We start from the raw sequence: 102,398 nt of genomic DNA on the forward strand, positions 1-102,398 counted from the left end.
TTATATTCTAAGATATAGTAATCCATCTTTAAAGATATTAAACATAATTAATTAAATTGTATTCTAAAGAAACCAAGGAATATAAAAGGTGATGAAGAAAGTTTATGTTCGCCACCTAATATTATAATTAAAATATATTTTAATCATTAATTCTTACTGTATCTGTGTCTTACATGAACACAATAATATAAATTAACTGTCATAATTACAACATACAAATATATTATAATCATTATTCTTACTGTATTACATGAGCACAACAATATAAATTAACTGTCATAATTACAACATACAAATTATTATAGTATTATTAATCTAAATGATAAAATATTAAGTTAAAGTTATATATTTTAATCATTAGTTCTTTAATTCTTACTGTATATGTGTCTTACATAAGCACAACAATATAGATTAACTGGCATAATTACGATATATAAATTATTATAGTATTACTAATCTAAATAATAAAATATAAAGTTTAAGTTATATCATTATGACTTAAAATTAGACATGTGGATAGATTAAAGAGAAACCTCATTATTTTTAATTATTCCTTCTATTCTTCATGTCAATAATAGCCCAGTAAAAAGTTCTTGTACCAAATATAGGCCAATTATGAAATGAGCCCATTCGGTATAAAATTTGGCCATATTTATTTTAATTTTATCCCATTTATGGTCCAATTTTTCGTACCAAACGGGCTCATGTATAAATTCAATACAAACCTAATATGAATTCAGTACAGGACTTTTTACTGGGATAGAAATAATGTGTCAGATTGACAAGTAAATTTGCATTGATGTATCAATCTGAATCAAGAACTTTTCTTTTATTTAAAAGCCCTCTAAAATTTTTCTGAAACTCACAAAATAAATAATTTCTGAAACAAATCATTTCTGAAACTCTCAAATTAAAATACTCACTTTTTTAAATATATTGAAATTAATCAACATGAATTCATATCCTGGCCAAGATAGTATGTTTAATAATAAACAATATTTCATTTTATAGTAATTTTTTTTCTTATTTAGCATTTTTACTAACTAAATCTTTGACTTTTTAGCTCTCATCTCTTATTTAAAAAAGCAAAGCAATAAATCATATCGTGGGTTCTTAATTCTACACAAGAATGTTGTTGTTGCTTCAGTAACTTCGGATCTCAAGTGGTATGATCTTGAAAATACCTGGGCTAGTAATTACATAAGAGAAGTAGAAAAAATTTTTACAGATCAACAAGAAGTTATTGAAACATTAAAACAAAAGGTGTGTATTTTTTCTATTTTGCAAAGATGGGGTAACTCTTAAGACGAGCCACATGCATGATGGCCAGGATTGTGTTTTGAACATATGCTATTGAGCTATATGTAAAGATGGCAAGGTCACTGAGATTATTGTGATCATGTGCTTCGGCTTCTGAGAATTACTGTTTGGAGACGCTTGGTAACCACTCCATAGCTCGATATTCAGGCATCCTGTCTTTGTCGTTGGTAAAAGTCTGTTAATTTTGGAGGAGAAATTGACTATGTACCTTCTTTTACTACTAAATAAAAAGTTTACACACTGCTAATAATTTATTTTCATAAATAGATAATATTGAACTAAACAAATGTTATTAGGTGAAGATATTTTCCATTATAATTTACTTGAGGATAATAGATCTGCTTGGAATTGTTTAATTGAATGGAAATTGAATATACTGCTCTTAGTTTGAGAAGTATGAACAGTAGTGATTAGCAATTAAATAAAATGCATAAGATTAATTAATATTATATTTTTAGTAGATTAACAACTGAAGTACTACTAGTTATTTATTTTATTTTATTTTTTCTTACTTTTGCTTTAATTTATATCTTAGTAGTACATTCAAAATATAAAGTTTATCTCATATATGGCCAGCTAGTTTATGAATTGAACAGTTAATTGAACTTGGGTTTGAATTTAATTAATTAACTAAGATGGTTAAAGTTTCAAGACTTAGGAAAATCTACTTCACTCCAGCATACTTACTTATCAAAACTCTTAGCTATTTTAAGTTAATGAAATAAAAATCAATCATGGATAAATGTTGTAGTGATAATATAAATATTTTACTAATTTAAGGTTTATCCAATAAAATTACAATGTTTAAAAAATAATAATCATTTTAAAGTTAGTTGTGTCAATATTGTATAATACTTATAATCAGACGCACAGGTCGAAATGCTAAAAATCGGCAAAAAAAATGGCGCGAAAAGCAGTGGCTATTCTTGGCTATTCTTGGCTATTCTTGGCTATTCTTGGCTATTCTTGGCTGTTTTTGGCTATTTACGAATTAACCTATACTATTTGTAAATAGTTTATACAAATTTGCGAATAGTTTATGCGATTTGCGCCATTTTTTTTGCCTATTTTTGGTCATTTGACGTGTGACGTGATAGTTGATGCATTTAAAATTTGAGTTTAAAATGAAATTATAAGCAATTTTTATTACAATTACACATGTTACTGCAATAACATAAATTTTATTATTATTCCTTCAATATCTATAATGCAAAACAGTTTGATTAAGTGTTAGCTGCTATGGATCAACTTGTCTAACTTACATATAAATTATGATCAGGTAAATGTAAAATAAAATCTATATCAATTATATAATAAAATTAATGAAGTCTTTTATTTATTACTAACATTCACCATCATTAAACATTTCCCCTATCTTTTATGATCTATAATGTCATGTGATGATTATGTGCCAGTTCGGAATTGATCAATATTTAACATATTAAACATATTAAACATTTGTAGTAAAAAAAAAAAAAAAAAAAACTCTTTCCCTTTTTTTTCCATTTTGTTAGTTTTCCGCAGTAATTTTGTGCAAATTTAATTTTTTTAGTTTCTATTTGAAACACCTAAAGGGAAGAGGCCCTAACGGGCGCCTCGGGCATAAGACGAGGTTTTATTGTTCTCATTACACCTATACTCAAAGGGTTGGTTATGTCTTATTTTCCAAGAGCCGACGATTTTGCTCCTGCACCCGGATATGACCATACACCTGCTGGTCTTGACGACTTCATTTTCAACCATGATACTTCACGAACAGTACCTCTTACTGAAGACAGTTTATTGGATACACCTTCATTTCATAACGATTTTGATGATATTAGGCCCTTTTCTTCGCCTAATAAAAATTATATTTTTTCTACAAAATATGAAAAGTTTCACGTGACTCCACATCACAGAGCAGGTTATAACAAGATGTACAATTTTAGGCGCTCAAAAAGTTTCTTTTTTGAGCTGGTTGATCAATTACCAAACACCAATCAACTTCAATTGAATATTTACACAAATGATTATCATATGTCCTCTATCCCGATTAATCACAACTCCATGAGCCAACTCCCAAATTTCAAATTTCAAATATCGAAACAGCTCACGCACTTTTTTTCAACACAAAAAGTTATCCCTCGAAGATTGCAAGAAAAATTTTTTACATATATTCGTAAAAAACTATTGGAGCGTTTGGATTTTATAACATCACGTGCCCAAAAAAGGACAAAAATAATCACATGACTAAAACTTTTTTTAATTTTTCGTATAAAAAATATAGATTTTATTTCGGAATTTACCTTCCATGTAATCATACTCATATAGTGGGTCCGTTGACTAATACTGTTGCGACCTGTTCCATTCCGGTTCCTTTCACAATGTCAAATAATCGTCACGCCTGTATTATTCACCACAAGAATCTAGTCCTATATTTCCTCTCGAAGGATAACAAAATTCCTGACGTTAGTAATTGCAAAACATTCAAAGACTTTCATGCAACTCGCCTCTACAACAGATGGGCTAAGAAGAAGAAATATCAGAATTTTTCGAACCGATTAGGAATTTCTTTCACCACATCATACCATGCGTATAACACTAACGTCGTCGCTACAAAAGGACTTGATTTTATTTACTGTAAAAAATATGGGAATCTTCAATTTATTCCCAGTTCATCTCCAAAAGTCAAGAAAAGACAAGAAGCACGCTTTAATGCTTTGGTTAGGCATACCTTTCACAACGCCAAGCTGGATGATAATGCGCAGACAAATGATAAACTCCGAGCTGCACGACATCACAAATTATTATTTCAAGAAAATCAACGATTCACCGCTCCTATCAGACATCTTCGATACAAGAAAAAATTTATCGAACCATCACAGGGTTATTACACCTTTCCGATTCCATTTCCTGAATCTAAGACCGTATCTGTACCTGTTATAGCGGAGACAATTTGTAATATTAGCTCTGTCGCATCTACATCGAATGATAATCCTATACCCCCAGCTAATACTGACAATTGGGAGAACGTACCTGAACATTATATTCCGTTAATTCCTTGATCTGCAATTTACGAAGGTGGTCTATTGAATCAACCTTCTCATATGAAAGTCTGGAAAAAGAAATTACAACCACTTGCAGTTGGCAGTGATGGCTGGCTAGCTCACATGAAAGAAATCTATGATCATCATGAAATGATGACCGAATATGAACAAGGAAGAATTATTGCTGGAATACAATGGGATACCACTCCTGATCAAGGTGAATACCGGAGGGATCTTTGCAATCTTGTAATGGAAGTTACCAACGCTCAGTACAACTATGAAATGAAATTACTTGAAATCTCATCTGAAGTAATACCCGAAATACCAATCGTATCTGGAGCACTTAAACAAAGTGAACGCAAAAAACGCGAAAAGCGTCGATTACAAAAATTACAAGAAATTGAACGGAAAAAACACGAAGATACTGAAATCTTAGAAGAGTTACGCTCTTGGGTCTACCGTTATGAAACTATTTTTGACGTCAACTATTATAGACGTGAAATTGGTTTGGCATTTCAGCCTTGTGCCATTATGGACGACAGACCGCTTAAACGACGTGCCAGTGATAATGGCAATTTAGATACTCATTATGGTTATCACAAAGATAAAAAGGTTTGTATATTATCCGCCTTGAAGGATTTAGGAAATAGTTCGTCTGCTCGTACTATCTAAGTACTCATTAGTCAAATTTTTATAGATCGATTTATGAATACATTAGTTTCTATTTGTACATGCTTATTAGCATTTTAGTTCATTTTTTACGTTAGATTTTTAACAACTTAAAATAGTGTAAACCACTCCACCTCTTACAGTATTTACAGGTGGCAGCCCTATGGGCTGAAAGAAAAATACGGATAGGTGCTTGTCATTTAATTGTTTTTTTCTCTTATACCTGCTCCTTCATCGGTCGTGTTGTTGGAGTAGTCTATGGTATATAAAAATTAGTTAGGGTCTGCCACTTGGGTAGATGATAAACTAAGTGTTGGGCGCAATTCTTGTAATTAATGCTCTCTTAGAATAGTCCTTCTGACTTCACATAAAATAAATAAATAATTAAACATTTGTAGTTTTATTATAAATACAGGTCAATTTTTTGTAGTAATATTTTTTTCAGATAACAACAGAAATAAAGTTTTATTAAAAGTTAATAAAAGGTTATCTCAATTATTGTTTAAGTGTGCAGTTTTTTGTGTGAAATCCTTTATTCGTGGTTGAACATATATGCCGACGTAAAGTGCTATACTACACGTCTGATTGGATATTTTTCGATATGCGATTAATTATATAAACCTTCTGCTTACATAATTAAATAATTGCTTAATATTTTTAAGTGTAGAAGAACTGACCTAACAATACTACAATTTATGTTAGAGGATGGAGATAACCAAAGAAAAAAATTACAATATAAATGATCAATAAAATAAATAATAGCAAAAAAAGTCCTTTTTTATTAGCATTAATTATCATTAATAATTAATGAACAAAATTCAACCAAATGCATAATAATAATAAATAAGAAAAAAGTCACTAAAAAAACAACAAATGATGATGAAAAAAAAAACCTGAAAATGTAAAAAAAAAGATTGAAAATAAAAAAAGTATTGAAAAATTTATTTTTCAGTTTGAACTAAAAAAAAATAAAAAAAATAAATAATTAAAATAAATTATTTTTAAAAAATTGAAAATGAAAAAACAAAAAAATTTCCAGTTTGAAAAGCCTAAAAAAATAAAAAAAATATCAAAATTTCAGTCTATAAGATCTGGTAAAAAAGGTATTTAAAAAAATTGTCACTAAAAAAAGACAGAATATAAAAAAAATTTAGTCCAAAAAAATAATAATATAAAAATAATTTGGTCTAAAAAAACCATTTGTTCAGATAGCTGCGGCTATACTTGCCACAGGAATATATCCTATCCCATTTGTCATAATCCCATTCCAATTCAATTCCAATTCCATATCCCATCTCCCATTGGTCGAATTTATCACATGAATTACGTGATGCTAATGCAAAATTCCAAAAGGTTTCACACACATTTTAAAAAAGGAAATTTATGCGCTGATCACACAATTCCGGCCAGAATTACGTATTACAGAAGTTTAATATTATTCTACAGACCTACATACCTAATTTTAAGAATTTACTGATTACTTTTCAATAAAATTTATGTTACCCTTATTTTACTAAAACTTAAAGGTTATATTAAATGATGAACTGAGTTAAAGTTGCCTTACAGGTTTTCCATAGGTTTGTATAAATTTTACATATTAATTTTAACTAGAATTGTATATTACAGGAGTGGGTTTAAAAAATACTTTATTTAAAACCAATATTTTATATCATTAAATTAATTTTAGTAAGAGGAATCTATTGGTAGTAAAATTAATATTAATTAAATTATATTATAAAATATACAGTATTTCTTACATTATTTTTTACTTAGTAATTTTAAGAAATAATAATTTGTTTGTCCATTTTATAAAAATAAATTTTTTTTTCATTATAATATATTATTTTCCATTATGTATATAAAATTATTTTTTCATTATAAAAATTTCTCTTCATTATAAAAATTTTTAAAATATTTTCCATTATAAGTTGATGTAACAATAAAAAATTAGTTCTTATAAGTCTTGTAAAAGTTTATAAAAAAAACTTACTGTATACTTCCGATATTAAGCACCCCCGAAAATCAGCACCCTGGCCAGAATTATGAAAATTTTGGCCTATGTTATGCTGTTGCTGGCCAGCATTACGGTCAAAAAAGGGTGCTTAATTTCGGAAGTATACGGTATATGCTAATACTGATAATTCATTATAAAAATATATTTTTGTATAAACATTTTAACAATAAAATAATTTAAAATTTTACAATTAATGACAGATATTTATATTAATTAGAATTCTCATTTTTAGATGATAATTTATAGATGATTTTATATTCTGATTAATGAAAGAACTAAACATTTAACAGAAAATGGCTTGATATTTAATAAAAAAGGGCTTGGGTTTGGTAGAAAGTGGCTTGGTATTAACTTTTAATAAAGTGGCTTAATGTTTAAGAATTAAGAGCAGTGAGATATATTAACTAGTAATAATAGTATCATAAGGAGCTTTATTACCCACCCCAAGAAAGATCTTACTTTTAACCAATAATATTCAATTACACATATAATACTAATTTTAACCAATAAAAATGTTTAATTTTGTGTCATGTAAGATTTTGCTTAACCCTAAAATATTAGCTAATACATGAAACAAAAGGCTTTGTATTCAAAAAACATGCTTAGTATAATGGCTTGACATTCACCAAAAAGGACTTTGTTTTCTAATTTTGAATTTCAATTTTAAATTTATATTAATATATACTACAATATAAGATGAATATATTTAACCCAATCAATGATCAATAAATTAACAGATTATGTGATATTAAATGATATAAATGCTCAATAGTATAATACTTATAAATAATTAAATATATAAAAAATTATGAAACATATTAAAAACAAATCTTTTTAAAGAAAATATTAAAATATTATAAATATTATATTTGGAAAATTTTATATTAAAAAAAAATCATGGGGATTTATTTAGGTGGCAAGTATAGCTGTGGCTGCCAATCATCATTAATAATATAGACTAAGCTTATTTTCGTTAATTAACAAAAAAAGTTTCCTATTAAATTTCATTACCCATAAATATGGAATAAATCAGGTGAGGTGCAGACAATCAACAATTCAAATTATTATTTTGATCCCCTGTCGCACTAAGTGTCACTCATGATCATCTCATACTAATTTTTAAAAATTGCGAGTGATTAGCTGAGTTTATAAATGACTGGGAATCTTCGTTTAGTTATTTCCCGGTCTTCATATAGATAGCCGGGAAATTACTAATTTTAGTTTAAAATAGTTAAAATAGTTATTATTTAATAAGTGACATGCTCCAGGGGATTACCCATTTATTTCCAACTCCCCATGAAATAAATAATACAAATGTGACAATTTGTTTAGTATATTATAGATGATCAACCAGTCACTTAGTTAATTATTTGTTATAAAAAAAATTATTTTTAAGACTTTAGAATACATTGTATTGATTAATAAAATAATAGTCAACTGTTCAACATTTAATATATATAAATATACATTGGTTAGTTCATTTAATGTTTGGTATTTCTAGTATTTTTTTTTTCATTTTTTTAGAAGGTCTAAGCTAATAGTGTTTTTATCATTAATTTTATTTTGATAATAATAAGTTAACTTAAATTATCATATTACAAGTCTACCTTAAAAAATGTGTGCAACCCTGTGGTGTTGGACAATTATTTTCATGTTTATATTTTTTATAAATTACCCATTTTGTTAAATTAGATGTACAATTTTACTGTTTTGTATCATTAGGAAATAATTACATGAAATAATTATACAATCTTATAAACTAGTATGTTACAAAAAAGCTATTTGATACAACTTATGCAAATATGTATTTATTAATTTTTGATCAAAAGATTTTTACTACTGTAAGAGATAACTTGATATAGGATTTTATGCTTTACTACAATAATAATCCAGAATTAAACTATAAATAAGTCTTTTTATAACTAAGAATATTTTAATTATACCATTTTTAAACTAAATTTGTAATTTTGAATTTCTTAATATACTTAATTTAATATTTTATCATTTTCATGTTATCTTCATATTGATTATTAATAGCAATATTAGTAATAATCATTAAAGAAATTTTTTTTTTTTGCAATTTTGATTTTACATAAATAAAATAGATAAAGTAAAATTAATTTGAAAATATTATGTTAATGCCACACATCTTTTTCACTTAAATGTTCATTTCTACATCAAACTTTGATACTTGCAAAATAATGACAACTTTTAAAATTATTTTAATGTTTTCAATTTAAATCCAGTAGAAATATTCTTTAATTTTGAATAAAACTAAATTATCATTATGATTTCATGTAAATTGAATAATAATTCAATATCATGTACTACAATTCTTTATAAAGGTTTAATTTGATTATTATAATCTTATATCATTAATATATTATTTTATTAAAATGAATATACGCTTTAAAGTTTATTTATTTTGTATACAAAAAAGAATAATTATTTTTTTGTGTTAATGTACAAATAATTACTGGTAATTACTAACGATTACCAAGTGACTAAAAAAGAAGATTAAAATGTATCTTTGTGTTACTATAAATGTGTCACGTGCTGATCACGTATTTATCTAATAAACTATTAATGTCCTGCGTGAAAAGTATGACGAATTACGCACGCAACTTCATCCGCAATTAGATCACGCAGTTTTATGAGAAATAATCAGTCACTCCGCAAAATGACATTTTTACCAATGATTTAAAGTTACGTAATAAAAAAATATATGCTAGAACTTTCAAGAAAAACATGATTACGCAAGCAACCCAAATTAACAATATTGACTTTTAATAGTAGTTGTACTAATTAATACAGTAATACATCTTTAAAAGGTATGAAACATAACTAATAATAAAATTAATTAAATTAATTAAATTATATTCTAAAGATATAATAATCCCATCTTTAAAGATATTAATTACTATCTTTAAAGATATTAAACAATTAATTAAATTGTATTTAAAGTAACCAAGGAAATATAAAAGATGATGAAGAAAGTTTACGCCGCCTAATATTATAATTAAAATATATTTTAATCATTAATTCTTACTGTATCTGTGACTTACATGAGCACTACAATATAAATTAACTGTCATAATTACAACATACAAATTATTATAGTATTGTTAATCTAAATAATAAAATATAAAGTTAAAGTTATATATTTTAATCATTATTAACTTTTACTGTATCTGTGTCTTACATGAGCACAACAATATAAATTAACTGTCATAATTACAACATACAAATTATTATAGTATTATTAGGCTAAATAATAAAATATAAAGTTAAAGTTATATATTTTAATCATTATTAACTCTTACTGTATCTGTTTTACATGAGCACAACAATATAAATTAACTGTCATAATTACAACATACAAATTATTATAGTATTGTTAATCTAAATAATAAATATTAAGTTAAAGTTATATCATTATGACTTAAAATTAGATATGTAGATAGATTAAAATGAAACCTCATTATTTTTAATTATTCTTTCTATTCAATAATAGAAATAATGTGTCAGATTGACAAGTAAATTTGCATTGATGTATCAATCTGAATCAAGAACTTTTCTTTTATTTAAAAGCCCTCTAAAATTCTCTGAAACTCTCAAAATAAATAATTTTCTGAAACTCTGAAACTCAAATTAAAAATTCAAATATATTGAATTATTAATAATCAACATGAATTCATATCCTGGACAAGATAGTAAGTTTTATATAAACAATATTTCATTTTTATAGTAATTTTTTTTTTTATTTAGCATTTTTACTAACTAAATCTTTGGCTTTTAGCTCTAATCTCTTTTTTAAAAAAGAAAAGCAATAAATCATATCGTAGGTTCTTAATTCTACATAAAAATGTTGTTGTTGCCTCAGTAACTTCGGATCTCAAGTGGAATGATCTTGACAATGCTTGGGCTGGTAATTATATAAGAGAAGCAGAAAAGATTTTTGTGGATCAACAAGTTATTGAATCATTAAAGGAAAAGGTGTGTATTTTTTTTATTTTGCAAGGATAGGGTAACTCTTAAGACGAGCCGTACAGGAGATTGACCAGTTGATATCAAGTTTGAACATATACCATTATGTGTCCACATGTGATGATGATTCAGTTTACTGGATTTGAACATACGTTGGGGAATGAGTTATATGTAAAGATGACAAGATTGCTGAGTTTATCAAACAATAAGCCTTGGCTTCTGAGAATTACTGTTTGGAGACGCTTGGTAGTAACCACTCCATAGCTCGATATTCAGGCATCCTTTCTTTGTCGTTGGTAAAAGTCTGTTAATTTTGGAGGAGAAATTGACTATGTACCTTCTTTTACTACTAAATAAAAAGTTTACACACTGCTAATAATGCTTTCTTACTAATGATAGCTAAATATAGAACGCTTGGAGTATAAGAAGGAATTCAAATCATTTTGGAAAATCATAATCCAAGAACATCATGAAAAAGAGAATTTAACACCTAAGACTAAATTACTCACTGAAGATCTTCCTCAATCTTCTCAAGTTGATCACAAAATAATTAATAAGAGTATTAAAATAAATGATGATGATAATACATCTAATTTACTTATTGGTAAGTCATATTATCATTAAATCGTCTCAATAATTTTTATATTTATATTATTTACCAATTTATTATATTCAAATATTAATTTATTAAAACTTCTAAACCAAAATGAGGATCATTATTTGTCAAAGCAAAATGAAAATCCTGAAACTTCTAAAGTAAATCACAAAAAAATTAATAAGAACATTAAAAGGAATAATGAAGAAGTTACAGCTGATGATCCATTTATTAGTAAGTCTGATTATCATTAAATTGCATTACTTTTAGCATTAAATGGCATTACTTTTTTTTATATGATTCATTAACTTATTATACATTTAAATATTAATTTATTAGACCTTAAAAAGAGACAAAGACAAAATGAAGATTATATTGGTTTGGCATATAAAGATCTTGTTTCAGGTAATATCATCAGCTTCATTAAATTTCTAAAGGAAACATTATTAACAAGGTCACGAAGGTCATTATATTCAGCAAATGAATCAGTTCTTCAAGTAACTATAGAACTTCTTTTGCCATCAAAATATCGTGTTCCTGAACTTTGCTTAATAATGAATACTGCAGTGAATAAGGGAAACGGTAAATTTGGTTTTCTTGATGTTTTTGTCCTAGGAGAATGCTATACTAATATTGAATTAAAATATATTCCACTAACTGGGTTAGTGAGTAATACTGATGCAAGAGATTTAAATGCAAATGAATTGGGAGAATTAGATAAAGTAATTGAAAGAGAAGATGAAGATATATTGCTAAGAAGACAATGTAAATATTATGATAAAAAAACTAATAAATATATTCGCACAACTATAAATGATGTATTAAACAATGGAGCAAAGCAATTAGAAAGGTACATGAGAATAATTTCAAAAGGACAGGCAAATAAATATTCCACAGGAGTATGTGATGAACGAATTAAGATAGTTAATTCAAATCCTAATAAGTTGATAGGATTTGTTATTGTAGTAATAGGATTTCGTCGAATAATATGGAGATCCGTTGATGAAAAATCAACTAATTATAGATATATTAAGATTAATTAATTTTTATAAAAAAAAATATAATATACTATTTAATATCATATTTTTTAATAATTTTTAACTTTCTAATTTACCTTACTAATTATACGTATACAAAAAAATTCTCCCCGCTTAATTTATATTTAGATTAAATTTATTATATTTGATTATATACTGCTTTAAATATTTTTTAATACTTATATAAAGAATCTTCCCACTCATTATTTTCAGGGATTCATTTTTAGATTATTACGTTTAATTATTATATTTTACCTTAAAATTATTATTATTATTTTAATACTTATACAAAACTTTTCCTCACTCATTATTTTCAGCATCTTACTTTAAAATTATTATTTTTCTTAAACATTTTTAAATTATTTTTTTTAAAAAAAAAAATTATTACAAATATTTAGCTATATATATCAAAAGCAATAGTAGTAATAATTTACTAATAAATAAATTTACTTTGAAAAATAAAATAAGTAATTTGATCAGATAGTCTCCATTTCAATTTTCTCGTTCGTCTCGAACGTTTCGAGGGTCACATAACGTCTAAGGTTTTTCATCATACCCCGTAACCCGTATGTCATAATCTTGAAAATTTGAACTTAATCAGGAAAAAAACCTTTAGGAACTTTGTTATTAGATTTTTCGTTGTGATATTGTATTACCAGAATTAACTGTCAAAATTTATTAATTAATCTGCATATTTTCGCCGGGTTCATCTGTTTCCTCAACACAGTTTTGGTGATTAAGTCAACAACAATAGATAGATTGTAAGAATGGTAATTATATATAAGATGATATTAAAATATTAAAAACCATTTTTCATACATACAGTCATAGTCTTTTTTCATGAGGGATGTAAAACCCATCATAATATATTAAATGGCTTGACTTTACACGTCGATACACAGACTGGATTGATTTCCATCAAAAATAATAAAAGTCCTTTTGATAGGAATCTCTAGACAATCTCAAGTATCAATAATGTTCATAGATTGGATAAATTAATCTATTGAAAGAAAAATTACAAATGTCAATAAATTACACCGTTTATTTATATTAGATTTTCCGAATAAATTGTTAAATTTTTTCTGGAAGTATCAAATAACTGACTCATATTCTTAATATTTCTTTATCACGTTGCGTTACGTAAATTCAAATTTGTATATGATTTTTTACGTCATATAAGAGTTAACTTTCACTCAATAAAATACTTTGTTCCACAAAATTTATTAACAATAATCACGTATTAATATATAAGATTTAATTAAATAATAATATGCGTTATTAAATCTTAAATTAAATTTTCGTTCAATAAATTAAAAATCACTACTATTGTTTTGTTTAATAATGATGAAATTACAATTAATTCCTCCTGGTTTCCAAGCAAATAATACAAGCTTCCATAAAATTTATTTAAAATTATAGTATGTATCAAAAAGTAGTTTTTTAACATTTACTAAATAAAATATTTACCAAACTAATTATAGCAACGAGATATCGTATCTAGTAATACACTTTAGAAAAATTATTAAATTCGTTAAAGCAAAATTTTAATCAACTTTTTTATAGCATAACGTATATAACAATTTGACACGACGCTGATACAAAAAAGAATATTGAATATTTACAATATTTACGATAAATAATTTGAAATTATTAAAGCGTAAAAAATTAAACTGATACTATTATATTTTTCTCTAATAAGTGATATTATTACTTAACATATTCAATTAATTTAATGTTACACGGTGATATGGTAATAATTCCGCAGTTTTGGTGAAAAAATTTTTTTTATTCAGATGATCTGCACGGGGATAACTACTATTCTGAAAAAAATACGATAAAATAATTTACTAAAAAATTTAGCGTAATTTAACTCGTAATCATTTAGTTGATTAATCATAGTTCAAATATCTCTCCTTTTTTTAGAAACGAACGAATTCAAAATAAACATGTTTTACGTTTTAGTCGCTTTACGTAAATATATTTTTTTTTTGTGGCGCTAGCTGATTTATTCAATATCGTTACACGGATTCGTCATCATTACATCATTGTGCATTTAAAGTTAAATACGATTCTTGGACACAAAAATTTATATAAAATTGAAATGGCTTTAATGTTCCATTCCGGTCTTTCAAAAGACCTTTCCTTAATATTAAATGATTCTGATGATTTTAACGTTATTATTCAAGTTGGTGAAAACAGAAATGCAAAAGAATTTAAAGCACATTCAGTTATATTACGTGCTCGTTCTCCTTATTTTAGAAGTGCATTTTCGAGTGAATGGATTACGATAAAAAATAACATGATCATATTTAATAAACCAAATATTTCTCCTACTGTTTTTGAAATGATTTTGAAGTAAGTACATTATCATATGACTGTTGAAGTTGATAATCATTTATCATTTATTTATTTATTTAAATTTACGTAACTTCACTTTTTAAGATATATTTATACGGGTGAACTTAATTTGATAAATAAACCAGGTGAAGATATTCTTGGGCTTTTAGTCGCTTCTGATGAGTTACTTCTTGAAGAATTATTTAATTACTCTCAAAATTGTTTATCTTATTTAATTAAAGAAAAACAATCATGGTTTCAACAAAATTTCGTTCACGTTCTTAATACGATCTCTAAACTTGCAAATTGTGAAAAATTGCAAGAATATTGTATTGAATCAATTTGTATGGACTTACAATCATTTATTACTTTAAAAGGTTTTTCCAAATTAGATAGAGATATTCTTTATTATTTACTTGAACGAGATGACTTGCAAGTTGAAGAAACTGTAATTTGGGATTATTTGATTAAATGGGGTATCGAACAAGCTGATTTGGATAACAATAGAGCCAATTGGGATAATGAGGATTATGAAGCGTTAAAGAAAACTTTGATTCGATTAATTCCTCTTATTCGATTTATAGAATTTAATCCTTCCGAATTTTTTGATAAAGTTTATCCTTATAAGCCAATTTTTCCCAAACATATTTATGATGATGTTGTAAGTTCTTTTAATAAAGGTGGGACGTTATCGACAAATATTCCATATTTATCACTTAGAAAAATAAAAATTAAATCAAAAATCATCAAACCAGGTCTTGCAAATATAATTAATAATTGGATCAATAAAAAAAGTGCAAAATTTGTTCGTATTATTAAAGATGATCCATTATATAATTTACAAAAATTTGATCTTATTTATCGTGGTAGTCGTGATGGGATTAGTAATGATTCATTTAAAGAAAAATGTAAGGGTCAAGTAGCAAGTTTAGTTTTAATTAAAATTAAAAATTCGGAAAAGATTTTTGGTGGTTATAGTTCTATTGGTTTTAATACCATTAGTAATGATCTTTTAAATTTTAGTTATAATGATAAATTTTTATTTTATTATTCAACTGATAATTTTATTTTTTCTTTTGAAAATAGTGAAGATACTAGTAATATGAAAATGAGTCGTGTAATAAATTATTCTAAAGCTGTATTGGATTATGATCATTCTGGTTTTAATTTCGGTCGAGGTTCTTTATTTATGAAAGATCAAAAATTATATGTTAATAATTGTTATGAAAATTATGAAAATAATTTACAAATATATGATTGGTTTAATATTGAAGAAATTGAAACATTTATTGTAACATAATAATAACGTAACGACGTAACGTTTTTGATTATTGAATAAAAAAATTTGTGAATTTTCGTATAATGTTATTTATTATCTTATATTATGTTGTTTTTGTTAATATATTTTTATTTTACGTCGATTAATTTTCCAGTTAAAATTAATTATATAATAAATTTTTATTAACATAATTTAACATAATAACAAAATATGGTTAATATAAAATTCTTATTAATAAATTTTTTAAAATCGTTAGATTCATGATGAGGCGCAGCAATCATTGATCATCATTTTGATATAATCCAAATTTGTATAAATTTATAGTTTTGTACTTCTTTGCTTTTTTAGCCTTCCTCATTGTCTTCTTTTTATTACTTTATCTATTATTATTATTATTTTTTTTTAAAAAAAAAAATGACTTCAATTTTTCATTCCAGTCTTTCAAAAAGCTTTTCTTTAATATTAAATGATTCCGATGATTTTAATGTTATTATTCAAGTTGGTGAAAATAAAAATACGAAAGAATTTAAAGCACATTCAGTTATATTACGTGCTCGTTCTCCCTACTTTAAAAGTGCATTCTCTAATGGATGGATTACGATAAAAAATAATATGATCATATTTAATAAACCAAATATTACTCCAATAGTATTTGAAATGATATTAAAGTAATTATTATATTTTTAATTTATTGCTTTATTTACTATATATTATTAAAATTATTTATTTATTTTATTAATAAATTTTTTTCTTAATTTTTTTTTTTAAAAGATATATTTACATGGGTGAAATTGATTTTACAAAACAGACAGGTGATAATATTCTTGAACTTTTAATTGCGTCTGATGAATTATTACTCGAAGAATTATTTAAATGTGCTCAAGATTATTTGATTCATTTAATTGAAAAACAACAAAATTGGTTTCGAAGAAATTTTATCTTTATTGTTAACACTGTATTTAAGCTTACAGGTTGTAAAAAATTACAAGATTATTGTCTTGAATCCATTTGTGCGGATCCATTACCATTTATTACCTCAAAAAATTTTCCTTCATTGGATGAAGACGTTCTTTATTGTTTACTTAAACGGGATGATTTACATGTTGAAGAAATTGTTGCTTGGGATTGTTTAATTAAATGGGGTATTGAACAAACTGGTTTAAGTAATAATCGAGCTAAATGGGATAATGAAGATTATGAAGCGTTAAAGAAAACTTTGAATCAATTAATTCCTCTTATTAGATTTATTGAACTTTATCCCGATTTTTTTGATAAAATCCGTCCTTATAAGGCTATTATTCCTATTAATATTTATAAGGAAGTTGAAGAAAGTTATCATAAAGGTACATTACCAAAAAATACTTTTTTATCACCTAGAGCAGGAAAGATTAAATCAGAAATTATTAAACCAAAAGTTGCAAAAATAATTATTAATTGGATTGATAAAAAAAATTCCAATTATAATAGAAATGTAATAGATTCACAATATAGGTTTAACCTTATTTATCGTGGTAGTCGTGATGGAATAAATAATTTATCATTTAAAGAAAATTGTAAAGGTCTAGTAGCAAGTTTAGTTTTAATTAAAGTACAACAATCAAATAAAATTTTTGGAGGTTATAGTTCTATTGGTTTTAATTCAAATGATATTATTATTAATAATAATAATGATAATGATAATAATAATAATTATTATTGTTTTTCTAAAAATAATTTTATTTTTTCTTTTGAAAATAGTGAAGATATTAAAAATATGAAATTAAGTCGTGTAAAAAATTTTTCTAAAGCTATTTATTGTGGTGCTTCAGGTTTTAATTTTGGTCATGGTTCTTTATATATGAATAATCAAAAATTATATGCTAATAATTCTCATGGTAATTATGAACGTTATTTAAATATAGATTATAGTCATAATTATTTTAATATTAAAGAAATTGAAACATTTTTGGTAATAAAAAGATGATTAAAAAATAAAATAAATAAATTTAAAATTGTTAAAATCATAACTAGGGAAGAATCAGGAGTCAAGTTGGCACACTCTTCAATTAATTAAAAATTTTCAATAGTTTTTTGTTTTTAAATTATATTTATAATATATACTTACTATAATATAGCTTATATTAATAATGATTTGACGTTTTGCGATTTAATAATTTTTCACCTAGGGTAATTGATGAACCTATAAATCTTATTATGAGCTGATCATTTTATATTTTGAATTCATTCTTTTTATTTTTAGGTCTTTCGGTTCTTCTTTGTAACTACTAAAGTATGTTTTTTATTTTTTTGTTTTTGTTTATTTATTACATGTAATTTCCGTTCCCTACTAACTTTATTTCTTCTTTTAGTTTTATGGGTTTTGTTTTTACTTGGTCCCCTGTTTATCTCATTTCGTCCCTTCTCTATTTTTTTGTTTTCTTTTTGTCTTTCATCTTTTTTGCTCTTTTTATTCTTCCCTTCCTTCATTTTTTCCATGGTTTTTTATTCCCTCTTAGTTCCTTCGTCTTTTTCATTCCTTTACAATACTCTTCGTTTCTTTCATTTTTATTCCATTCCCACTTCATCTTTTTCGTTCCTTTACACTATCCTTTGTTATTTTCATTTTTTTTCCATTCCCACTTCTCTTTACACTACCCTTTGTTCCTTTCATTTTTTTATTCTCTTTGCTCCATTTCGTCCCCTCCATTCTTTTCATTTTTTTCATTCTCACTTGATCTTTTTCGTTCCTTTTGTTTCTTCACTCCCCTTTGCTCCATTTCGTTTCTTTTATTTCCTTTTACTCTCCTTATTTTTTTCATTCACCCTCACTTTTTTGATTAATTTTTTTTATTTTATATTACGTCAATCTTAAACTTACTATAACCAACTTAAAAAGAATATTTGAATGATTAAATGTATTTATAGAATCTATTCATTTCATTTATTATTATTCTTTTGGTACTTAATTTAACTAAATCAGAATTAAAATCTTTATTCAAAAATCTGGTAGTTATTTAGAGAATTTCGGATATGGATTTGGTTATAATAATCTATTATTAAATCAACAATTTCTTCAAAAAAAATTGATATTTTTACATAAATTAATTTTAAAATTGATTTTTATGAATTTGAAAAATCAAACGATTTATTCAGCGTTCAATTTAATTGAAAAAACCTTACTCATCTTTCTATTAACGTTGGTCAATTTTCCTATATCTGATACGTTGTGGTGATTTTTTTAAAAAAATAATAATTTTGTAAATATATTTAAAGGTTTTTATTTTCTACGCACCTGCATAAATTGTAGGGTGCATATATTATATATAAAATTTTCGATTTTTGAATATTTTACGCACTGGTAAAAAAATTTAAATAAATTTTCTAAAAATAAAACAATGCATATGTATTTCTGTACGCATCCCTTCTATTACATAAAAAAATTATTTTTTCTATTAATTAAATTATATGCCGAAAAAGTATCAAAGATAAGCTCATACTATTAAAATACTATTAAAATGCAAACAGGCGACCGAAGGGAGCGAATCAAATCACTACTGTAATTCAAGCCGCTGCAGCGGCTTGAATTACAGTAGTGATTTGAGCCATTAAATTACAATGATGTTTTCCTTTTCTTTCCTTTTTGATTGATTATTATAAACTCCTTCACAAAAACATACAATTGTTTGTTTTCTTAATTTAGATTCTATTTTTTTCTGATCTTCCTTTGCGTATGCCAAAGCCCTGTTGATGAGCTTATTGCTTGATGTGGTTAAATGCAATCTTCCAGGTGAGAAAAGCCATCCCAACTTCCAATTTCAGAGTTTCATTGGAGGAACCACCATTATCTTCACCATCAGAGTCACTGTCATTAGGAATATTTTCAATAAAATCATTATCAAAAGCCTCATCGAAAATTTCATCATCGCTTGACATAAATTCGGAGTCACTCATTTTAGTTGTAATAAAATTTATAAGTGGGAGAAAGAGGTTGAGAGGAGAGACTAGAGAAGAAGAGGGGAGATAGGAAGAGAGGAAGAGAGGGGAAGAGGAAAGATGATAATCGTTGGGAAAAAAAAGTATAATATAATTTAAACACGTGATCATGTGAAATAAAAAAGTCTAAATTTAGACGCGTATCAAAAAAAGCTGCGCATGAGACAATTATGATGTATTTATTAAATAATTTAAATACCCATGTATATCAGAATTACTATGCATGGGATGCAATTTATGCATCCCGCATAAAAGTCAAATTCCTTATATTTAATATATAATATTTTATTTTTTATTTAATAATAATAAAAAATTGAAAGAAAAAGAAAAAAAAATTTAAAAAAAATTTGGGGGTAAAGAAAGAAATCAGTTAAAAAAAGGGGAAACTTCCAAAAAAAGGAATCTGAAAAAAATAAGTACGAAAAAAATTCTGAAAAAAAGGACAATAATCCGATCCAAAAGAGTGAAAAAAAAAAAAATTTTAAAAAAAAATAACAATACGGTCTAAAAAAAAAGATCGAAAAAAAAATAAAAAAAAATTGGTCTTAAAAGACCAAAACAATGAGGATTATTTAATAATTTAATAAAAAAAAAATATAATTTTTTCAGTTTGGGAAAAAAAATAAACTTAAACGGGAAAAGAATAGAAAAAAAAATTTTTTTGGGTTGAAAAAAAAGAGAGAAAAATTTTTTTTAAAAAAAGAAGTTAAAAATATTTGAAAAAAAAATCCGACAAAAAAAATTAATAATCAAAAAAAAGATTGGATTTAGTTGATTGGAATAGTTTCAGGCGGGATTTCAACTTTCAAGTTACACAATTCAAATTATTTATACGGAGACTAATCCAAACGTCAAACAAATTTTTTTAGTAAGTAGATGTGTTATATATATGGAAATTTGATGCAAATCTTATTATTGCACGAAGGAGATGTTGCAGTATTGTAGAATTTATTATTTATTTATGTGTTTACAAATACATTATTAATTTAAATATAAAAGCAAAAATACCATCATAATGTTCTATTGTTAAAAAAATCTATATTAATCTATATAATTGAAAAATACATCTCAAAAAAAACATCCGTTATAGGGATCTATCATTATTGCTAAAGATAGTTAATTACTTATTGCTTATCAGTATTAGAAAAATGTCAGTTACCGATCCATTATTATAAAAAAATTTATTTATTATATAGATATAGATTATACTGATCTATTGTTATTCCTATAAAGTTAATTACCTATCATTATAAGTATTAGTTAAAGGGTGATTACCGAGAATCAAAATTAATGCTCCCGTACGTTAATAATTAGAATGAATTTGCCGATCAAGTGGTCTTAACTATTAAGCGTAGATCAGGTGGCAGGCGCGAACACATTAATAGATTATATCAAATGTTACATAACATTAGTAATTAACAATGTACAGTATATGTATATCGAACAAAACGTAATAGTTCAGGTGCAGAGGCACAGATAAATAACACATTGGACAATTCAAAGATTATTTATATAGGCTAATCTAAACGCTAGTCACACAAACACAATTTTTTTAATTATATAGAATATATTAAAAAAAAATGAAAGTTTATTTATGGTATATTTTTTTAATTGATTTTTTAAATCAAGAGAGAGGTTTCTTATTTTATTGGTTTTTTATAAAAAAAAATATTTATATAAGCGTTATTAATTAAAAATGAAATCACTATTTTATAATAAATAATTTTTTATAAGGAAATATTTTGACATAATTATTTATTATTGTTGTTTTTTTAAGAAATATTTTATATTTTTTTTTCCTCTTTTTTTTTTATTTTAGCAAATAAAAAACGAAAGTGAATGGTAATTATTACAGAATATATCAAAATTTTTCCTGTCTTAATGTTTATTATACTAGGAAACAGGAACCGTTGGAGCGTCCGAAGTATTCAGTATAATTACATGATCATCAATAATTGTACATTTAATACTAAAAAAAAATTGTAAGTCAGTGTGCATGTCCATTTTACATTGCCGACCATATTAAAAATTATTCATCTAAGATATCTCATTAAAAACTTTCATTTTAACTTCTAAGTTACAATATATAGTACTTCCTCTATCAAAATAAGTGAAAGTTTAACCCTTTCTGCTTAAAGTTTTACTTATTTATTTATTAAAGTTTTATTGATATCACGGAGTTACGCGTTTGTATATTATTTTTTAGCTATGCAAAATCAATATTAATATATTTTAACATAATAAACACTTAACACGTGACTAAATTTGTATATATGTAACACAAAATTTCATTCATCGATCAGGCTATAGTACAGAACGACATTGCATTCGAAATGCCTAGAAGTATATGTCCTCATACTTCGGACAATAATTATCATCATAGTAATTACGTACTTATTTATGTCTATCATCATTTTATTACGTATTATGTTGATCATTTTTTTTTTCATCAAATTGATTTTTTCATTGTCACTCTTTTTTTCATATATATTAGCCCACCATCCGTAAAGAAGCTGACTGCGGATTCAACACTTGAAGCTTGAAGCTTGAAGCTGGAACTTAAGCTTAAGCTTCAAGCTTAAGTATATGAATAAAAAATCTTGGAAAGGTCTAAACCATATTTGGCCTCAAACTAACCATATTTTGAATTTCATGGTTAGTACGATCATCAAATTAATTAAGAAAATAACCACAATTAAAGTTAGACATATTACACAAGATTTTCGGCATTCTTTTCTTCAGGCTAATAAATGTTGTTAAACATTTTTGCTGATGATCATCGACATAAAAATATTTTCGTCGTTTATTATTAATTATTATATTAAGCACTATTGCATAATTTACATAATTACAAATAAATCAAATTATTACGTTTGTGGTACTTTTACGTCCTCTGAAAAAACTGGTATATACAGAATTTTTCCATAAATGCACGATAGAAAATTTATGACAGACCAATTTTTTGCTGATCATGTGGCAATCTCAGAGTATATAACGAGAATATTCCGTCGATCCTATAATAACAGTTTTAGGTGGCGTTATATGCACTTCTCTAACGTTATATGCACTCCTCTAATAACTGTTTTATAGTACAAAATGGTGAACCAAATAAATGTGTAGATTTTTCCTTTTTGGATAATGCCAGCAGCATTACGTAATTGTGAGATGCGTAGAATTATTAGTAAATGGGCGCCGCCTATTTATATATCTCGGTTATAGGTGAAACAGTTGCATGGCCGTATGCAAAATTTCATTGAAGAATAAATTTCACATTCTTTTCAAAGTTGTGTCTTTCTGCGTGGAATTCTGATAAGAATTCTTAATCCAATTGATCAACATTTCCATTTTATCATAACGTATATCATGTCAAAAAAACTATAAATATGTTGTGAACTTCCTAATTTTTTTACCGATATTTGATATAAAAATAAAATGGAACTTGTAAAAATAAGCGGTATGAATTCTTTTGATCCAACTCCAAAATTAAAATCTAGTCCTATACCGATTTTGTTTATTTCATTTAATCGGCGTGATACTAATTGTATTCATTGTGGAGAAGAATACACTAAAACACTTTTTTGTAATAATCAAAGATACTGTAAAAAATGTTTATCATGTTATCTTACTGCTATAGCAGATCATAATATATACTTGGATGAATATAATGTAATGATGGACTTAGAATGTACTAAACATGAAATTAGGACAAAAGAACCACAAGTTATTCAAGAATGTTGCAGAAATTGCTTGAAAGTATTATGTTTTAAACAAATATTTGAAAGTTGTCTTTTTAGAGATTTACACAAAAATTTATACAATAGTGTGATCGAAATTGTAAAATATTGCAAACTGTGTGGAAAATCATTATATAAAGAATATGATAGTTCTCTCATAATGATATTCAAATTATGTTCGGACTGTTATTTAATTTCTTTTGAATATATAGAATCAACTTTGACCAAAAAAATTATTCCAATTATTTATTTACCATGGTGGCACAATATAGCTAGGTGTAGTGCTTGTAGATTAAATTTAACAATTACATCAGACTGCCAGAAATGTTGTAAGAGATGTCATATACTTTATACTGGATGTAGATATTGTTTAACAACAAATATTATTTTCGGATTAACAACTCAATCGCAATGTAAAAAATGCAAAAGAATAACTATCATTTCTTATTTCGCAAATATTTTGAATGAAAATAGTGAATTATATGAATTTTCCCACATATCTCGTTGTGAAGTTTGTGACAAATCCTTAACACTTATATCAGAATGCCAAAAATACTGCGAAAATTGTCTTATGTTATATATTAATAAATGCAGATATTGTTTAACAACAAATCTTATTTTTGGGCTTACAACTCAATTTCAATGTAGAAAATGCAATAAAGCATCTATTGTGAATATTTTTAGTGGAAACAGTGAATTAGATAAATTTCTCTTCAACCTATTTCCTGACACCCATTTTTACGACGTTAATATGAATGTAGATAAGTTTATAGACAAAATAAAACGTATTGACAAATATTATTCTACATCAAAAATAAATTCAACTATTCATTCTATGTTTCAAAATTACAAAGATTCTCAATCAAAAAAGTTGACGGATCAATCAGAAAAGTTGATAGAGTGGATACCATATTCTCAATTTATAAATATAATGGAAATAGCAAGAGGAGGATTTGGTATTATATATTGTGCAACTAGGGATCAAAAAAGTATCATTCTAAAAAAGTTCAAAAATTCTCAAGATACCAGCAGATATTTTTTAAATGAGGTATTACAAATCTTTGAAATCTTTGTATTATTTATTTATAAAATAACTTAATTTTAATCTTTGATATTGAAATTTTTTTAGTTAAAATCAAATCAAAATTGTTATGAAATTAAGCATCATATTATTAGAATCCATGGTATTACAAAAGATCCTAAATTAGGCGATTATATGTTAGTTATGCAATATGCATCAGGAGGAGATTTACATAAATGGTTGCAAAAAAGTTTTGCAGATATTACGTGGAATAAAGAAAAATTAATTATTTTATGGCAAATTTCAGAAGGGTATTTATATTAACATGTTTTATAATACTTATCTGTTATTATATAATCTCTAATTCATTTATTTTATTTTAGACTTGAAACTATTCATAAAGCTGATTACATACATCGAGATTTTCATAGTGGAAACATATTATATGATTTACGTCACAATGAAGAAAGACATCAATGGTTAATTGGAGACCTAGGATTATCACAACCTGCAAATAATACATCATCGAATAATGAAATATATGGAGTGATACCTTATATTGCACCAGAAATATTTAAAGGATCTTCATTTTCTAAAGAATCAGATGTTTATAGTATGGGTATGATTATGTGGGAACTCACAACAGGTTGCAAACCTTTTGCTAATGTTGAACATGATATCAATCTGATTTTTGAAATCCTTGATGGAAAACGACCTGAAATTACAGAAGACACACCAGAATGTTATGCAAAATTAATGAAAAGTTGTTGGGATCCTGATCCCAAAAAAAGACCCTTAGCAAAAAATATTCGGAATACTTTTGGTAGTTGGTCTTTCAGAAATAAGCATAACTATATATTTAATAAAGCTGAATTAAAAAGAACAGAGTTAATAAAATCACAAAAGCGTCCTGAGTTTGCTAAAAAACCTCATCCAAGAGCTATTTATACAAGTAGACCACTAAGCTTTTTCATATCCGAATGTTCATCGAATAATAATTCATCGCAGGGTATTGTCTTAGAAAAAAATCTAAAAACTAATCGTAGTAACTTAAAATGTTAACCAAATGCATTAAAATTTTTTAGGTTATAGTTACATTTCAGAAGAACAAGGATTTGATATAGACATTGAAAGGTATTTAAAGTTTAAAAATTTTTTTTGGAAAAATTCAATATTATTAATTATTTATAATAATTTAATTGACATACAAATGCAAGTTATAATAGTGGGTCCTTAAGTGTACCTGTAACTTCTTTAGGGAAGCGAAATATTGAAGAATTAAATATAGAAGAAACTAATAATGATAGCGGTAAATGATTATTTAGTTATAATTAAATTTTATTCAAATATACTTATGTTTTTTTTAATTTTAAATAGGAAAACATGTTAAACTCGTGTATAAAAATATAGAATAATTTAATGAGCATACATAATAGTTTGAAGTTATTTAATTGTTGTCACATGTAAATTACTTAGTTTTATAAAATGGATGAAAGGGATAATAATAAATATGCGTATAAAATATATTATTTAATCACGCAACATTTTTTGCTTTAAAATAAAAAGTGTTTATAAACGAGTTTAAATTAGAAATTGCATGCTTGCTTATTAGGACATAATTTGAGTTTAATACTAAAAAATCCAGAACAAACTTGAAGCACGTTTCGCTCGGAACACATTTTTAAAAGTTGAAGTTTGTGCTCAAACCCAGTTTAATATGCTTTTTTGAACTAATTTAACAAACCTACCCTATAAAAAATATTGTCCAAACATTGTTCGGTTTTTTGTTCAGAAAATCGACCCCTTTCCGAACATTTACTTGACATTTATTGGACATTCATCATGATATTGTACGTTTTTTATTAAAAATGCTGAATCTCCGCATCTTGCATTAAATTATACAAATATTGTATAATAGCGTGCGAGTGTCCGGAAAATCGACCCCATTCCGAATATTTATCGGCTAAACATTTTTTATAGGGCTAGTCAAATAAAAATTGACCATAGCGTAAAATCACATGCGTTGCTTACGTTATATGATTTTCATTATCTCGTTACTCGCTACCGTCATGCTTATAAATATGAAAAAATATCAATAATAATTATACAATTAGAGTTTATTTATAGCTTAATAAAAAAAATCGGCACGATGAAAAAAGCGTGATCCTATTTGGCTATAGGACAAAGCTAATATCATTTTATTATAAGTGTCTAGGTACTTTGGTAACATGAAACATTTCTTTATAATCTGCGTGACCTAAGATTTTAATTACTTTGTTATAATTTATTTTGAATTTTTAATCGATAAACAAATTAAATTGTTAATTAAACAAAAATTTTTTTGATGGCTTTTAAAGCCAGAGTTGAATCAAAAAATGTCGCGTCGCTTAATGTTAACTCCTGGGCAAATTTTAATAAAAAAGAGCAGTTTGAAACATTACAGTTATTGTTACTACAAATAATGGATGATGAAATCATATAACTCAATTGGAATTCGGAAATACTAATAATTGGTTTTCTAAAAATAATTTTATTTTTTTTTTTCATTTGAAAATAGTGAAGATATTAAAATATGAGTAAAAAATTTTTCTAAAGCTATTTATTGTGCATCAGGAGTTGTATTTTTTGTAGAGTTTATGTAGTATCTAACTATCTAGTATAATCTTATATATATATCTAATGGGCAATTAGGAAACATGTAGTGTATAGAGACCCTTGTGTGTAGTGTATGGTGATCTTTAGCTATTAGTATTATTTATTTGCCATGTATGTACGCACAGTACACCAAACGCACATAAATACAAATGATAAGGCGCAGCCGCAGTAACTGTCTACACAAGCGCACCGGCAAAAATTTAGCCATCACGTGACATACCTCTAAATCATTACAATCATCACATCCCATCAGGTTTGCGCTGTTTATATTTATCTGAGGGACTTTGTTTTTTTGAGTAGGTAAAATTCTTATTTGTCACCACTGTTTACTTTCACGCGTTCTTGCATAATGCCGTAACGCTGGCCCTGTGCTACAATTTTTGCCGGTTCAACTGGTGGTTCTTCGTAAACATATGCTGCGCCACTGGATACATTTATATATACACCGTATGGATACATACAAGGAATATGTTTATCATGTCAAAATCAATGTATAGTGAACATCACTATACACACATAACATATAATCATATATAATGTAAATTTATTATATAAATTTTTATAAATTTATAATACATACCTACTGTACAACAATGTTTCTCAATAGTAATGTGCATAAAAGAAAAAAAATGAACGTACAAGAAATGCATGATAAACTTATGTACTGAACAAACCAAGGTGAATTAGTAAAGATGATGTTCTACTATACATAATTTGATCGTCAAAACAGCAAGCTTCATTCAAAATACATACTTCAGGGAAGAGGCTAAAGCCACTAAATTATGTAATAAAGAAATAATTAGAGATTAACTGATTAAAATTATTTTGACCGTAATTCTGGTCAGTAGAGGTTGGAACCGACCAAAAAAACCTTAATCGATTAATAATCGATTAACCAAGAGCCCTAATCGATTAATAATCGATTAATATTAAAATATTAAAAATTTTTTTTTTTTGACCGCAGATTGCACCAAATTGTTTTTGATCGTTATAGGAAAGTCTTATTTATTATTATTATCATTAAAAAATTAATACAAATTCTTCCAAGTTCGGAGAACACGTGACCAAAAATTCACAGCTCTGGGCCGCATTAGATAATTTGACCAGAATTATGGGTTGATAATTTTAATCGATTAACCGATTGTTGAGATACCTTAATCGATTAACCGTCTTAGTCGATTAATTAATCGATTAACCTTAATCGATTCCAAACTCTACTGGTCAGAGCTATATAATGCAGGTAATGCGAGCCAGAAGTATGCATCGAAGCTTTCCAATTTTTTTCTTTTTTGATCAACAAATTAATATGGGGTTACTACCTATAAACTAAACATGTATGTGAATAGAATCAAATAGATACGATTACAACCAAAAAAAAAAAAATTAAATATTTTAGTATTAATCCCTTGGTTAACCGGTTACTAACTTACTAACCGGTTAAGATTTTTTTGAACGATTACAACTTCTAGAAATAATAAGTATATATGTATGTATGATATAATGAAGCTATATGACATAATAAAAGTCTATAGATTGTTGTTAAAAAAAAAGGTTTTTTTCTATTGTTTCTATACGTGATTATTGTGGCTTGTTCGAAAATTCTTTAAATAATCGGCACCAAAATTTCATATCAATTTTAGGGCGATCTACATATCGAGCAATAGCGTTGTCGTACAATAATACATAAAAGTCAGTAAATGAAAAATTATTAAATAAACTACTTTTTTTTCGGCATGGAATCGAAAAGTTCTATGCATTATCCTGTATGTCTTACTTTCTGTGTGGGAATTCTAATGAGAATTCTTAACCCAATTGATCAATAGATTGTATGACGTATGACCATGTCAAAAAATTATAAATATGTTGTGAACTTACTAATTTTTTTTATCGATATTTGATATAACACAAAATGGTACTTTTAAAAGAAATTTCTTTCGATCCAACTCCAAAATTGAAATCTAGTCCTATACCAATTACATTTATTTCTTTTGATAGACGTAAAAATGAATGTATCTATTGTGGAGAAAAATATGTTCATACGCTTTTTACTTATCAAAAATATTGCAGAAAATGTTTATCACGTTATCTTACTGGTATAAAAGACAATAATTTATATTTGGATGCACATTATTCAATGAACTTAAAATGTATTGATCATGAAATTAGGACATTTAAACCACAAGTTATTCAACATTGTTGCGGAAATTGCTTGGTAGTATTACTTTTTAAACAAACATTTGAATATATTTTCCGTTATACCGATTTATACGTAAATTGTTATAATAATGTGATCGAAAGTGAAAAGGATTGTAAACTATGTGGAAAATCACTATATCAAGGAAACGATGACTATATTATGAAGAAAATCAAATTGTGTACAGATTGCTATCTAATTTCTTCTGAATATATAGAATCCCCCTTAATTAAAAAGCCTATTCCAATTATTTATTTACCATGGTGGCATAATATATCTTCTTGTAATGCTTGTGATTTAGATTTAACATTTACAACAGATTGCCAGAAATATTGTAGAAATTGTCTTATATTTTATACCGGATGTAGATATTGCTTAACAACAAATATTATTTTTGGATTAACAACTCAATCTCGATGTAAAAAATGCAAAAGAGTAAAAGGATTATTACCATCTATCATTCCTGATTTCACAAATATTTTGAGTGGAAATCATGAATTAGATAATTTTCTCCTTGATTTAAGAATTCAAGTACGTTATGATAATTTAAAAATAGACAAGTTTTTAGACGAAATAAAAAATATTAACAAATATTTTATTTTATCGGAAATAAATTTAACCATTTATTCTATGTGTAAATACTACAAAAATTCTCAATCAGAAAAAATTATGGAATGGATACCATATTCTCAGTTTACAAATATAAGAGAAATTGCAAGAGGAGGATATGGCATAATATATCATGCAACTCGGACTGCACATTTTCAGAATAGTGAAAGTGTTATCTTAAAAAAATTTAAAAATTCTAAAGATACTAGCAGATACTTTTTAAATGAGGTAGTAAATATTTTAATATTTGTTAATATTCGTATTGTATATTTTATAATAATAATTTAATTCTTGTTATTGAAACTTTTTTAGTTAAAGTCATATCAATATTGTTATGAAATTAAACATCATATTATCAGGGTGCATGGCGTTACAAAGGACTTTAAGTTAGGTGAATATATGTTAGTTATGCAATATGCATCAGGAGGAGATTTACATAACTGGTTACAAAAAAATTTTGCAAATATTACATGGAATAAAGAAAAATTGATGATTTTATGGCAAATTTCAGAAGGGTATTTATATTAATGTATTTATTACTATTACTTATAATAATTTCTAATTCACTTATTTTATTATAGACTTGAAACTATTCATAAAGCTGATTACATACATCGAGATTTTCATAGTGGAAACATATTATATCACAATAATTCATTGCAAGAAAGGTATAAAGAAAGACACCAATGGCTAATTGGAGACCTAGGATTATCACAACCTGTAAATATTACATCATCAAATAATGAAATATATGGAGTAATACCTTACATCGCACCAGAAATATTTAAAGGGTCTTCATTTTCTAAAGAATCAGATGTTTATAGTATGGGTATGATTATGTGGGAACTCACAACAGGTTGCAAACCTTTTGCTAATGTTGAACATGATCATAATCTTGTTTATAGAATTCTTGATGGAGAACGACCTAAAATCACAGAAGACACACCAGAATGTTATGCAAATTTAATGAAAAGTTGTTGGGATCCTGACCCCAAAAAAAGACCTTCAGTAAAAAAAATTCGTAATTCTTTTGGTAGTTGGTTTTTCAGAACTTTACTTGATGATGTATTTACTAAGGCTGAATTAAAAAGAAGAGAGTTAATAGAATCACAGAAACTTGGTCCTGAGTTTGCTAAAAAACCTCATCCAAAAGCCATTTATACAAGTAGATCATTAATCTCTTTTGTTTCTAAAAGCTCATCTATCAAGTCATCTTTATTTTACAGTAACGAAGGTATTTGTTTGATGTAATTTGTCTTAAAGTATTATATAATTTATAACGACTATTTTAAATTTTTAGATTACATTTCTGAAGAAATAAAATTTGATATAAAGTTTAAAAGGTATCTAATTATAATTAAATGCATTTTGTTTTAGTATCATTAATCATTATCTTTAACGTTTTAAAATCTTTCATCCAAGCGAAATTTATACTAGTTCATTAAATGTGACAGCAACTTCGAGAAAGAGAAAGGTTGATGAATCAAACATTGAAAATGATGGTAAGTGATTTCACTTGTTTATATTATTATTTATTCCTTATATTAAATTTATAACCCAAATAAATAGGAAAAAAGAGACTTTGTGATTGAATATGGTCTTAAATATGCTATGTAGTTACTTGTTCTAATTACGGTTTAGGTATAAAAATAACCAAATTAAAGTATTATTATTTTAACTAGAACGCTTTTGAATTTAAATATGAATGTACAAATTTATTAATTTATACATATTATTTGTAAGTCTTTTTATTCATAGTTTTCACTATATTCTTTACTGTTCGTACTTATGTCAATTATTTTATGCATAAATAAATCTAGCTGTATATTTGGTTTATTTTTTGAATATTAAAACTTAAGTTTATTTCACGTGATTTTTCTTCATAGTGTAGTGCCGTAATATCTAGTAAATTTATTAATTATGAGGCGCAGTATTATATTTAGAATTAGTGTATAAAATTTTATTTTAAAATTTTATGACGTAACGACGTTAAACTAAGGTTATTAAGTCAGGTGATTAAGATATCAGGTGGTTAATTTGTAGATCATGACGAAAAATTTCATTTTTGATGAATGATTCAAATAAACTATTAAATTAGGATACGCAGTGATTTTTGATGTTACGATAATTTCTTTTAAATAGCCGGGGCTTTAGAGCTCCTCAAAAGGGGCGGGAGGTTACATATTTTGAAAATGATCAATAATTATAATTTACCTTTTGAAATAGATGATTTCGATTCTTTTTGCCTTTTTCTTATGATGAAAAAGAGCCTCATGCATCATGATTAATGGTTTAACTGGGTTATGATAGGAGAAATTATCACAGTTGATTTTAGAATTAGAATTAACTTGGGATTAATATATTGGTTTATTTTAGTATGTAACTCGGAACATATTAATATTTTATTGCATTTAATAAAGGAATATATTTGTAGCTTGTGGTGGCAAACGTCTTTACGATGTGCACAAGTACTACAGTATGTACGTAAGATTCGCATAATTACTTTACTCCGATCCATTAATAAGTTAACTCTCTCGCAGATTTTTTAATGAAAAACGGGCGTTTTTAAAACATTGCAATTATCGCAATTATCGTTACTACATATAATAGATATTAAATATAAAAGAATTATATTATATGTTGATACAAATATGTGTTATCATAATTGTGCGAGAAATTGACAAGAAAAAATTACAGATACTAAGTAATACTATAGTCTGTCTTTACCGTATATAGCGAATTAAAGAAAAGTGTTTATATCAAATAATATCAAATAAAGTTTCTTAATGTATGGTATTCGTCCAAAATTAATTGTTAGAATATGATCCATTGAACTTCATTTCTAAAATTTCTTATCGATACATTAATGATCTTTCTCGTTGAATATGTCGTATAACTTTTGATCAACATTACTATTTTTGAAATTACAATCGAATAAATGAACTAAAAAATTTTGTTAATTTATTTATTTTGTATTTTTATTTTTAAAATATAGACGAAACTGAAGGGTAATAATATTTATTTATTTATTGACATAGAAATAAGTTAAGCCGTTCCAAATTAATTTTTAGTTTAACGCCTATTTTTAAAAATTTTAAAATAATTTAAACACATGTTCACATATGTTTAAGCACCCTAAAATTGAGTGGCACCGAATATTTCCAATTTTACCGAAAACTTCCAAAATTTATAGTATGTTTTTATTCCCCCTCGAATATTTCAGCCAGTCAGAAAAGACGTTAACCTAATTCTTAGTTTGGAATGGCCTTATTGTGCTTTTTAACATATGACAAAGTCAAGTATTGTATAACGACATCATTACACAATATGTCATGTTTACGTGATTAAATATATAATCATTATTTATTCTTATCCTCATTCCAACGAAAAAATTACTAGAGTATCGAATCACAGTCTACCGAAAATGATCGTCATAGTACGGGTTGATATTAATAAGCTAATCACGTGACCCGGCGTTAATTCGGTAGTTTTTTTTTTCTTGAACAACGTTTTACCATTTTAAAACTGATCAGAATTGTTACATAATAAGAATGAAATTTATAATTTATTATATTTGAATATTTCATACAAATAATAATGAATATGAATAATATAACATTGCCTTTTCGAATAGATAAATATAATTCAACAGATTATTGTTTAACGACAATATAAGTTTCAATTTCTTCAATAATAAAATTATCATTGATGTTTAAATTCTTTTCATAATTATCACATTCACTGTTAATAAATAAATATTGGTTTTTCATATATAATGAACCTCGACCAAAATTAAATCCAAAAGTATAATGATTCAATATAGCTTTAGAATAATCTATAACACGACTAATTTTCATATTTTGAATATCTTCATTATTTTCAAATGAAAAAATAAAATTATCTAATGAATAATAAAATGATAAACTATTATAACCATTAAAATCAAATTGTAATAAATCATTTCCAATTGAATTAAATCCAATAGAACTAAATCCACCAAAAATTTTATTTGATTGATTTACTTTAATTAAAATCAAACTTCCTACTTGACCTTCACATTTATTTCTAAATGATTCATTATTGATTCCATCCCGACTATCCCGGTAAACAAGTTTAAATTTGTATAATATATCTTCTTTAGTACGAATAAAATTGCCATGTTTTTTATCAATCCAATTAATAATGATATTTGTAAGCTTTGATTTGATAATATTTGATTCAATTTGTGGTGAAATAGTATGAAGGTATGATTTGGGTTGTTCAATTAAATAATACGCCATTACTTTTTCATAAATATCATTTGGAATAATGGCCTTATATGGTCGAACTTTATGATAGAAATCTTCAGAAGTAATATCTAAAAATTTAATAAGAGGAATAAAATTACTTAATATATCCTTTAAATCCTCATAATTCTCGTCAATCCACTCTTCCTGATTATTTTTCTTCTCCAATTCAGGTATTTGTTTAATGCTCCACTTAATCAAAGATTCCCAAACAACTATCGCTTCAACTCGAAAATCATCTCGCTTAAGTAGTTCATAAAGAATATCTTTATTTAGTAATAGAAATTCTTTTGAAGTAATAAATGGTAATATATCGGTACAAATGGATTTAAGACAATAATCTTGTAATTTCTTACATCTTACAATTTTAAATACAGTATGAAGAACGAAAACAAAGTTTTGCTTGACCCAAGTTTGTCGTTTTTCAATTAAATAATCTTGAAGATGTTCAAATAATTCTTCAATAACCAGTTCGTCAGATGCAACCAAAAGTTCTAGAATATTTTCACCTGGCTGATTTGTCAAGTCAAGTTCTCCTGCATAAATATATCTTTTTTTTTTAAAAAAAAAAACGAGAAATTACGAAATTTATGAATTATGCGCGTGTAAGTAACATACAATAATTTTATTAAAAATTTAAATAATAATTACTTTAAAATCATTTCAAAAATCTTTGGAGCAATATTCGGTTTATTAAATGTGATCATATTATTATTCATTGTAACCCATTCATTTGAAAATGCACACTTAAAATAGTCAGAACGAGCACATAAAATAATTGAATGGGCCTTAAATTCTTCTGCATTTTCGTTTTCACCAACATGAATAGTAACGTTTAAATAATTGGAATCATTTAATAACAAGGAGATATCTTTTACGAGGCCAGAATGGAAATTTGAATTCATCCTTGGGTAAAATAGTTTAAAGTGTAAATGTATTGCTTTTAGTTAAAACATAAGATACAGAATGTACGTCGGTCGTCTTAAATCACAAAATTACGAAAATGAAGCTAATTAAGGAAACTTTGGGGATCCTTTTTAATCTTCTATATTTGGATTAATAATCGGATTGACACATTCAAAGTTGGTTACTTATAAAGTAAAATAAATGATGAATTTAATTATTAAGCCAAATACTTTTTTTATTGTGCTTGAAGAAAATTGGTAATACAGTATATCCGTATATTGCCGAACTATTAATTATTATGAATTATGGAGTAATTAATCAATTTATGGAAATTTTAATGCGTGATATGTAGTTTCATAATTTATCCTTTAATATAAATATTTAGTTTCACAAAGAGGTAAAGAAACGTTGAATTTACAGGTTCATTGTTGATTGGCTCAGATGCTTTCGGTTATTTTATTCAACTATACTTAATTTAATTGTGTTTCAAACATTATATCTGTTAATAGTAATGATAATACTTTTACTTTTTTCCTTGAAAGTTACCTGTATTACGAAAATATTTTATAGGATACATTATACCAGTGATGTGCATTGGAAGATTGGAAGCTATTGGAATCTTCCAATTCTTCCAATTTCAAGCCTTCCAATGCCAATAAATTTTTATTGGAAGCTTCCAATGCACATAGAAATATATATATATTCATATATATAACTAAATGTATTGAAAATTATTGGAATATTGGAATTTTCCAATTCTTCCGATTCCAAGCCTTTCAATTCCAATAAAAAGTCATTGGAAGCTTTCATTGCAATGCACATCACTTCATTACACAATTTACGCCCAGTCTGACCAATTCATCAATTGTTAAAAGTGAATGTTGATAATTAGGTTACACAAAGCTTGAGAAAGCCATTAAGATAATAAAAATTTTACATAGTATCCAACAAATGTTTAGAAACAGATTATTATTCAAATTGAAAAATTAATAAATAAAGAATTATTCAACTCCAGAACTTATTATGTAATCTACGTTTGTATTCGGTCTCGGATGCAGTGAACTGAGAGAATATATACGTTTTAGGATATTTACGTGTAAATATTGATTTTTGAAAAAAAATATATATATTAGATAAAAGAGTTTAAACCAATAATAATCAATGATAATATACTACTTCGTATTTGGATGACCATTTTGATAATTTTTGTCAACATAATTTTTTTATATACACAACACGTACAGTATATAGTATATATATACATCACTTTCGTTACAAAAAGAAACCGTTCTCCTTAATAAAAAAATATATATACTGTAATCATAATTATCGCATATTAAATATTTAAATCATGATAACAATATTTAACGTTGAAGAATTATAAAAAAACTCGGCTCTGACGAATCTCATTAAGGTTTTCCACTCATCCACAAAAACTTTTAAAAAATCTTTTATTAATCAACCCTCTCTTCAGACCATTTTCTCACTCTTATTGTGAAGGCGAAGAAGATGACTTTTGCGAGGAATATAAACGAGATCCTAAAGTGATAAGACCTTTTGACAAATCAAAGTTCCATAAAGGCGTCCAGGAGAGATAGAATTTTGAATAATGTACTATATAAGTGCAGACCAACAGACTAATCTTGCTAACAATATATATAATGGTGCGGGAAACATATATTGTAAAATGCTCATTTATCAGGTTTCTTACAATATCAACATATAACTTTTATTCCATTCTGGTGCTCAAATAAATCAATAAACCTAAGTCTACACGTAATTTTTATCAACCATATCAAATACGTGTTACACTATATAATCACTATATTACTACAGTATACCCAATTATTTAATATTTAAATAACATCTAGCTTTTATCAATGCAGTTGAAGCATTTTTTTTTTGTAGTTTGAGTATATTAATGAACCATATCGGCAGATTTGTCCTCTTTTGCGTTTTGCGTTGAAGAAAGGTACGTTATAATTATTTTGTAATACAAAAAAATTATTACTTTTAAAAGTTGAACAAACCTACAATTTACAAAAACTTAAATTAAGCATAATAAAACCATTCCTCATTCACGTAGTAATTTCAATATGTATCATTTAGAAAGTGAGTATGTCTTAATAAAATACAAATTAAAATAATAATTAATAAACGTTTAATGATTATAAATATTTATAGAAAGCACTAAAGAGCCAATAAATATTATCAAGTTTTTATTTGATTAGTTTAATGGATCTATATACTGTATTTTTAAAAAACATTTAGTTTATATTTATTTAATTGTACGATATAAGAACTTTCAATGCTTAAACTGATAATGAGCACGTAATATACTTTCAATTTCTGTAAAAAAAAATCTGAAGCTATTGCAGAGGGAGAGATCTTGACAAATAATAAATCAATAGTCAATACTACCGAAAATCACATTTATTGAAATCTATATTTAAAGAAGTATTCACTTGTCGAATTATGCTTGATAAAAATCAAGTATAATTCGTTTTAACGACTGTCCTCAATTTTACGGCGCCTTATATGTACTACTTTGTGTAACAAAAGTGACAAGAAAAAAATCTTTAGATCATGATTTAATGTCTAAATATTTTAATTGTATAATAAAAATTGCGATCGATTTCCGTGAATGAAAAATGTATATTAAATTCTGAAATTTAAATTCTACGAATTATATTTCAATAGGATAATCTCATATTAATAAAAAATTATTGCACTCGGGTAATTTGAGAAAATCATTCCGAATTATATAATTAACATTAACCAATTTATTATTTGTTACAGCCATTCTAATTTCATAATAAGAATTTTGTACTGCATGACAGCTAAAAACTTTTTACAATAATGGGATATCTAATTGGCATTATAAAATGAATACTCAATTTTCGTACAACCTATACAATATTAAAATTTCTAAGCCTGTTCGTGACACGGTAAATTGGGCTGATTTGTGCAATCTCATGACATAAATAAAAAATAAATAAACAGATAAACAATTTCCTGTTTTTTTAAAAAAAAAAATGCAAAATTAACTACAGAATTTCGGTTGTAAATTCTATAACTCTACAAGTCGTTCTTAGAATTCCATGAATATTCTAGAATTCTGCCGAAAAGTTTTATTTTCAAATTATTGCTTTACTAAAATAACGGATTATGTTATGATCTATCAATAAGATTTTCCAATAGTTATAATAGTGTATCAAAAACTGACGAATTTCCAATAAAAAATTACATATTTGAAGATATATGTTTAAACGAATATATACATAATTTTAATTCTCTTGGTCTCTATTATCCAATACTATCGGTTATGTGATTCAAACATTCCAAACATTCCTATCTTTTATAGTAACGCATTCTAACTCATTCCAACTTGAATTCTTTCTTTCAATAAGAGTTGTGGGTTTTCTTTTTGATTTTTAACAATAAAGATGACGAATAAATTTCTATTTTCGCTAAGTAATTTAATTTAAACTCACTATATTTAAGTCTTTAACCGGCGTTAAAAAATTTTTTTTTGTTACTTGAGAATCATTAATTTTATTCGATTTCTCCGATACTCGGATTAAAATAGTAGAGACTGCAAGGAAGTTCCAAGGACTGTCTTTGAATTCATTTATAAATTTACATTTTCAAGTTTTTATTTAATTAACCTTATATTTGTGCTTATTCCCGCATAGTCATATTTAAATTCAATTTTTAATAAAATTCGACAATTCATTTTTTAAATAAAATCAAATAAATGATCGGTTTATTCCTGTTAAAAATTTTTATTTTGATTATAAATAACTGTAAATAGTTTAGTCATTGACGTACTTCTTATACTAACTGAATTGTTGGATTTACTTCCTCTAACTCCTCAATGACACATACTTCCATGCTAACATGATATAAATTCACGTGAATTGTTTCTATTAAAGTTAGATGAATTTTATATTTGTGTAATTGTGTTATCAAATTAATAATAAGAACCTGCTGCGCATATTAGAAGTAAGATAATTATTATAACTTCAAAAAATATGACCATACATCTTCGATTCTTTAAATAATTTGTGACGTAAACAAAATTATATTTCGAACGTAAAGTTCTGTATATTTTCAAATCATTATATTTTTTAAACAAATAATTATAAAAAATTTTTCCTAATGTTAAACATGACTCATACTAATTCCTATTATTATATAATAATATTGAAATATTTCTATTATAAATAAATAGGAATAGTAAAAAAACTTTTATAGGTAAATGGTATGTGTCTAAAATTTAAATAAAATTTAATCATGAATATTGAAATTAACATTAGAAAGAAGCGTAAGGTCACATGCTTTTCTTACGTTATACGATTTTCATTAAAGGAAAATTTTTCTGATGGCTTTTAAAACCAGGGAAGGAAACTTGTTTGAATCAAAAATGTCGCGTCATTTAATGTTAACTCCTGGGCAGATTTTAATGAAAAACGAGCGGTTCGAAACATTACAATTATCGTTACTACTACATATAATAGATAATGAAATCGTATAGCTCAATTGGAAATAATTATTGTTTTACTAAAATAATTTTATTTTTTCATTTGAAAATAGTGAAGATATTAAAATATGCATGAAATTAAGTCAAGTAAAATTTTTTTTTGGCTATTTATTGTGGTGCTTCAGGATTTAACTAATAATTCTCATGGTAATTATTATGGAAACTATTTAAATATAGAATATAGTCATAATTACCTTAATATTAAAGAAATTGAAACATTTTAGCAATTAAAAGATGATTAAAATAAATAATTAATTGTTAATAATGTTAAACTTTTTCGCTGATGTATGATAATCATCGACATAAAAAAAATTTTAGTCGCTTATCATTATGAAGCGACATGATATTAACTAATGCATAATTTGCCATAATTACAATTAGATTAAAATTTTTGCGTTTACCCTCTGAAAAAAATTTGTTATATACAGTATTCCATATTTTTCCATAAATATAGAAATTTTATAATGGACAAGTTTTTTGCTAACATTTGGCGATCCTCTAATAACCGGTTTATAGTGGGCGTCATAAGTGAAACAAACATTCATTGAAGAATATTCTTTTTCAAAGTTACAGAATGTTTCACCATAGGATTCGAATACCAGTTTTACTTTCTGCGTGGAATTCTAAAATTCTAATAACGATAAGAATTTTTAATCCAATTGATGTTCCATTTCCATTTTGGTATTATCATATTAAAAAATTATAAATATGTTATGAACTTTCTAATTTTTTTTATCGTTTGATATAACATAAAATGGATCTTGTAAAGATATCAAATGATTTTGACCCAACTCCAAAATTAAAATCTAGTCCAATACCAATTTGGTTTATTTCATTTAATCGGTATGATACTAATTGTATTCATTGTGGAGAAGAATACACTAAAGCACTTTTGTATGATGATCGAAGATATTGCAAAAATTGTTTATCATGTTATCTTATTAATATAACAGATAATAATATGTACTTGGATGCATATTATATAATGGACTTAGAATGTAGTGAACATGAAATTAGGTCAGATGAACCGCAAGTTATTCAAGAATGTTGCAGAAATTGTTTGAAAGTATTATGTTTCAAACAAATACCTAATCCCTTTATTTTAAATGATTTTTCATATGAAAATTTATGCAATAGTGTGATCGAAATTGAAGAATATTGCAAACTGTGTAAAAAATCATTATATCAAGGAAGTGATAGTTATAATTCTGTGTCTAAATTCAAGTTATGTTCAGATTGTTATCTAATTTCTTCTGAATATATAGAATCAACTTTGACCAAAAAACTTATTCCAATTATTTATTTACCATGGTGGCATAATATATCCTGTTGCGATGCTTGCAACAAACCCTTAACACTTACATCAGACTGTCAGAAATGTTGTAAGAAATGTCTTATATTTTATACTGGATGTAGATATTGTTTAACAACAAATATTATGTTTGGATCAACAACTCAATCTCAATGTAGAAAATGCAAAAGAGTATTAACTATCATTTCTGATTTCACAAATATTTTGAATGAAAATAATGAAAATAAAAAATTATATAAATTTACCCACATATCTCATTGTAATTCTTGTGACAAATCCTTAACACTTATATCAGAATCCCAAAAATATTGCGAGAATTGTTTTATATATTATATTAAATGTAGATATTGTTTAACAATAAATTTTATTTTTGGGCTTACAATTCAATCTCTATGTAGAAAATGCAATAGAACATCTATTGTGGATATTTTTAGTGGAAACTGTGAATTAGATGAATTCCTCTTCAACTTATTTTCTGACACGCATTTTTGCGTTAATATGAAAGTAGATGAGTTTATTGATGCAGATGAGTTTATAGGCGTAGATAAGTTTATAGACGTAGATGAGTTTATGGACAAAATAAAAAATATTGACAAATATTATTTTCCATTAGAAATAGATTCAACTATTCGTTCTATGTTTCAAAACTACGAAGATTTTCGATCAAAAAAGTTGAAGGATCAGTTGATGGATCAATCAAAAAAGTTGATGGATCAACCTGAAAAGTTGATAGAGTGGATATCATATTCTCAATTTACAAATGTTAAAGAAATAGCAAAAGGAGGATTTGGTATCATATATTGTGCAATCAAGGATCAAAAAAGTGTCATTTTAAAAAAATTCAAAAATTCTCAATATACCAGCAGATATTTTTTAAATGAGGTATTACAAATCTTTGTATTATTTATTTTATAAAATAAATTAATTTTAATCCTTGATATTGAAATTTCTTTTAGTTAAAATCAAATCAATATTGTTATGAAATTAAACATCATATTATTAGAGTTCATGGCGTTACAAAAGATCCAAAATTAAGCGATTATATGTTAGTTATGCAATATGCATCAGGAGGAGATTTACATAACTGGTTACAGAAGGAATTTGCAGATATTACATGGAATAAAGAAAAACTAGCTATTTTATGGCAAATTTCAGAAGGGTAGAGTATTTATTAGACAAAAATAAATAATTCTTGTTATTAATAATTTAATTTATTAATTATTTTTATTTTAGACTTGAAACTATTCATAAAGCAAATTATATACATCGAGATTTTCATAGTGGAAACATATTATATGATTTTTCAAGTACAAAAAGATATCAATGGCTAATTGGAGACCTAGGACTATCACAACCTGCAGATAATACATCGTCAAATAATGAAATATATGGAGTGATACCTTATATTGCACCTGAAATATTTAGGGGATCTACATTTTCTAAAGAGACTGATGTTTATTGTATGGGTATGATTATGTGGGAACTTACAACAGGTTGTAAGCCTTTTGCTAATGTTGAACATGATATCATTCTGATTTTTAAAATCCTTGATGGAGAACAACCTGAAATTACAGAAGATACACCAGAATGTTATGCAAATTTAATGAAAAGTTGTTGGGATCCTGATCCCAAAAAGAGACCCTCAGCAAAAAAGATTCGTAGTACATTTGGTAGTTGGTCTTTCAGAAATAAACATAACGATATATTTAATAAAGCTGAATTAAAAAGAAGAGAGTTGACAGAATCACAAAAGCTTGGTCCTAAGTTTGCTAAAAAGCCTCATCCAAGAGCTATTTATACAAGTAAACCACTAAGCTTTTTCATTTCCAAATGTTCATCGAATAATTCATCTTCAAGTATTTCATCTTATAATAAACAAGGTATTGTCTTAGAAAAAATCTAAAAATTAATCGTAATAATTTTAATCAAATGCATTAAAACTTTTTAGGTTATAGTAGTTACATTTCAGAAGAACAAGAATTTGATATAGACGTTGAAAGGTAGTTTAAAATTTTTATGATTTGGTTAGTTATTTATGAATTTGAATTCTAAAATTTAATTGCTTTGCATCCAAATGCAACTTATAGTAGTTCACTAGCAGCAACTTCGAGAAAGCGAAATATAGAGGAATCAAACATTGAAATTCATGACGATTTGGGTAAATATTTGTCTGACTAAATGGATCTTATATTGTCTTTGTTGACGTTGGCTATTTATAATTTGCTTACATTATTTTTTTTTTAATTTAATTTAAAATAGGAAAATATGTTAAAACCAGTTCCAGTTATCCAAGGACGCTATGAATGGAATTTGATTATATCATTTATATAATTCTGTTTTGATTTCATCCTGTTAAAATTTCTCAACAAAAATCTTAGCCAGTTGTTCTATCATTAACGAATATATTAAACTATCATTTTTTCTTAGCTGTAAATTTTATACTTTTTTTTATCTTTTCGTAAGTTGTAATAATATCTTACAGTATTGTTTTATATTATTTTAATATAGTTATATTTTTATTGTACGTGTTATCTGTTATATATGCAAATATTATTATTTATTTATTTCTATTACTATTGTATAATTATGTATTTGAGTTATAAATAATTAAATTTTCGTTATAATTTTTATAAATTGCATAATAATTTCGGGTGTTACTAAAATTCACCAGTGGTGATGGTCACCATACCAGCATTATGATATACTTTTGAGCCAAATCTAGTAAATACTGGCCGGCATTACATCATAAATTCACCACTGGTGACCGTCACAACTGGTGATATTTAGTAATACCCATAATTTTGTTTTATCTGTTTTTTTTTCATAATAGTATGTAAAATATTAATAGTCCAAAGCGTAGCGTAGTTGTGCATATGTCTTATCATTAAAATATTGAATCGAGCTTTAGATACCACTCTCATAAAAAATTTGGTCTTTTACTGACGCGGAAATTGTTTATAAGATTTGGTTGCGGTGTAAAAAGCTAAAAGCATGAAACTAAATATTCGTAAAAAATATTCTAAACATTTTTCATTTTGGTTTTCCAACTGTGAAAAATCAAACATTTTCCAGATATAACCTGCTTTTACCTCACTTGTCGAGAACTATGAACATAAATTTACTAAACGAAAATTTTCATTTATTCAAAATACAACTTGTTCAAAAAAGTAATTGATAGGTTGTAATTTTGGTGATTTCGTTATGTACATTAGGAAAGGTTTAATCAAAAAGGTGGTCGTACAAGATGACGTACAACGTACAACAAACCTTAACTGGTACAAAAAATTAATTTATTAAAGTACGGAAAGATTTATCAAAATCAAATACGTAGACGAAGGTTTTAACTTTTACATCATCTCAACAAAGGATTATTAAACAACTTTCACTTTGTCTACGAAAAAAGGAAATTCGTTCTGTTTGATCTCAAATATTCTATATCAGTCACAGAACCGAATGATTAAATACGTAGTAACACATTTTCGCTAATCAACGAAAGGCCCTGTGACCGATATAGCCTCACATCCAAATAAAAGCGTTATCGCTTTGACGCATTTGATAATGCATTAACTATAAATATCATAAATAAGCTTTGTTTGACTTTCTATAAATTTCATTTTTATACCCAATTTTTAATCTTCAAACTTTTCCCGAGGATCGTTTATAAATAAATGACTTGGAAAAACGTTACAGTAATAAACTCTGGACCCTTTTTGGACCATCTATACTAGTTTAACCGAATGATTCAACTCATAAAAACCGAAAATCTTGTGTTAGAATTAAGGTGAAGTATCAAAATAATACTTTATTGATTCGTTAATTTCAATTATTAATATGTTTTTGTTGTCCTAACATGTCCTAACAAAGAATCAGTGTTGGCAAGTGCTAGTGTTAATTAGGATCTACACATCTATTTAGGGCCGGAATTACGTAATTTTTCCTGGCATTATCCAAAAATGGAAAGTTCCACACATTATTTTGGCGCAAAATCGAGGCTAGCGGCGCGTGTAATACGTGCCTCAATTTTCGGTTGATCTGATAATTATTTTTTTCAAGCACTTCAAAAATTCTGGTATTTTCTATAAAATAATAATAATAATAAAATCTCATAAATTGACGACTGTGACACACAGTATACGTCAACAATTTTGATCAAGTGATCAACAAGTGATCAACCTCGGATCGACGGATTCGCAATATAATTTGAATCAAAAATCTTTGCGTCACTTAATGTTAACTCCTGCGTAGATTTTTAATGAAAAAACGGGGCGTTTTTTAAACATTACAATTTAATATCGTTTATACTAACATATAATAGAATAATGCAATCATATTATTATAAAAAGTAATTCAAGAATTCTATTGTAGTTTTAATAAACTATTTATTTTATTCAGTGTAACATAACAATCGTAAAATTTCAAACCACAATTTAACCATATTTGGTTCATGAATGATCACAAAAAACGTATTTTTTGAAAATATGGGGGAATTTTATAATAAAATTTTTTTCTAAACAATACCTGAGAGAAATTAAAAAAAAATAAATAAAATAATGAAAAAAAAAATATGAAAAAAAAAGTTTCTCATAAAAGAAATTCGGCATAAATTATTATTATTATTATTAAACAAAAACAAATAAATAGAAAGATCTCGTACCGTAAAATACCGTAAACATATGTCATATGTGTTACACATTATCAATTTACATTACGTAGTATTTTTTTTTTTATGCATAAATTTTTCATTAACAAAATTTTTTTTTTATTTAATACCTAAACTTTTATTAACAGTTAATAATATGAAATGAAAAAAAAAGTGGGTAATGAATTTTTTTGGAACGGGCGCAGATATTCAGGGTTGGCGTAAGTATGTACGGGTAAGTGTTTTGGCGTAAATGCATTCAATATTTCCAAACGAAATTAAACCATATACATAATAAATATAACCATAAATATAATACAATATCCTAATAAAAAATGAAGAAAAAAAAAAAAAGTAAAAAAGATCGACATCCCGAATTTTAATTTATCCATCTTATGGTTTAGAGTTATATGTACACTTGACTTTAGACTCTGATATAATAATGAAATAATGATAGTCAAAAAGTACTAATTTATAACGCTACTCTCCTTTTAAATATTCTCCACATTTTTTTAAAAAAAAACGCTAAACTTTAATATATATATTTTATTTTTTTTTAAAAAAAAAATTCTATATATAAATTTATATAATATGCAATTAGAATTGTTACCGTGTCTTTCTTCGGAATTTTCTAAATTACTTAAAAATCCTTATAATTATGATATTATTATAAGGATTAATGAAAAAGAATTTAAAGTACATTCAATAATATTATATGCACGTTCAAATTATTTTAAGATTTTATTATCACAAGGAAGGATTATTAATGAATTTAATATTATGTGTCTTGAGTTATCGGAAATTGATCCGGAAATTTTCGAAATGATTATTACGTAAGTACATTTTATTTTTTATTTTTTTTATCCGCGACAATCTTTTGACAATACATAACTAAAAATATATATATATATTTTTTTTACTTAGGTATATATATACAGGAATGATAGATTTTTCAAATGCTACAAGTGAAAAAATATTTTCTTTCTTGATCACATCATCAAAATTAAATTTATCAGAAGCAACATCATTTACACAATCATATTTAGTAGATAATGAAAAGAATTGGATACATGAAAATTTTTCTAAAGTATTAAATAATGTATTTAAATTAGAAAATTGTAAAAAAATTCAAAATTATTGTATAAAAAGGGTTTGTTTCGAAGCGAAATCATTTTTTTCTTCAAAAGATTCTTTAAATCTTAAAAAAAATATTTTAAATTTAATATTAGATTTAGATAATTTATATATTGAAGAAATTGATTTATGGGATTTTTTAATTGAATGGGGTATGAATCAATTACATAAAATTCATAATTATAATATTAATATTAATTATTATAATAATAATAATATTATTAGTATTTTTATTAATAATAATAATAATTATGATGATAATGATGATGATGAAAATCAAAAAAATCATAAATTTATTAATAATATTAATAAAGAAATTATGAATCAACAACATAAATCACCAAAATGGAAAATTCGTGAAGCATTAAAGAAAATTTTGGATCCTTTAATTTATAGAATAAGATTTAGAGAAATAAGTTCTGACGATTTTTATGAAAAGATTAAACCTTATAAAATGATGATTCCAATGGAAATATATGAAGATATTATGTCATATTATCTTATAGGAACTTCTACAAAGGTAAATATGCCTTCAATACCAAGAAGAGGTTATATTAATTCTTTAATAATTAATTCAAAACATATGAATATTTTATCAAGTTGGATTGATAAGAAAGATTTAGAAAATAATGATTTAATAACAAAAATTAATCAATATGATTATAAATTATTATTTAGAACAACTTCTTTAAATGATTTTAATTCAATAAGATTTCATGAATATTGTGATAATAATGGTCCTTGTATAGTAATAATTAAGATTAAAGATTCAAATAAAATTATTGGAGGTTATAATCCTATTGGTTGGTGTATAAGTAATTCTTGGATACATTCTAATGATAGTTTTATTTTTTCTTTTGATGATTATTTAAATTTATCAAAGAGTAGAATTAGTAGAATATTAGAAAATAGTAAATATTCTATTTATGATTGTAAGGATTTTAATTTATTATTAAATTTTGGTAATGGTGATTTAATTTTAGATGGTACAATTGGAATCTGTGATAAATCTAATTATGAATTTTGTATATTAAATAACGATGAAAGATGTTTTGAAGCTGAACAATTAGAAGTATTTAGTGTACAATTAATCGATTAAAAAAAAAAAAATTTTTCAATTATTAAAAATATTATAAATAAATTATTGTATTTATTTAGAAAAACATATTATGTACTGTACAGTGTACATACAACAAAATTTTCTTAATAATTATTTATTGTATCGCTTTTTTATTTTTTAAAAAAAAAATATGTATATATAAGTATAACAGATATCTTAAAAAGATTATTGTTTAACAACCCTAAAAGCTTCCACTTCTTTAACAGCATAAGATGCATTCACTTGAAAATTTTGATAATACCCTTGATCGTTAAGATGTAAATTTTTGTCATTATCCATAGTCATGGATCCACCACCAAAATTGAACGCGCAATCATAAAATTCATATAGAGCATAATTAGGACATGTTACTCTACTTATCTTCATATTTTCAATATCTCCATCATTCTCAAAGGAGAAGATAAAACTATCGCATGTGTAATGCCATTGACTACCATTACAAAAATAAACTCCGATAGGACTGTAACCTCCGAATATTTTTGGTGAAGAATGAACACTGACTAAAACTAAACATGGAAGTTGACGATAACAATTATTTTTAAAATTATCTGAACTAATATAATCGCGACTACTACGATATAAAAGATCAAATTTATATTTGTGGTTATTCTGATTATTCTCACTACGTTGATACATGTAATTGTAATTATTGTAATTACGAGATTTAGATTTCTCTTCGATATATTTAATAATCGCTGAAGCAAGTTTTGGTTTTACAATTGTTGATTCAATATGGTTCGTTCCAATTCGTGGTGTTAAAATCATTGATTTTGGCAAGGTATTTTTTAAATAAAATTCCATCATATCTTCATAAATATTATCAGGTATAATATCTTTATATGGACGGATTTTATCAAAAAAATCTTTAGAATTAATGTATGTAAATCGAATTAGAGGAACGATTCCATTCATTGTATTCTTTAAATCCTCACGATTTTTGTCAGTCCACTCATTCTGAGGTTTATCCTTCAATCCTGCTTTCTTGATACCCCATTTAATCAAAGAATCCCAGACGGTAATTTCTTCAACCTGTAAGTCATCCCGTTTAAGAAGTTCATGGAGAATTTCAGTATCTAATGATACGAAATTATTAGAAAAGAAAAATGGTAGTGGATGTACACAGATTAATCCAAGACAATAACCAAGTAATTTTTTACAATTAATAAGTTTATACACAGATTTTAAAATAAGAACAAAATTTTGTTGAACCCAAGTTATTTGTTTTTCAATTAAATAATCTTGTACATAATTAAATAATTCTTCAAGGAGCAATTCGTCAGATGAAATTAACAATTCAAGATTAACTTCCCCAGAATTCACAGTTAAATCTACTTCTCCCGTATAAATATATCTTTTTTTTTGAGGTAAAAAAAAAAATTAAAAAAAAAAATAAATTATTATTAATTAAAAATATATGTACATTACGTATGTAAAAAAAATAAATAAATAAATAAATTTGACTTACTTGAGAATTATTTCGAAAATATTGGGATTAATATTTGGCTTTTCGAACTTAATTGTACCATTCTCATTCTTTTTACCAATCCATTTAGACGATAACGCACTTTTGAAATAAGCTGAACGAAATCTCAAAATATTTGAATGTGCCCGAAATTCTTTTACATTATGATTTTTTCCTACACGAATGATAACATTACGATCATCCGCATTATATAACATTAATAAAAGGTCCCGTGAGAGGCCTGAATGAAATTTTGCAGCCATTTATTAAAAAAAAAAAATTTTTGTGGAAAAAGGGGAGCGGTGGCGCAAACTTAACCAAGTTAAATAATGACGAACGTCACACAATGTCAATCTCATATTGTACAACAGTATATCGACAAATAATTTTATACCAAGTTTTTTTACTAAGAAATTGACATAAAAATTGCTTGATAATAAAGAATCCGTATACGGATGTATCAATTTTATAATCAATATTAACAAATTTCTACCCCACGTGACTTAAAATATTCATCACGTTTTCACTGTTTATATTTATCTGAGGGACTTAGTTTTTTTTTTGACTCCCAAATTATTTTTCAATAATGAGTTTTTTTTTAATTAGTAACGCATTTTATTAATTTATTCATAATCAAATAGATTACATAATAATTTTTTAAAATACCTAGAGGTAACGATAAATACATATCGATAACCACCAGTCTAGTCTAAGATGACTATAACTAATCTAAAAGTATTTTAAACTAATTATGTAATTCTATAACTATATCGGTGCCTATTACTAATTAATAATGTTTTTTTAAATATTTTTTTTTTAATTTTCTTAGTATTTTCTCTTGTTTTTGGGTTAAGCATAAAATCTTCAATTACAAAAAATTACATAAAAATTGTAAAAATCAGAAAAGTAATACATTAGAAAAAGTAAAGCCTAATTAATTTCCGATTGCGGAAACGTACGCGAAACTAGGCAAAAATTCTCCACTTAACTAAAATCTAGTACCTTTTTCCTCGAAAAAAAAACCTAACCCTTAATAATTAAATTATCGACTTCTCCGTGTGAATATTGACAAATGTAATATGTAATATATTATTAGCAGTATTGCGCCAGATAATCACAGTGACGGATGTGACAACGATAAACGATAATTTTAACCTAATCCTAACGCTAATACAGATATCGTCTAAATTAGAGTATTTACAAGTATTTACACAATTTCTTTAGAAATAAAATTTGTCATACTTGAACTATATTATTATCATTATAGGTGGATTTGTTAATAATCATTCATATGAAGAGTACTACATAGATTAAATTTATTATCATACCCTGTAAAAAAAAGTTGATCCATTTTTTATATTCCGTCTTTTTTCGTTAAAAGGCTCATATTTATTTACATTTTCCGTGAATGGATCCGGAAAAGGCTCATTTTTACGGAGTTTTTACAGAAATAACGGATAAAATTTTTATAGGGATACTTACCATTATAATTCCGATATTTTTAATAGCAAAAAAAGAAAATATGAAATTGTTTGCAGTTTGCACAATAATGTGAATTATATTTTCCATAAATTTCAGTTGAATATTGCGTATCAAAATTATTGGATATTGAATATTATTAACAATTGGACCCTGCTTCCTTGGTTTCTGCACCTATTACGAAATGCACTATAAGCGCTAAAATTAAAACTATCTCGACTATTGCGGTAAAGAAGGATGAATTCATATTGCAAATTCTTTTTATTGCGAAAATATTTTAGTTATTATATAAGCACGTTCCGATCTAATTCAATATGTATCGCTCCAAGTCATGGTAGCAAAAGTATTTGTTGGTAAAGTACCTTTCGTATGAAATTTCATAAATTCTTCATAAATAATATTAGGAATGATCCTTAAATGGGCGAACTTTATCAAAAAAAATTTATGGAACTCATTTATGAGTATCGAATGAGAGGAATAAATCGCCTCAGGTCGTTCTCGAGCATCTTCTTCAATTTGATCAGATAGTTGATGTCATTGTGCGAAACAATGTTTCCAATAGAATTATAAGTTTGAGCTTACTTTTTTTATAGTTTGATATAAATTCATAAATTTAAAGCAATGGATTTTTTTATGAATTATGATGAATAAAAGTTAAAAAGCAATCCATATTTGTATCAAATTCTCTATTATTTATTTTAAAATTTCTTGCATTAAAAGTAAAGTAATGATTTTTCTATATTGAAAAATCTTGCTGAGAACTCATTTTGTTATACTAAAAATAAAATAAATTAAATAAATTGAAATGATGATTGAGAGTTTTGAAGATTTTTAGCTCGCTTGTTGTTTTAGAAAACTCGAAACTCCGAAACTTATTTTTTTTGCCGATCATTTGAGGTGCTTGAAGAACGTCCTTAATGTCTTCTTAACTCTTGCTACTGTCGTTGTCAAACTGGGAGTCTCTCAAGTTTTTTATATAAAATCAAGACCTATTACTGTACATTATAACTATATAATTCTATAAAACTACAAATAAAATTTCACAAATCACAATATGGATGGTTAAATAAAAATAAATGACGCTTAACAAATCTGATTTCTAATCCTAGAACTATGGAGAGTTCATAGTTTTTGGTAATGATTTCTCCCATTGCAAGTTCTTTGCTCCCTTTCTTTGTGAACTTATGGTTGTTTTGATATTATTTACGTATACCTTTGTCTGATTAACAGAATACTGTACTTGATTTAACTTTAATTACTGTATACTGCATCAATTAATTAAAATTTTTTTGTACATACCATCAACCCTTCAAAAGTTCGATCAATAAAATCATCTTTAATATTTACAGGGATTGTAATCTCGTCAACTTTTCTTACTCGATAGAGACCAAACCCAGGTTTGTCAAAACAAAAAATTTTCATCTTAAACCCTCAAGAAAGTGTATTAATTTTTATTAGAGATGAAATATACCAATTATTTTTTAAAAAAAATATTAAGCTTGAAAATCACCCGTTATTTGGATACCATATATCTCCAAATTCTTAAAAGAATTAATATTAAGATATAAATATTTACTGAAAAATGTCTTAGCTATGTGATCGTAGATATCTTTAAGCATTCGAATTAATTTCTTACGATCTATTAAATGATGCAGTTTCTTTAAATCATTCTATAGTAGCCAGAAATTTAACAATTTAAATTTAAGTCACACCTTTATTGGTTTTATCGCTTTTCTCTTTCCAAGGAGAATTTGATACCTCTCCCACAAAAAATTCTAGCTTTTTTTGGAATAACCTGGTTTTAGACATAATCATGAGGTCTGGTTTTCTCCCTATTTTCTTTCTTTTCTATAATATACAGTATATGATAAACGACGAAAAAAATTTTAGTCAAATTATGTACGTTTCTTTCTATAGTTGCTAAAAATTATATTATTAAGGTGTCAAAACATTTAAGGTAATTATTACCCTTGGAATAAACTCATCGTTCCTCTTCCGTTTTTTCTTTATCGGCTTCTCATTTTCCTTATAAAAGTTTTCGGAGCTAGAATTGGAAATCACGGAGTTTTTACGTTCACTAGATGCTTTACTTGATTTTTCGGGCCTATGACAAATCATTTAATCATATAAAAGTTATTAAATAGTTTATTTTATTTAAGATTAATAATGGATTTATAACTTAAATATTTGGTTTAATTTACATTAATAATAAAACATCTGTGAGTGATCTTGCCCTATAAAAACGAAATGTGTTAAATTTATTTTAAATTCGTGCTCATGTGTAATAAATGTCTAAAAAAGCACCATTTTGTTTAATTTTTGTTTTTTTGTAATAAGACATAAATCGGATAAAATGGTGCTTTTTTAGATATTTATTACACATGAGCACAAATATAAAACAAATTCAACACATTTCGTTTTTATAGGGTTGATGAATACTTAAGTGGAATTGAAATGGCATCAATCTGCCAGGTTCCTTCATTAATTTCATTATTATAGTACTTGTAATCTTTCATCTTTCTTATCCATTTACTAAAATGTTATCAAATTTAATTGGTTAAAATTTTTTTTACCAGTTATAGTTTTGCCCCTTTCAATACTTACAAGTGATTTTTTATCGCAGATCCCTCTGAATTGGAAAAAAATCTTTCACTTCTTCTAATGAATTTTTTATAATGACAGTTGTCATTACTAGATATGACCTTCCACTCATCATCAGAAAATTCATTTTTAATCCAAGTGGGTGGATTGTCAGTATCAATAATTGATGAACGAATCGGTTCATCATAGTTGATGTTTGTTATATCTATATCTCTTAAACATTTTTTAACGCGTTCGTGCATATCACTATTATTGATTTTCCATGGATAAGAACTAATCTCATCATCCTAAATCAAAAGTAATAAATGATTAATTTCTTCATTAGATTAAATAATCAATAAAAACTTAATCGCACCGTAATATCAAATAAATTGAAATTGTCTGAATTTTTTGCATTTGTACAATCAGAATTTTGATTATTATGCTAAAAAAAAAACTATCATAATATTAGTATCATAACATTTATAAATAGTATTTATTATATATCAATGTGCGTCCTTCAGTAGAAAGATGAAGTGTATTTACTCTATGAATTAACTGTTATGAGGAAGATACATAACCAATTTCTCATTCAAAATTGGTAGACCTCAACCAGAAAATTCGGATGTACTAAAGCAACTACATGGTGCAACAGTATACCATCGCAAGGTGCTATAAAGCGACCACAAAGTATATATATATATATATATATACAGAGATGCCAACAATATACCGCTAAAGCAACCATGTGTGAAAGCTGTATACTACCGCAAGGTGCTACAAAGCAACCACATGTGCCAACAGTATACTGTTAAGCAAACCGCAAATGCGCAAATGAAAACAGTATACCATTGTAATATGCTATAAAACAACCACAAGCCACAATGCAAGGTGCCAACATAGGTGCCACAGTATACTGCTAAGCAAACCACAAGTGCAAACAGTATACTACCGCAAGGTGTTATAAACCAACCACATGCCACAAGGTGCCAACATAGGCGCCAACAGTATACTGCTGAAGCAAACCACAAGTGCAAACAATATACCATTGTAATATGCTATAAACAACCACAAGCCACAAGGTGCCAACATAGATATACTGCTAAAGCAAACTATAAGTGCAAACAGCATATCATCGAAAGTTGTTATAAAGCAAACACAAGATGCCAACAGTATACATCACAGGTGCTAAAGCAATCACAAGACGAGCAAACCACCACTCATTGCCACACAAACTCTCTATATCATCATATATGATAGTGAAAACTTCTCAAATAATAATAAAATACTTAACTAACTCAACATGCTTAATGTTGAATGTTGTCTGGTCAATTAAGGACTTCAAAAGACATTCAGACAAACTAAATTGATAAAATTCTAAAAGTACTTTTTTAGAGCAATGGTATTGCTTCGCAATTCCCCTTACATATGTCGTGTAATTCTTGAGAGACCAGTTACTCGCATCAGTAGTAGTGAAATACTTGAACGCAGATATATAGAGGTTTCTTTGTTGCGTCGTAAACTTGTCAAGAAAATTCATATTAAAAGGAATTCTAAAAGAAGTGATGATGGTGAGGCTAACTAGTTTAAATAATTTATTATTAAATTTCTTAATTAAGCAATAAAAAATGGCTTATTTCTTATTAAAAAAAAGTCTCTTTAAATGTAATGGCGATAGTAATAGTAAACAAAATTCTGTCATAAATTAGAAAGTCCTTCCAAGATTAAGAAATTAATTGGCGCAAAACATCTTAATCGATTTCATTTTGTTCGTTTAATTATGTAATTTTCTCTCGATCATACGGTATATTATTGCTGTTTTCAATTTAGTGCGATCACAGCTAGCACTCCTAAAATATGATTATCGAAATTTTGTGAATACCCATGATTTTTCTAAAAAATCATTTAGAAAATAGTTGATAACCTGTGAATACCAGTGGAAATTATAGAAAAATCTCAATTTTTCGAGTAGTTTACTTATACGCAAGTTTTTTAACTTTGTGTAACAATAACAGTTTTTTATAAGTAAACTACTCAAATAATTGGGAATTTTCCATGATTTCCCCCGGTAATCATAGGTAATCAACCCTTTTCTAGATGATTATTTAAAAAAATCACGGGTATTATTCACAAATTTTTAAAAATTGATTATTTTTAGTGGTGTTACGCTATGATCGCACCAAATTGAAAACAGCGATAAGAAGAAAACTTTCCCATGTTATTTTAAGTATCCGGACTTTTCGCCGAAGTCCATTTCACATTTTCACTGAACCCATTTCGCCGAAGCAATTTCGCCGAAGGGATGTTTCACCGAAGTGCCATTTTGCTGAATGCCATTTCCCCGAATGGACATTTTACTGAAGTACATTTCACCGAAATAATCTCGCCGGGACACTTCGTCGAATATATGGAATTTTCATTTTTAAAGAAAAACAAATTATTTGTACATTATAAGTCGCGTTTGTATATATATATTTTTTTTATTAAAGGAAATTAATTTTACTTAACAAATTCATCATACTCATCAATTTTTCGAGACATTTTTTATTTTCTCTGTATCAAATTGTTAATGATTAAGGAATTATACCATTTTCGGTAAAATGTCCTTCGATGAAGGGGAAAAGGATTCGGCGAAATGTCTATTCGATGAAACGCCCATTCGATGAAATATCCCTTCAGTGAAATTTCCATACGGCAAAATGGTCTCGGAGAAATGGGTTTCGGCGAAACGTACCGTAACCGATATTTTATATTATCAGTTTGACATAAATTAATAATATATGTATTTTCGAAAAAAAAATTAAAAATATGGTTTTAAATTTTACGTAAGATCTTTCATTAATGTTAAATAATGTAACTAACTAATCAAGTAATTGAAAATCATAATATGAAAGAATTTCACAATTTCACATACATTCAAATATTTTAAGAGCTCGTTCTCCCTATTTCAAGATTGCGTTTTCGGATAGATCGTAAATAAAAGAAAGTATATTTTTAAGTGAAGTGAAATTGGATTTAAAAGATATGATTTTAACGTTAATTCCTTCGATAAAGTACTAAAGTACGTAATTTTTTAAATTAGAAACTCTCATTTACTTCGTGTGAACTTATTATTCTCAGAAAATTATTTAACTATGTTTAAGATCAATCCTGATATAAATATAAATTATTTATTATACAGCTAATAGGAGTACAAATAAATTACTTTAGTGATATTTTTGACGCGTTACGTTATTTGGATTAAATATCAACATATATTAAATTTTACAGTAAAATACTACATATTATGCTTTTTTCACTGCGCTGATATTTTTTTATTAAGCTATAAATAAACTACAATTACATAATTATTATTGATATTTTTTCATATACTAGTTTAATCAACATAAGCGTGATCATCAGTGGCTGCAGTTCGGTGATATTTACTTATGTTACCTAAAGCTTACTGAGTTTGCTTATATGGAGAAATCTCCGAACTCCAGAACTCATTTGCAATTTGTAACACCCCTATATAATAATAAATATATTATTAGTTTATAGTAAAAATAATTTATATGATAATTATAATAAAAATACGTTAAATTAAATAAATTATAGTATATACAGTCAATCTTATAGTTCTCGACTTTAAATACTGATCGGTAAAATCAAGCTTTTACAAAGTTCAGTCTCGCGCCGCGAACTTACCTAGCGTCACCTAGAAAAAATGGTAGCCGGATAGGTTTGCTAGCTACACGTGATTCGGAAACTGATTTCCGGTTACATTAATTACAAATCGATTATAAATCAATTTTTTACCTTTTTATCTTTTCATAATATACGTCACTTTAAACCCTTTCTTATCTTTCTTATTTCACTAATGTCAAAGCAGGAAAATAGAACTTATAAAGGATGTCATTTCGTCAAAGCTATGAAAATCTTCTAAATGATAAAGGTGTTGCTTTAAAAAAATGTTTGCACTGCCGAGATAAACTTAAAAATTGCTCGTTTAAAAAAATACTGAACAATCTGATTTAATAATTAATTATTCAGATATTATGAAACTATATACAACCTTTAATTTCTCTAAATGATACTAATGAATATTATGGTGATAATGTGGAGTAAATCTTGATCTTGATATTTAATTATAACACTTATTTCGGAAGGTGATGGCTATTCATGGGTTTATTGGAATAAAAAGACTCTCATCATATATTATATTATTGCAATTGTCGAATTGAACTTGGAAAATGGCAAGTAAAGCATCCTATATTAGATAAACAAAGAGACACATCTACTATAAATATAGAAATATTATCAAAACTGGACTTAATCAAAGTTAAATATTCTCATAAAATGTTACATCAACGACCAAGGCATGTTAATACTACATATAAATTTCATATACAGATGCATTTTTAATCTTTACTAATGTCAAAATAATTTTTTTAGGCTAAAGAATTGTTAAAAGAATCATATAACAAACTAAAACGACATCTATGGTTAAAAAATGTTTTGCAAAAATTTCAGATTGTTGGAAAAGATATTAAAACATTAGAAAAAACATGGAAAAACTTTAACAAAAATACAATGTTTTGGGAATAAATAAAATAATAATAGCAAATAAATAAAATTTCAGCAATTTTCTTAAAAAACTTTAAATATTTACTGTATTAATTTATTCAATTATTTATCGAAGTTTTTTTTTTTACTACGTTATAATAAAAATTAATAAGCTAACCGGAAATCAGTTTCCGAATCACGTGTAGCTAGCAAACCTATCCGGCTACCATTTTTTCTAGGTGACGCTAGGTAAGTTCGCGCCGCGCTACAATCCACATGATGGTTACTATTGTAATTCATACTCAGAAACTTTTGATTCTATTTAATCGCAACTTTTTTTTTTTAGAATCTAGTTTCTTTTTTTCTATTTCTCTCAAGAGGTTTTTGAATAACTTGAATTATGCAAAGTGTAAAGGCCAGGCGCGCGCGAGAAATACGATAGAAGACCCTTCGAAAAGTCTCCCTCTTGACATATACTATGAAAGACTTTTTTTATTTATTATTTAATAAGCGGTGGCAACTAGCAACCAGTTGTGAGGATACGATAGAGGACCCCTCAGAAAGTCCTCTTCTTTACATAAACTAAAGCGTTGTCGCTGGCTTTTATGGAAAACTGGCCTTCCTGGATAGGCCTATGTACACTCCCCGACACGGGTCATGGGAAAATTTTACGAACATTGTAATAATCAGTTTTTTATGAGTTTTTGATTTGAAATTTCTCAACAACTTACTTATGTTTAAATTTTTTTTATTGAAAACCCGTAATAAACTTTCATTTACATTTATTAATATCTGGTAGGACGCCCTTTGGCCTTAACTACAGCTTGGACACGTCTGCTCGTACCTTCGACAAACCACTCTTCCTCCAACAAATTGAATAATTCAACCTCGTTTTTTGGCCTACGAATGTGACGCTCTAATTCATCCCAAATATTTTTAATTGGGTTTAAATCGGGGCCAGGGAAGTTGATCAATATTATTATCTGAAATCCAACGCAAAGTTGATCTTGCACGATGAATTTGAGCGTTATCATCTTGAAATATATAATTATTTTGATTGTAAATAAGGTAATAAGTGGTTATTTAAGACATTAATATAATCATTTGCGTTCTCTCTACCATGAACTTGAACTAGAGGTCCCATACCAAATCATACCAAATGAACTGAAATATCCTCAAACCATGTCACCCTTACGGTCTGATTTAAAGGTTGGAACTAAACAATCAACATTATATTTTTCTTCGGGTTTCCTCCAAACATAATCACGGCCATCTCCTTCAAACACTTCAAACCGCGACTTGTCACTCCATATAATAAAATTCCACCAACTCGGCCACAAAATCCTTCTTTGTGTAGATAATGCTATATAGTACGAGAACATACATTGGTAGACGTTGATTCAACAAATTAATTAGTTAAAATATTTATGGAAGATTTTACTAAACGAACAAGGTGACGTCAAATAATAGTAAGGTATGCTTAAAATTGTAAATAGTTTGAAATCTTTAGTGCATAGCTCTAGTGTAGTATAATGTAAAAAAGAGACTAATTAGTGGTAGCAATAAGCAAAAGCGCGGAAGCCAGGCGTGAGGATACGATAGAGGACCCCTCGGGGAGTACCCCCTCATGACATATACCAAAGCGTTGATCGCTTAAGCGCTGGAGCTGCTTTTATGGAGAGACTGGCCTTCCCGGATGAGGGTTGGCCTATGTATCTTCGACACATGAAAGACCTTTTTTGTTTTTTATTTTTTTTTTCCTTTTCGAGTAGTTCATTCGTGTTGACTAGACTACCCTCTCCCCTTCCATAATAGGTATCTCCTCCTCCTTCAAGAGACCCACGAGGATGGCGCGCATGACCAGTTAAATATTTACCACCTCTCATCAAGCTCTAGCTCTATTGAAGCATAGTCCAAAGATTTAACCAAGTATTTTACGTTTAAAATTCATATCTTTTGAGAAATTAATAGATGAACATTAAAAACATGAAAAATAAAAGAGCTCTTTGGTCTAATTGTAAAAATAGCTCTTTGTACACGAGAGCGTTGAAACCTAAATTGAATTAAATTATTTAAATAATATAAATATATCGCAAGTGCGATTTTATGGTTACATGATGATAAGGAAAATCTTGTAAATACATTCCCATCGTTCAATAATTTATATTGCAGAATTAGTAACAGACGAACCAGCCTTCAAAAAATATGCGAAACAAGATATAATTTTGACGATTATCTCACTCTTTATTAAAATATGTAATATACTTCAGATTCAATGTTATAATTTTATATCATCAAATTATTAATTTGATTCATTTAATTCATGTTGCAGAAATTGTGCGATTGCGGAACTATCGCTAAACTTTACATCAGGAATATCTTTTGTATAAGAATTAAGTAGTCGAGATGTATAAATAGCTTGTGGATGAGTAGTTGATGGGTTATTTTTAACAGATGAAAGATTTGCTTTTCTATATTCTTCCATTTTTTCGAATTCCTTTTTCATTTCATAATCTGATTCTTCTATTCCACTTATAAATCTAATAATTCAGATATTTCTAGGATTGGATCTATTGATTGGATCTGCATCCCAACACTTTTTCATCAAGTTAATATAACATTTTGGTGCTTCTAACTCATCTATTTCAGGTCTTTTTCCACAGCATATTATACTTAGTGCTAGATCTCTATCATGCGCACAGTTGTCAAAAGGTTGTCTCCTAGTTGCTAGAAAATACATAATCATACCAAAGCTATATATATCCGCTGCTTTAGTATAAGGCTTTCCTACTAATACTTCAGGAGCTACATAAGGTGGCATAACTCCATAAATTTTTGTATGATCTGTATTATTAGCTTCTCCACATAATCCCATGTCTGAAATATGTGGCGTTATATCATTAATTAATATATTTCCCGTATGAAGATCACGATGAACCAACCGTTTCTCATGTATTTCTTTAAGAGCATCATTAATATCAATTAATGTTCGTACTATATTTTTCCAATTAAAAATTCACGATTTTTAATCATGTAATTGTTAACATTTCCACCTGATGCATATTGAAGAACCATAATATAATCTTTTGTATCAGAATTTTGGGATATTCCATATTTTTTAATAATATTACTACTATACTTATTTGAATATACTATAATCTACCAAATAAAAATATATATATAAATAAAAAAAATAAAAATAAAAATAAAAATAAATTCACAGAGAAATTTCATACCTCATTCTGAAATTCGTTAGTCACAAATTTGTTAGATAAATCTTTCGAGTTATGTAAAAATTTTAAAGCAATTATATCATCAACTGATCTTTTCCATTTCTTGTTTTTATAATCATAACGTAATGGACCATCCTTCCACATTGCTGAACATACTGTAGCGAAACCACCTTTTTCTATTTCTTTAATATCATAAAATTGATCGTATGGTATCCATTCAAATATTATAAAACCTGGTTCATTAATTTGTACTTTTTGAATGAAATCATCAATTTTTTTATCCCCACTGGTCCAGTTTTTAAAATTTCTTTTAAATAATTTATTTGACAAGGTTGACATAATTCTCTATCTTTTTCATAATAAGAACATTGTATACATCGACCTTTAGGTTTAAGTTGCATTCTTTGAATAAAATCATCCCTTTCTTCAGTGGTCCAATTTGTAGAACTTTCTCTAAAATATTTAGCTTGACATGATTGACTCAGTTCTTTGTAACTTTCATTATAAGTACATTCTATACATTGACCTATATATCCCTCACTTATTCTGTTCTCTTGAGATGACTTTGTATTATCATTTGGGATTTCTTGACTTTCTTAAATTTCTTGGGTATAAAATTTTTGAATTTAAGTTTCTTAAATTTGAAATTCATGATTACAAAAGAAAACATATTCGGCGTTTAATTAGGAGCTACTTAAAAGCAATGATCGCTGCATTTTTGTTTACTTGATCGTATGACCAATGATGAAACAATTGTATAACGTCAAAAGTCCCGAGTTTTACGGAGATCCCAATCATGGCCTGCCGCGCTATTATATTCGATGTTTAGTTTAGGGTAAGATACATTTTTTTCGCATTCTTTAACATAATAATAGAACGTGTATATCCGAAGGGGGATATATATTTAGGATTTAAGGATCCTTTTTTTTTAAAAAAAAATAAAAAAATCTCTTCTATTTATTTAAAAAAATATATATATATATATTTTGATATTTATTTTTGATTCGAGTTTTAGGAAAATATGTCAAGACAGAGACCTCGACGACTTTAATTTTGGAGTCAGATTGAAAGAATTTTCATTATTTTTCTTTCATTTAGCAAGTACAATATTGATATAATTTAGAAACTTTTAGTTGATGCGTTACATCAAATTCTAAATTCCATAATTGAAAAAAGAAACTTCTGTTGATCTATTGGAAAAATACGGAAAATTAAATCCATGAAATTTTAAGGAATTCTTAGAATGTTAAGAAATTCTATAACAAATTGTATTAAAATCAAAAAATACATTTTAAAACTTATATTTTTTTTTTTTTGAAATTCTGTGCCTATATCGATATTATTTTTCATTCCAAAGAAGTTTTTTTCCTGAGAAAAATTTAACCGCCCTTAAACGCCATAATTTCAACGATTATCCGGAAAAAATCAAAATCATATTTAAAGTAACTATTGTGTAAATAATTTATATTGTAAAAATTCCCATTAACGTTAAACACAATAACACGCTTTACTGCTTTACGATAAAAAAAAAAAGTTTTTGAACCTACATTTTTTTTTATGCAGTTTCCTTTTTTGATTATTTCATTCATTACATCTCTCATTGTTTAAATGTGAAACTATTTTGGGAACTAACTAAAAGAAAATAGTAAATAATTTTTTAAAATAAAGAACTAGTTAATATTATACTGTATATACTGTAGGTTTATAATAATGAATTATTCATGGATTTATTAAAGTACCTTTATTGAAATTCTTTTAAAGCGTGATTATTTGAATTTAAATGAGATTGAATTTTGGAATGGTTTAAATTAAATGGTGATTAGAACAAGATCAAGAATTTAATAAATGGAATAAAGTGTGAATATAATCATTCATAAAAGTATTTCCATAATTAGATTTTATGAAATTAAACTTTTTTGATCATATTAATAAAGTTAAATCCTAATGAAAAGATTTTGTCAAGAACTGCTAATGTGAATCCCGAATATAAACAAATACTAAACTTTATAATTAGATCAGGTGTGGCATTATCAGCACAAATTAGAAATCCTTCTCATCTATTTAAGGAATAAATTAAGTGAAAAAAAAAATATCGTACTTAATCGATTTCTTTCTTTTTTCTCTCGATCATATGCTGCTGTGTTTATTTTTAAAGAAGAAAATTTCCCATGTCTATTTTTAAATTATTAATCAAATGAACTCATTTTGACATTAAAAAAACGAATGGCGTGTGATAATTTCTTGAAACGTTTTAACTTTGATTATGTTATGTATATAATCAATAATCTATTTAAGCGACTTGTTCTTAAAAACTTGCACAATAATTTTTTTTCAAAAAAAATAAAAAATTTAAAAAAAAAAATGGATACAAAATTTCACGACGATCTTGCACAAGATCTTTCGTTAATGTTAAATAATTCAGATGATTATAATGTAATTATTCAAGTTGGAGAAAATCATAATATGAAAGAATTTCGTATCCATTCAAATATCTTGAGAGCTCGTTCACCTTATTTCAAGAATGCACTTTCTACACTTTCGGGTAGGTCTTCTAAAAGGAAGACTGATAATTCTAAAAGAAATGACATTATTGAATTTAAAAAACCAAATATTAACCCTAATTCTTTCGAATTAATTCTCAAGTACGTAGTTGAAGTTTTCTTATTTTTAATAAAGTCATTTTGGTATAATTAATACTTTTTATTACAATTATAAAAAGGTACATTTATACGGGTGAAGTAGATTTATCTAAACAACCAGGCGAAGATATTCTTGGAGTTTTGGTTGCATCAGATGAACTTCAACTCGGAAAATTATTTGATCACGTTCAAGATCATTTAATTGAAAAACAATCAGTCTGGGTTAAACAAAATTATGTTCTTGTTCTTCATACAATTTTCAAATTATCTAATTGTAAAAAATTGCAGGATCATTGTATTAAATCTATCTGTGCAGACCCAAAACCATTTATTACTTCAGAAAATTTTCCATCTCTTGATAGGGATATTGTGTATGAATTACTTAAACGTGACGATTTACAAATTGAAGAAGCTGTTGCTTGGGATCATTTGATTAAATGGGGTATCGAACAAACTCCTGGCTTAGGAAGTAAGAATAACGATAGAGCTAAATGGAGCGACAGTAATTATAAAGCGTTAAAAAGAACGTTAAGTCATTTTATTCCTCTAATTCGATTTGTGGAAATTTCTCCTGCTGATTTTTATGATAAAGTTCGTCCCTATAAAGCTGTTATCCCTGAATATATTTATGAAGATATTACTGAATTCTATTATAAAAATACTTTACCAGAAGCCACTATTTTACCGCCACGAAATGCTAAGGTCCGAATTGAATCAAAGCTTATTAAACTAAATCTTGCCGGTATAATTGCTGGCTGGATCGAAAGAAGAAATGAAAAAGAATTATCACACAAGTACAATTTTGATCCTCTTTATCGTAGTAGCCAGGATGGGGTTAATACTAACACATTTCGAACTAAATGTAATAATCAAGGTCCATGTTTAGTATTAGTCAAACATCAACAATCAGCAAAGATTTATGGAGGTTACAATCCACTTGGATTTATGGGTTACGGTGGACAATGGTGTAATACAACTGAAAGTTTTATATTTTCTTTTGAAAATGGCAGAGATATTCAAAACATGAAAATAAGTCGTGTAAATAATGGCTATAATAATTATGCAATATACGAGGATTACAATCAGGGATTTAACTTTGGTAACGTATTTTATATGAATAGTGATCAAATATATTTTAATAATAATGGCTATTATGATGGTAACATTAATAATGTTGGAAGTCCATACCTAAATATTAATTTTGTTCCGGAGGAAATTGAAGTCTTTAAAATAACTACTTCGTGATTCAATTAATTAAATATAGTCAAAAAATAACTATATTATAATTTGTCCATAACAAAAGAGTATTTTCCCACATGTACTGTAATTACATACAGTAAATGACATATTTCACATACTTCACATACAAAGCATTCTCTTATTCATGATAATCATAAATAATACAGTGTGTTTAACTATAAACGATCATTTTGTGGGAAGATTACTATCGTAACGTCTAATTATGTAATTATTTCATCATATGATATATGTTGCTAAATTTTCTCATGATTATGAACAATTAAAATTTACCTCAATATGACGTCAATAAAATGAGGAGCGTGTGATAATTTATTAGAACATTCTTTTTGATCTTCTTAATTCAGAAATTTTAATCAATTTAATCAATATTTTTGTATATTTATATCAAAAAAAAGAGATAGAACTAAATAAAAAAAATAAAAAAAATAAAAAAAAGATGGATTCAGAATTACACAAAGATCTTTTAAAAGATTACTCGTCAATGTTGTATGATTCAGAAGATCATGATGTAATTATTCAAGTGGGAGAAGATCATAATACTAAAGATTTTCGAATACATTCAAATATTTTACGAGCTCGTTCTCCTTATTTCAGGAATGAGCTTTCGACTAAATGGGGAAGCAATAATAGTAATAATTTTAAAAGAGGTTATACTACGATGCTTAAAAAACCTCATATCAGTCCAAACGTTTTTGAAATAATTCTCAAGTAAGTAATTATTTAATATCAATGTAATTATTTATATGAATATTTTTTTTTTTTTAAAAAAAAAAATCAATTTAATATAATTAGGTATATTTATACGGGTGAAGCTGATTTATGTAAGAAATCTGGAGAAGATATTTTTGGAGTTTTGATCACATCAGCTGAATTTCTTCTCGAAAAATTATTTAATTATGTTCAAGATCATATAATTAAAAAACAGACGATTTGGATAAAACAAAATTTCGCTTATGTTTTTTATACAACTTTTAAACTTGAAAATTGCGAAAAATTGCAGGATTATTGTATGGAATGTATGAGTGAAGATCCACAATTATTTACTTCAAAAAATTTTCCATCACTTGAAGAAGATATTCTTTATAACTTACTTAAACGAGACGACTTGCAGATCGAAGAAATTGTTGCTTGGGATTTTTTAATTAATTGGGGTATTGAACAAATTTCTGGTTTGGGAAGCGATAGAACAGATTGGAGTGAAGATGATTACGAAGCATTAAAGGGAACTATAAGTCAATTTATTCCTCTTATTCGGTTTATGGATATTTCTCCCGCAGATTTTTACGATAAAGTTCGTCCTTATAAACCTGCTATTCCTCTTCATATTTATGAAGAATTAGAAGAATTCTATTATAAAAAAACTTTGTCAAAAACCGAAATCTTACCGCCACGAATTGGAAAACTAAAAATCGAATCAAATCTTATAAATTCAAAACTAGCTAATATAATTGCTAGTTGGATCGATAAAAAAGATTTAAACAATATATCATCCAGTGACAAGTACAATTTTGATCTTCTTTATCGTGGTAGCGAGGATGGAATTAATTCAAAGTCATTTCGTGTTAAATGTAATTACCGAGGTTCTTGCTTAGTATTAGTTAAAAAAAAAAAATCAACAGAAATTTACGGAGGGTATAATCCAATTGGATTTACAAATTCTAATAGAAAATACCCTGCAAGTGATAGTTTTATATTTTCTTTCGAAAATGGTGAAGATATTCAAAATATGAAAATAAGTCGTGTGAATAGTAAATGTATTAATTATGCGATATGCGAGCAACATAACAACGGATTTAATTTTGGCAATACATTTTATTTTACGGGAGGTCATGTATTCTTTGGTAATTCCGATATTTACGATAATATAGGAAATGTCTCAGAATTAAATATGAATCCTATACCAGAGGAAATTGAAGTTTTTAAAGTAACGTGTGTAAAAAAAAAATAATTTTTTTTTATTATAGAAATGTTGTAAATAAAAGATCAAATTAAAAAATAAACAAAATACAAATTATATCAATTTTCATGATTATTAAAGCCAAAATTTGTTGTTCCTGCCGTAAGTATAAGTTATAGAATTAGTACGGATTCCATCTTACAGATCCTTTTACAGTCTTCATTGCAATTGGCAAAAAAGGTCTTCTAACTCGCGGAGTCGAAATAATTGAAATTGGTGGTATATCTTTCATGTAAAATTTCATCATTTCCTCGTAAACATTATGAGGAATAACAGCCTTATATGGACGAACGTTATCATAAAAATCGGCGCGGCTAATTTTTGAGAATCTGATGAGAGGTATAAATTGACTTATGGCTTTTTTTAAATCTTCGTAATCGGTTTCATTCCATTTATCTCTATCACTTTTCAACAATGGAATTTGATTAATACCCCACTTGATTAAATGATTCCAAGCAATAACTTCATCAATATGCAAATCATCTCTTTTAAGTAATGAATAGAAAATATTCTTATCAAGTGATGGAAAATTTTTTGAAGAGAAGAATTGGTGTGGATCTTCACAGATGGATGCAAGACAATGTTCTTGTAATTTCTTACAATTAACATATTTAAAAACTATATTAAAGACAAAATCAAAATTTTGTTTAATCCAGGTCACTCGATTTTCAATTAAATAATCTTGAATATATTTAATTAATTTCTCGAGTAGTAGTTCATCGGAAGCAATTAAAAGCTTGAAAATATCTATTCCTGATTTCTCGGATAAATCCGCTTCGTCTGTATAAATATACCTTTTTATTTATAATGAAAAGGATTAATTTTACTAAAATTATTTTTTTTTTTAACCTAATTAATACACAAAAAATCGCAAATACCTAAGAATTATTTCAAAAACGCCAGGATCAATATTTGGTTTTTTGTACTTAACCACGTCTTCGTTATTCCTTTTAGTAACCCATTTTTTCGAAAGTGCGATTTGAAAATAATTCGAACGAGCTCTCAATATATTAGAATGAGCAGGAAAGTCTCTTGTATTTTGATTTTCCCCAACTTGAATTATAACATTATGATCATCAGCAGTAGTTAACATCAATGATAGGTCTTTTGAGATGCTATGTTCCATTTTTTTTTTAATGTATTTGCGTGTTTAGGATTATTTTGATAAAAAATTATAGTATCAGAGTTGATTAAAAATTACGAAGCTTACGAAAGCCATTTTGTCTGTATCGCATAATACGTAATATTATTTAAATATTCACTAATTGAGGCGTATTTCCTGTTGATCTTTGTTTTGTTGTTGTTGTTGATAAGGATAACTTGAAAAAACTTGTAAGCATGTGAAAGTTTCCAAAAGTTTTATTAGTTGTGGTCATTTTTTCCGATTTTAGAAATGATATATTTAGAAAAAAAAAGCAGATGGCCTCAATATTCATAAATAGCCCTGAATATATGTACCGATCATCACCTGACTCTTGCAGGTCAAAAATTTTTACATAAAATGGTTGAAACACGAAATTTAATACTTTTTTCATCTTATTTTAGAAGTGTAGTATGGATTAATCGAAACAGTGAATGACTATAGTCGTTTTTCGGTGAATTACTATATTCACCGAATGACCATAGTCGTTTTTCGGTCATTTACCGAAAAACGATAAGCAACAATATAATGGTATTGTTTTTCTTTTTTTTAAAAAAAAAATGTATATTTATAAAATTGAAAATTTTTTAAATATCGAGTTTAAAAAAAAACTATATTTATACGTAATGATTTTAAGGTAAGAAGGGATAATAAACTTTTTGTTTTTAGAAATTATTATTATACGTATTTTCTAATAAATGAAAGTTTACATTTACGCAAACAGAAAAATTATTATAATCCTATTTACTTTATGAAACTCTCCTCTTCGATCATTAATTCTGTAAGTAACAGAATATAAAATAAATTTATTTAGTTTTCAATTTATGTATGCCTTTACTTTGGTCATAGACATTTATAATTCTAATATTTTGGTATATTTTTTTTTAAAATATTTAGAATTTAATTATTTTTTAATCCAATCATGGGGAAAATATTAGGGTCAAATAATTATTGTATGTAAAAATTATTTTTTTTCCTTTAATAACGAATAATTGTAAGTAATTTGTTAATAGTTTTAAATCCTGTTTGAATTTTTTATCGTTCCTAATTATATTGAATTCTTATGATCACTTAGGCTGTTCCCGTTTAAGAAATATTGTTCGATTCTTTCTTGCTCCTAAGTGAATAAAACAATGGCGCTGGCCTTGTTAGACGCAAAAAAAATCAACTACTGGAAAGTACGAATACCGAACGCCGGCGGGTACCACGAAGTGGTAAGACGTAACGGTGACTTTTTTGAACGAAAAAAATCAATTGATATTGTTAGAATACTTATCCGAATGTTAGATAAAGTGCTAACTAAAATGAAAGATTAGATTTGAACATGGATGTTTACATCAAATATAGATGAAAAAATTCTTCTTAATAAACATATCCATCATGTGAGAAGCGACTCTTATTCAAGGACGAGACGTTCATCTTGAGTAAAATCACGCGAAAGAGCATTCAAACCGATATGTTGGAGTCTGATCTCATGAATACAGATTTTACAATATATCTTCTTCATCCTAAGAAAAGTGATACGAAGTTCTTCAAGAGTAAAGTCTTTTGAAAGCCAAACTTGATAAAAAAAAAGTGAATTTGAAATTTATTTTAATTCTTTTTGAAGAGTATGTCTCTAATCAACTGGAAATGTGCACTATCTCTGTCAAAAGTGGGATGGAACTTGAAATTGTTAAGTTAGGAGGTTTGGGCTTGTATAAATTTAACCGGTATATCCGGTAGACGATTAATAATCAACTTAGAACTGGTACGAATCGGACTGTCTGACTGTCTAATTAAAACACAGCATTGTGATGTCTGTAAAACGGTGTTGACACAATATGATTTCTTATCAGAAATCTAATCAAGCGTGGGTAAACGTTTAAAGTAGTCATCTATTACCTTCATCTATTACCTAGCGAAACCACAACCGAGGGATGTGGCTTGGTAAAATCAGCGGGGAAAGAAGATTTTGTTGAACTTAACTCTAGTTTGACATTGTGAAAAGACAAAGAATTTGGTATAATATACCGAAAGCTTTATATCCTTTACTTTTGAAAAAATATAAGGATTAAGTTGTGTAATATAATAATTGTGGGATATTTTACATTGTAGTATGTTAAAATACTTAATGATTTATTAAGATTTACGAAAAAAAATTTTTTATTAGTGTGTTATTTACATTTATAATACTTTCTGCAGTATATATATTAACTCGATTATGATTTTTCGAAAATCTAATTCATTTTGATTGATGGAAATAGTAGTAATAAATAACAATTTCTTAAAAGGGAGACTATTTTGCGATAAGTGTGCATCTTGAAAATGAAACAATGGAATCGCCACCTTCAAATAAATTATTGTAGATTTAAAAAAAAATTTTTTTTTTTTTACAGTTTCATAGTAAAGTGTACGTTTTTTTTGTTTAACGGAGTTGAAAAAAATTTTATTATTATTTTAATTTTTACTTTTTGCCGCGTTAAATTAATTGTCGTGTTTCAATAAAATAGATAAATCAATAAATCAATAAACATAAATAAAATAAATCTTTTGATTTCTAAATCTGATAAATCTGATTATAAAATATAAGAATCATCGAATAAAACGATGAAATTATAAATATGCAAATTTTCCCTTTTTCATTGATACGTGATTTAAAATGGAACTTATAAATAAAAATTATAAAAATCCTTTCGATCCGATTCTCAAAATTAAAATCTAGCCCCATACTGATTATTATAATGATAAGTATTTTTCTTATTGTAAGCAGGAGTTACCTAACAAAAAATAAACGTGAAATAAGTAAGACAAAGAAATCACAAAATATTCGAGAACGTCACAAAAATTGCTTGAAAATATTAATTATGTTTTAAGTAAATACCTACCTGTACATGAGTTTGGTTGCTTTAATTACCGTGAAGATCATTGCTTCGGATATGATGATTATAATGTGATTGTAAAATATTGTAAACTTGCGGAAATTCATATCAAGGAATAGATGTTCGATTTCGAGTAAAATCAACGCCACCTAATTCTTTAAAATTGTTGTATCAGTAATTTTTATCAATAACTATTTGTCCTCACTTGTAAATTTTTTAAATCATTTATAATCTACACGCATCAATTGCACCATTTAGTCCATTTACTATATGTATGATGTATCATTCATTCTCTTACAAGAACGACGGAGTTATTGATCAGCCGTCAGCCAATCAACCAATCAACCAATAAGATTTTATCTCACGTGATGAGTCTGCTTCAAAAAGTAATAAATTTTTGTCGTCAATCTTTAATTAAAAATCAAATAACGTAATTTACGAAGAAAATAAATATTTTGCGTCCATGAAATAGATCGTCATCTATCGGTATGGTGCCGGGAATATTATCATCGATCATTAATATACTGGTAACAATACTCGTTATTAGATACTCGTTATGACATGAACTTTTTACATACATTTATATTAAGTAATCCACCTACCTGACACTTTTAGTTAAGTTATAACAAAGTAATTTTTGTTATGATACTATTTAAAAAAACATTTAAATTTTTAATAAGTTCTCGTTCTCGATCGATCGATATTGGAGACATACCAAACTTTATAGACTAGTTTCGCCCAAAACGCTCGTCGGTCATATAATCACATGTGCACAATAAAATATGTAAATACGTAAAAAAAAAAAAATTTATTTTTGATTGAAATGAAAAATCATTAAAGAATATATTATACAATCTCTCTTCTAACATCCCCCTTTCCCTCCTTCAATGTAAATAATATTATTGAAATGTAAACCTATATGTGCAAACATTACAAATCCTAACTTTCAGTTCATTTTTTCTTGTTAATTTTACTAAATACTTCTTATAGACATTCCACAATAATAATTTCAACAACTATTATATTTGTCAAGGTTTTTTACGATCTATTTTTGTGATAGTATTCACGATGTAACCACCAGTTACTTCGATTTCGGTCATTCACAATGTACCTACTAGTTGCTTCGAATTCGGTCATTCACGATGTAACCACTAGTTGCTCCATTTACAATTTCAGCCATAATTAATAATATCTGCATCGTATGCGCGTTCGTATTCGTGCATTCTCTAAATAATCTTCAAACCCATCTGCATATAATCTTTCATCGAAATGTCTCCGTAACTTCGGTTGAACAGTACAGTTTATCATCTGGCAGTCAACTAAGCGATGGGCTGGATGGGATTAGACGCTATTTTAATGTTTGTAAAAAAAATAATAAATAAATAAATGGAATGGAATGGAATGAATGGAACAAAACAAAATAAAAAGATACATACGTAAAATTACCGTCTAATCACCACCACTACATTCACTAGGAATATCATGTATCGACTGCCAGTGAGTGCTTATTGCGTTCATGCCCAGTATATCTCCTGGGTGAAAGCAAGGCGATGTTACGGAGACATTTTTACGAAAGATTAATATGCTGTTGTCCTTTTTATCGTGAAAATGACGAATAACACGATTAAGAGCGAATGACCAAATTCGTATGTCGACGTCTTGACTCGCGTGAATATAATTCAAATGCTTTTTGCTTATCAACACTAGTTCCAATTCCATTTTGTCCTTAATAAGACAATAGATTTTCTTTCTTTCTGAGTTGGTTGTTGAGACAGAAATCTTCATTAAGATTATAATCGTGAAGGTAATTAAATGGATTAGATACTAAGTCCATTTAATTACTTCTTCGTAAAATTGTAGTCTCACGTTTCTTATAATTAACCAATAAGACTCAAATATTTTTGTTGTTTAGCTCATAAAAAAACGTAAAAATATTACTTTTAACATAAAATTATATGATAAAGGAGAGAGATTTACCAAAGAAATTTATTGGTATCAGTTTTGTATTATTTTTTCTTACGTGCTGCTTTATTTAAAAAAGAGGGGGGGGGGGAGGGGGCAAAAAAAAACTAAAAAAAATCAGGAAGTTGTTTATGCGTATGTCGGATGTATAAATATTTGATTGCCATGTGGTAAACCGGTTATTGTTACCGATTTTAGAAATATATACTGAAGGAACAAAGACTCTACAACAATATCATTGTCGATCACTTGCTTGGCAATTGTCAAAGTAATTAGTTAAACCATTTTCTTTTTTTTTTTAAGCAGATGGTTTAAAAGTGAATAAGGATGATGTTTAGCCCATTTTCAAAGATCTTTAGAACTATAACCATTGTTTGATTTTCTTTTATTCCTTTTATTCCTTTTTGTTCAAAAAAAAAAATGGTTATTTAGTTTCTATGCTGCGTAAAACGTTACACGTTATCTGTACTTATGACCCGAGGACACTGCGGTATTGTGAAACGAACTTTGGGAATTATTTTGTTTAGTGTGGCGCAACTGAAATCTCACGGCGCAGTTATTAGTCCAATATACTTTTTGGTCTTAGTATCATTTTCATGATCTACTGCTTTTGTTGATTAAATTAAATCTATAAAATATTCAACTTTTCATTAACGTAATACATGTAAAATTTTTTTTTTAAAGACAAAATGAGTGGAAAAATTGCCGTGAAAAAATTTTATGGAGGACTTCTACGAGACATTTTATTAATGTTAAATAATGCAGATGATTATGATGTTATTATTCAAGTTGGAAAAAATCAAAATATAAAAGAATTTCGTGCACATTCAAATATCCTTAGAGCTCGTTCAAAATATTTCAAAACTGCGTTATCAGAAAATTGGATTGCAAAAAAGAACAATTTGATTGAGTTTAAAAAACCAAATATTAGCCCTGATATTTTCGATATAATTCTCAAGTAAGTAATATAAGATTTTCGTATCTTCCTTTATTATAATTATATTATTATAACTTAACTTTTTTCTTTTTTAACTAATGAATAAAGGTACATTTATACGGGTAAAATCCGCCTAACAGATGAATCTGGTGAAGATATTCTTGGATTGATTGTTGCATTTAAAGAGTTTCTTTTCAATGATATTCTCATTTATCTTGAAGATTGTATGATTAAATATCAATTACGTTGGATTCAACAAAATCTTGTCTTCGTTCTTCATACGGTCTCCAAAATTCCTGAATGTAAGAAACTGCGAGATCATTGCATTAAATTTATCGTAGAAGATCCGCAAATGTTCATTACTTCAAAAGATTTTCTTTCACTTGATGGGGATATTCTCTTTGAATTGCTAAAACGAGATGACTTGCAGATAGAAGAAATTGTTATCTGGGATTATTTAATTAAATGGGTTATTGAACAAACTACCGGTTTGGGAAGTGAAAATGGGGATAGAACCAAATGGAATAATGAAAATTGTGAAGCGTTAAAAGAAAAGTTAGAAAAATTTATCCCTCTTATTCGATTCTCAGAAATTAGTTCTGATGATTTTTTTGATAAAATTCGCCCATTTGAAGCCATTATTCCTCGTAATATTTACGAAGAAGTTTTAAAATATTATATGAAAGGCACTTTATCAGAAGGTATAACTACTTTGCCGCCACGAGTTGGAATGATAGATATCGAATCAAAAATTATTAAACCAAAACATGCTTTTATAATAGCCAATTGGATCGACAGAAAAGATGAAAAAGCTATTCGTAACAAAAGTGATTTGAAATACAATTTCAAACGTATCTACTACAGTGGGTGGCACGGTACTAACATTATGGCAATTAATAGAGTTCGTGATCGGTGTAAAGATAATCAAGATCCACATTTAATATTGGTCAACCAAAGACAAAATACTGATAATACTTTTCAACAAAAAAGTCGAAATGTGGTTTCTCAAGAAAAAATCTCGCAAAATTTTAAAAAAATTTATGGGGAATACATTTCGTTTATATCTCATAATGAAGGTTTTATATTTTCTTTTGAAAATGATAATGTTAAAAACACGAAAATAAGTCGGAATATAAACGATTCTATTTCCTTTAATTCCTTTAATGAATCAAGTGGTCAAAATGTCCATGTTAAAATGTCGGAATATTGTAATGGTAACGTTGTACGGAAGAATGAAAATTTTGTTCCGAAGGAAGTTGAAATCTTTATTGTATACAAAATTAAGTAATTCGTTTATTTTTAAATAAATAAATTATCAGTTATTATTATATTTATTATGTTAAAACACAAATGATAATTGTACGTTATAATTTATTTAATGTGATTTTATAATAAAATTATCCGATTCTACTGCGCCACAAAATTTAGCGTTAAATTGAATCACGTGAATGTGAAACTTAAACTGCGTATCCTTTTGACGATCTTAATTAGCAAAATTTTATTGTCATTTACACTATAAGGGAAAATTGTAACTCCTTTAGGAAATCGCAGTAAAAAAAACAAAAAACGTATGTACAAATAAATATACTTGCATTTGTTTTCTTTTTTTAGAAATATAATATTTAGTGCACATAAAAATCCTTGGACACCGGAAAGACTCTAATTTAATTTTTTTCCACACAATTTTTCTCTATATTTCATCCACTAACGTTGTATACTGTATATACGTGTGCACATATACATTGTTTATTTGAAAACAAAATGGAATTTATAGAATTATATTCAAATTTCTATAGAGACCTTTCAAACATGTTAACTGATGCAAGGGATCATGATGTCATTATTCAAGTTGGAGAAAATCAAAATAGAAAAGAACTTCGTGCGCATTCAAATATCCTTAGAGCTCGTTCAGAGTATTTCAAAATCGCATTTTCAGACGGATGGATTATTAAAAAAAATGATATCATTGAGTTTAAAAAACCAAATATTAACCCTACTGTTTTCGAAGCAATTCTCGAGTAAGTAATAATAATATGTCTTATAATATAAATATTGTATATATTTATTAAGATTAAATAATAGTTTTTTTTTCTCATTTTATAATAATAAATAAAAGGTATATTTATACAGGTGAATTTAATTTAAGAGAAAAATCAGTCGATTATATTCTTCAATTGATAGTTGCATGTGATGAATTACTCCTTGAGGAATTACTTGATTGTGCCCAAGATTGTTTAATTAAAATTCGACCAACTTTAGTTCGAGAAGAGCTTTTTCTCGTTCTTCATACGGTTTTTCCACTTATCAATTGCAAGAAACTGCAGGATCATTGTGTTAAATTTGCCTCAGCTGAATTACAATCATTAAACATTTCAAAAGAAATTTTATCATTTGATGAGGATATACTTTATGAGTTACTTAAAAGGGATGACTTTCTAATTGAGGAAGCTATTGTTTGGGATTATTTAATTAAATGGGGCATTGAACAAACTCCCGGTTTGGAAAGTAGGAATAGAGATAGATCAGAGTGGAATAATGAAAATTTTGAAGCACTAAAGAGAACCTTAAGTCGGTTTATTCCTCTTATTCGATTCACAGAAATTAGTTCTGATGATTTTCTTGATAAAATTCGTCCATTTAAAGCCATTATTCCTCGTAATATTTACGAAGAAATTATGAAATTTCATATGAAGCGCATTTTACCAACGAATACAATTATTTTACCACCACGAGTCGGAATGATAGACATTAAATCAAAAATTATTAAACCAAAACTTGCATATATAATAGCTAATTGGATTGAAAAAAAAGATGCAACAGCTATTCGTAGTAGGAATTCACAATATAAATTCAACCTTCTTTATCGCAGTAGTAATGATAGTCTTCATATTAATTCATTCCGTTATAAATGTAAAAATCATGGCCCGTGTTTTATCTTGATCAAACCGAAAACGAATGAATTTGATGGGCATTTAAGTCGGAATATTACTTCTCAATCTTCTCAACAAAGAATGTCTCTTACCTCTAGAAATGCTCAGTCAACAAATTGGGATAATCCTGGTTCTCAAAAAACACTTTCGCAAATTTCAACAAAAATATATGGAGAATATTATTCCGGTAAAATAGATAGCGTTTGGAAAGCTACAACTGAAAACTTTATATTTTCTTTTGCAAATGACAATGATACTAAAGACATGAAAATATGTCGCATGAATTATCATGATGTAACTTATAATACCGGTAATTATAAGAAGTTATGTTTCGGTTTTGCTTTTAAAATAAGTCGGCAGCACTTATATATTAACAATTCGTACTATAATGATGATAATGTATTGAAACGTATGCTTATGCCTGTTCCTGAGGAGATTGAAGTTTTTGAAATAATTTCTAGTTGACTCCGAATAATATATATATAGCATATAATGAATTATTTATTATTAAGGTTATTAATATTATTAATAACAAGATTTTTATTGTATAATTAAAGTTAATATTTATTGTTTTTTTGTTACATGATTACTGTACATAATAAAATATAGTTTTCTATTCAATAAAATTAAATCTTTGTATTAGAAACATTAGAAAAAATTCATGATGCATTAATTAATTAAACAGAAATAATTCTGATATTTAATTTTTCGATGGATGACGTGAAAGCTGTTATTGTTTGGAAACAAACATAATAAAATTTTGAAATTTTTGGAAAAATTTGAAAATTTGGGAAATTTCAGAAAATTTCAGAAAATCGTAATTTAAAATTTGGGGGAATTTTAAACATATATGTTTATCAAATTTTACATTTTTTAAAAAATGGGATATGTTAAAATGTTAAATAGACAATTAAGTGGAACGCTAAGCTTCTACAATTCTCTTTATTGAAAGTTAGAACCTGTATTAATTGGCCTTGACTTTTATTACACTAAACATAAATGCCGATTGTATGTAAAATCCGATCTAAAAGCCATGGTCACGAGCTGAAAGGATACAATTGCAAAATTGCAATTGTTGCAATTGTTGCTTTTGTTGTTGATCCAATTTTCACAAAATCAAATGATCTACAAATGCGTTTGTTACTCGTAAAAAGACTAATTCCGATATGAAAATCATCTGATTTCAGAACATCATTTATTGTATATATTCCTATCTGTTAATGTTATATCTGTTTTTTTAAAAAAAAGATGGAAACTTTTGAGAACTATTCAAATCTTTTACAAGATTTTTCGTCAATGTTAGATGATGCAGATGATCATGACGTTCTTATTCAAGTTGGAGAAAATCAAGATATAGAAGAATTTCGTGCACATTCGAATATTCTTAGAGCTCGTTCAAAATATTTCAAAGCTGTATTATCAAACGTATCAAATGATTTGTTCAATGGAAAGATTAAGATTAAAAAATCAAACATTATTCCAAGTGTTTTCAAGATTATTCTCAAGTAAGTAATATGCTAGCCTCAATAAATTTTTATATCATTATGGTTTAATTTTTTTTCTACTCCTATAATTAATAAAAATAAAGGTATGCTTATATAGGTGAAGTGAATTTATCAGAACAACCAGTAAAAAATGTTCTTGAATTGTTAATTGCATCTGACGAATTGCATCTTGAAGAATTGTTTGAATATGCTCAAGATTTTTTAATTGAAAATCGAACATCTTGGGTGCAACATAATCTTATTCACGTTTTTCGTAGAGTTTCCTCACTTTCTAATTGCAAGAAACTACAAAATCACTGTATTGAATCTGTATCAGCAGATCCACAATCATTCATTACTTCAAAAGAATTTCTATTTCTCGATAAAGCTATTCTCTATGAATTACTTGAACGAAACGACTTTCTGATTGAGGAAGTCATTGTGTGGGATTATTTAATTAAATGGGGTATTGAACAAACTCACGGTTTGGGAAATAAAAACAGCGATAGAATCAAATGGAATGATGAGAATTATGAAGCATTAAAGGAAACATTAAGTCAATTTATTCCACTTATTCGATTCTCAGAAATTAGTTCCGTTGATTTTTATGATAAAGTTTATCCATTTAAGGCCGTTATTCCTAATCACATTTACGAAGAAGTTTTTGAGTTTTATATGAAAGGTACAAATAAATTTACTCTGCCACCACGAATTGGCACGATAAACATTGAATCAAAAATAATTAAACCGGAACTTGCATATATAATAGCTAATTGGATTGAGGGAAAAGATGCAAAAGCGATTCGTCGTAGAAATGATCTGCAATACAAATTAGACCTTCTTTATCGCAGTAGTCGGGATGGTCTCTCGATATAAATATATTGCGTAATAAATGTGAACATAAGGGTCCGCGTTTAATATTAATAGAAACATCTCATACTTGTAATCCTGTTAATGATAGCTGGGATAATTGGAATAGTTGGAATGTTCAACCAAATCGGACAAAAAATAAACGCCGTTCTCCACAAATAGATACAACTTCAGTTAGTAATGGTTGGGGTCGTCCTCCCCCTCATCCAGATGGTGGTGGCTGGGATCTTGCTAATAATATTCCTGTTAATAATGATGATGACTGGGGTTCTGTTAATAATAATGATAGCTGGACCAATTGGAGTACAACTTTAGATGAATCAAGTCGTGATTCGTCTATTTCTCTTTGGCAAACGTCTGATCCCCCTCGACAAACAGTAACAGACCAACCATCACTTGCGCAAGATTTAACAAAAATTTATGGAGAATATCAATCACATATACATATTCATAATGGGCAGCGTTATTCGGTTGAAAACTTTATATTTTCTTTTACAAATGATGATGATATTAAAAATATGAAAATATGTCGTATGAATTATGATAAATTAGAACTTAATTATGGAAATAAGTTCAATTTCAGTAATGTTTTTCGTATGAATGGTTCGGACATAGAAGTTAACAATTCAGCCTATAACGATAAGAATGTTATAAACCCAAATATAAAGATGTTTGTTCCTAAGGAAATTGAAGTTTTCCTAATCAGTTCTAAGTAATTATATTAATATATAAAAAAGTTTTTGATTTTAATAAGATTACGTTATTTTTAATTCCCTTTCGTTTTTTTATATTTATAAATACTTTAGGTCAAGACCTCAATAAATGTCGTATGATATGAAGAAAATATACAATAATCTCGACAAAAATAGATAAATAAATATACGAATTTGATTAGGAGAAGATTATCTTGAGACCTTGAATTGTTCTAAAATTTAAAATTTTATCATACTGGGAAACTAATTGTAATTAAAAAAAAAATATTGTAAAGAATTCTTTATGACTTGATAATAAAAACTTGTAAATTAAAAAAAAGTTGTTGAGATTTTTAATTAATAGCCTAATATATCAAGAATTTAATCTGCGATACTTTTTGCGTTCGTTAAATAAAGATTTTCGAAATAACCCCTTTATGCAAAAAGTCATAACGAATAATTCAATTTTTTTAACTACATGATAATTTTTATTAGAAAGTGAACATACTTAATAATCAATAATTAAATAAGAATTTATAATTTAAGATTCAACAAAAATTTTATACCATTTTTTTTTTAAAAAAAAATAATACGTTTTTTAAAATCAAAATTTGGAAGAAATCTTCATTGAACAGGAGAGAAATCAGGAGAAGAGATTATGCTTGCGGGAGTCATTGGAAAATTTGAATAGAAAATATGCAAAGATAAGAAATTATTCTTTCGCTTTTATTTTTATCCGAAGTTATTCATAGGACGCTATACTTGACTTATTTTGTATAATAAAAATTACGCTATTGTATCAAATTATAATATTATTTCCACTGTGTATTTTCTACGATTAATAAATATACAATTATATTTTTACGCCATTTCATGCGTTAATCACTTGCGCAGCATTTTTAATGACGTAACGATGGAACGTACCAATATACCGACCCAAAACCTTAACAATAAATAAGCAGCAGAATATGTATTTCGATCTGAGATGAAATTAACAAACTTATGGTTATCGGCAATATATCTACACTTTCTTGATGACATTTTGCACTTTTTTAACAAAAAAACAGTGATATCTGGAAAATACACGCATAACCTTTATTACTATGTATTAGCATAATAATAAAATTATTGGATAGTAACGGGAGTTTATTATAAAAATTGCATGAACGGTCCCGTCAAACCGATAATATATAATAAGCAAATTACACAACATTGTAATATACAATGATAACAACTAAATAAAAGATATTGTAAAATTATAGAATAATTGATGATTAATTCTTCTCTTTTTCCCCTTTTTCTTTTTCTTTTTTTCTTTCCATCTCCTTTTAATGGTTTAAGTAGCTCTTTAGTTACTTCCAATGTAATATGTTCGTATTACGATTCTGCGATTCTGCCAATTCTCTAGCTTTTTGGTTTACTTCATTCACTGTTATAATTTCGTGAGTGAATTCAATAACATAACAAATATTACCTTGGTGAAAAGATAGTTTATTAAGGCTTCTCTTAAGTTCTGTCCTACATACATCATGCTACTATCTAAACGTGACCATATATATATGGCACCAGCAATATCCCCTAACCAAATGTCATGCGAGAATTGGGCGAACGTTTGTTAGACATGTCATAAACTTTAAAGAAATCACTTATTTCATATCGTACAAGACATTTACTGCTTGTTTCACAAAAGAATAAATATTTTTAACATACTAAGAAGGGAGGGAGGGCGTGTCAAGATTCGTGTCTCATGATCTCGAGCAATATACTAGGAAGTGAGGGAATGTCTTGTGAATATTGTGTTTCAAGATCTCGAGACAATTTTTGCAAATTGGCGTTGAGATCTGATTGGCAAGTCTTGTTTGTCTCTAAATTGCTAGATGATTCAACGGGTTGAACTCCGCATAATTGCTGAATCTCCATTTCTCTAACGGAGCCACTAACATTCATTTTCTTGTTTCGTAGAAGGAAACATTGGTTCATTAGGTCGTTGTTCTGTCAAAGACACGCTAGAACCTTTTTTTTCTGTGTGGAGCCTATTAATGTCGCTCCGAACGAGACCTTGAGGATCCTCGCTTTACAGTTGAAATTTTGTCTCCAAAAGTAATATCCATCTTCTGATGTTGATAAATTTGCTCCTTAAAATAGAGTGTTGGCAAATGATATAAAATGACACAAATGACATTAGTGACATATCGCATGTCATTAAGAGTAAATGACAAATGATTGTCAATTTGTCATCTATTTGAGTCATGTGATCTTAATGCTGAGCTGAGACGTTACACTTTAGCAATGACACATGTACACATAAGTTAAAATCATAATGATGAAAACTATAGCTATCTTTGCGGAGTCAAATTATTCATCAACATATGCAACAATTCGAACGGCCATAATTATGATTATGATACACACAACAATGTTACAAAAACGGATTTGTGAGATTTGCATTTATCATTTGTCATATTGTGCCTATTGTGATGTTAATTTTAAGGTTGTTATGAGTAATATGAGTAAATTAACACAGTTTTTATCCCATTTATTTTTATGATACCGACATAAATTAACTGGGCCACATGAGAATACATAAAATTTATAATATAAATAATTTCTTTCCATAATTAGATTGCACAAAATCCGCGGTGAATTAGTGTTACGTGTTGTCGATTAAAAATTACCAACGCTATGAAAGTGATTAACAAAAGCAAATGCCATAAAAAAGTTACAAAAAGAAGTAAATAAATAAATAGTAAATCAATTCTGATTTTAATTATGATCATCAAAATAAAATGAATGACTTAGGTAACACGGAGTCTTTTTTACCTTTCAAAAGGAATTTTAAATCCGTGTAATTGTTGTAATTGTTTTATTCCTAATTTCTAATTATTTTAAGATTTTTAAAATATTTATAAAAATTCAAGTCGATGCCAAAAAAAAAAAAAAAAAAAATTTTTTTTTTTTACTTCCATCAAAAATTATCATTAATATACTGTATATAAAAAAAAAGATGTCTATAAAACTTCATAAAGTTCTTTTAAGAGACTTTTCATCAATGTTAAAATATTCAAATGATTATGATACTATTATTCAAGTCGGAGAAAATCAAAGTATGAAAGAATTTTTTGCACATTCAATTATTCTTAAAGTTCGTTCAACCTATTTTAGAAGAGCATTATCACACGAATGGATCATCAAAAAGAATAATATGTTCGAATTTAAGAAACCAAATATTGATCCTGCTGTATTCGAAATGATTCTCAAGTAAGAGATATATATAATTTTGAATTATTTCATAATAAAAAAAAAAGTATTAACATACTTTTTCCTTCATACAAAGTTATATTTATCATGGTGAATTAAAATTAAGTAAATCAGGCGGATTTGTTTTTAAGTTGTTAATTGCATCTGACGAATTGCTTTTTGAAGAATTATTTCTTGCACTACAATATTTTTTAATTAATGAACGATCGTTTTGGATTCGAGATGAACTTATTTTCGTTCTCAATACGGTTTTCGCACTCCCTAATTGTAATGTGGTACAGGATTTTTGTATGAAGATCTTAAGGAACAAAAAATATTTCATGAACTCAAGAAATTTTCCATTACTCAAAAAGAATACTTTATTTGAATTACTTAAACGAGATGATTTTTTAGGAGATGAAGCTATTGTTTGGGATTGTTTAATTAAATGGAGTATTGAACAAACTCCCAGTTTGAAAAACAAAAATAGGAATAGATGGAATAAAGATGATTTTAAAGAATTAAAAGAAACATTTGATCAATTTATTCCTTTTATTCGATTCTTAGAAATTAGTTCTGCAGACTTTTTTGATAAAGTTCGACCATTTAAGGCTATTATTCCTTACAATATTTATAAGGAATGTATGAAGTTTTATATGAAAGGTAGTTTGCCAGAAAATATAAATATTTTACCACCACGAATTGGAAAGTTAAATATTCAATCAAAAATTATTAAACCGGAACATGCTTATGTAATAGCTAATTGGATTGAAGGAAAAAATGCAAAAGATGTTCGCAATGAAAATAATTTGCAATACAGATTTAACTTACTTTATTCTAGTAGTAGGGACGGTTTCAATGTTTGTACATTTCGTCGTAAATGTATGAACAAAGGTCCTTGCTTATTATTGATCAAACCGGATCCGGATGCACCTGATTCTGTACGACCAATTGCAAGTGTACAGCAAAATTTGGCAAAAATTTATGGAGAATATTATTCAGGTATATTTACACAAGACATATGGGAATGTAAATCTAAAAATTTTATATTTTCTTTTGCAAATGATAACGATATTAAAAATTCGAAAATTACTCGTATGAACTGTAAACCTGGTATTGTAGTAAATAGATGTGGTAAAGATTTAGATCCTACTATTACTTTTCACATGAAACGTGGAAATATTTATGTTAATAATTTTTTCTATAATGATGATAATGTTATAAATGCAAATATAAATCAATTTGTTTCAATGGATATTGAGGTTTTTTTAGTTTCAGATGGCCAATATGAAACGGCCAGAGAATTTAGAAGATCAGGAAATATTAGAACGTCTTCATGGGGACGTAACTAAATTTTATTTATTTGATTACTACAGTATAAAAATAACAGTATTTTTGGATTTGGATAGTTTATAATTTTTTTTTACGATAGTATAATAAATATCAGCATCTATAACTATTGGGCAAACTTTTCATTTATTAAAATTTTTATTATTATGAATATTTTTATTTCTTATTTATTATATCCAATAAAAAAGAACATATATTTATTATTAATCATAATAAATTTATCCGATTTTTTTATAATTAACTCCACTAGTATAAAGTATAAAAAAGTATAAAATCCATCGGTGTACCCATAACTAAACAATAAAATTTAGGTAACGGGATGCGGTAAATCTTAATTTTGGCCAGAATTATAGAAATCTTAATTCTGGTCGAAGTTATATTACTTGTATATCCAATTTAAAAATATTTTATTTTATTAGCATGAAAATTTTTTAAAAATTCAGTATAATAGATTTTCAATATAATTATCGAAATTTTTTTGTTATACCGGATATCCCGATAAATCGGATGGAACCGATAGTGTATTTATTAATGAAATTTTAATTACTTTAATATCACCAGCTCTTGAAATGAATATAAAATATTTTTGCATTATTTATTTTAATTTTATACATTGGAAATGGTTTTATATACTTATATTATTATTTTGATAATTTATATTTAATAATTGGAAAAGTTAAAAAAAAGATTTATTCAAATTACAAACTAAGAAATTTGTAAAATATTTACTACTTTAGCCTTGGTGTTTAAATAATTCTAAAAAAAAATACATCACATGAATAAAATACAGTATAAAAAAAAGGAATTATTTAAATTACAAACTAAGAATCTTGTAAAATATTTTACTACTCTAGCCTTAGTGTTTAAATAAATCTAAACAACCACTTAAAAAGAACTATGAATTCTTATAAAAATACAAATAATTAATTATTTCTTATCTGTTTTAATATCTAAATAGTTAAATAAATAAAATTAATTTCACATAAATAATTTGCAAAATTAATTTTTCTTTATATACTATAATATTACATACCTAATTATTCATATCTTAATTATACAATCATTCAAATCTTCAGTTATACCAGTAGAAGAATCTTGTGAATCTTCACTTTCAAGAATTTTATTCAATTCTTCACTAGTAAAATCAAGTAAGCGACTTGTATAATGTGCCTGTGGATGAGATTTAGTAGTAAGTTTATTGTTATGTCCAATTGGTGCATTTATAAATTCCATAATATTGCAATTTAATTCTTCATTAATATCTTCAACTTTCACTACAAATGGACGAAAAATCCATTTTCCAATAATATCTACCACTTCTTCAGATGATGGCCTTTTTGATGAATCTTCATTCCAACATTTTTTCATCAAATTTGCATAACATTGTGGAGTATTTTCAATAATTTCAGGACGTTCACCTTTACAAATACTTAAACTAAGTTGAAAATCATGTGCTCTATTATTAAATGGTGGTACCCCAGATGTAAATTCCCACATAATCATAGAAAAACTATATATATCACTAGCTGGAGTATAAGGTTTTCCTCTTAAAACTTCAGGTGCCATAAATGGTATAACACCATAAATATCATATTTTTTCAAAAATGATTTTACAGGTTGGCATAATCCTAAATCACTAATATAAATTTTACTCTCATTATGATTTAAAATATTGCCATCATGAAAATCACAATGAATAAGATTTTGATCATGTATCTTTTTAAGTCCAGAAATAATTCCATATAACATATATAATTTTTGATTCCAATCACTTTTGATTATTCTTGTTAAGTTTCCTCTTAAATTACCTTTGTTTGCATAATCCATTACTACCATATATTTTAAAGTATCTGGATCTTTTGTAAACCCATAAAAATAAATAATATCATATGAACTTAAACAACTTTTATGATATTTCCACTATAAAACAATAATATTAATTAATATATTAATATAAATAAATTATAATTTAAATTACTTTGCAGAAACCTGGTATTTTGTTACTAAGTCGTCACATGAACGACTCTGATTCGTAAGAAATTCGTATCGATCACGTTACTGCATGTTATCATAACGAAATCGTCACGAATCGTAGCAAATTCGGTTGAGAATTAGTAGCAAAGCTGTGACAAATTATAATTATCATTTTTAAGAAATTGTTCTTAGCGTTTAAAATTAGCCGAATAAATTAATCTGAAACTTTTTTACAATGTATTGGCGAATATTCAACGATGGAATGACTAATTTTTTTAGATATATTTTTTATTGAAAAACATGAAAAAAATTAAATAAAAATTTACAATGTATTGGCGAATATTCAACGATGGATGACTAATTTTTTTTAGATATATTTTTTATTGAAAAACATGAGAAAATTAAATAAAAAGAGCAAATTAATAATATTTTTTTTTTAAGTATAAAAGCGAAATTAAATGTTTACAAATATAAAAAATAATAGTTAAAAATTAAATTAATAAATATGCCAATGAATAATAACTGAAAATAATTAAATTTTCAAGTTGCTCGCGAAATTATTGCCATTTCGTGATGGTACGGCAATTTTTTGCGTTAATATATCTAGGGCTTTGGTAGCGTCAGTATCTCTGGATACATAATTGACAACAAATGCCTTCCGAATAAACTGGCGCAAAATGTTTAGAGAGTTTTTTGAGCGTAACTCATCTATCTTTGTGGCATTCAACCACCTCTGCAAGACGTTCATTACAACAGTATCATCAATGAATGCACTTATTTCCTCCTTTTGCGGCAGACGATCACTATAAAAAATTGTTAAAACTGATTAGAAAACTATTGTAAGATTACACACAACTTCTATAAGCATTTTCTAAATAGTACTAACCTTTCCAATCTTTCCTTAAAGGAATTGATTAATCTTTCTATCCCATCAATAAATTTGTTGCGAAAATCGCCAAAATTCCTATTGGCTAACCGAAGCCATTCGATACCATCAGCCGAATTAAGATCACATTTGACGATTTTTCGCACTAATTCTTCAAGTGCACTTTTTGGAGGATCACGGACCCGAAGGAAGAGGCATTTTAATTCCTCCAAAAAGTCACGGCCAATTTTTGTCTGTAATTTAAAATAAAAATGTGGGTTAATTAAAAATTTAAAATAAAATAAACTGAAAAAATCAATTCGAATAGAATCTATTAAAATATTACTTTGTCTTGAGCTTGTTCTTGTTGCAATTGTGGTGGCGCAGATACACATGGTACAAATGATGAACTGTTTGCGACTGGCGTTTGCATCGATAAATACAAGCTGTAAGCAAATTGTAAGACACTCGGATTAGCACATAACCATAGACAGAGTTGGTGGATAGTGCCCATTTCACGAAAAGGTGTTGGAAGTTCGGGATCAATAGATCCAGGCATACTATTGACAGCTCCAGATGCATTGTTTGACATATCACGAAATGGAGTGAATATGTTACTAGTATTCATGTTTTTTGTTATTGACGTAAGAGTTCTTGGAGGTGAACTAACTGGAGATAATGATAATTGAAATGTAGCATCTTTGCGTCTGATGTCTACATTATCATTACAATCATTGCCTCGATTTTCATCTAAAGGAGAAATTGTGAATAAAATATAATAAGCTTTACTAATCAATCGATTGAAGAAACTTACCCGTGAGATCATCATCACTACTGTATAAAAGTTCATTAACTGAACTTGAAGGAATAACGGTTTTCTGTTATTTTTTTTGACCACGCTTATTAGGACTTTCGTTAACTGGTTCTGGAACTAAAGGAAGGAAAAAAGCATGAACAATATATTCGCAAGCCTTCAGTTATCAATTAAAGCAAACATTAACATGAAAGATGATCGTCATCGCTAATAATTAATGGTTCATTAGTAAGTTCCTTCTGCTTTTCCTTTTGACCACGTTTAACAGGAGTTTTGGCAACTGGTACTTGGATTTCAGTATTTAGAACTAAATAAAAAGGCATGAATAAAGTGATTACAAGCCTTATCTATTAAAGCAAAAAATACCCCAAAAAAATACCAAAAGGTCCATTATTTGGCTCCTCCTGCTGCTTTCTCTTTCGACCACGTTTAACAGGAGTTTTGGTAACTGGTACTTGGATTTCAGTTTCAAAAGGCGTAAACAAAATAATCACAAGCCTTGCCGATTAAAGCAAAGATACCCAAAAGAAAATTACCAGAAGGTTCATTATTTGGTCCCTCCTGCTGCTTTTTCTTTCAACCACGTTTAATAGTAGTTTTATCCGCCATAGAAGATTAATTTGTAAAATAAAAATAATGGTTGTAATTTAAAGAAGGAAACTGATACAATTATATTTATTAATAAAATATTATTATTTATAATGTAAAAAAAAAAGAAAACCAGACTTTATTAATTAACCTTTTATTATATAATAGTTTAAATAATAATTAAAAAATAAATTGCTATGAAAAACGCGTAATTAAGCTAAAATAGTTTGTCGCGTAAATTTTTGCTTATCATATAATAGTCTAATAATAGTTAAAAAATAAATTGCTATGAAAAACGCGTAATTAAGCTAAAATAGTTTGTCGCGTAAATTTTTGCTTATCATATAATAGTCTAATAATAGTTAAAAAATAAATTGCTATGAAAAACGCGTAATTAAGCTAAAATAGTTTGTCGCGTAAATTTTTGCTTATCATATAATAGTCTAATAATAGTTAAATAAATTACTATAAAAATGTTAACGCGTAATTAAGCTAAAATAATATAAGTTAAACTAATATATAAATAAGCTTTATTTAAACTAAATGCGAAAACAAGTTGAAATATTTGAATGTCCATTTTCTCTTTTTTTCTTTTTTTTCATTCTGATAAAATTATGTTTCGCAATCGCTATATTTCCTTTAATAAACAACGCAATTATATTAGACAATGTTATGTGTTTAATGCATCTTCACAATTTTCTACTAAAGAAAGATATACTGAAGTGGATGGTGAGTATTATTTAATTTTAAAATTGATATGTATTAGCAGTATTTTAATATATTGATATTTCAATTCTAGGAGATGATAATATGTCCACTACTAGTAATAATGGTTTCATTCAAATGGATATATATAATGACGAGAAGATAAATGAAAAGTTAAGTAAAAAAAATTCTGAAGTCACAAGTGAAGAAAATTCTGAAACTACAAGTGATGATGAAGATGAAGTCACAAGCGAAGATCTTGAAACTGCAAGTGACGATGAAGATGAAACCACAAGTGAAGAAGATCCTGATGAAAATGAAGTCACAAATGAAGAAGATTTTGATGATGAAATAAATGTTGATAAGTCTTTCAGTACTGAATAAATGCCACGAAATTTTGGTGATTTTGCACCATACTTTAGCAATATTACAGAAGTATTATTTTTTTGCTGGATGCAAAAACATAACATCTGTAAGTTGAATTTTTTTATTAATTTTGAATAATAATTTGACTCATAATAGTTTTTATTAGCCACCCGTGCATACGATGAATTAGTGGATATAATTCGTCATCCACAGTTCAGGAGTGAAGATGTCATACCAAACAGTCGACGGTTTAGAAAGTACAGACAACGATTGCCGTTACTTCCAATCAAATCTCGTAGAGTTCACATTTCTGACAAGAAGACTCCATCCACGTCTAAGAAGATTGGAAGAGCATATTCTTTATCTATATCTGACATTATTTGTCAAATTCTAAACAATCCTTCATTATTTAACAAGATGTATTTTGGACCAGGCCAAGAAGTTGCAAATAATAAAGAACTTTGGCATGGAAACATCTGGAAGGAATCATCAAGATTTGGGCAATCATCTATTATAATTGCTAATGGTAATGTCCTACTATTGATGATAAATTTTCTTTGTAAAGTCATTTGTTGTTAGTTTGTACTTAATTAATTTCTTTCATAGTAACATATCACTCTGGGGATTTCGTAATATATAAAGAATCTAATGAAAGAAGATTTGGTCGTGTATTAGCCATTATCCAGCAAGATAACAGGCTAAAGATCAAGATCCAACGTATCTTAAGATACGAAGAGTTGCCAAAAAATCTGCAAAGTAATAGCCGAAAAGAGCGATCACGAGAAGGCGAGGTCTGGTTTTTTGACAGAGAAATGGATAATGCAATTGCAATTGTAGAATTACAAGCAATAGTTAAACTTGTATTGATCAGTATTCTTTATGATAATGTTAGCAATGGACATTCAATTAAAATTCGCGAAATTCTTTACAAATATAATGACCACTGGAAATTAAGAGATGTTAAATACTCTTATCAGCATCCTTCTGAATTTGCACTATTAGAAGAACCAGTAACAAATCGTCCAGTTTATAAGCTATTCATTGACCTGTATTATGATGACTTTGGGACGCTCCGTAACGTCTATCATTCACTAGGGGGTGTCTACATACAGGTCGGAAATATGCCATTTTACGAAAGAAGATACCTTAAGAATCACTTTGTTCTTGGCTTTGTGCCTTTTGGTGGTTCTTTTGATGAATTTATAAAGCCTTTCATTGCAGAAATGAAAGTATTAGAGAAAGGCAAGATTATGAATATCCAAGGAAAAGAGTGTCTTGTGATCGCGAGTTTAGGTGATATCACTAGCGATTTGGTACAAGGCAATGATTTGGCTGGTGTGAAACGGCATGGTGCAAATAGAGGTTGCCGCACCTGCAATGCAACAAAAGATTCTTTAACATCTGATGTTGACTTGCCACTTATCTCTCGTTATCATCAACAATCAGATAAACAATTTGAGGAAATATGTGCAGCATCAACATTGTCAGAATGTAAAAATCTTGCTACTGAATATGGTTTACATCTGCAACCACCAATACTCAGTCAATTGCAATGGGAAAGGCACTTGCAATCACCTCAAGATGCTTATCATGCCACTGCTGGAAAAGTTCTGAGGTTTCTTAAAATAACAATTGATGCTCTTTTGCCAGAAGGAAAGTCAAAATTTATCATAACTTGGAAAAATTTTGAGTATCCAAGAACCTGGCATAAATTGCCAAATCCAATTTCCCACATAGATAGTTTTATGATGTCTGATTGTTTGCGATTGGCTATGGTGATTCCATTTATACTTAATAGATTCTTAAAACCTCAGCATTTCAAACAATCCGAAATTGAGAAGTTTCAGATGCGAATGGATGTTTCTCGCAGTAATTTGGCAATAAAACTCTGGGTGAAGTGTTGGATATTAGTTTCAAAAACAATGGCTATGGTATTTAAAAGTTCCTTTACAGAAGAAGATTATGCTGAACTGCGTAAATGCTTGGATAATGAACGAAAACTCTTATCACAGGTATATTATATGACTAAAATTGTTTGATATATATTTATTGTAATCTCATTACTATGATTTGTTAAATTTCACATTATAATTTATTAGTAAAACATTTCATACAAAGTGTATAATACTAATTATTGAATTAATTAGGCGTTTAAAGACTTTGAAAATCTTCCGAATCTACACGTCAATTTTCACCTTATGCAACATGCAAAAAGTTATGCAACACTATTGAATACTAGCGTTGAAACAAAGGAGATGATGCATCGGATATTAAAAAGTGCTGTGCCACGAACAAACCTAAAAAATGTGAGTCTGGATCTATTAAAACACTATACTACATTATTTGCAGTGCGTCATTTACTAGATGGTGGTATAGATATGCGCTTTTCCACATCAAACCATGGTTTTATGAATCTTCCACACCACTTGCAGCGCATGATGAGTGACTGGTTCATCATAAAAGGTGAAGTTAATATTGAAGATGATGCAGACGAAGGTAAGATGAATAAACAATTTGTATTCATATTGAAATAAATATTTTTACTAAACTGTGTTTAAAGTTTATTTAAAAAAGCGTATTGTTCGAAGACATGTTGATGCATCACTATTGTTAAATTTTCAAGCGGAATTGGCGTTAGCATATGAAGATTTAGAGGATTATTCTATGAACCAAAACAGTTCACCTGTATTCTTCGAATATGCAAGATTTTATATAAAAGAAAATGATGATATTGTTCAATGCCGTTTGCATGTTGGAGATATTGTCACAATCAATACCGAAGAATTTGGAGGTAGTTTCGCGGTTATACGAGCAATATTTTATCATCAAAAGAATAATTTCCGTTTTACTTTCATTATCATCGATTGGTTTGAAGATATGAACCGTACAAAACTTGGCTGCCCAGTATATCGATTGCAAACGGCAAATAATTGGCGAAGAATCTTTTCTATTTCTCTAGTTAATGCAGTCAATACTGTACATTTCGTTCATGATTGCAAAGATGGTGAATGTGCTGGGGGAAACCACGACTTTAGAAACAATTTGTATATGAGAAATTTGTATTTGTTTAATGCTGTTTAATTGTTTATTAATTCTAAAGGTTCGAAAATGAAATAATAATGATCTAATGCTAATAATTTAATATTACTTTACTAATTCTTTAACACTTCGACAATAAGATATTAATAAAAATTTATAAATTCTTTATGATTTCGATAATACAAATATGTTAATAATTTACATTCTCGTGAATATTAATTTATTGATAATTCACAATTACGAAAATATTAATTTACAATTTCGAAAATATTAATTTACAATTTCGAAAATATTAATTTACAATTTCGAAAATATTAATTTACAATTTCGAAAATATTAATTTACAATTTCGAAAATATTAATTTACAATTTCGAAAATATTAATTTACAATTTCGAAAATATTAATTTACACTTTCGAAAATAATAATTCATAATTTCGAAAATATTAATTTATTAATTATTTACAACTTCGAGAATATTAATTTATTAATTATTTACGGTCTTGCAATGAATTTGGTAACGGTTTTCTTAATATGCAGTAACTGTTTGTAGACGAATTAATTGGCAAATTCTTTTTTAAATTTAATCAAGTTATTACCGAATACTTGTCGTTCAGGATGCGATTTTGTTACGATCCGCTTGCGATTTAGAATATTTCTGCAAAGTAAAAAAAAAAATAAATAAAATATCATCATACTTCACTTAAAAATTCATTTAAATTTTCACTTAAATTATCATAACATTTAAGAATTACTTCATTATTATCTTCACCATAAAACCAAATAGCTTTGTATATAGTACCAAATCCTCCTTTATCAAGATATACAACATTTTTAAATTTATTATAAGGAATCCATTTTAATTTTTTTTCCAAAATAAAATTATCTATAATTGTATTTCCACTTTTTCCAAATCTATAAATTTTAAATAATTAAAATTATTATGAAAGTTTATATTAAAAATTACACAAAAATTTAAGATTAAAATCAACACCTACTCTAAAATTTAAATAGAATTTTAATATAATATATGTCTTAGTTTTTGTATAATTATATATAATAATTACCCATATTTCACAACTTACCAACTAAAGTAACAGAAATTTTATATGGAAGTATTCAATTAATAAATAAATATTTATGAAATATATAACAATAGAAACAACAAATAACTTACAAGCTATATTATTAAATAATTTTTATAAATAAAGAATTTAGTTAGTTTAAAATTATATATAAATAAAGTAATAATAAAATTAAATAAATAGCTTACGCCCTATATTATTAAAGAATTTTTAAATAAAGAATTTAGTTAGTTTAAATTATATGTATATTAATTAAATAAATAATTTATAACTTACCAACTAAAAGAAATTACAAAATAATTTTTTAAATAAAGAATTTAGTTAGTTTAAATTATAGAATTTTTCTTAATTTACGCTGGGGTGTTCATACACTTGTCACGTGACTATTAAAAGTTATGAAAAAGAAATTTTAATAAATATAATTTTGAAACAATTCTTTCGAGGGGTGGGTGGTTACTTAGATAGGTGCCGCCTCTTGTAGAAAGCTCCGCTCCCATGCTTGTAATACCCCTAAATATTTTTTTTAAAAAATATGATTTTAAAAGGAACATGCAGTACGTGTATTTTTGTCTGTTCTGCAAGTTCCCTTAAAGCGTCAAAGTTGATTTTGAATGTCATATTTAACAAATTCTTTTTTTTAGTTAAACTTAATTCTGCCCAACATTAAATGATCGGCATAGAAAATTTACTTTTTGGAAACCCGTGTTTGAACACCCCGTGTACAAATATAATCGTCTAAATTACATGTAAATATTATATGAATTTGTTATAATAGAATTAACTTACCATCTATAAATAATTTTTTAAATAAAGAATTTAGTTAGTTTAAATTATATATATATTAATTAAATAAATAATTTATAACTTACCAACTAAAAGAAATTAAAATAATTTTTTAAATAAAGAAATTATATGTAAATATTATATAAATAAGTAATAATAGAATTAAGTAAATAACTTACTCCCTATATTATTTAAATAAAGAAATTAGTTAGTTTAAGTTATATGTAAATATTATATAAATAAGTAATAATAGAATTAAATAAATAACTTACTAGCTAAAAGAAATTACAAAATAATTTTTTAAATAAAGAATTTAGTTACTTTAAATTATATGTAAATATTATATATATAGAATTAAATAATAACTTGGAACTTACGATCTATTTAAATAAAGAATTTAGTTAGTTTATATTATATGTAAATATTATATAAATAAGTAATAAATAACTTATAACTTACGATCTATTAAATAAAAAATTTAGTTAGTTTAAATTATATATAAATATTAATTAAATAAATAACAATAACTTATAACTTACCAACTAAAAGAAATTACAAAATAATTTTTTAAATAAAGAATTCAGTTAGTATTATATAATAAGTAATAATAGAATTAAATAAATAACTTATAACTTACGATCTATTTAAATAAAGAATTTAGATAGTTTAAATTATATGTAAATATTATATAAATAAGTAATAGTAGAATTAAATAAACAACTTATAACTTACCAACTAAAAGAAATTTTTTAAATAAAGAATTTAGTTAGTTTAAATTATATGTATATTATTATAAATAAATAACTTACTCCCTATATTATTTAATAATTTTTAAATAAAGAAATTAGTGAATTTAAATATTATATAAATAAGTAATAATAGAATTAGATAAATAATTTATGACTTACTAACTATAATAAATTACAAAATAATTTTTTAAATAAAGAAATTAGTGAATTTAAATTATATGTAAATATTATGTAAATAAGTAATAATAGAATTAAATAAATAACTTATAACTTACGATCTATTTAAATGAAGAATTTAGTTAGTTAAATTATATGTAAATATTATAAATAAATAATAGAATTAATTTAATAACTTATAACTTACAATCTATTTAAATAAAGAAATTAGTTTAAATTATATATAAATAAGTAATAAGAGAATTAAATAAATAACTTATAACTTACGATCTATTAAATAAAGAAATTAGTTAGTTTAAATTATATGCAAATATTATATAAATAAGTAATAATGGAAGGATTTAATATTTTTTCGCATATGCGATGTATCGCTCCCCATAATAACTTGCCGATCTTTGCCCAAATTTACTAATTCTCAATTTTTTTTTATTTTTTTACATTTTTGGCGCGAATCTTTATGTACCTATTGTAACACTTTTAAAAACCATATAGTATGCGTATTTTTGATTGCTTTACAATTTTATTAGTATATCAAAAAGGGTTTATAATACTATTTTTGATTTTTATATGGGGATGTGATATTTCGCGGGTGCGATTAAAACAAAACCCATAATAGAATTAAATAAATAATTTATAACTTACGATCTATTTAAATAAAGAATTTAGTTAGTTTGAATTATGTGTAGTATTATATAAATAAGTAATAATAGAATTAAATAAATAACTTACGCCCTATATATTAAATAATTTTTTAATAAAGAATTTAGTTAGCTTAAATTATATAAATAATAGAAATATAGATATCTACTATAACTTACACCCTAGTATTATTAATTAATTATTAGTTAAATATAAATAATACAAAAGTATTTACTGTAAATTAAATATATCACTTACAATCTAGTATTTAAATTAAGAATATAATTAGTTGAGTTATATAAAATATTAAACAAATAAATATGATATTATAACTTACCATCTGCAATACAATTAATTATTAAATAATTAATTAAATAAAGAATTTAGTTATTTAAATATTATGTAAAATAATTAAAATAAAGTAAAGAATTGAAGATTTAAATAACTAATAACTTACTGACTATCATAGTATTATATTAGTCATTAAATAAAATAATTTAATTACATGAAATGTAATAAAAATGACAAGTAATTCTATTATTATTCAATTATAAGATAACCTATTAACTTACGAGCTAAATTATTTAATATTATTTTTGTATAATATAGTTAGTTTAAATTATATTTATATATTATGTAAGGTATGATTATAGATAGTATAAAATGTATTTAAAAATAAAAATTTAATACTTTAGCATGTTTAATATACCTTTAGATTCCTTGATACTGCTTTCTTCAAATTCTTCAGAGTCATTTCCTTTGAATTTCTCAGAGACACTTCCTTCAAATTCTTTAGTGTTGCTTCCTTCAAATTTAATATTACCAGAAACTAGATAAATTTGTTTAAAATATTAGAATTCTAATTGTATTAAATATTTATACTATAAATATGTTATTACCTTTATCATTATTGAAAGCCATTACTACTATATAATTATATTAAAATTCTTTGACTGTAAAACATAATATAAATATTTTATTATTATTATTATTATCATTATTTTTTAAACCAGACTTTATTGGTATTGTGATAATCGCACAACGCAATTAATCACAATGTAGACGTAAAAAAAATACATTATCTCAATAAAATATCTATCTAAATACAAAATATAAAAACAAAAAAACAAAATTACAAAATTAAGTCTAATAACACATACGATTTTAACGTATTTCATTTCTCAATTACCCTTCCCTCTCAATTTTACAAAACAAACTGATTCCACGGAAATTAGCAACGAGCCAATTTTAGCCGGTTACTGTCCAAATTAAACCCCTGCTTTATATATCCCCGTGACTAATAACTCACCTTGTATTGTGTCACTATCATAAATTGTTATTAGTCAACGCGAAAACTTGTATTTTGTGTAATGCATATTATACGGTGACGTCAAGATGATGCAAATCGAACTTCTTTTGTGTAATTCATGTGACTATACGGTATCGCCAGTAACACCAACAAATTTTCTATCCCGCGTGACCTTATATATCCTTATACATCTTTATTGATTATATATAATAACAGATAAATGAAAACTGTTTAAATCATTACAAATACATTAATAAATTAGATTTTTATACAATAAAACCTTAAATAGACTATAAATTAACTCGTGACTGATTTAATAGTGTGATCGTGAGAGTCTATATAATAAAACACTTATTGTATAGGTCTTTAGGCAATACTATACAATAAGCATATAATATAATATCGAGCTACGTCACGAGTTACAACCTTAATGAGTGACAGAAAAAGTCCGCACCCCTAGTTAGGGTTAGGTTAGATATTAGGTTTATTTATCACAACGTATCACACCCCACGGTCTTCATTTTTGTTAATTAATCTGACTTAGAAATTAAAGTCCTAACTCTTATTCGTCACGGGAGAAATTTCCCTCCGGTTAATTAATAAAAAGCTTAAGATGGCCTTGGAACTTCAAAAAAAAAATTTCTTGTCGAATAAATATGCTACAAATTGTAATTTATAAATAATTCTATCGAAAATTATTTCTTGCGGTTAACAATACCGTGTTACAAATTGCGAACAAAATATTCGAATAAAATTAGCCCAAATTATCATATTACAAAAATAAGCTCAAGATAGTTGGTTACTATGCAAAAATGTGTATCAAAGATCTTGTTACCAAATACGTATGGAATTATGATATCATTATATGAATTTTGTACTAATAATTGAATAATTGCCTATAAATATATACTACTCTATAATTCACGTGTAACTAACATTTATTTCGTTAAAAATTATTAGAAAAATTAATGAAGTTAAACTATCAGTAATTTTATTGATTTTAAATTTTTAAATATCGATGCTATGTATAGCAAAAATCATATTATTTTCGTTTTGTTGTGATGCAAAAAATGATTTTAGATCGATTATTGGAATTTTTATTATGAATTGTAAAATAATGAAAAGTTTTTGCTCAAATTGAACATTGATTTTTCCTACAAAGATCACCACATATAAAGCTTATTAACTTATATTGTTAGCTTCATTAATATATATAATATTTTCATGTTAATTTTTCAGTATCACACTACTTTTGGAAAGGAAAAATTTTTTTTTGGCGATCAGTTTATTGAAAATAGATCACGTGTCTTAATAAATATCGGAATTGAAATCCCTAATCTAAAGTTACACAGTTTATTGGTGATGTATGTAATAATAAAATGATATTAGCTATTACCTTATAGCTAAATGGATTACGCTTTTTTAGTGCCAATTTTTTTCATTAAGCTATAAATAAACTAGATGTTTTTCATAATTATAAGCATGATCATCGGCCGCTGCAGGGTAATATAAATATTTCTATATTGCACTTATCCATACTAATATATTCTCTTTAAAATTTGTAAATATATTCTTTTGGTAACGAGTAACGAGATAATGAAATTCGTATAACGTAAACAAAGCATGTGACTTACGCTTCTTTCTAACGTTAATTTTATTTAGACACAATTTATGTACAAATAAAAAATTTATAAAATTTATATCATGGTTCATGAAGTAACCACTAACCAGCCCTTGGTTTAGTCCTTGTTTAGAAATTGCATCATGCTAATCGACCAAATGTTGAAATTTTACTTAAAAAATAATCAGGTAAAAAAAAATTTTCTTTTATTATTTATTTATAATAGAAAGATTTCAAGTTATCTAATATGTTGTTTTTGATATTTATCTTTAAGTTCAGCTGTTTTTGAGTTTAACGGAATTTAAACAAAATTTATTATATGTTGAATTATATCATAGTAAAATATAATTAAAAATAAATTATTCAATATAAACTTACGAAAGATATAATAATAAACATATCAAGAAAATGCATTTTCCCCAGCGTTAACCAACAAAAAGAAGCTCGGGCACGTGATCCATGATGTGGCTGTGTTTGATGCTATATAAATAAATATTTTTTTTCTCGCCCCTATGAAAAAAAATCATCCAATTTTTGTACAATATTTGTTCAAGTCTGTGTGGAAATTGTACAATTATTGCAGATTTTTGGATAAAAATAGCTATGAAGTTTTTCAAAGCATATTAAAAGTATGCAATTTTTGTACAACTTAAATTTAGGATATAGAAAATGTTCAATTTTTGTGTGATCTTTATACAACTTAAATTTAGGATACAGAAAACATTCAATTTTTGTACAATAAAAATTGTGATTATTGTACAACTTGAAAATAGACTTAAATTTAGGATACAGAAAGCAATTTTTGGGTAATCCTACTATACTACTTTCCATCTTACCTGTATGGTTACATTTGACCACTTTTAGGGTCAAATAGACCACTTTTAACCATTACAAATAGATTTTCCTAAGTAAAGTGATTTATGCAGTAAGGTTACACAAATTTTAACTGCATATTTGCTTATAAATGGGCATCTTCCGGACCCATTGGTGAAATTTTTGTATCATCTTGTAACTAAAAAAAAGTCAAAAACTTTTTATTAGGTTACACAATTAGTTCTGACTGGAATTATAATTTGGCCAGAATTATGCGGTAAAAATCAACTCTTAAAATTATATATGTTGATCACGTGATCTGATCGTCAAAATAAATATGATGACGCGAAATGTTTTTGTTTATGTTTTCTTAACCTTTTAACTTTTCTTCAACTTTCTTTTAAAATATCAGGTAAGAAAAACTTGTGTTCTTTATCTTTTTATTTTTCTAACTTTCTACATTTTAATGTTACTAACTTGCTTTCTTCACTAACTTCGTACTTTTTTTTATTACTAACACTAATAATTTACTTTCTTCTTTGATACTACTAATTTACTTTCATGTTACTAACATACATACTTTATTTTATTTTATTTTCTTACAAATTTCTATATTTATGATTATATTAAATTTAGTATTTTATTTATGAAATATTGTGTATATTTTTTATATTTTAAGTCAATAAAAATTTCACTTTATAAATTGCCTGTCATTACTGTAAAATTTAACCTATAATTCCTAAAATATGGCCTAAAATTTGGCTCAAAAATCACACAATAATTGTATAAATTCAGGACAAAAATAGGATAATTATTGAATGAATTACTATGCAATAATTGTGTGATTTATTGCAATTTTTAGCACAATTATTGTATGGTCAAATATACAGAAATCGTAGTGAATTTAATTGAATGATTTTTCAACAAAAATCACACAGACTTTTTTCATAGGGCGCGTCGATACCCATTCAACTATTTCTTTGTACATTTTATTTTTGGAAACCTATATTATATAACTGATAAATACTGTCTTTTCTTTATATTCCCTATGAAAAAAGTCTGTGTGATTTTTGTTGAAAAATCATTCAATTAAATTCACTACGATTTCTGTATATTTGACCATACAATAATTGTGCTAAAAATTGCAATAAATCACACAATTATTGCATGGTAATTCATTCAATAATTATCCTATTTTTGACCTGAATTTATACAATTATTGTGTGATTTTTGAGCCAAATTTTTTTAGGCCATATTTTAGGAATTATAGGTTAAATTTTACAGTAATAACAGGCAATTTATAAAGTGAAATTATGAATTTTTTTTATTGACTTAAAATATAAAAAATATACACAATATTTCATAAATAAAATACTAAATTTGATATAATCATAAATATAAAAATTTGTAAGAAAATAAAATAAATAAAGTATGTTAGTAACATGAAAGTAAATTAGTATTATCAAAGAAGAAAGTAAATTATTAGTGTAAGTAAATTATTAGTATTAAATAAAAAAGTATGAAGTTAGTGAAGAAAGCAAATTAGTAGTGTTAAAAAGTAAATTATTAGTATTAGTAATAAAAAAAAGTATGAAGTTAGTGAAGAAAGCAAGTTAGTAACATTAAAATGTAAAAAGTTAGGAAAATAAAAAGATAAAGAACACAAGTTTTTCTTACCTGATATTTTAAAAGAAAGTTGAAGAAAAGTTAAAAGGTTAAAAAAACATAAACAAAAACATTTCGCGTCGTCATATTTATTTTGACGATCAGATCACGTGATCAACATATATAATTTTAAGAGTTGATTTTTACCGCATAATTCTGGCCAAATTATAATTCCGGTCAGAACTAATTGTGTAACCT

General features: G+C 26.5%; 27 protein-coding genes across 27 annotated transcripts; 17 read left to right on the forward strand and 10 right to left on the reverse strand.

The window, feature by feature from the left end:
* Positions 1-951: 951 nt before the first annotated feature.
* OCT59_005971 (uncharacterized protein) lies at positions 952-1,305 on the forward strand (the record flags this gene model as incomplete). The annotated part of the gene is made up of 2 exons (XM_025328308.2): positions 952-976; positions 1,064-1,305. 2 exons carry the CDS (start codon positions 952-954, stop codon positions 1,303-1,305), a joined length of 267 nt encoding a protein of 88 aa, XP_025167171.2.
* Positions 1,306-2,973: 1,668 nt separating this feature from the next.
* Positions 2,974-4,364, forward strand: OCT59_005972 (uncharacterized protein; the record flags this gene model as incomplete). Its single annotated transcript, XM_025311910.2, has 2 exons — positions 2,974-3,223; positions 3,631-4,364. 2 exons carry the CDS (start codon positions 2,974-2,976, stop codon positions 4,362-4,364), a joined length of 984 nt encoding a protein of 327 aa, XP_025167169.2.
* A 42-nt stretch (positions 4,365-4,406) lies between these two features.
* On the forward strand, positions 4,407-5,018 carry OCT59_005973 (uncharacterized protein; the record flags this gene model as incomplete). Its single annotated transcript, XM_025329551.2, has 1 exon — positions 4,407-5,018. The coding sequence occupies one exon, from the start codon at positions 4,407-4,409 to the stop codon at positions 5,016-5,018; it is 612 nt and encodes a 203-aa protein (XP_025167170.2).
* A 5,699-nt stretch (positions 5,019-10,717) lies between these two features.
* Positions 10,718-12,654, forward strand: OCT59_005974 (uncharacterized protein; the record flags this gene model as incomplete). The annotated part of the gene is made up of 5 exons (XM_066140962.1): positions 10,718-10,742; positions 10,829-11,025; positions 11,416-11,620; positions 11,774-11,845; positions 11,951-12,654. 5 exons carry the CDS (start codon positions 10,718-10,720, stop codon positions 12,652-12,654), a joined length of 1,203 nt encoding a protein of 400 aa, XP_065997799.1.
* Positions 12,655-14,837: 2,183 nt separating this feature from the next.
* On the forward strand, positions 14,838-16,350 carry OCT59_005975 (uncharacterized protein). Its single transcript, XM_025328310.2, has 2 exons — positions 14,838-15,003; positions 15,091-16,350. The coding sequence occupies exons 1-2, from the start codon at positions 14,948-14,950 to the stop codon at positions 16,283-16,285; spliced, it is 1,251 nt and encodes a 416-aa protein (XP_025167173.2). The 5' UTR covers positions 14,838-14,947; the 3' UTR covers positions 16,286-16,350.
* A 695-nt stretch (positions 16,351-17,045) lies between these two features.
* OCT59_005976 (uncharacterized protein) lies at positions 17,046-18,227 on the forward strand (the record flags this gene model as incomplete). Its single annotated transcript, XM_025322094.2, has 1 exon — positions 17,046-18,227. The coding sequence occupies one exon, from the start codon at positions 17,046-17,048 to the stop codon at positions 18,225-18,227; it is 1,182 nt and encodes a 393-aa protein (XP_025167174.2).
* A 1,769-nt stretch (positions 18,228-19,996) lies between these two features.
* On the reverse strand, positions 19,997-20,347 carry OCT59_005977 (uncharacterized protein; the record flags this gene model as incomplete). Its single annotated transcript, XM_066140963.1, has 1 exon — positions 19,997-20,347. One exon carries the CDS (start codon positions 20,345-20,347, stop codon positions 19,997-19,999), a length of 351 nt encoding a protein of 116 aa, XP_065997800.1.
* Positions 20,348-23,668: 3,321 nt separating this feature from the next.
* OCT59_005978 (uncharacterized protein) lies at positions 23,669-26,406 on the forward strand (the record flags this gene model as incomplete). Its single annotated transcript, XM_066140964.1, has 7 exons — positions 23,669-25,018; positions 25,100-25,302; positions 25,375-25,610; positions 25,860-26,000; positions 26,077-26,125; positions 26,209-26,300; positions 26,369-26,406. 7 exons carry the CDS (start codon positions 23,669-23,671, stop codon positions 26,404-26,406), a joined length of 2,109 nt encoding a protein of 702 aa, XP_065997801.1.
* Positions 26,407-29,555: 3,149 nt separating this feature from the next.
* OCT59_005979 (uncharacterized protein) lies at positions 29,556-32,041 on the forward strand (the record flags this gene model as incomplete). The annotated part of the gene is made up of 7 exons (XM_066140965.1): positions 29,556-30,677; positions 30,762-30,964; positions 31,031-31,117; positions 31,355-31,683; positions 31,750-31,792; positions 31,872-31,951; positions 32,019-32,041. 7 exons carry the CDS (start codon positions 29,556-29,558, stop codon positions 32,039-32,041), a joined length of 1,887 nt encoding a protein of 628 aa, XP_065997802.1.
* A 2,061-nt stretch (positions 32,042-34,102) lies between these two features.
* On the reverse strand, positions 34,103-34,729 carry OCT59_005980 (uncharacterized protein; the record flags this gene model as incomplete). The annotated part of the gene is made up of 1 exon (XM_025311996.2): positions 34,103-34,729. One exon carries the CDS (start codon positions 34,727-34,729, stop codon positions 34,103-34,105), a length of 627 nt encoding a protein of 208 aa, XP_025166280.2.
* A 6,209-nt stretch (positions 34,730-40,938) lies between these two features.
* On the forward strand, positions 40,939-43,674 carry OCT59_005981 (uncharacterized protein; the record flags this gene model as incomplete). The annotated part of the gene is made up of 6 exons (XM_066140966.1): positions 40,939-42,378; positions 42,453-42,655; positions 42,730-42,803; positions 43,053-43,376; positions 43,445-43,496; positions 43,584-43,674. The coding sequence occupies 6 exons, from the start codon at positions 40,939-40,941 to the stop codon at positions 43,672-43,674; spliced, it is 2,184 nt and encodes a 727-aa protein (XP_065997803.1).
* Positions 43,675-46,726: 3,052 nt separating this feature from the next.
* On the forward strand, positions 46,727-48,368 carry OCT59_005982 (uncharacterized protein; the record flags this gene model as incomplete). Its single annotated transcript, XM_025322424.2, has 3 exons — positions 46,727-46,968; positions 47,060-47,789; positions 48,153-48,368. The coding sequence occupies 3 exons, from the start codon at positions 46,727-46,729 to the stop codon at positions 48,366-48,368; spliced, it is 1,188 nt and encodes a 395-aa protein (XP_025166283.2).
* Positions 48,369-48,554: 186 nt separating this feature from the next.
* On the reverse strand, positions 48,555-49,154 carry OCT59_005983 (uncharacterized protein; the record flags this gene model as incomplete). The annotated part of the gene is made up of 1 exon (XM_025322425.2): positions 48,555-49,154. One exon carries the CDS (start codon positions 49,152-49,154, stop codon positions 48,555-48,557), a length of 600 nt encoding a protein of 199 aa, XP_025166284.2.
* A 4,596-nt stretch (positions 49,155-53,750) lies between these two features.
* OCT59_005984 (uncharacterized protein) lies at positions 53,751-54,573 on the reverse strand (the record flags this gene model as incomplete). The annotated part of the gene is made up of 4 exons (XM_066140967.1): positions 53,751-53,862; positions 53,935-54,218; positions 54,287-54,355; positions 54,571-54,573. 4 exons carry the CDS (start codon positions 54,571-54,573, stop codon positions 53,751-53,753), a joined length of 468 nt encoding a protein of 155 aa, XP_065997804.1.
* Positions 54,574-60,757: 6,184 nt separating this feature from the next.
* On the reverse strand, positions 60,758-62,555 carry OCT59_005985 (uncharacterized protein; the record flags this gene model as incomplete). Its single annotated transcript, XM_066140968.1, has 2 exons — positions 60,758-60,995; positions 62,533-62,555. The coding sequence occupies 2 exons, from the start codon at positions 62,553-62,555 to the stop codon at positions 60,758-60,760; spliced, it is 261 nt and encodes an 86-aa protein (XP_065997805.1).
* A 1,456-nt stretch (positions 62,556-64,011) lies between these two features.
* OCT59_005986 (uncharacterized protein) lies at positions 64,012-65,973 on the forward strand. The gene is made up of 2 exons (XM_025322427.2): positions 64,012-64,330; positions 64,408-65,973. Exons 1-2 carry the CDS (start codon positions 64,050-64,052, stop codon positions 65,570-65,572), a joined length of 1,446 nt encoding a protein of 481 aa, XP_025166288.2. The 5' UTR covers positions 64,012-64,049; the 3' UTR covers positions 65,573-65,973.
* A 50-nt stretch (positions 65,974-66,023) lies between these two features.
* On the forward strand, positions 66,024-67,621 carry OCT59_005987 (uncharacterized protein; the record flags this gene model as incomplete). Its single annotated transcript, XM_066140969.1, has 2 exons — positions 66,024-66,295; positions 66,380-67,621. The coding sequence occupies 2 exons, from the start codon at positions 66,024-66,026 to the stop codon at positions 67,533-67,535; spliced, it is 1,428 nt and encodes a 475-aa protein (XP_065997806.1). The 3' UTR covers positions 67,536-67,621.
* On the reverse strand, positions 67,509-68,766 carry OCT59_005988 (uncharacterized protein). Its single transcript, XM_025322429.2, has 2 exons — positions 68,423-68,766; positions 67,509-68,338 (listed from the first exon to the last, which is right to left on the reverse strand). The coding sequence occupies exons 1-2, from the start codon at positions 68,668-68,670 to the stop codon at positions 67,666-67,668; spliced, it is 921 nt and encodes a 306-aa protein (XP_025166291.1). The 5' UTR covers positions 68,671-68,766; the 3' UTR covers positions 67,509-67,665.
* Positions 68,767-72,332: 3,566 nt separating this feature from the next.
* On the reverse strand, positions 72,333-73,606 carry OCT59_005989 (uncharacterized protein). Its single transcript, XM_066140970.1, has 2 exons — positions 72,983-73,606; positions 72,333-72,894 (listed from the first exon to the last, which is right to left on the reverse strand). Exon 1 carries the CDS (start codon positions 73,329-73,331, stop codon positions 72,996-72,998), a length of 336 nt encoding a protein of 111 aa, XP_065997807.1. The 5' UTR covers positions 73,332-73,606; the 3' UTR covers positions 72,333-72,894; positions 72,983-72,995.
* A 566-nt stretch (positions 73,607-74,172) lies between these two features.
* On the forward strand, positions 74,173-75,792 carry OCT59_005990 (uncharacterized protein). Its single transcript, XM_066140971.1, has 2 exons — positions 74,173-74,466; positions 74,554-75,792. The coding sequence occupies exons 1-2, from the start codon at positions 74,198-74,200 to the stop codon at positions 75,731-75,733; spliced, it is 1,449 nt and encodes a 482-aa protein (XP_065997808.1). The 5' UTR covers positions 74,173-74,197; the 3' UTR covers positions 75,734-75,792.
* Positions 75,793-76,206: 414 nt separating this feature from the next.
* OCT59_005991 (uncharacterized protein) lies at positions 76,207-77,840 on the forward strand (the record flags this gene model as incomplete). The annotated part of the gene is made up of 2 exons (XM_025328526.1): positions 76,207-76,463; positions 76,562-77,840. 2 exons carry the CDS (start codon positions 76,207-76,209, stop codon positions 77,838-77,840), a joined length of 1,536 nt encoding a protein of 511 aa, XP_025166293.1.
* Positions 77,841-78,623: 783 nt separating this feature from the next.
* Positions 78,624-80,551, forward strand: OCT59_005992 (uncharacterized protein; the record flags this gene model as incomplete). Its single annotated transcript, XM_066140972.1, has 4 exons — positions 78,624-78,880; positions 78,964-79,721; positions 79,787-80,441; positions 80,536-80,551. 4 exons carry the CDS (start codon positions 78,624-78,626, stop codon positions 80,549-80,551), a joined length of 1,686 nt encoding a protein of 561 aa, XP_065997809.1.
* Positions 80,552-82,152: 1,601 nt separating this feature from the next.
* OCT59_005993 (uncharacterized protein) lies at positions 82,153-82,368 on the reverse strand (the record flags this gene model as incomplete). Its single annotated transcript, XM_066140973.1, has 1 exon — positions 82,153-82,368. The coding sequence occupies one exon, from the start codon at positions 82,366-82,368 to the stop codon at positions 82,153-82,155; it is 216 nt and encodes a 71-aa protein (XP_065997810.1).
* A 3,681-nt stretch (positions 82,369-86,049) lies between these two features.
* OCT59_005994 (uncharacterized protein) lies at positions 86,050-86,505 on the reverse strand (the record flags this gene model as incomplete). Its single annotated transcript, XM_025322430.2, has 1 exon — positions 86,050-86,505. One exon carries the CDS (start codon positions 86,503-86,505, stop codon positions 86,050-86,052), a length of 456 nt encoding a protein of 151 aa, XP_025166296.2.
* A 1,009-nt stretch (positions 86,506-87,514) lies between these two features.
* On the reverse strand, positions 87,515-88,984 carry OCT59_005995 (uncharacterized protein; the record flags this gene model as incomplete). The annotated part of the gene is made up of 5 exons (XM_066140974.1): positions 87,515-87,785; positions 87,869-88,101; positions 88,194-88,597; positions 88,662-88,700; positions 88,849-88,984. 5 exons carry the CDS (start codon positions 88,982-88,984, stop codon positions 87,515-87,517), a joined length of 1,083 nt encoding a protein of 360 aa, XP_065997811.1.
* An 879-nt stretch (positions 88,985-89,863) lies between these two features.
* OCT59_005996 (uncharacterized protein) lies at positions 89,864-90,338 on the forward strand (the record flags this gene model as incomplete). The annotated part of the gene is made up of 2 exons (XM_066140975.1): positions 89,864-89,978; positions 90,049-90,338. 2 exons carry the CDS (start codon positions 89,864-89,866, stop codon positions 90,336-90,338), a joined length of 405 nt encoding a protein of 134 aa, XP_065997812.1.
* A 1,205-nt stretch (positions 90,339-91,543) lies between these two features.
* Positions 91,544-93,401, forward strand: OCT59_005997 (uncharacterized protein; the record flags this gene model as incomplete). The annotated part of the gene is made up of 4 exons (XM_066140976.1): positions 91,544-92,332; positions 92,468-92,597; positions 92,670-92,816; positions 92,881-93,401. The coding sequence occupies 4 exons, from the start codon at positions 91,544-91,546 to the stop codon at positions 93,399-93,401; spliced, it is 1,587 nt and encodes a 528-aa protein (XP_065997813.1).
* Between the last annotated feature and the right edge of the window lie 8,997 nt (positions 93,402-102,398).

The sequence above is a fragment of the Rhizophagus irregularis genome, chromosome 14 (assembly GCF_026210795.1).
Source record: "Rhizophagus irregularis chromosome 14, complete sequence".
In the NCBI taxonomy this organism is placed as follows: Eukaryota; Fungi; Glomeromycota; class Glomeromycetes; order Glomerales; family Glomeraceae; genus Rhizophagus; species Rhizophagus irregularis.

Excerpts from the sequence above, each read along its gene's own strand:
- OCT59_005975 (XM_025328310.2), top strand. The coding sequence starts at position 14,948 with ATGATCATATTTAATAAACCAAATATTTCTCCTACTGTTTTTGAAATG. Across the intron at positions 15,004-15,090 it reads GTTTTTGAAATGATTTTGAA|ATATATTTATACGGGTGAAC; the intron begins GTAAGTACATTA and ends TCACTTTTTAAG.
- OCT59_005986 (XM_025322427.2), top strand. The coding sequence starts at position 64,050 with ATGGATACAAAATTTCACGACGATCTTGCACAAGATCTTTCGTTAATG. Across the intron at positions 64,331-64,407 it reads TCTTTCGAATTAATTCTCAA|GTACATTTATACGGGTGAAG; the intron begins GTACGTAGTTGA and ends AATTATAAAAAG.
- OCT59_005988 (XM_025322429.2), bottom strand. The coding sequence starts at position 68,670 with ATGGAACATAGCATCTCAAAAGACCTATCATTGATGTTAACTACTGCT. Across the intron at positions 68,339-68,422 it reads GTTTTTGAAATAATTCTTAG|GTATATTTATACAGACGAAG; the intron begins GTATTTGCGATT and ends ATAAATAAAAAG.
- OCT59_005989 (XM_066140970.1), bottom strand. The coding sequence starts at position 73,331 with ATGAAGATTTCTGTCTCAACAACCAACTCAGAAAGAAAGAAAATCTAT.
- OCT59_005990 (XM_066140971.1), top strand. The coding sequence starts at position 74,198 with ATGAGTGGAAAAATTGCCGTGAAAAAATTTTATGGAGGACTTCTACGA. Across the intron at positions 74,467-74,553 it reads ATTTTCGATATAATTCTCAA|GTACATTTATACGGGTAAAA; the intron begins GTAAGTAATATA and ends TAATGAATAAAG.